The sequence below is a fragment of the Amia ocellicauda genome, chromosome 21, assembly GCF_036373705.1.
Source record: "Amia ocellicauda isolate fAmiCal2 chromosome 21, fAmiCal2.hap1, whole genome shotgun sequence".
Classification (NCBI taxonomy): Eukaryota; Metazoa; Chordata; class Actinopteri; order Amiiformes; family Amiidae; genus Amia; species Amia ocellicauda.
This window is the reverse complement of record NC_089870.1, coordinates 5,141,839-5,249,949: the sequence shown is the minus strand read 5'-3', so window position 1 is coordinate 5,249,949 and position 108,111 is coordinate 5,141,839. Positions and strand designations below refer to the sequence as shown.

The following is a 108,111-nucleotide window of genomic DNA, read 5'->3' as shown; positions in this document are numbered from 1 at the left end:
TGATCCCCTATCACTCAGCAAGATTTCTGGCTCCAAGGTGTCTTTTATACAGGTAACGAGCTGAGATTAGGAGCAGTCGCTTAAAGGGAGTGCTCCTAATCTCAGTTTATTACCTGTATAAAAGACACCTGTCCACAGAAGCAATCAATCAATCAGATTCCAAACTCTCCACCATGGCCAAGACCAAAGAGCTGTCCAAGGATGTCAGGGACAAGATTGTAGACCTACACAAGGCTGGAATGGGCTACAAGACCATCGCCAAGCAGCTTGGTGAGAAGGTGACAACAGTTTGTGTGATTATTCGCAAATGGAAGAAACACAAAATAATTGTCAGTCTCCCTCGGTCTGGGGCACCATGCAAGATCTCACCTCGTAGAGTTTCAGTGATCATGAGAACGGTGAGGAATCAGCCCAGAACTACACGGGAGGATCTTGTTAATGATCTCAAGGCAGCTGGGACCATAGTCACCAAGAAAACAATTGGTAACACACTACGCCGTGAAGGACTTAAATCCTGCAGCACCCGCAAGGTCCCCCTGCTCAAGAAAGCACATGTACAGGCCTGTCTGAAGTTTGCCAACATCTGAAAGATTCAGAGGAGAACTGGGTAAAAGTGTTGTGGTCAGATGAGACCAAAATCGAGCTCTTTGGCATCAACTCAACTTGCTGTGTTTGGAGGAGGAGGAATGACCCCAAGAACACCATCCCCACCGTCAAACATGGAGGTGGAAACATTATGCTTTGGGGGTGTTTTTCTGCTAAGGGGACAGGACAACTGCACCGCATCAAAGGGACGATGGATGGGGCCATGTACCGTCAAATCTTGGGTGAGAACCTCCTTCCCTCAGCCAGGGCATTGAAAATGGGTCGTGGATGGGTATTCCAGCATGACAATGACCCAAAACACACAGCCAAGGCAACAAAGGAGTGGCTCAAGAAGCAGCACATTAAGGTCCTGGAGTGGCCTAGCCAGTCTCCAGACCTTAATCCCATAGAAAATCTGTGGAGGGAGCTGAAGGTTCGAGTTGCCAAATGTCAGCCTCGAAACCTTAATGACTTGGAGAGGATCTGCAAAGAGGAGTGGGACAAAATCTCTCCTGAGATGTGTGCAAACCTGGTGGCCAACTACAAGAAATGTCTGACCTCTGTGATTGCCAACAAGGGTTTTGCCACCAAGTACTAAGTCGAAGGGGTCAAATACTTATTTCCCTCATTAACATGCAAATCAATTTATAACTTTTTAGAAATGCGTTTTTCTGGATTTTTTTGTTGTTATTCTGTCTGTTAAAATACACCTACCATTAAAATTATAGACTGATCATTTCTTTGTCAGTGGGCAAATGTACAAAATCAGCAGGGGATCAAATACTTTTTTTCCCTCACTGTAGGAGTGTGCCAACACCTTCTCAAATATCTCTAGCGAAGCCCTTCAATACCTGATGCCTGCAAGCTCGTGCACCACTTAAAGTGTTATAATTTGCTTTCATTTCAGGTATTAAAATAACACAAAGGCTATCCGGCTCACCTAGATTAGGAAGTAATTGAAGTAAGCTTTAAGTAAATATCTTCCATTTAAGGATTCTTTGTGAAAACACCAGTATTAGATGGTGAGTTAATTAGCTTAATTAGCCTATTCACTACATCAGTCATGATTCCTGAGTCTAAAGACATTTAGTTTTTCCTCTGTCAAATATAGACTACACTACTGGAGTTTAACCCATTAAGGTAAACTCCCTTCCAAAGAAACTCCAGATTTGAATGCTTGGTGGCCAACCTTCTACACTGTTTTTATTTATGTTTTTAATGATTAACTGTTTTGGGAAAAGCCTGTTTTATGAGATATAACTATACAAGTAACATGGAAACAGGATTAAACTGGTATTTGACTAAATGGGACCCTGTTCCTCAAGGAACCATTAATTGAAATAAGTGTTTGGATGAAATTTAAAGTCAACAGATACAGCAGAGACCAAACCTCAGTCCTGATTGATAACTAGAACATGTGCCTCTGAACCAAGTGCATTAATTTAAATATTAATTTAAAGTGATTTAAATTGTAGGTAGGTGAGAATTTGCTTTTAATTAAATAGGACAAATTAATACAACGGTCTCCATGCAGTTTGAGCATATATATATTTACATAAATAAAAAAAAATGTCCGCCATTTACGGTTAGTTAAAATACTGAAAAATATTGCAGATCTACAGATTGAAATTTTGGTATCCATATTCAAACCTTTGTCCTCCAATATACTTTTTTTTTTAAAAGCCCAGGGGTGATTTCTGCTTAATGGATCCGTGAAGCAGACAGCTGGGCAAAGGTTTTAAAGTATAGTGAAGATGTCCTTTTCTTCTGGGATTTCCTTGTCACAAAACATTTAACCACAATCATCAAGCATCAAATCTCATTATAGCATCGTGAAAGAGCTTTTTAAGTCATTAAAGTTGCATGGGTGCCGAAGAAGGCGATTTTTGAAGAACCATCAATCTACTGTCAATCTATATGCAAAATTCACTGCTGTAGAATCCTACTTTTACTCAGCTGCTTGTTTTGTTGTTGTTTCCTCTTCTGTGGAGTTAAGGGTAATGATAGTTCATCCAATTAGGTTTATTGATCATTTTATTGATTATTTTTGTGGCTAGAAATAAGCAAACACATTCAGCTTGTAACACCAAATCTGAAGAATGGGCACAAGCGTCAGAGCAATGATTCTGCTTCTGGTGAGGCGTATATTTGGATATCATTAGCTTCAATTACTCTGAAAATGATCATGCCCTCATTCAAAATGAGCACTCAAAAAACTTTTGCTGTCTGCTTTTTGGGGTTTTGATGCCCAAGGTGTGCACAAAACGTCCAAAATGTAGGTCAAAACTTAGAATATTACTTATTAGGCTACCTATAGGCTCAGCATAGATATGGTCTCTATGTCTTTTAAGTGAGACCATGTATAAATGTGATTAAAAGTTTATCTGAAAAGGAAATAAGCAATATGTATTTATCTTTGATTGTTGGGATACATTTCGCAGGTCCTATTTTGAGAGAATTAGTTTATGAGAGATGTAGGGCTTCATTCGCAAGGATATCTTGGGAAGTATCAGGTAATGTGACCTCAGGGAATAGTAACAGTAAATGATGGTTTCATTAGACGCGTTGCTCTTCCAAAGAGTACCGTCCGGATGGAGCTTGTGGGAGTAACTTAAGACACTGAAGGCCAGAGTCCATGAGCAAGCTAAGCAAAGCCAAACCAACAAAAGTAATCAATCAGGTTTATTGAGTTTAACCTAAACTTGTATTGTGTTTTTCTAATTTGCATCAGAAGGGTTTTCTGCAAATTAGTGTTCATATTTGGGGAAAACAGATTTGCTGTGCTGATGGTGGAGAAGCAGCATGCATGAGGGATTCAAGGCTTTCTGCGAAATTCAGGCTTATGGATATGGGCAGTCTTCTAATTTCGCTCTAAGTTGGGCTCCAATGGGGAAGACCAATGTGTGGTCTGATTCCTAAATTATTGTGTTTTGGATTTTGTTCTGGAGTGACGTGGTCTTTTAATCCAGGCTCTTACAGCAGCCAACTGTGTAAGAAGCTTAATGACAACATATACAGTTAGATCCATAAATTTGGGCAGTGACACAATTGTCATCATTTTGGCTGTGTACGCCACCACAATGGATTTGAAAGGAAACAATGAAGATGGGCTTTAAGTGTAGACTTTCATCTTTAATTTGAGGATAGTTACATCCACATTGGGTGAACGGTGTAGGAATTACACACATTTTTATATGTGTTCCCCCCAATTTTAGGTATTGTGAGTTTCACAATCCTTTGCAGTCAATGACTGCCTGAAGTCTGGAACCCATAGACATCACCAGATGCTGGGTTTCTTCCCTGGTGATGCTCTGCCAGGCCTGTACTGCAGCTGTCTTTAGTTCCTGCTTGTTCTTGAGGCGTTTTGCCTTCAGTTTTGCCTTGTTTCCTTTCAAATCCATTGTGGTGGCGTACAGAGACAAAATTATGACAATTGTATCACTGTCCAAATATGTATGGACCTAACTGTATACTCTGTGAATTGTGCATCTCCCCCCCCCCCATGTCAGGTGATGCAGCTTAATTAACAAAGTATAACAAAGGGAGAAAATCTGCCAATTCAGGATTTGGGGAAACAAATTTGCTATGCTGCTGATGGAGTGATGCAATTCATGCCTATTGATACCATTTCTGCCTTACTGAAATTGAACTGGTATGATTGACGTGTCTAATCTAAATCAAACAATGTTGTGAGTTGTGTGGCCAATACTTGTGAACCTACAATGTTTGAGGTTCAAGATTGAAGTCAATATAATGGTGACAGTTTAGATGCTTTGAAACCCCTTCAAATAAGTCACTGGCCAACCTGGGAGAGAGGAACGCTCCACTCTGCGTTCAGTTTTTTTTTTCCTTTTTCAGAACATGGCCTTGCTGGTGTGAGGTTTGATTCTCATCCATGTACTTAAGTTATGCTGTGGTTTCTGCAAGATTGTCTTGGAGACCTCGAGATGCACTATATGAATGTACGCACTATTTCTGGCCTACTTTTATCCATCGAACTCAAGAACTCGGCTGCAGGAAACAAATGCTATTTTTTATTTTTTATTATCCTCAGATGATTGCACCCTGAGATTAGATGATAAATCTAGTTAATGAAGCTAAGCAGAATGCATTTGCAAATGCCATAAAGGGCCAATACTTTATAGGCACATTTTTCAAATTACTCGGACTACAAACATATGGCAGTGTTTAATTGTAATTAACCAGACTGAGTGTCCTTTATTTTCCAGTAGATCGTTGTATTGACTATTAACCCCCACAACTCTGCAGGTAATAGGATGAGGGACACATTTGTTTACTTATTTTTCTTATTTTGTTAAAATTGAGATAATTTCCTTCACCCAATATATATATATATATATATATATATAATATATATTTTTTTTATATATGTATTTTTTTTCTTCTAGTAAGATTGTGTTACTAATTTATTGGAGTTTTTTTAACATGCAACTGCAGCTGTAGATCATGTGAATGCATATGATATGATATACTTACATTTGATAGCTTTTGATAAGGTTCCACACCAAAGACTGATCCTCAAATTGGAAGCTGTAGGCATTCAGGGTAATGTAAGTAGATGGATTATTAACTGGTTGATGTATAGGAAACAGAGGGTGTCGATTAGAGGAGTTGCTCTGAACCTGAACCTTTTCACCCTGGAACAGAGGAGACTACGTGGGGACTTGATCCAAGTCTTCAAAATAATGAAAGGCATCGACCACATCAAACCAGAGGAGCTTTTCCAGATCAGCAGGGACACACGCACCCGGGGACACAAATGGAAATTGGGCTTCAAGGCATTCAAAATGGAAAACAGGAGAGACTTCTTCACACAGAGAGGCATCACAATCTGGAACAAACTCCCCAGCAATGTGGTTGAAGCTGAAAATTGGGAACATTTAAAGTCAGACTGGATAGGATCCTTGGATCACTCAATTATTAATGGACACCAAACGAGCATGATGGGTCGAATGGCCTCCTCTCGTTTGTAAATGTTCTTATGTTCTTTTGCTAATTCCAAAGTCCACATTACATATATTAGAATCTAGGTGTCTGTTGCTCACTTCTCTAATGGTTTAGTTTGGATTCTTCTGGAAGAGCAGTGAAACCCATTATCTGTAATATCTGTAAGGGCTAGTTGTTTATACAGCATTCACTTTTGGCCTGTAAGGGCTGAATTTGACAGCTGTGACTACATGTCTTTTGTTTTGATTTGGTTTGGTGTTTTCTTCAATTTTGAGGGCATTAACATTAAATTAGATGACACCCCAAAAAGAGTCTGTGTGAGAGGTTCTTATTGACATGTAATAGATGTACACTCACCTAAAGGATTATTAGGAACACCATACTAATACTGTGTTTGACCCCCTTTCGCCTTCAGAACTGCCTTAATTCTACGTGGCATTGATTCAACAAGGTGCTGAAAGCATTCTTTAGAAATGTTGGCCCATATTGATAGGATAGCATCTTGCAGTTGATGGAGATTTGTGGGATGCACATCCAGGGCACGAAGCTCCCGTTCCACCACATCCCAAAGATGCTCTATTGGGTTGAGATCTGGTGAATGTGGGGGCCAGTTTAGTACAGTGAACTCATTGTCATGTTCAAGATACCAATTTGAAATGATTCGACCTTTGTGACATGGTGCATTATCCTGCTGGAAGTAGCCATCAGAGGATGGGTACATGGTGGTCATAAAGGGATGGACATGGTCAGAAACAATGCTCAGGTAGGCCGTGGCATTTAAACGATGCCCAATTGGCACTAAGGGGCCTAAAGTGTGCCAAGAAAACATCCCCCACACCATTACACCACCACCACCAGCCTGCACAGTGGTAACAAGGCATGATGGATCCATGTTCTCATTCTGTTTACGCCAAATTCTGACTCTACCATCTGAATGTCTCAACAGAAATCGAGACTCATCAGACCAGGCAACATTTTTCCAGTCTTCAACTGTCCAATTTTGGTGAGCTTGTGCAAATTGTAGCCTCTTTTTCCTATTTGTAGTGGAGATGAGTGGTACCCGGTGGGGTCTTCTGCTGTTGTAGCCCATCCGCCTCAAGGTTGTACGTGTTGTGGCTTCACAAATGCTTTGCTGCATACCTCGGTTGTAACGAGTGGTTATTTCAGTTAAAGTTGCTCTTCTATCAGCTTGAATCAGTCGGCCCATTCTCCTCTGACCTCTAGCATCAACAAGGCATTTTCGCCCACAGGACTGCCACATACTGGATGTTTTTCCCTTTTCACACCATTCTTTGTAAACCCTAGAAATGGTTGTGCGTGAAAATCCCAGTAACTGAGCAGATTGTGAAATACTCAGACCGGCCCGTCTGGCACCAACAACCATGCCACGCTCAAAATTGCTTAAATCACCTTTCTTTCCCATTCAGACATTCAGTTTGGAGTTCAGGAGATTGTCTTGACCAGGACCACACCCCTAAATGCATTGAAGCAACTGCCATGTGATTGGTTGGTTAGATAATTGCATTAATGAGAAATTGAACAGGTGTTCCTAATAATCCTTTAGGTGAGTGTATATGTGTACAGTTTCTTCCTATATAAATTGCTATAAAATTGCAATACCTTTTTTATGTTCTCTATAGAAGATTGTGTTCAGTCTTTCTTTTTGTCCGAGTCACAGTGCTTATAGCCTACCTTCAAATGTGATGCAGGCCCCATCGCTATTTTCCCACTATAATGCATTTGAACCGCATTGAGTCTGCCAGTTTGCTTTGTTTGAAATGGTCCAGTTCCTTTATGTTTTTTACTGGCATCTATTTTAAACTTTTCTTTTGGAAATGCATGCTTGTTAGTGGTGTCATTTATGTGGAAACGAAAAAAGTGGCGCTTCGCAATTCTGGGGGAATTGGCATGTTAACCTGAGCTATTGTCTGATGTGACCTTTTGTTGCAGAGGGAACAGTTATCTGGTAAGTTGGAAGCTACAAAATAACTTCATGTTTTGGGACTTATATATATATAAATGTATGTGATAGATCTATAGATACAGACGATAAATCATTCAAATATTTTGTGCACTGCAGAGAATAACCTTTTTCGTGCCTATGTGTATAATTTTTCCAGACCTCACATTTATTTTGAATACATGAACAACATTTGTAAACCAACCTTTTGGCTTTTGAGTTTTTCCACTTAAGAAGCCTTATCTTTGCTGACACCAGTAAAATAAAGAAATAAACCACATACCACATAAATAATAAACACAATGATACAAAACAATGACTTTAAATGCTAAATTGTGGTTTTATTTAGAGAATTCTAGAGAAACAAAAAACAATTTTAAACTAGGCTGATAATGAATAATGGAGCAATCTATCTTAAAAACATTTCTAAAGGGTCTAAAATGAACATTCAAACTTAGTACAAGACCACAAATGAAAAGTGCCCAGTTGTTCCCCTGATAGGCAATGTTGAGGTGCTGGTTACACTGCTGTGACCAATTCCAGCATGCCACAAACTGAGATTTAAAAGCCAATGTGATGATTCAGCTATACCACATTAAAAAATGTATTTGTCATCGACATTCTATACAAACTATTCTCGGTTGGCTATCTTTTGAATTATTTATATACAAAAGTGATTATACTGACTGAATATTATTGGACTCCCTGTACATAAAAAGAAATTGCAGTATTATTAAAATACTAGTGTTTTACCCCTTCTCCTAAGAATGTAGATCTTTGTTAAATCGTAAAGAAATGAAATACTGAACCACATTAAATAGAACTCCAAACAAAACATTATCTTATAATCTGGTTATAATGTGTGTCATTATATAGCTGTTTTGGGAGTGAGAGAGATTTTCAAAATTTTTTTATGGAGCCCGTTTATTGGCCTGCTTTAATTGAAAACAATGAAATGCAGAAAAGAAAAGCTGCAAATTAAAATCAAGGAATACAAGACCTGCTGCAATTAACTTCCAAGGGAGGGAGATAATGGCTTTCTGTAATATCGTTTTCTGAAATTAGTGGGCATTTATTAATCTTGAATATGCATACTGTGGGGCATGCAAGTAAAATGAAAGAGACCAAATATAACCATAGATTCAAATTTTTGACTCTTCGGGTAATGACTCTTTGTAATGAGTGTTTTTTTGTTTTAGTTTTTTCCTCTTAAGTACATTGAATTCTTTAAACTTAAATCCAAATATTTGGAATGCAGATAAACAGGTTTATGGTTTATATCAAATGAACGTAACTTTAACAGCTGAACCTGGGATAGGAGAAAAACTGAAACATATACAATGAAGATGAGAGTGCTTGCAACAAATTCAAACCATATATGAAGGGTGGCAAGAAGGAAGCCATAACTCAAAATCTGTGACCTCAAGGCCCGCATGGATTATGCACCTGAGTGATCCTGCAAAATGATAATCCCAAATTGGACATTTTTGCTCTAAATGCCAAGCATTATGTTTGGCACAGACCCAACACAGCACATCTCCCAGTCAATACCATCCCTACAAGCCTGGTGGGGGCAGTATCATGATATGGGGACACTTCTCCCCAGCAGGGACTGGAAAGCTTGTTAGGATTGAAGGAAAAATTGATAGAGCAAAGTATAGGCAAATACTAGAGGAAATCCTGTTTCAGTTTCCTAAACTAAAACGGGGGCAAAACATCTGCAGGACAATGATCCAAAGCTATAATGGAGTGGCTGAAGAATATGAAAGGGAAGTGAGTGGCCCTGACTTGAATCCTATGGATGATCTGTGAAAAGACTTGAAAACTGCTGTCCATAAGCGATCTAAGCAACCTGAGAGAACTTGAGCACATCTGCCATGAAGTATGGGCAACAATTGCACCAAGACGGTGTGCAAGTTTGTAGAGACTTACCCAGAAAGACTTGCAGCTGTAATTGCTGCCAAAGGTGCCTCCACCAAATATCGAATGAATCAGTCAATCTCAATTTGTTTTTTCTCTTTAGATCTTGCAGACATTGATTGTAACTTATCTTACCCTTAGAATTCTTTAGTTTGAGCATTCAAGTTTTGAAAATGATATTTGCAAGGATTGGACGGACAGCTGTACCATACACTCACAACTCTCTGTGTAAAGAATCCTCTTCAGTTTTTAGTCCTAAATCATCCTCGCTGTATTTCACAATTTGCAAAGTCTTCTCAATTTACGTTCTTGACAAATTCTATTGTCAATATGTAATGTTTAAATCATATATCAGATCAGATATCAATACATAAACAAATTGTGGTTTTAGGCTGCCTTAATCAAAGGTAAAAAATCACCAAGGGGAACATTTGTCTTTTTAGCCTTTACATTTTTATCCCACTGTGACAATTCCCCAGACTTTACATCCCACTGTTAGCAGAGAAATATCTTGGTTAATTGGGCTGTAAAAAAATAACCTGTTTGAGTGCAAATGAGCAGCATCTCAGTAGGTGTTATATCACATCTGACATCTCCATAAATTCATCGAACCCACACAGAAACACAGCCTGGGAGACCCAGTACTGCCCACCAACTTTAACTCCAGAGCTAATTTTCTGAACATTGTATAGATTTTCTTTGCAGCCAACAGGGGAAGCAATCTGAGAAAGTGCGAATATAATGTGTTCAATATCTGCCAGATGGTATTAAATGGTGCATATTTCTCAGATGTACATCCCCTGTTGACCACACTCAAGAGCCAAGATTTACAAGCTTTAAAGAACATAATCTGGGGAAATGTCAGCCTGCTCAATGCTGCAGACACAGAAAAAGTAGATTAAAATATATGCTATCATCATGCAGGTCGTTTCTTTTCACCCTTCTGTGGCTTTATAGTGAATGACATCTTCCTCCACTTGCAGTGTCACTCTTCAGGTCTCTATGGAAACTAGTGATACCTCCCTTCTGCACTGTTGGATGACGAGCACAACAGGCAGGATATAAGAGTGAGCAACGTGGGAGCGGACAGACTTTGACTGGTACCCTGCTGAACACAGGCAGTGCTGGGAAAAGAGAGCGCGCAAGTAACTTCTTACAGGTGGGGGACTACTGGATGGTGAGTGCAGCAATTGTGCTTTTCTTCATGTGTCTTCCTTTTCATGTGTTTGTCTGGTGGCATACATGTATATGAATATGTATTTGTAAAAAAAAAAAAAAGTTGTATATACAAAGTGAATAATTGAAAGAAACCAAGAGACGCAAGTTATTCTAAAAAAAAAAAAAAAAAAAAAAAAAAAAAAAAAAAAAGTATTTTAATGTATTCCGCACTTATTTCATTAAGTTATATTTAGGAACATGCAGGGCAGCTCAGGTCTGCCAGCTGCCTCTCCCAGACAGAAAAACTAACGTGAAGGGAGTAAAAGAAGATAGACAGAAGTTGTCATCAGAGGCTGTTGTTTTTCGACTAGAAAAAGAAGGGCATTGGATAACTTTTATCAGTGTTGGAGCCTTTTCATTAAACGACTGGAAAGAACTTGGTTTGCATCTTTGACAGGTAGCCTTTCTTTAGTACATTCAGCAATTAGAGGGAGCTAGTTTGCATATATATTTCTTATAATCGGTAGGCTGTTGTTTGTGTTTTTACAAGTCGAAAATGAACCTTGACAACCTGTGCAAACAGTCGAAAAAGGGAACATCTAAAGAATAGCAGGCGAATTGAGCCTGTGCTCTCAACTTAAGTATGAATACAAATCTGTATCTTTTTCTCAGAAGTGTTCAAATGCAATTAATTGATGGAGCACATGTCACATATTAGGATACAATTAATGTGCATTCATATTCTTGCCAGGAACGTTTAATTGAATAGAATGTCGCTTATATTCGAATTAGAACCGATGATGCATACGTATAAAACACCACCCCATATAAATACATAATATAAAAAAAGAAAAATAACACGTAATGGTGCAAAACAATATGAGAGATACATTAAGCTAATTTCAAGTGCTAACTTTAGCATTTGAAAAATAATTATTGTCTAATGCACTACAACCAAAATCTGCTGAAGCATGCAATAAACGTATTGAAATCGGTCTGGGTGTAATAATAACTATAAAACCAATGGATGGAAATTTAAACCTATTAAATATTCACAGCTAGCTACTAACGTGTCGATCACGTCAACAACAACTTGTGTGCATAATGTAATGCTCTCACTGAATTAGTCATTTGTTCAAAATGGCAATTGGGAACTGATGATCTGACGACGATACTAATAATCAATAACACCGACTTCTGTGAGATATACTCTGTGCACAATGATGAGATTAGGAAAGGATTTCAGTGTCCATTGCAGCTTTCCAACACAACAGATGGGATTGTTTATCATCAGAGACAGACAGAGGCTTCCAAGTTCACCACAGATGCGTATTTTAATTATAGACAACCGGCCTGGAAGTTTGTAATTTTATATCAAGTAGTGTTATGTGATATGATTGCCTAATCTGTAGTGCATACCTATGCATTTAGATCATTTAAGACAAATGCACATGTAAATTGTTATGTGCTGGATAAGAATGGACCATCTCCAATACATACAATAGGGAACTTTTGTTAAAGGAGAAACAATGGTCTTATTATAGGTATGCAGATAAACAAACCGTTTGTGTGGCAGAGTACATCCAAAGTATCTGTACATAGGTTGAATTTATTAGCATAAATAATGTATTTATTTTATGCTTTCAATTCGACTTTTAAAGACTGACTATTACGTTTTTATGCTCTATCTGTTAAATCCACATCCCTGGGTAAGGGCGTTTGCTAATATATAAATAATAATAATCAGAATAATGCAAATAAATAAATAAATGTATTAAGTTACTATATTTTCATGAAGCCATTTGCCAGAACCAAAACATCATCTTGAGAATTAATTTTGGCCGGACTGAACTGGCTTGATTTGAGTTGGAAAGCTCATGCATTCAATCATGGGGCGAATTGTATTGTGGAAGCTAATTGTGCATCTGCATGCTGTCTTTCTGATAAGCAAGATAAACCAGTCGCAGAGCATGAAATAAAATGAATTTCTCAACGGGAGCTTTGCTAAACAGTTCCCTAATGACACTGTTGGCTTCTTCTGTCCCTCCTTCTATTAATGCATTAATTTCTATTTCCTTGTCATACATGCTCATTTATTTTCAAATTAATTATTTAAGCCTTTACACTCAGAGACATTTTCACAGTTTTTTTACTTATAACCTTGGCATTATAAGGAATACAGGTATGTGTGACCTATCAAATGAAAGCAGACAAACTCTAGAATCATTTTCTGCATAGGATGTTTTTTGTTGTTATAACTGGAATATTTCTCTTTATTTTCAGCTGTTGGATGAAAACTGAACCCACTTGCATATGCTGAACAAAAAGCATTGTTTGAAAGAAGAGCTTTTTTTTTTTAAGCTGAGAAAGGCTTTGACAAATTAAACCCTCTCCAAGGATGTCTGCCCAAGAGACCGCTGTTGTGGCCCAACCTGCAGGACAGGGCCATGGAACGGTGGGTCTCAAGCGAAAATTGACCGGTCCACCCAGGCTGCTTCTAGGCAAGGCCAAGTCCAAGAGCCACGATGAAAACCGGGCTGAAGCTCGAGCAAAGAGACTGAAAGGAATTAGGGAGAGCAATGGGAACCAGACAAGCCTTGAAAACCACCATGCTGTAAAAGCAATGGATGATACAATTCGAGAAGAAGGGTGTGTTGAGGTCTTGTTGGAGGACTCTGAGCTCCAGAAACCCTCGGTTAGCGTGGCTGAAGGGCAGAAAACCACCGTAGAAGATGAGGAGGATACTGCGGAGAGCTTGTGTAACTCCAAAGAAAGTGGTGGCCAAGGAGAAGAACACTTGGAAGCCAAGCATAAAAATAAAAGGAAGCCCATGAAGAGGGGGTGGAAGCAATCTTTCACACCTTCTCTACTCTGCTTCAGGAAAAGGAGGAATAAATTGGACAAAATGTCAGCTGTGGTGGGTAAACAAATGACTGATGTTACCTTTAGTAATGCAGAGACCAGAGACTCCGCCGATTCTAGTATCAAGGCAGCTCTTGGAGACCTTATGAAATCGCGAAAACAACCCAACGCTGAATCTTCCAATCATGTGGGTGACCCAGGAGAAAAGTCAAAAGGCAAGTTCCATGTTGGAATGTGGTCTTCCTTCAAGAAGCTCGTGGCCCAGGCCAACGAGTCTCCGATGTCAAAAGAAGGGGGTCAGGATCAAGGACCACGCTGTGTGCCTGCAGAGATACCTTCTGCCAAAGTGTCTTTCAGAAAAAAAGTTGAGTCCTTCTTTAGGCATCGGACCAAGAAGTCTTCTGCCTCTTTCCACGAAGATCTCCGCACCACACAGGAATCTGGAGAGGAGGTAAAAATGGTACTGTCAAACCGAAAAGCAGAGGTTGATAGAATTGTTATCCAGAGAGATAGCTGTTCAGATGGTATTGTAGATGAGACTGCATCCCCTTCCGAGATCCTCACAGTAAATGTGGATGTGAGTGTAGCGAAGATGAGAGAGAACGAAGATGGTCAGACTGACGCAAGCAACACATTGGCACATATATCTGGTGAGAATCACCAGCCTCTGGAATGCCAAAAGGCAGACGACAAACCTTCGCATGATTGTGTAATGGAGGGGTTGGAGAGACTGGGAAAAAATGTGACGTGTCGTTCAGAAAACCACGGCAATCCCAATGTGGCAGATGACACTACAGCTTCACACCCAGCGCTGACTCAAGCGGCACCATGTGTTTTAGCAGCTGATTCACCTAGCAGTGATTGTGTTGATGCTAATTATAGTCCCCTGCTTGGAGTAGGTGCTTACGAGAGCCAAAGCCCTTCCTACAGTGAGAGAGCTGGGATGTTAGAAGATGCTATGGTAAATGAAAAGAAAGGGAAGGACAAAATCCTTCACGTTGGGGAAAATGGCCCCGATAGCCTGTCCCAAAATAGCAATGGTTCCATGAGCGACCTGAGATCACAGTGCAGCGAGTTCTTGTTGTTGCACACCGCTAACTCTGTTGTTCAGACAGCCATGCAGGCAGCCATGAATCAATTTACAGAGGAGCTTAAAGACGGGTCTGTGAGCTCCGAAAATGAGGCCCTGTAGCACTGAGATGGCAGTTAACCCCTTGATAATGGAGAGTGATGGGCTTTCTGCCATTTAAACATATTTAGAGACACTTCTGTACCATTGTATCCAACAGAGGAATTTGGCACATCAGAGTCCATGTGACAAGTTCCTTTCCACCTGCTTTGCTGCGTTGCTCACATCTGTACAAACAATTAGAAGAAGATATTGTGCAGAAAGGGGGGAAAGCAGTTATTTCATCCTTTTTCTTGTACATGTTTTTAAAGTCAGAAAGGGTGAAAGAAAAATTAATAACCCAAATCATGATGGATACCATTCCACACCATCCATTTTGTAGCGTTCACAGGGTCAGAGACCTCATTTTAGCACGGTGGCTCCCAGACTAGATAGACATTATTGCTCTGTATTGCTGTACTTCTTTTTTTTTTTTTTTTTTTGTCGACAGCTGATACATCCTTTAATGCTTTTTCATCCTGCCAGGATTTAAGTTCGGGGCCTCTGAAACATTTTGAGCAGTGGACAGATATTGCGAAACATCATGAAAGTCTTCAAGCTGTCTAGTATTTTAACTTTTTCCTCTTTCTTTGTTTCTGTTACAAGGACTGTCTCTGAAGAGCCTTTTCCAGAAATAGGGGGACATGCATCTCAGTGGAGGGAAATCATAATTGCTTCTAGGCAACCGAAAAGTAAAGGATGTAAACAGCCGTGACGATTCCATTTATATATTTTTTTATATTATTTGATTTAAGGCTAATATTTGCAGGTATATTACCAGTATTAATGGTCACATTCTCTATGTTCAAACCTATTTCACAGACCTCTTTTCATATCCACTAAACAAAAGTTAAAATTGGATTTACAACCTGCAACTTAGATTTTGCAATACATACATTCATACACAGCATTATGGGAGCTTTAATGTTGTTTATTTGAATGTGTGTATTAGGGCTGGGAATCGATTAAAAAAAATTACTTATTAATCGCACAATTTGCTGTGATTAATTGCAATTAATCACATTTTTTCCCCAAGCTTGTAATCATCAATATTTAAAAGTAGAATCACCTAATTAAATTAATCAACACAAAGGAAGTCTATTTTAAATAATCTAGTGAACTGTAAACAGACTCTCCTCAGAACTACAGAGTAGTCATTCCCATCAAATATATTGAATGCAGCAACATTATAAACAAAGTGTTTAAGTGCAAGTTGAATATTAAAACCATCAAGGTTATCAAAAAGACTGGATTAGCTTAGAATGTAAGCCAATAGGCCAAAATAAATACTTTCTTTATATGTACCAACAATACAGTGAGGGGAAAAAAGTATTTGATCCCCTGCTGATTTTGTACGTTTGCCCACTGACAAAGAAATGATCAGTCTATAATTTTTATGGTAGGTGTATTTTAACAGTGAGAGACAGAATAACAACAAAAAAAATCCAGAAAAACGCATTTCAAAAAAGTTATACATTGATTTGCATGTTAATGAGGGAAATAAGTATTTGATCCCCTATCAATCAGCAAGATTTCTGGCTCCCAGGTGTCTTTTATACAGGTAACGAGCTGAGATTAGGAGCACTCTCTTAAAGGGAGTGCTCCTAATCTCAGCTCGTTACCTGTATATAAGACACCTGTCCACAGAAGCAATCAATCAATCAGATTCCAAACTCTCCACCATGGCCAAGACCAAAGAGCTGTCCAAGGATGTCAGGGACAAGATTGTAGACCTACACAAGGCTGGAATGGGCTACAAGACCATCGCCAAGCAGCTTGGTGAGAAGGTGACAAGACATGCAAGATCTCACCTCGTAGAGTTTCAATGATCATGAGAACGGTGAGGAATCAGCCCAGAACTACATGGGAGGATCTTGTTAATGATCTCAAAGCAGCTGGTACCATAGTCACCAAGAATACAATTGGTAACACACTACGCCGTGAAAGACTGAAATCCTGCAGCGCCCGCAAGGTCCCCCTGCTCAAGAAAGCACATGTACAGGCCCGTCTGAAGTTTGCCAATGAACATCTGAATGATTCAGAGGAGAACTGGGTGAAAGTGTTGTGGTCAGATGAGACCAAAATCGAGCTCTTTGGCATCAACTCAACTCGCCGTATTTGGAGGAGGAGGAATGACCCCAAGAACACCATCCCCACCGTCAAACATGGAGGTGGAAACATTATGCTTTGGGGGTGTTTTTCTGCTAAGGGGACAGGACAACTGCACTGCATGACAATGACCCAAAACACACAGCCAAGGCAACAAAGGAGTGGCTTAAGAAGAAACACATTAAGGTCCTGGAGTGGCCTAGCCAGTCTCCAGACCTTAATCCCATAGAAAATCTGTGGAGGGAGCTGAAGGTTCGAGTTGCCAAACGTCGGCCTTGAAACCTTAATGACTTGGAGAGGATCTGCAAAGAGCAGTGGGACAAAATCCCTCCTGAGATGTGTGCAAACCTGGTGGCCAACTACAAGAAACGTCTGACCTCTGTGATTGCCAACAAGGATTTGCCACCAAGTACTAAGTCGAAGGGGTCAAATACTTATTTCCCTCATTAACATGCAATTTATAACTTTTTTGAAATGCGTTTTTCTGGATTTTTTTGTTGTTATTCTGTCTCTCACTGTTAAAATACACCTACCATTACAATTATAGACTGATCATTTCTTTGTCAGTGGGCAAACGTACAAAATCAGCAGGGGATCAAATATGTTTTTCCCTCACTGTATCAAACACAACAAAATGTTAAAGTGCCAGTTGAATTTCAAAAAGGTACATAAGTCTTTGCAATATGAATAACAAAAGGAGAATGTTGATTTTTTTTTTATTTTTCACCCCAAGATTTTGTCTACTCTTTTACATTATGCGTAAAGAGCATTAAGAGACAGACCAGTTAGTTTACATTATAAGGGGATAAAGCAGCTCTCTTTTTCTGGACATTGTGTCATTAAAGTAATTAAAACAGAGGCAAAAAAAGTGCTGTGTCAATTGCGTTATTTTTTCTTAATGCGTTAAACATTTCAAATTAATTGCAAAGATTAACGTGTTAATTCCTCCACCCCTAGTGTATATTCATACTTGGAAATTAGCTTTTGAATATATTTGATTAGATCCCCCACAAAGTAGCATATGTGTAAATATGTGAAAGTTCTTATAGGACAGTAATTTGGAATATAATTCTAGTGGAAGTGCTGTGTGAATGAGAACATTTTATTTATTTGGGACAAATCTGGTTCCCACATTGCTGTAGTCTATTTGTAAACTATTTCTCCAAACGTTTGAGTCTGTTACAAATATTTATGTAACCCATGTCCATTTTTAAATGTGTGGTACAATGTTTGTATTTACTTCCATCACTGTACCATAGCTTTTTAGAATTGGATGACTTCCTATGTCTTCCTATGTTATAGGTTTTTTTAAAATATACTAGAAATTGTATCTTTCTCCATTTCTGAAAAGTAGAGCTGTTTAGACCTGAAGCTGTGAAATAATATTCTTACTTTTACCAGAGAAGGAATGTACTTTGTCTTTAAATGTATTGTTTGTTGACAGTATTGAGAGTACACTCCTTGGACTACAAGAATTTGGAATTACAAATCCTCTATGGTGCCCTAAGGTTGAGTTTGTGCTTGAAAGAATGGTGTTAAGTAATTGTCTTTTTGCAATGGAGAAGATAATGTTTCTGTATGTACTTTCATGGTTTACAGAACACTGACTTTGAAAAATGAGATTTCAGATGTTTCCACCCTCACAGTGGTCTGAGTTGGGGCCACTTCCACACAGGATGAAATTATTAAAGAGAAATCCTTTTCCTTCTTTTCTTAAATTTTAAATAATAATAATAATAATAATAATAATAATACAATATAATTAATGTATTTCCAATATGCTGCTGTTTGCTGTGTGAGGGTTTTATATTCAGCTATGTGGGTCACTTGGCTAATTCATGTTTATGTGATTTATTTGATGAAATAAACATCATATGCTCTCATTATTTCATGAAAACCAGCCACTTTTTATACCAAACCTCTGAAAATAGGTTATTAAAAACAATTTAACAATTTAAACCTATTTATACCTCATTATAACAAAAATAGAGAATGTGTAAACAATTCAACATGAATTTGTGTATTCCTTATTGCAGCACAGAAATACTGGATCCTAAAACTGATGCTCTACTTTTGAAAATTATAAAGTCAAAATTAGAGCTTATAGCCGATAACACAAACACCAGAAGTGAATGGGGGTAATGAGGTAAAACTGCTATTATATAACAGCACATATCATCTAATGTTGTGTTTGTCAGTATTTAGAAATTAGGATGTTCCCATTTACAATTGTGCTTCATCACTTGACAGCATTTTCTTCAGTATGCTGCTCCGCCTTGGTAGATCGTTCAAAAGTGAAGAACTAACCTCTTCAGTGAATGTGGTTTGCAAGAGGACAGACTGTTTTGTCCACTTTCATAAGGAATTGAGAGTTGGAGAAATCCTCAGTGTTGGCTTCCATCTGCTCCTCTTCAGTGTGGACAGTTGTTTAAGGCCCCACTGTGACTTGTGGCATTGGATGGACTTGGCAGGCAGCTGTGAATGTCCCTTGTTGGCTCCTTGCTGGTGAAATATTTGGATTCCTGTAGGGTGGCATCCCTCATCAGATTCAGAAGGGGAAGCAGTTTATGGTCAAATCTCAATACTGTAACAGTTTGTTTCTGTGCTCTTGTAGTGGCAGCGTATTTTCGGGCGAATTGAGGCCTGGACCTCAAGCGTGTGAAATGGGGAAGGGCCTTCAGGTTTGAAATCAATAGCCTATCCTCACCTCCTTCGTACTGAACAGATGAGGAAACATTACGGTCTGATTCTGGTGCTGACGAATCTGCAAACGGAGCATAGAACACGAAACTAAAGTATGAAGCAGTATGAAGCAGGTTTTGAACATTATTTTCACCTATGAAAAGTGTACTGTTTTTAGTTTTTTTTTGTTAAATAGGGTAAATACCTAAAGTATGAAATCGATAATTAATCATGCAAGTCTAAAACAGATAAACTATTTATTTATAAATGTACTGTTATCAAGCATTAGGCAACTTTACTTCTCATCAACAAAACAGCTATTCACAGTAATATCACTCATATTTCAAGGTGGTTTACCCTGCTTAATAAATACGGTCACAAAAACTTAAATTACACGGCCCCAAAAACACTCAAACTCTGCTTAATTTTGTCTGTACTGAATATTTATAAAGGAATACTTGCGTTAATACTTTTTTCTCCTCCATACATGCCCGATTCATGGATGATTTGTATTTACAAAATGTTAGTCATCCAAAGTTTTTCAGTATTAATTCACCCACCTCTGTATTTATTTGCATTTCTACAGGTTGATTATTCCCCCACAGTGACCACATGCATCTATTTTAGTAAACACTACAGCTTGCAAATGACTATTGTTTCTATAGTAACCGAGTTTGTGGACTTTCAGTTGGTCCGAAATATTTGCAACTTGCAAAACCATTTATTTGTCTTTTTAAGATAATTGTTATACTGATTTTTTCAACAATATGTGTCATTGTAATAGAAGTAGGGCCAGGTGCAGAGCATTATTATTTTTCCACTAACAAGGTGATCCATGAACATTGTTGTCGTCTTAGCATTCATTAATCCTAAACACATAATCTACAAATCTATCAAACAAAACGGCAGGATTCATTCTAAAATTACAATACATCATAGCTACTTATACAATGAAATATGATACACAAAAAAATAGTGGGGTTATAATATGTGTTATACATTTAAGGGTCAGCTAGAAGCACAATACAATATAAGAGATGATAAATCGTCAACATACTATTATTTTATACAAACACAAAACAGGTAATTTCATGTAGCCATCTTGATTTGAAGGCAGCTATTTCTTGGTCCTAAAATCCCCTCTAGTGGCAAGACATTGTTACTGCCTAAAATGCACACATTCATGCAGTTTCCTTCTGTTCAGAAAACGTGTTTGTGTTTTTGGTCAGAAAAGATAATGTTTGTATTTTTTTTTGTAGTCTTGCCAAAACAAGCAACACCAAACTACTCGGACAACTACTAGACAATCACAATTTTAAGGCATTGGTAATGAGAAGACAAAAAACAATGCAAACACAGTCACAGGGACCATGCTACATTATTCTTGGTAGTAGTGTTACTATTATATTATTAGTTGTCTAACACTTTCATCTGAGGCAACAGACTTTAGCATCTTCTGGCCATTTGTACTGTGCAATAAACACACATCCCAGACACAGAAGTTCTGCAAAAAGCATGTTTATTTACAAAACCCTGTCCCCCCTCCAGAACAAGAATACACACCCACTGTTAAAAAAAAACAACTATATATACAAAAAAATACAAGTGTCAAATGCAAAAGTTTTCCACCAAAGTCACTGTAAAAATCCAGTTTGCATTGTAAAAAGAGTGCAGCAGTTCCTGTGGAAAAATCGAACGTCTACGCAGACATGGACACCTCAAATACACCAATGTTCACACTCACAACAACACCAGCCATCACTGAAGAAGAAAAGATTGTCCCTAAACGTGTCTCTAGTAATGTGACTTCCTTCAGGTTTAATCTTATGCAATGCAAGCTGGACACGCATACATTTTCAGTTGAAGATTACACTTTTTTATCCTTTCCTACACCATGGAGTTAGTATTTCAATGTCCATTGCTGCATATAGTAGTCTGCTGGGGTACTCCGCAAAAAGCTGGTATGTTTATCAAATACTTCCTTGTTGTCTTCTTATGTTGATATTAACATGCACTTGGTAGAAAGTTACCACCCACTTTAAGAATGAAACTCTAAGATCAGATGGACCAGTAAAATCACCATGCATGCACTTTTAGTATGATTGAGCCTGCAACTTTAAAAGCCCTCTTTTCAAAGATGTATGTCAGTCACCAATTGGTGTGTTCAAGCAAAACTCTTGCAACATTAGTCGCCAAAAAATAGTTTTTATATAATGGATAGTCTACTTTTGTTTTTTGGCTCTGACTTTCTGACGACCACGGAAATGAGTGTGGCAACACCTGCATCTGCCTGTGAATGCTTGAGATAGCTGTTGAGGTTTTTGCGACACACACAAAGACGCAGAAACGCACAGGCAGTCATGAGAAACTAGAGCAATGTCAATATATTTATAGCGGAGGTGCTCTGGAAGATGTATACATGTACCAGAAAACAAAGTAGATACAGTAACAGACTAGCTATGATCAAATAAGGGCTAAAGCATACACAAAAAGTAGATTTTCATGAATTGCAAAGTACAGCAGCAATAAATTAAGGTTTAAAGAGACTCCAGAAGCAATCTAAACAACATTAACTGGGAAGTGCCCATCTATTGGACCTTAGTGGAAAACATTTTTAGTTTTTTATCAGTAAATCAGACATCTCAGTATCATAACATATACTATATGTACTCATACATTAATTTATGGGGGGGTTAAGATTCTTTCTTTTAAGACTGGAAGATTAATTAAAAGCAGGTCCCTTTTCAAATTGAAAATTACTGGCCTTTGGTTGAATTGTTAGGGTACAGACAAATATAAGAGCATGTTTGCATAAGGTCTTCAGCAGCCCACATTTTTAAGACACTCCTCAGGCTAGGAAAATCAATGTATTTAAAGATCATTTTGATGTGCTTTGCTACTGACGCATCTCTGTCATGATTTGTTCACCTTTACAATACAATACCTCAAGCAACAGGCCAATAAGTGTCACCTTAGTACTGATGAAACTCTCAGATTAGTAAACCTATTATAATGTGAACTTATAAACTACACAACAAAACGAAACAGACTTTTAGACGGCCCTGCTTCCCCTGGCATCACTTTAACCAAATGTTGTTGTTTTTTTATCCAATCACAGGACACAATGGATATGAAGTGAACGTGTCAATTCTAAACCCACATCACTTTGTTCCGTCACACTTTGCATGTAATGACAATGAGTGGGCCACTGCATGCCTGCGAAGCTTTAATATGACACTAACAACATACACTTGAACTTTACAGTCACTGATGTAGACTCCCCCCCTCACTTTTTGACCAACACAAGCCTTTTCCACAGTTTATTTGCTTCGGTGTTCTTAAGCACTGTAATATCTCGCCAATGTGAATATGTAACTATGACAACATGCAAACTCAATTTGCCATTTTGCATATACGTGCACGCTTTTATTTGTTAGCTGTCATATTTGGCCAAGGGTATCGTTATTCATTGAGAACAGACATATCTTCGGAGATTGGAAGGGATTATTATACAGTGAGGGAAAAAAGTATTTGATCCCCTGCTGATTTTGTACATTTGCCCACTGACAAACAAATGATCAGTCTATAATTTTAATGGTAGGTGCATTTTAACAGTGAGAGACAGAATAACAACAACAAAATCCAGAAAAATGCATTTCATAAAAGTTATAAATTGATTTGCATGTTAATGAGGGAAATAAGTATTTGATCCCCTATCAATCAGCAAGATTTCTGGCTCCCAGGTGTCTTTTATACAGGTAACGAGCTGAGATTAGGAGCACTCTCTTAAAGGGAGTGCTCCTAATCTCAGCTCATTACCTGTATAAAAGACGCCTGTCCACAGAAGCAATCAATCAATCAGATTCCAAACTCTCCACCATGGCCAAGACCAAAGAGCTGTCCAAGGATGTCAGGGACAGGATTGTAGACCTACACAAGGCTGGAATGGGCTACAAGACCATCGCCAAGCAGCTTGGTGAGAAGGTGACAACAGCTGGTGCGATTATTCGCAAATGGAAGAAACACAAAATAACTGACAGTCTCCCTCGGTCTGGGGCTCCATGCAAGATCTCACCTTGTGGAGTTTCAATGATCATGAGAACGGTGAGGAATCAGCCCAGAACTACACGGGAGGATCTTGTTAATGATCTCAAGGCAGCTGGGACCATAGTCACCAAGAAAACAAATTGGTAACACACTACGCCGTGAAGGACTGAAATCCTGCAGCGCCCGCAAGGTCCCCCTGCTCAAGAAAGCACATGTACAGCCCCATCTGAAGTTTGCCAATGAACATCTGAATGATGGGTAAAAGTGTTGTGGTCAGATGAGACCAAAATCGAGCTCTTTGGCATCAACTCAACTCGCCGTGTTTGGAGGAGGAGGAATGACCCCAAGAACACCATCCCCACCGTCAAACATGCAGGTGGAAACATTATGCTTTGGGGGTGTTTTCTGCTAAGGGGACAGGACAACTGCACCGCATCAAAGGGACGATGGACGGGGCCATGTACCGTCAAATCTTGGGTGAGAACCTCCTTCCCTCAGCCAGGGCATTGAAAATGGGTCGTGGATGGGTATTCCAGCATGACAATGACCCAAAACACACAGCCAAGGCAACAAAGGAGTGGCTCAAGAAGAAGCACATTAAGGTCCTGGAGTGGCCTAGCCTGTCTCCAGACCTTAATCCCATAGAAAATCTGTGGAGGGAGCTGAAGATTCGAGTTGCCAAACGTTGGCCTCGAATCCTTAATGACTTGGAGAGGATCTGCAAAGAGGAGGGGGACAAAATCCCTCCTGAGATGTGTGCAAACCTGGTGGCCAACTACAAGAAACGTCTGACCTCTGTGATTGCCAACAAGGGTTTTGCCACCAAGTACTAAGTCGAAGGGGTCAAATACTTATTTCCCTCATTAACATGCAAATCAAGTTATAACTTTTTTGAAATGTGTTTTTCTGGATTTTTTTGTTGTTATTCTGTCTCTCACTGTTAAAATACACCTACCATTAAAATTATAGACTGATCATTTCTTTGTCAGTGGGCAAACGTCCAAAATCAGCAGGGGATCAAATACTTTTTTTCCTCACTGTAAATGTGCTACTTGAATGTATTATTTTTATTTGTTTCACTAATAAAAATATGTGAAGAGCATAACATAGTAAATATAGTTTACTCCTCAGATTGTGTTTATTAAGCCTATATCTCAGGGGGGGACAAGTGTTTTTTCTTAATATGGGGTGATTGTCCCATCATACACCCTAGTAATGACCCTACTCAGGGGCTAAAACATACAAAACAATGTAAAGAATCTCTCCAAACTAACTTGTGTTGGTTGGGCAAAACCTATTAAATAAAATGCATGTGACAACACTGAATAGTTGAAGACAGTACTGATATATTACATACTGGAGCTTAGTTGCGCTACTCATTTCACTCTCTTACATCGCCTTGTTCACACCTATGAACCAACATTGACAGTTGTAATTGTTTTGATCTTAACGAAGAATGAATAAAGAAAGATGACACAAGTTCCATTACACCAGTACTTTACCATTTAGTAGTCTCTATTGGTAACAAAAGCAGATTCACAGATACTGAAACCAAAGATACAGCATCAATAATAGCAGTCAGACAGCCAATTGGGCTTAATTAGTGTCACATGACAGGAAGCAAAAGTTACAAGAAATGGAAGAGAAGGTAAGTAAAAAAGGGAATGTCAGAAGTAGGTTAATAAGCAGGGCTTTGTCTAAAAAGATCCCAGGAATGTTTTTTTGTGTTAATAATAATAATTATTCTACAACAACAGTATCAATGCTTTCTTGAGAAATCTCAGAGTCTAAGGAATAACAAGAACTGACATTGTCTTGAGAGTCCCTAGCAGATTCTTCGACCGAGTACTCAGCCTGACTTTCGCAGTAGTGCTGGGATGCCTGGATCAACTGACTACAGAATCGGTTGTACCGGTGATAGCGGGAGTGTTTACCTGTGTGGGTGTACATGTGTTCCTGCAATTGGCTCTTCTGCGCAAATCTGAGGCTGCAGATCGCACAGGCAATCTTGCGCTTCCGGGAGTATGGACTGGTGCTTTTCAGTTCTGCCGCCAGCTCTTCAGAGGACAATGTCAATGACTGATTTTGCTGCAGGGTGTCCTCTATGCTGCCCGCTTCCGGCTGCTCCTGCGACTGGGGGCTTTTCCGCACCAGGAAGCTCTGCAAGGGGCGCTCCCCCAGCCCCTCAAAGTCCCCCGTGATCTTCTGCACTTCCCCCAGGTTGTTGTTCTCCAGGATGGCAGCTGGCACCCCAAAAGGCAGAGAGCTGGTCGCATGGGTGAAGAGGTGCTCTCTCAGACTCCGGCGCGAGCTGCAGCGTTCCCCACAGTAGTGGCAATACAGGAACTTGGGGCTCTCTTTGAAGAGGCTAGGGCTTTGGCTTTCTTGGTTTGTTGGGGAGCTGGTCTGAGGTTCAGTGGACACCTCAGACTCCACCTTTTCCTGTTTTATTGTCACCGAGATGTTGGGAGCCTCGCGTTCCTCTCTGGAAGCTACAGGGGAAGGCCCATGAAGTCTTGAAAGCGGCCTCTCGGAAGAGGTTCCCTCCAGTCCCACCGCAAGAGAGAGCTGGATCTGAGAATGGTCAGCCTGAGCCCCGGACCTTTCATCTTCCAAACCCAGGGAGTGGCTCTCTTTCGGGGCCACGTTTTCCTTGGCAGCCATCTGCGACGATATCTGGATCCCGTACAGGTTCGAAATTTTGATGGAATCAATAGTGGACTCCTGACGGTCTTCCCCTGCGTTTCGGTATAGCTGATACGCATGAAGGAATTTAATCCCTTCCTGCAATCGACCCTGGTCAACTTGCTGCTTGGGGCCCATTCCGGTGTACATGATGTGGAGCAAATAACTGAATACGTCAGGCTGTATATCAGTGGGTTGTATTTTAATGCACTCACTGTTGGGAGAAGAAGAGAAGGAAAGCAGTGATAGATAGATTGAATCGTTTACAAATAAAATTAGGCCGAGACAAACAGCTGTGGAAAATGTGACTTTTCAAACCTTTAACATGTAAACCACAACCCCTACGAAAGATGTGCCATTTTCAATTTTGTATTTGCTTTTTTTTTTGTATTATAATGATGCATGTATGATTTTACTTATAATGTTTGATTAGATTACATGTATGATTTACTTACTTATAATGATACATTATTTTATTTTACTTTCACGATGGGTTGAATGGCCTCCTCTCCTTTGTAAACTTTTTCTTAAACCACTAGGTACAAATTGTAAAGTTACAGTGCATTATCCTTACGCTTACTATTTAACAAAAAATATATTATGTATATAATCTAAAATACAATGAATCAATGTAAGAAATCATTAAAGCAATACTGTTTCTCCAAAAGTAACAAATTCAAATATGAATCTGACTTGTGAATATGGGTTTCAATGATATTCAGCTCATCAACTTTTGTGACAAAATGTGGTGGATATTGTCCTATTTAGGACTGAATTATGTCAATATTTTTCACTTTATTAACACAATTTTCTGTTGTCCCAATACTTATGATATAGTGGATATTCCATTTACTTTTCAGCACTCAGGGAGTTCTTACCTTGACTGGTGAATGAAGATCATTTTAAAGTAGTTGGAGAAAGCAGCCAAAACGGCGCGGTGAGCCTTGAAATAGACATTGCCGATGGCTACAGTGCAGTCGCACAGGAAGCCAAACTCCCGCTGGATGTTCAGTTGCTGTAAGAGGAACAGACTGTGGCTGGACACATCCATGATGCCACAGTGACCTGCCATAGACAAAGGCCATTATAGAGACAGGTCTGCATTTCCATTGTATCTTTTGATTTGTGTGTGTGTTCCAAGTTGAATTACACAACACTTGCTGGCCAGATGTATGTAGAAGGACATTCACCATATTGGTTGACTGCCTACAGTGCAGGCTGGAACAATACATAACCAAATTCAAGCTGTTGATGGTACTCAAATTGTGGTTTGACTTGCACCTGATTTTTCAGAAGCCCTGCTGTTAAACTAAACTGAAATGTACTCAATGTCATGTACAATGTCAAGAATACTTGTTGGGACTGTGAATGAATACTATTCAGAATAAATGATTCCTTTGCAAAGCTCAGTCAATAATAAAGTGGGGTTTAGTCTTACTTTCTATATGAATCTTTGTATAAACTGTATAACTCCATTGGAATGTTCTACCTTCACCAGAGAACAATACATACTCCTTGAAGTGAAAACATTACCAGTGTTAGTCTTCAGGCATTGTGAATGTTATATGCCTTTTTAATGTCCTTATTAAATATAATATTCACAAATTACTATAGCAGTCATCTACTCCTCATTTCCCATTCAGAACACTTCCACATGCCCATTTTCTCTGGCTTAGGTACATTGGTTTAAAGTTTATACATATTGCAGAGATCAAAACAATTGAAACATTGTGCCAAAACCAGAGAACTGAGAATAGCAACATTGTTAATGCAGCATTGTATCCACCTCACCGTGCTGTACTATTTTGTTCTATGTGTCTGAGTTCATACCACTGATCCAACATAATATTTTTCTTATTATAATGATTTTATCTTTGAAGACTAAAGTAATCATCGTTAATTACTCATATGGTCGTTGAGGACGAGGCACTTAACCGATGCTTTGACTGATAACACTAAAACACTAATTGATGTATACAGACAAATGCACATAATCAATTCATAAACTTATCTTTTGCTGCATATAAAAAATCGCCTACAGATGCATCAGAGAATAATCTTTTACTAATGTGCAATACATATGATTCCCCATTGACTTCTCCTGTGTCAGCGTCAATTGTGCACATACAACCTATCTCCCCCTTCTGAAAACGTTTTATCAAAGAGTCCCCGATGCAATGCAACTAGCCTAACTAATTTGAAGACAGCACATCCATGTTTGCACGGCTGCATTCAGTCATTGCCCGTGCTGAAACGAGACCCTGCTGCGAAAACGTGCCATGCAATACGAGCCCGGGTGCATGCATTTCCCTGTTGCATGCATGTGCAAAACAACGATTAAGGTTGTAAAAGGCGAAAACTCTTTCTTACCACCTATACGCTAAAGATTGATTTAGATTTCGTATGTGTTGCTGCAGGGAAGTTCTCGCGCAGTCTCGCGTTGCTTTCGATGCGACCGAGAGCTCGGCTTGCCCCTGTCACATGACTCTGTACTGTACATGTCCACAGCGCACTGTACGGTTGGGATTGTAACCGAGCACATGTATGTTTTATATGGATCCCCAAAGCCAGCTGCTTGAGTTACGCAACATCTCCGTTGCACTAGGACCTCCACGCAACCCTCCCCCAGAGTCCCCTAAAAGTTGCATTTTTAACTTGAGAAAAAGAGAATACAGTTCAGCAAATCGCCTGCGTTGCTATTATTGCCGTGCGGGCGGTGACACGCAAAATCGCAATCCCCTCCAATAAATATGCGCCGTGACGTCAGCACATCTGCCTTGCTCATTGACGCGCCATTGACAGATGTTTTCAGGTAAAGGCTCGGCAGTGCGGCTGGTATGTGGCATTTGAAACGTGTTTCCCAGTCTCTCTTTTCCTTGGAGTTGGACTTCCAAACGTATAAACCATCTGATCTGCGTAACCCCCAATTCGATTAAAACGTGTGTGAACTGGCGCTTAAAATAACATTCATATAAATATATATTTTAAAACGCCATTTCTATTAATTTAGATGACTCGCCTTTTGTGGCTTTCAATTCACTTTAGCCAATAAGGGAAATAAATGGTCCCATGATTGGGGGCAGAAGAGGGTGCCACATCTGTTTCCAGTGTATATTGTGTGCTTCATAACCTGATGAAACTGTTAGAAAAGCCCAGCCCTGGTCTGCATGCGTGCGTGCGTACGTGTGCGCACTTCTGGAGCATCTGCTGGCCGCGCACAGTCCTAGCGGTCACCGGCGGCTGCACTGGGGGAGGATTTGCGTGAGCAGGGGAGGATTTGCGTGAGCGGGGCTGGATCTGTGTCAGGCAGCCTCAGTGCGGTGATGCTGCCGAGAGCGGCTGTGCGGAAGTCCTTTCATCCGCGCTGCTGCTGCAGGAGGGGCTCGCCTCTCTGCGATTATTCTCGCCACAACTTTATACTGGGATCCGGCACGAAAAGCACCACCCTCGGGCCACACAGCCTCCGCAGCGGGAGTCGGCGATCCTTTATCACCCGCGTCCTTTGTCGTTGGTGAGTATTAGCCCCGGTGTTGTCAGATTTTCAAGGATGATTATTCCGGTTTTTCTCTCTCTCTCTCTCATAGCGTGAATGTGGGAAGTAGCGCGGGGGTGGCAGTGCGTGAGACTTGAGGCACTCAGCCTTGCCCTGTCCTCCTCCCCGTCCGCCCGCCTGGCGTCTGCAGTTTCCCGACTTCCTACCGATCAAGAGAGCGGAGAGACGAGGGGGATTTTCACCGAAACGAAAAGCGATCTATATATTATTCCGCTGCACACTTTTAATGACTTTTCGTGCGGTATGATTGACAGCCGCAATGCCCGCATGATTCCATCTTAACGAAACCGGCCAATGAGAGCGGGCGTGGGCGGGACGACGAGCCCCCTCTTTTAAACTGTCAGTGCCGAGGGCTGAGCAGGGCTGCTGAAAGTTATGAAAGATTTGGTTTTGTTGCTGCTGCTGCTGTTGTTGTTGGTGAACATCCTACACTGATATGATCCCATCGGAAATATACCACCTATATTGTAGCAACGGCAGTAGTTTTGGAAAGTGCATGCAATGAAAATGTAGGACTATTATTAGCCTCCTGCAATGGGCAATGCCCTTGCATGCACAAAAACGGGATGCACCGTTTTAAGGAAGCAACAAGAAAAAAAAGAAGAAAGAAAACAGCCCTACTGTCGCGTTTGCAACAATTTGGCTTAGTTTAAATAATAATCAAATGAATATATTAAAAACTGCAACGGTAAAAGTGCAGGAAGCAGTGTTGCCTAACTGTTGTGGCTACAGGCTTGGACTTAGCAACTGCACAGAGGGTCATATCCCAAAATAGTCAGTATTGACATTTACATCTATATTTTGGATGGCAGTGGAGTGAAGTTGAGCGTCTGATCGGTGCGTTATCAACGGCAGTGTATATTTAGACGGTTCAATCTCCCGCAAGGTTGTTCTATTATGCACTACTATGACTTAACAAATTGTCCATTGCAGATTTGACACAGCAAATGCGCAATGGATTGCTGCTGCATTCACACATACTTTGTAATTAATTTTACACTGATCAGTGTTTTCCATAGGCCAAATAGTACGAGAAAATATAAATTATAGAATTCTATCAAGAATTCCCCTTTGTGGGATTGGATATTTAATCTTCAGATACATTTTCAACAGTTTCCTTAGTTGATTTATTCTAGTGTAGGCTATATCAATAACTTTCAGAAACATCTTATTTTCTACTGTACTCTGTTCATTGACTACCATCTGAGTAAATATATTCCACAAATAGTGATTATCATGCTAAAATTCTGAACACGTAGACTAATTAAAAAAAAAAATTTAATTGTAATTATTATGCATTTTTACACCTTTCTGTTGGCCACATCAGCTGTTTTTATTGGGGCCCTCTGTGTTTGTCATCCTTCATGCAGGATGAATTGGTACTATGGTCAAATTCATTTACTGTCACCTTTTCTAAGTGGAATCAAACATTTTGGATTTATGAGAAATTGACAGTGTTGAACACCCCAGTGGAGTCTGTCATGGTGGAACAACAATAAAATCCCAGCTGTCACTCCACAAGTACGTTTTCCAGGCCTTTGTCAGCTACGGTCAGGCCTTGCCAGCAGTGCAAATGATCCAATTATTTTGTTATGGGGTCCCTGTCAAATGACTGGTCAGTTTGATTAATCCTAATTAATTTAATGGATTCCATTTTCAAAGCACCTTTAAAAATAATTGGAAAATATTTCCACAGTGTAGGTGTCATACTTTGTCACACATACATGACAATCTTATGATATCACATGTATAGGTCCTTTTTAATTCTATATCTTTGTGTGTGTGTGTGTGTGTGTGTTGGAGGGGTAATTTCCAGTTACTACAGTTTTTTCTGCAGTAAATGTAAGTTTTCTCATGCTCCAAGCTCCAAGTGTTAGAGGGTAACGCCCGAGAGAGGCAGTCAGCAAAGCAGAAGAAAAACTGCAGTTTTTTGTAAGAATATTCAGAATTACAATATTGTACTGCAGAGTCATGTAGAGCCGTACAGTGATTCAGTGGTGATCTGCTACCTGTGTTTTGGAATACCTGTGTGCAAGCATGCAGTGATCGCATTGATTAGATCTTGCATTTCACTTTACAGCGTAAAATTTAAATGTTGATGTGTGCTCTGTTAAGTGCTCGGCAAGTGATCGCTTTAGTTCAGCGATCGAATATGCAGTCCTCATTTTTGGATTCGTCTAGCCTACCATTCAAATTATTAAATTGGAAAAAATGATAACTAGCGACAAAAAAAGCAGAACTGTATGTGTGCTTGTCAGAGTTATTAAGTTTGGTAAATCATTTTCTCCCTCTGTTTTTCTGTCTCTCTCTCTCTCTCTCTCTTTCTCTCTCTCTCAACTCTCTTAGGAAAACGAAAGGATACAAAACACTACGCAATGCCCAAGCCTAGCCACAGTGAGCATGTCCTTCAGCAGCTGAATAACCAGAGAGAATGGGGATTTCTTTGTGACTGCTGCATCGCCATTGGAGACATCTACTTTCGGGCTCACAAAGCAGTGCTGGCTGCCTGTAGCTCATATTTCAGAATGATGTTTATCAAAGACCAGCAGGTTATGGCCCGCCTGAACCTCAGCAATATGCAAATCAGTGCAGAGTGCTTTGATCTCATCCTGCAGCTGATGTACCTTGGGAGGATTGTCGTGGGCCCGTATGAGTTTGATGAACTCAAAGCCGCCATGATTTATCTGCAGATGTATTATATCCCTGAATCTTTAGAGGACCTTAAGGATATCAGGAGCACAACTCTTACTCCGTCGTCTTCCTCTTCTTCGTCGTCCACGTCATCGTCATCCTCTTCTTCTTCTTCAACTTTGCCCCCCATAAAAAGTAAAATGATGTTTGGTGTTCGCATGTATGAACAGCAGAGACACAGCCATGCAGAAGGTGAGAGGTTGCAGCCGGCCACCAGCTCAACCTCCACGATGCAGAGCAACGCAAGCGCCGGCAGCCGACCAGCCGACGACATGGCGGTGAATCACGTGCTTCCTGTGGTGGATCTGGTGTCGGATCAGCCGTGCGATTTGCGCAAGAAGCCCTCCGGGAGAAGTTCTTCGGTCAAGGAGCGGCCTCGTTTTGGAAGAACATACACCTGTGATGACTGCGGCTTCGTCTTCAGCTGCGAGAAACTGCTGATCGAACACATCCTGACGTGCACCAACAGGAAGGCTTTCCAGACCCCAAAGATAAACGCGGGAGCTGACAACGACGGCAGCAAGACGGAAAGCTCAGCCTCTGAGGCTTCGGAAGACCAGAGCGATGTGTGCAAAATGGATTGCGACTGGGCCGACCCGAAATCGGACGGCGAAGCCTCCAAGGAAACTGTGATCAAATCTGTCCGGGCCGGAGTGGAGAGTAAATCCAAGTCCTCTAGGAACACCATCATCATTAAAATTGAGCCTGACGAAATCTCTCCGCTGGGGATGGATGGAATTAAAGTGGTACAAGTGGGAGAGCACAGCGTAGATCGCGCACTGACAGCTGGTTATGAGGCCGCGATGAAAGGACCGAATATTTATGACAAAGATGAGGATGCAGGCATTTCGGTCTTGGAAGATAGCAATAGCCCGTTCGAGGGCCATATGCCAAGCAGAGAAGACAAGGGCACGTTAACCAAGGTGAGCAAGATAAAAGATGAAGGACAAGGCACAGTGTATTTGCCATGTGAACTTTGTGGAATTCTGCTCACAGAGGAAGATCAGTCTTCCCATTACATCTCCAGTCACATGGGGCACATCTGCGCTTGCGGGAAGTGCGGCCAGATTCTCATCAAAGGGAGGCAGTTGCAAGAACACGCCGAGCGGTGCGGTGAAACCCAGGATGCGGAAACCGATTCGATTGGGGAGGACTCCCTCGGTGGGGACAAGCCGGGCCTGGACGATAGCCTGTTAGAGAGCGAAATGGGTTGCGAAGGAGACCTGGCCGCATCCTACCAGGTGTACAAAGATGCTTGCTTCGCCTTCCGGTGTCCGCACTGCGGCCTGCATTTCGACAACGAGAAACTGGTTGTGGAGCACATGATCAAGTGCCCGGAGCAGGAGCTGTTCAGGTCCGCCCTGCTCGAGGACGGCGAGCGGGACCACCGCCGGAAACACTTCTGCAGCATCTGCGGGAAGGGCTTCTTCCAGCGCTGCCACCTCCGCGAACACTACACTGTGCACACCAAGGAGAAGCAGTTCACCTGCCAGACGTGCGGGAAGCAGTTCCTCCGCGAGCGCCAACTCCGGCTGCACAATGACATGCACAAGGGCATGGCGCGCTACATCTGTCCCGTGTGCGACCAGGGCACCTTCCTGAAGCATGACCACGTGCGCCACATGATCTCCCACCTGTCTGCGGGGGAGACCATATGCCAAGTGTGCTTCCAGATATTCCCAGACAACGAGCAGCTCGAGCAACACATGGACGTGCACTTGTACATCTGTGGCGTGTGCGGGGAGAAGTTCCGCTTGAGGAAGGACATGAGGAGTCACTATAACTCCAAACACACCAAAAAATTGTGAGGGGGAAGGACTTGTGTGTTATCTAAGCCATAAATGTGAAGAAAAAGAAATCACCCGGGGTGGAGTGCGCCAGGCAGGCATAACTAGGTGTACAAACTCCCAAGATGCAATGGCCACTCATTCTATGTGGCGTGTTTACGCCTCATTTAGGTTGTAAAGGGGTCATAACATTACACCTGTTCAGGGTAGGCTCAAGTCTCATGGAAACATGCAAATAACATAATGAACGGGTAGACAGAGGTAGAGAGTTCTTTTTCTACACTTCTAAACGCATCATTTAGATTAGCTATAGCCAAACATGTGGAATAGTACAGTGGAATAGGGATGTGCCAGGACTGCTGCCCCAGCTTCCCAGTCTTTCTCTGATCTGACACATTTCAGTTAAAGCTTAAACATTTAAATCACACTGTTAGGTTTTGCAGTGTGCTTAGTCTTAGTGCTGAGTGAGGAAAAAAAGCTCATGATCTGCCATTTATATTTTGTTCTTGAGATCTCAAATGTAACCAAATACACAAAGCCTCCTCCATATGCATAGTTTCAGGCGGGGATGGGGGCGGGACTTGTCTGCCCTTCAATCATAAGCTCCCCATTTTCTAAAAGACGCAATTCACGAGGTGTACGGGTGAAATCGTCCCACATACTTTTTGACATACCCTCCTTCCCTGACCCCCCCATCTCAAAAACTCGGCAATAAATGTCCCTCTCCCCGCTTCTGAAAGGAAATTTATGCCACTGCCATTCTCAATTAAGGGATAAGCACTAATTACATTAAAACTCAGCTCTCTCTTGTTACCATTAGTAGTTACAATAATCCGTTGGGAGTAGAACGTTTTAAGTGAAATGAGAGGAGTATGAGATGGCAATAATTTGCAGGGAAAAGGCCATTCCTTCTGAGTAAGAACCAAAATGTATGATTTAGGCCTAAACCACTGTTCAGTATTGATTACCAAGACAGAAGCTCTTTCCTCATAGAATATGGGATGATCTCCAATAGGCTGTATGAGACAATCTGTGTTGCCTCATCGGCTGGATTATTTACACTCATGGGGTATTTACATTCATGGATGTGCTCACTACATTTGTACATTTATCATGTGGTGACATTTTTGCCAACAGAAAACAGATGCGAAAATGGGAATTTCCAGATAAGAGAGAATTTCCTGACTCGCTTGGCTCTGCCTTGGTCATAACACAGGTTTTTGTATTCCAGATAGGATTTTGCTGCCTACACTATACTCCTTATGTTGAGCTTACGTTGGTAAGTAGCTACAATGGCGTAAGCAGTTGTGCTGGTGTAATTTATGCCTGTTTGATGCACTCCATCCCCACGAGCACCAAATAACCTATAGTATGTGCTTCTCAATGTTATGCAAAATTCATTTTTTTTATGTTTCTTTGTTTTTTGTATGGTTGTATTATATAACATCCACCTAAGGGGGTTAGTGACGGGAGATTTCAGCATAGTATTAAAGTGTCATTTTTAAACTTTATAAATACGTTTTCAATCTTTAAGTGTGTTACACGTACAGATGCTGTATACAAACGTTTGGCTTTCTCACTGTTAAAGGGCTTGTATGTACCATTATATACGAAGCAGACCTTACCCTACATGCTGTTGCCATTTTTAACTAGGTTTGCATTTTTTCTTGTTTGTGAGACGCTTGCCTTTCTGCCCAACTGTCCTATTTAATTTTGTCATCTTTCATTCTAATGACACAAAAAGATTGATTGTGTACTAGGTCTACTTCCTCCATTTTAATTGTACTTTTTCGCAGGTGTGTGAATAGATAAGGCAATCACCAAAAACTTGCCATATCCCTGTACTTTTACTCACATAGGAATATATGCGAAATTAAACTGTTACGAAAAAGCAAGGAGTTGCTACCTTTTTTAAACCCCTTTCCATTCAGACGCAGTCAGAATTTGCATATATCTGAGGTACTGATCTATGTCAATATTAGGAGACCTATATATGAGTTTTCATGAGATCTTTATGCACAGGATGTTCTCCATGAAATGCTATCACAGGTGGCATTGTCAGGAACAATAGGCTTGATGAATAATATGATCTTACATTTGACAAAAGTGTTGATCTTTGAGAAAAGTGGGACCCAGGGATTTGTGGCATGGCAAATGGGTAAAGTTGTTTTGCTTTGTGTATGTAGTTGAAGCTAAGCTGGTAAGTCTTTCTGGGGTTCTGGGACGGTGATTAGAATGTAATCAAAACACATAGGTGAATGATGAGGCTGAGGAATGATGGGTAATTTTTCCTGAACTTCTTTTGGTTTTTAGTTTACATGTAAGTTTAAGGGGTTCTAGAACACCCTGCGATGCTGATTATAATACAGTCTTAACATTGTTGTCCACTGTACTGTATGCAGGCACAAAACACCAAAAGTAAGATGTAATTATTTTTTAAGGCAGGTTCTTGAGTCACTGTGGAAATTCTGTCGGATTTCCAGTCTGAACTCCGTTCCCGATTTGATTTGATGACCCAGGGTATATGAATTAAAATACAATGGTTATTATTTTGTATGGGGTAGGTTGGGAATGCATACAGCTTCGTGGACAGCAGTTGTGATTCATGTATTTGTTGTCGTAGCCACAGACTGTTCAGTAACAAAATAAATTTAATCTCTTCTGCATAAACCTGTTTCTGGCAGCGAAGTGTAAGGGGTCATAACTCATACCTTTTATTCAGTTTTCAACTCTTCACTCAGCATTATGATCATTGTTCAAGTACTGATATACTCAATTCCCTGAATATGAATAGTCATGATTTAACACTTTCACTAAGTATTAATATTGTACACTGGGCTGGTTTATGTAAAGTCACTTGAAAATGTCACCTATTGAACAATTATCAGATCATTTTACTAACAATATTATTATCATTGTTTTTAAATTGAAGGTTTTACATCAAATTCCAAAAATAAGAACAATGAAAGGAAACCTAATTGATCTGAACACAGGTTTTATTTTTATTATTATTATTATTATTATTATTATTATTATTATTATTATTATTATTATTATTTTTATTATTATTTTTATTATTATTATTATTTTGTATTAACCGTTTCAAAGGGTATCTTCAGTAAAGGAAATTATAAGGAAAAGATGGTGCTACAGACATTTTAGATTTTTTGTGTTTTCACATTAGACATTAGTCCCAGTAGGTCTGTCATGCATAAACTGTGTTGCTACAATAATAAACTGCCATTTAATTAACTTCAGTCTATGTGTGTATATATATATATATATATATATACACACACACACATAGACTGAAGTGCAGCTATCAAAGTTGAAAGAAAGACACTACAGAAATAGATCGGTTATCTAAATTCCAGATATAGAATGGCCAGGTGTATATAATCCTGTATTACTTTTTTTGTTTTCATTAAATAATATTATATATGGAAAAAGTATATTGCCTTCACATAAATCATCTCAATGTTCTGTCTGATAAAGCTTTTACCTTTACTTCTGTTTTTTAAAGAAGGTTATACATGTTTTCAGGTTTATTTTTTTTCATTTCACAGGCTGCATTTTGGTGGAAAGTCCTTCAAGAAAGTGAACATCATTAAAAGCTGTAATTAACCACAATGATGTCAAAGACCTGTGCTTGTAGTGTCCTGAAAACTAGTTAAATGAATCCCTGACCATCAGATAGGCAGCCATTCATAAAAGGATGTTCTTTTCTGTTCAGTAAACAATACTTGAGATTAAAATGTTTCTAGCTTATGTATCTTTTGCATTTGTAAAATGTTCTGAAATTTCATGCACAATTTGAGTTCCTATGGTTCGTGCTACACTCAGAAAAACAGAATCCTTGTTCATTAAACTTTCATGTACCAGGACAAAGAGAGATGTTAAACATGCGTGATTCAAATTGCTTCCTTAAAGTGCTAACCTGATTTATATGACTCTTTACAGTTTTATAGCAGCCTCTGTAATGAAACTTGGGCATGGATTAAATCAAAAGTTTGACCCATGTGCCTTCCTGAAATTACAGACCTATTACTTGATTGCAGCTCTTTGTTTTCTACAGTGTAACCTACCGAATGGAAAGCTTCCATCTAGAACTGGGTGTATAATTTAATGGGGATGCATTTTTTTTTTGCAGCTTTTATTTTATTTTGTATTAAAACCAGAATAAAGTATATATGTAACATTTCAGAACATATCAATATATTTACAGGGTCCAATTTTGGACAATTTAACATATTGCAAAGATTCAGATTGGATTCTGACAGATGAAATATACATTTTCCAGTCATGTTATCTTTTGCCGACTTGATAACTGATGAAAGTTATTGTTTAGAAACTCGCAGCGCAAGACACATTTTGTGATTTTTATTCCGAAACGGGGAAAAACATAGCTTGGTGATAAAGGTTCAGTGAATGCAGTCTATACTTTGTTTTATGTATTATAAGCAAAATCAAACATGATTTAATTTATAATTTTGGAATAGAAATCCCCTTGTAAATGTTTGTCAAGCTCCTGAGAGACATCAGGACTCCCAGTGCTATATTTTAGAACCAAATGCTCTGATTGTTTTAATGTATCAGCAGTAGGGGGCAATATTTCAATACGTAAGTTTTTTGTTTAGTTTTTTTGTTATAAGATTGCATACTCTACAGAGCTAGCACTCACTATGAGATATTCTGATGGTTGATGATGTTTTTGTGCACTTGCAAGGTTGAGCAGTGTATCTTGTGTTTGAACTTGTTGGATTGAATTTTATATATAAATGATAATAAATGTTTTAGTTTAAAAATAAAATGTCTGTTTCAATGAGTCTGTTTAGAATGAGTATATGTAGAAAGTTTCCAGCTCGAAGACACTATTGATGTTTGAAACAAATGTATTGCTCATGGTTTTTCAAATTTCAAACATTTTCACAGAAGAGAGTTTGCTATTTGTGCTATATTTTGATATTCCTTTGTGTATATTAGTTGATAGACTTTGACAATTACAGTGTTTTGTTGGAGACATTAACAGGTAAAAACAATATTTTGAATGCATCACTCCAGGTAATTCATTTAACAGGTGACCTGGTAAATCTGTAAGCATTTGTGTTCTCTACAAAGAAGCTGAGTTTAAAGTCAACTCACGTTTCTGTAGCCTATTATACTGTATGTTATTATACTATGTTTGTAATTTACACTCATTTAAGTGAACACTATATATTGATCCCTTAATTAAATTAATAATTTCATGAAACAGTAAATTTGATCAACTTTATCTTATGTGCAGACTTAAACAATAAAATGCAGGTTTTATAGTGACATTTTAAACTGTAACTGTAATGGGAAGTAGTTCCAGCAGGTGGCAGATGTGTATATTCTATGTTCTGCCTGACTAACCCATCTCTTTAATTATTTAGATACATTTGCATTATTTAGATTTTGTTATATGTTTACTTTAAAGCACATCTTATGCATTTTCAAATTGTAATTAAAACCTTTTTAGAAAACTACCCTTGTGAACTAGAAAACTACAACCTTATTTAAGTATACATAATATATTGTTTTTTAAACCAAGAAGCAATGTTGATTAAGACACAATCTGTAAAATGCAGCTGCTCTTAAACATATTTATTTATTTATTTTGTCACACAGTAAAATTCACTAATTGTTCCTGTGTGATTGCTGGATTTGAACTGTTCTTGTCCTTTTCCACTGCATGTTGTTTCATCCATTACAAGTTTGTTTTATGTCCTTCAAGAAGTGCATAATGGGTTTGAACTCGAATGACTCCCGTTGAACACATTTCAAAATATATATGTTATTTCAGAGTGGAATCATTTCTGATCTATTGACTCATTAGAGTGGACACCTCAATTGAATTTAACCTTTGCTCATTTTTTTGAACCACGGTTGTTTATCAAGACAATAATGATGTGTGTTATTTTTATTTTCTGTAAATCCCTCATTAAGACTGAGGGAGACTCAATGAATTTCCAGGAAGTGGCAGTCAAAAGTTTACATGTGACCCTTTTCGCCTCAGCTCAGCAGTATTATTTTTGCTCTGAAAAGATGGAGTGGACAGTTTTTACTGAACTATTTCCCAACAGCAACCGACACAAGGAGAACATTGACCTTTTATTATTATCATTATAAGTAAAACATTGTACCACTTTTTACAAACTTTTGACAGTAATATTTGCACATCTTCCAGCTGAATATATAGCTACAAAGCCCACGTTGGGAGGTGATGAAGTGGTTTCACATCTGGGTCATGTGTCAGTGGCCACCACCTTGGCCACCACCTTGGCCTCCCTTTTTAGCGCAATCCCCTCCTTTTCCTCCAGGTTTTCCACATCCGTGATCTCCATGACCTCCGTGTTCTCCGTGACCATGACCGTGACCATGACCGTGACCATGCTCTCCTTTTCCTTTGCCCTTTAAATCAACATTATGAATTGTATAAATACCTTTGATCACCTTACTTACTCTTCCTTACTACCTGAATGACTCTGAAACCTTTTCAGAGCGATGGCTACCTTTTGCGGCTGTGTTATTTTAGAACCAGCAGAAAGTATAGTCAATAAAGAAACTCAAAATAGATGCATGTTTTAAAAAAGTAAGATTTGCTACTCTAATGTGGCTTTGTGTATATTTTGGCAGGTCATTATGCTGCCACTTGTTTTGCAAGATCCTCTTATGTTGTTTCTGCTTCATTTGCTGTACACTGGGTTAGTCTCACTTACATATTCACTTCACAGGTTGAGACAACTATTCAATAATCAGCTTTGTGACATTTACTTGCACAATTCCCTATATAATAATCCAAGTGAACATGTGATAAATACTTCAAATGAATGCATTATATGAAAGTAGCTGAATACACATTTAGAAAATACATTTTACTTGTTTACGTACACTGTGGTTTTATCCTGATTTGTTCTGATTTGTATGTCCCAAGAACAGCGTCTGCAGTTTTGCCTCTGAAGAGCCCAGCTTAACTCTGAAAGACTTCATTGGAGAAATCAATGTTCTCCAGATCCCTATGGACTGACTGTTTTAAGCCCCCTAATAAACCTGCCAGACAGTTTGCACATGGGAAAAGGCAAGCGAGGGCATGTGGCTGGTAATTATCTCTAGAATTAAAACATAGTGGAATAGGCTTTAATGTTGGTTTTAAGCATATTTGAACTGTACACCACATTTAGATGCTGGTGATTTAGCCATGATTTCTCTTACCTTTCCTTTACAATCTCCACCAGCCTGCGAGAGAAAATGAATAAGATTCAGTTAAAACCAGAAATCAGTAGACTCTTTCTGGGATAAGACAAGCAATATGCAAATAAGTGTACAAGAGCACAGTTCAAACACTAAACAACCTTGACAAAAAGGTGCATTTTATATTGCTTGCATTTTTCTTGGGCTTGTTTTGTATCTGCCATTTGCATGGGCATTAAAAAACAAACACAGAAACTGAACTTAAATGATCTAAGCCATGTGAAATCTCACCTGATGGGCTGCATCGCCTGTCGGAGGAATCTGTTGCCAAAGCAAAGGGCCACAGTTTATTTCAAATGTCACATTCTTCTTTTTCTGCTTCATCTTAATAATAATGCTTTAAAACTTTCCCATGCACACCATGGAGACCAGTCTTTTAACACAGGTGTAAAACGATTGAAAGTGACAGGTCTTCACAATTGAAAAGATATTAATGAAAGCCTATTTACAACATGCAATAATATATTGTAATATTCATAGTTTCTTCTGGGAAGGGAAGTATTCCTTGCATAGTGTCCATTGCATCCTGAATGCATTTATCTATGGTGACTTCATTTATTTTCTATCATGTTAAAATTGTTATTATTATTGGGGCTTGTGGGTGAGGGTAGGTTGTAGAAAAAGGAATAAATCGTCTTACCGTTGGCTTGTCTGTCAGAAGAAAAAGAATTGCAAAAAATGTGGTTACAACTTTGATCCTAATAACAATATATTCAAGAAATTACAACAAATAAGATGAATGTAATCAAATAAATATTGTGACCTTTTTAAAAAAGATGTTTGATGCCAATGGCGTGTGCAAACATTAGGGTTACAACATTAAAACCAGTTGTTTTTACAAAATATGTGTTTCAAAGGACTATTAACTGCAAATATCTAGTGCATATTAACGCAATACAAATTGTTAGCACTTATCAATGCAATAGTAGCCTTGCAAAGTAAAAGCAGAAGATAGTTATTTATGTATCATAAAAGATTTGTAGCAATAAAAAGAAGGGACGGATGGTCTCCCGTCATTTGTTTTATGTTTCTATAACTCATTTATCTGTTGCTGTCATAAACTCTTATTTATGGCATCGTCTATGTGCTTGTCTGACGGCACTGTTTTCACCCACCTGCACTCATTCTGAGCTCTCTTCGATAGGTTCTGATAGAAAATTCAAACTGCACAAGAAAGGAGGGAAAGGAAGGTTATGCAGTTATCGTTATTATTATTTGACTGACTTGTAATAGCTATACCATTGTTTACTACAGTGCAGTACATATTGCATGTATATATTATGGTTTACACTCTTCCGTATGACACAGATCATCAGGAACAGTAATGCATTAAAAGTTATGCGTTTGAACGTTGCTCCTGCATAGGTATATGCAAAACAAATCCAGCTGAAGTAAACATTATTGTATTTGGGAAAACCTAGTATCTGTGGTATCTGTAAAAAATGTGCTCAACCAAAAGTTATTCAACTATCCAACTAAACGGATGACTTTGTGACATTCAAACTCTTTTAGTTCTCAAAGTTCAATTATACAATTTTGAAAACGTTTGCTCATCACTTTTTCTGATCTTCACATTCAGAAAAATGAGTGGATGAACTGTTAAACCCTTGAAGTGTGCAAATAACCTTCAATGGAGCTTCATAAAAATGCAATCTAGAAGACTATACATTTAAGATAGAGACATAAAAACAAAACATCGTATGCTGTAAGGTAAGTTGTAGAATAAATGGAAAAATTTTAATTCAATGTCAAAATTTAAATAAAATTTAAAATATATAAGAGCTTTCAGCTTCCAATTAAGATTGTAAAACAATGCAGTGGATGAAACGTTACTTGATTAACAGTATGTCTTACCTTGTGCTGAAGCTAGATAGGTTTAAATTCAAATCAGGTTTCCATACCGTATTTATAGAGCCTTGTGGAATTTGAAAAACCTCACCTTGTTCAAAAAAGGGCAGGGAAGGTAGAAGGCATTTTAGACTACGTGGATAGTAGGTGTGGTAGATAACAAGGCAGGAAGGACATAGAAAAAAAAAAAAAACATCCAGACCTAATTCAAACAAAAACACTGCTCTCTCTCTACGTTTACAGTTTACACTTTATAACTGCAAACTGTAAATAATTTGGAGATTATATAGGGGCAGCTCTATTTTCCTGCAATGCATCCAAACCAGTAAACAAGGACTATTGACTGTGCACTCTGTTATGCATTGCAGTTATTTTAATCTGAAACTTCAATGAAGCAAGATAGAACTGATTTTTTCCTTTTCTTTCTTTCTTTCTTTCTTTGCATGTAGAACAAAGTGTGTAGCATGCTTGTCACTCTAGTTCAGACACTCCAGGTATTCCTGAAATAATGCTGTTTCTCATATGCAGTACTCAGTTTTATGCTATTATTCATTCATATTGTTCTTATTATAGTTTGAAAATGTAGCTTTAACCATTTGCAAATTGCAGAATTTACTTTTTTTAATTGTACAAACTAACTCTATTATCTACGGACACTGTAAAACATTTCCCAACTCTCTCCCCACCACACCCTTTCACCGATATCATTTCATAGCCTTATATGTTAGATTGCATTAGAACAATATCAAATTGGAAAACAGCACCCGGATTCTCCATGCAATGAATGGAGGTGTATATATTTACAGTTGATAATTACAGCTTGTAACATTCCAGTGTTGTAGAATGGGTTGGGCTGAAAGTCTACATAGTCAAAACCTGCAAAAATAAGTACATAGTATGTCCAGATATGTAAAGTCAACTTTGAAAAGATTCTGACTTCATCCATTGCATATTCAGTCTGACAACAATGGAAATGAGATAGACTGCTTGTGTTTGGTTGAGGTATTAGTTATAGTGTGGTGCTAGTCTAATGTGTATCAACAATAGTGGTCTCCTCCATAGGTCTCCCTCACTCCTCCTTTTCCCTCCCCAGTTTTCACCATGCCATTGACACCCACATATAAGTGGAGAAGATGCAGGCGGCTGTCAGAATGAATTTAGTCAGTTCCTCATTCCTCCTTTAATCTTAATGAGTGTGGTTCCTAAAATTACGGTATTAATGTGTCTCTATGAGTTGCAATTAGTGTAAGATGTATGGCAAATTCAATTCTATCATATAAGCAACATGTAACACTCAAATTTAAAAATCACCAAGTCATGGCAGTTTAAAGCTTGCATGTGCTATTTTGGGGTTTCAGGCACTGATCTATCTATCTTTCTATACCTACAGTGAGGGAAAAAAGTATTTGATCCCCTGCTGATTTTGTATGTTTGCCCACTGACAAAGAAATGATCAGTCTATAATTTTAATGGTAGGTGTATTTTAACAGTGAGAGACAGAATAACAACAAAAAAATCCAGAAAAACGCATTTCAAAAAAGTTATACATTGATTTGCATGTTAATGAGGGAAATAAGTATTTGATCCCCTATCAATCAGCAAGATTTCTGGCTCCCAGGTGTCTTTTATACAGGTAACGAGCTGAGATTAGGAGCACTCTCTTAAAGGGAGTGCTCCTAATCTTAGCTCGTTACCTGTATAAAAGACACCTGTCCACAGAAGCAATCAATCAATCAGATTCCAAACTCTCCACCATGGCCAAGACCAAAGAGCTGTCCAAGGATGTCAGGGACAAGATTGTAGACCTACACAAGGCTGGAATGGGCTACAAGACCATCACCAAGCAGCTTGGTGAGAAGGTGACAACAGTTGGTGCGATTATTCGCAAATGGAAGAAACACAAAATAACTGTCAGTTCTGCAAGATCTCACCTCGTGGAGTTTCAATGAAGAGACCAAAATCGAGCTCTTTGGCATCAACTCAACTCGCCGTGTTTGGAGGAGGAGGAATGACTCCAAGAACACCATCCCCACCGTCAAACATGGAGGTGGAAACATTATGCTTTGGGGGTGTTTTTCTGCTAAGGGGACAGGACCACTGCACCACATCAAAGGGACGATGGACGGGGCCATGTACCGTCAAATCTTGGGTGAGAACCTCCTTCCCTCAGCCAGGGCATTGAAAATGGGTCATGGATGGGTATTCCAGCATGACAATGACCCAAAACACACAGCCAAGGCAACAAAGGAGTGGCTCAAGAAGAAGCACATTAAGGTCCTGGAGTGGCCTAGCCAGTCTCCAGACCTTAATCCCATAGAAAATCTGTGGAGGGAGCTGAAGGTTCGAGTTGCCAAACGTCGGCCTTGAAACCTTAATGACTTGGAGAGGATCTGCAAAGAGGAGTGGGACAAAATCCCTCCTGAGATGTGTGCAAACCTGGTGGCCAACTACAAGAAACGGCTGACCTCTGTGATTGCCAACAAGGGTTTTGCCATCAAGTACTAAGTCGAAGGGGTCAAATACTTATTTCCCTCATTAACATGCAAATCAATTTTTAACTTTTTTGAAATGTGTTTTTCTGGATTTTTGTGTTGTTATTCTGTCTCTCACTGTTAAAATACACCTACCATTAAAATTATAGACTGATCATTTCTTTGTCAGTGGGCAAACGTCCAAAATCAGCAGGGGATCAAATACTTTTTTCCCTCACTGTATATCTACAAAACTACAAAAGCACCACATCTGTCTTCCACACAGCAACTCGAGTCATTATTGCTACAAGTCAACCAAGTGTCAGCGTTTCATGGTCTTACTCCTTGATGGTTATTATATTATAGTTTCAGAAGTCAACATGAAGTGTTTCTGTGTCCACTGCTGCTGGATAAACAGTTAAGACAGTTATTATTTTCTCCTGACCAATAACAGAGCAGATCAATGCACAGTGGAGATTGTTTGTGCAAGTAAACGATCCCACATTGATAGAGAGGAAAAATTCAGCAATCTGCTTGAATCATTTTGATCGCAGTACATCCTAAGAATTGCATCACTTGATCAACACAACTTGCATGCTCTCTGTGTATGGATAGGCTAATCTAATGCTTGGCAATGTATGTGAAGTGTGTGATTTTCTGAATTGAATGTGTTCTCAGCAGTACAATCTACACAAAGTAATCTGTTTTGTCTTTTGTATAACTGGGCTCATGTACAAATAAATGCCACCCCAATACTCCTGAGGTGACCTTCAAAAAAAGCATGTATTTAACAATGCTAACACATTACATATACTCCCTTTTGGATCTGTATGTGACTTCTGGGGGGGACAGAGAGTCCTATCTTTCTCCCTCACCAGCACACCTTTCCTCCACTTTTGATCAATAAAAGAGGAGACATGAAGAAAAGAAAGAAAAATCTATGTAAAATGGTCAGAGAAATGACAATCTGATTCCTATGATGTTTTGGGGAAATTGTATGAATAAAAATAAAGCCATAATTTAGAGGTCAGTTGTGGATTATGCAAAATTATAACTATACAATAAATCATTTTAAAGCTACATTGCTACTTGACGTTGCTAAAAACCTGTGAAGCATGGGCTAAATAAATACTTTTTATTTCTTGGAGCTGTAGTAAGTGTGCGGGTATTTCTTTCTTTTTATTCTATATGATCTTTTTCGATACCCAGCACCTTCTAAGATATTTAGATGTGCGTGTGATTAATCTTTTTTCTAATATTATTATTCATTCAAATGATTATTATATAGTTTGAGGGGATGTGAATGCATGCATCTTTTGCTTAAAATTTTGCTTTAACCATTTGCAAATTGCAGTATTTACTTTAATTTAATTGTATTGTTTGCCAGAAAACAACCTTACAGACTAGCTCCATTAGCTAACATTACTGTTCAACACAAGATGCACATAAAGTCCTGAACTTTACATATTGTGTGACTGATGGTGGTTTCATAATGATCTATTTTTATTTTGTTGGTGTTGAACTGTAATACCTTGCTTGCAGAATGTTAAAAAAAACCTTGACTGCAATTAGTCCTGTGCCACAGCCCTCTCTTAAAAAACGACATCAGACCGAGGTAAATCTGTGAAAAGGTCTGGTTGCAAAACTAGACCAGCAAAAGTTTCATGAGTTCAGTATTAAATCTATTGAAATTGTTTGACAAGCACAGACACGAGGGAGAGGAGAAATATTTCACAGTCTTTTGTTAATATCATGTATGCATGTAAAAGCAATACCTTCACATTGCATTGCATTTTTATATATATAATTGCATGATTGCAAGATACGGGTACAGCTTCGTAATTTGAGATTTGTTGGTTGGTCCAAATTTGGATTTAGTGCCGGATTAAATCAAAACTTTGACCCACCGGCTAATAGCAAACTAGCAACCTGTACATCATAGTACATTACAATTATGATTAGAAGACAGAAGCTTCTAAAATAGTTTTGTACATTTTTGTAGTTTTCTATTAGTGGGTGTGTAAATGTTTTGATTTATTTAATCCCAGCCTTGGTCTAGCCCCTAGTCTTTTACAAATATTGAGATTTTCCGTCAAGCAGCAGTATCTTCATTATGCACTCTGAGCGCTTGCTCTGTTGTTCCTGGAGTGAAGAGGTCAGGTGACTGGAGATATAGCTGCACATCACAGAAAGTAATAACAGTAATTATGCTGTCTGTCAGGAATGACACTCCTCTGCCAGGGCGAGATGGCTTCGTCTGGTTTTGTCAGGGATTCATTTTCATTTCAAAACAAGGCAGACACGCAAAGACATACTAAGAAGGTGCTTAGGTACACTTGATCTTATTGGGTTGACTCCCTCTACCCTGTGAATTCAGTTATCTTAATATAGTTTTGTTTCTTCAATTGTATGAACTTTCTCATCTATTGTAGAGTGGCAGGAAAATGACTAAGCATAATGTGTAGCCCAGCCTACTTTATTACATAGTACCTTAATAGTCAAATACTTTTTGTTGAGGATTAAATCAAATTTAAGCAGTTACCAAAATACTAATAATAATCAAACATATTTCCAACAAATATTAACAGCAATTTTATGCTTTTGTAATAGACTTCTTTATAACATGCCTTTTCATTTAATTGTCTAAACAACTTGGGTTAATGAAATGCATGTCGAATAATACGGCAGTTCATTCCTTATGTTCCTACCTTGTGCTTTGGTGACCCCACCTTGTTCAATCTTGTCCATTCCTGTATAAACCTTAATCTGATGATATTGCCAGTTAAGACACAACAGTAATGTCACAATAGGTCTACCTTCTGCCAAATGGGATGGACAATGAATCAAGGAGAAGTAAATATAATTACTATAGTTATATAGTTATAGTTATTAACGTGGTAGAATGGGGGAATTCAATCCCCCTTTTCCAAATATGACAATATACACCGATCAGCTATAACATTATGACCACCTGCCTAATATTGTGTAGGTCCCCTTTTTGTCGCCTAAACAGCCCTGACCCGTCGAGGCATGGACTCCACTAGACCTCTGAATGTGTGCTGTGGTATCTGGCACCAAGACGTTAGCAGCAGATCCTTTAAGTCCTGTAAGTTGCGAGTTGGGGCCTCCATGGATCGGACTTGTTTGTCCAGCACATCCCACAGATGCTCGATTGGATTGAGATCTGGGGAATTTGGAGGCCAAGTCTTGAACTCATGATTCATCAGACCAGGCCACCTTCCTCCATTGCTCCGTGGTCCAGTTCTGATGCTCACGTGCCCATTGCAGGTACTTTCGGCAGTGGACAGGGGTCAGCATGGGCACCCTGATTGGTCTGCGTCTACACGGCCCCATGAGCAAACAACTGCGATGCACTGTGTGTTCTGACACCTTTCTATCAGAACCAGCATTAACTTTTTCAGCAATTTGAGCTACAGTAGCTCGTCTGTTGGATCGGACCACACGGGCCAGCCTTCGCTCCCCACGTGCATCAATGAGCCTTGTCCTCCCATGACCCTGTCGCCGGTTCACCGCTTTTCCTTCCTTGGACCACTTTTGATAGGTACTGACCACTGCAGACCGGGAACACCCCACAAGAGCTGCAGTTTTAGAGATGCTCTGATCCAGTCGTCTAGCCATCACAATTTGGCCCTTGTCAAAGTTGCTCAGATCCTTACGCTTGCCGATTTTTCTTTGCTCCTAACACATCAACTTTGAGGACGAACTGTTCACTTGCTGCCTAAAATATCCCACCCACTGACGGGTGCCATGATAACGAGATTATCAGTGTTATTCACTTCACCTGTCAGTGGTCATAATGTTATGGTTGATCGGTGTATATTTTGACAGAAGTGTTGACCTAGATTGAGTTACCTTGCCCTGTAAGAACATAACCTAAGGCTACTGACACCAAAGCTATTGTTGGCCACATTGAGATGTTATATAAAGAAAGTCCAGTATGAAAACTCCTTTAGACTCTCCTGCTAAGTTAAGAAAATCAAATGTTACACTCTACAGTAATATGCATAGTCTATTCAGTCTGGTGGACTAATCATTCAACCCTTGATACTTCACTTGTGAGGAAATAAATATGTTAGCTTGATGTGGCTCGTTTTTATATATTTTTATATATTTTTTATATATATATACTGTATATATTTGTATTTGAATGAGAAAGAGAGAGAGAACCAAACTAACATGTTATCTTAATGCCTAGCACAAATACCACCATTTCAGGAAGCTTGTGAGTTATTTATGTAGACTGGCTAATACAAATGTCAGTGAAATATCCTGAGGGGCTTGAGAAGGTAACTACAGCTGAGTGAGATTGTTAGCTGTGGGGTGTTATAGTGCAATGAGGTACTCATATGTGTGATACATTGCAGGGGTATTATGTTCAATACCAGCATTCACACATTTAAATAAGGTTTAGGTGGACTCAAGACTGAAGCTAGAAGGTACTTCACACAAAGTCATATAGTCATGGGTTCCTTGATGGAATGTCTGGACAGAAGTTTGGGCTCGATGGGTCACACAAATAAGGTGGTTCAAATGTACTCCTCTCATTTGTAACCTTCTTTACTTCTGGGATCTGACAGATAAACAAATCCTATTGCATTCAGGGCCATGTGATTTGTCATAGCTGGTTTGTTAACTTGCACACCCTGAGGTGCGCTGATGACTGTGGTTCAAATTTGTAACAACTTGGGAAATTTGTGTGTGGAATAAAGTGATGCTTGAGGATACATCTTCTGAAGGTTATAAGAAAAATGTGGTTAGCATGCTCTGTACTAGGCGTGGGCAACCTTGACACATCCATTCCATTTCACTCTTTGTCTTTGATCCACCCAGTTTGTACTTTTTGCACAATTAATTAAATAATTTATGTTGATACTCAAGGTCACTCATATGAATATATTTTAGCTGGGGTAAATGTTTTGCAGTGGAAATTAAAACAAGTGGTCAGGTTGCTTACTAATGTTTAATCCAAATAGTCACTGGGCAGGGCCATGTGTGTCTTTGGCTCAGCCTAGCAAATCCTTTTGTCTACACTGTACAATCTCTAACCTGGACAATTATATTGGACAAGTTCTTAATGCAGCTGAAAAAGATTACATTGAATTGAACTGATATTGTTACTCCATTGCTGCAAGTCTTTTGAGAAAGTAAAACTGAACTGCCGTTCTTTGTACTTGGTACCTGACCAAGTGAATTTCTGATGAATATTTACCATTTATTTAGCAGTGTTATTAATATGAATTTACAAAAAGAATATGTATGTGTGTCACATTGTGATATATATATATAGCGACACAAATATATTATATATATATATATATATATATATATATATATATATATATATATATATATATATATATATATATATATATATATATATATATGGGGAGGAGATGGTGGTCCAAGAGTGGTTGGAGCTGGAGATGGAGATGCCACTCCTTTCATCCACCCTGCAGTGGGAATTGGAGCTGCTGAGCCCAGAGATTTGCACAGAGGAGGGGGAAGTACAGCTGTGGCCAGAGCCCCCAGAGTCAGAGAAGGTAAGGTTTTCTTTCCAGTTTTGCACTGTGGCAACCCCCCACGCTGTCACTATATATATATCTATAGGTCCACACATATTTGGACAGGGACACAATTGTCATCATTTTGGCTCTGTACACAATGGATTTTATAGGAAACAATCAAGATGTGCTTTAAGTGTAGATTTACGTCTTTAATTTGAGGGTAATTACATCCAAATTGGGTGAACAGTGTAGGAATTACACCCATTTTTATATGTGATCCCCCCAAATTTAGGGGCTCAAAAGTATTTGGACAATCTATGTTTTGCTGAAGGCAAAACGCCCCAAGAACAAGCAGGATCTAAAGACAGCTGCAGTACAGGCCTGGCAGAGCATCACCAGGGAAGAAACCCACCATCTGGTGATGTCTATGTGTTCCAGACTTCAGGCAGTCATTGACTGCGAAGGATTTGCAACCAAGTATTGAAACTCACAATTTAATTCATGATTATGTTAGTTTGTCCAATTACTTTGGAGTAATTTATATATATATATACACTCACCTAAAGGATTATTAGGAACACCTGTTCAATTTGTCATTAATGCAATTATCTAACCAACCAATCACATGGCAGTTGCTTCAATGCATTTAGGGGTGTGGTCCTGGTCAAGACAATCTCCTGAACTCCAAACTGAATGTCTGAATGGGAAAGAAAGGTGATTTAAGCAATTTTGAGCGTGGCATGGTTGTTGGTGCCAGACGGGCCGGTCTGAGTATTTCACAATCTGCTCAGTTACTGGGATTTTCACGCACAACCATTTCTAGGGTTTACAAAGAATGGTGTGAAAAGGGAAAAACATCCAGTATGCGGAAGTCCTGTGGGCGAAAATGCCTTGTTGATGCTAGAGGTCAGAGGAGAATTGTCCGACTGATTCAAGCTGATAGAAGAGCAACTTTGACTGAAATAACCACTCGTTACAACCGAGGTATGCAGCAAAGCATTTGTGAAGCCACAACACGTACAACCTTGGGGCGGAAGGTCTACAACAGCAGAAGACCCCACCGGGTACCACTCATCTCCACTACAAATAGGAAAAAGAGGCTACAATTTGCAGACTGGAAAAATGTTGCCTGGTCTGATGAGTCTCGATTTCTGTTGAGACATTCAGATGGTAGAGTCAGAATTTGGCGTAAACAGAATGAGAACATGGATCCATCATGCCTTGTTACCACTGTGCAGGCTGGTGGTGGTGGTGTAATGGTGTGGGGGATGTTTTCTTGGCACACTTTAGGCCCCTTAGTGCCAATTGGGCATCGTTTAAATGCCACGGCCTACCTAAGCATTGTTTCTGACCATGTCCATCCCTTTATGACCCTTTATGACTTTATGACCCAGCATCCTCTGATGGCTACTTCCAGCAGGATAATGCACCATGTCACAAAGGTCAAATCATTTCAAATTGGTTTCTTGAACATGACAATGAGTTCACTGTACTAAACTGGCCCCCACAGTCACCAGATCTCAACCCAATAGAGCATCTTTGGGATGTGGTGGAACGGGAGCTTCGTGCCCTGGATGTGCATCCCACAAATCTCCATCAACTGCAAGATGCTATCGTATCAATATGGGCCAACATTTCTAAAGAATGCTTTCAGCACCTTGTTGAATCAATGCCACGTAGAATTAAGGCAGTTCTGAAGGCGAAAGGGGGTCAAACACAGTATTAGTATGGTGTTCCTAATAATCCTTTAGGTGAGTGTATATATATATATATATATATATATATATATATATATATATATATATATATATATATATATATATATATATATATATATACACACATGTTTATATATTGTGACACACTGCGGGGGCATAGTCAGGGACAGCTGTATATGAGGCAGTACGTTGCCTCCCCCCTCCCCAACTACCTACCTGAAATGATGACCACAGGCAAAATGTACACCTGGAACTCATGTACCACAGAGTTCTATATGAAGAACAAGCATTCACCGTCTCACGATACCTGGAGTGCACGATACCTGGAGGGAGGTGCAGGAAGGCATGTGGCATGGTTCACTGTACACTGTACTGTAAGAAAATGTACTGCTCTTAACTAATGAGCATCAGTAATGACATTCGCACAGTGGCTTTCACACTTTGTTGTGAGAGTTACACCCAATATTTGTAAGTGTTGTTGCTGCTCAAGCTGCTGCTTTGCCTTAGTCTTCTTTCAGAATGTATTTCAAACCGCACAGTGGATACAGGTGAAGTGCAGACATGATAAAGTGTGCGGAAGAGACATGGAGTGGAAGGTGGGGTGATAAACACTACAAATAGGATGCAGTTGTGAGGCTCCGATACTAACACACACACAACACCAAGGACAGGGCTTTGTTTGTCAAAATGCACTCATAATAATCCTGCCAACAATCACACCCTTTGCTTTTATCCGATTTAGCTGTGTTTTCTTGTAGAGAAACTAGTATAACTTGAAATTGGATTTTGTTTATAGAGAGTTTATGTTTGACTGGTTTAAAACTAAACCGAGAAAGAGCCCTCAGGTCAGGGAGTTACCTGGCACTGTTGGCAAGAGGAAGGCTTTCTTGTCAGTTACACTTTATTTTTGGTGTTGAATTCCAGCGAAAGCTACACACACCCTTTACCTCAACTGCCCCATGGAAAACTCCTTCAAATCATTGCTACTTAACTTTAAAAATTGTAATGGCCCACCAACCCCTCTTGCCCCCCCACCTGCACACTCTTACCTTTCATAAACTTGAAAAGAAAACATAACTGACAGGGGGAGTCCTCCGCTTGTCTTGATACTCGGACTCATTTGATTCTGGTAGAAACATATTTATGCTTGATAAATGATAAATGTTTTTGCCAGTATTATTTTACATCCTGATGTGTGACTTTTTCTCATGTGTCCAAAACTTCCATGGCACACTGGCTAAAAAATAATGCCATATAGTATTATTAAGTGAAGTCAAATGCCAATGTTGACGTACAGTAGGAGCACCTTCATGGCTTCTGCAGTCTACGTCTTCAATGACCAGACCTGTGTAGAAAGCACACTGGAGAAAGAGTTGACGTGTTGAGCTGTTTCCATAGTGTGACTGCTATTGGGGTGAATAACCTATGTGCATATCCCACTGAGACAAATATAGCACTGACTGCAGACTCTTTTCCGTGAAAGACTCCAACTATCGGGGAACATTTTAATTAGTCTTGTCAGCACAACCCGAGCGTGGCAGTGGAAAAGCATCATGCAAATGCACAATAATCATTCACTTATTTTAGTTTTCGCCAGCAGCCGACATATCTGCTTTCATAGCCTTCTGGGAACCAGTTTACGCTGCTTTTTTGATGTGTCTCCACCTACTGCATTTTTCCTCACTTCTGTCATAAACAACCCGGAGCCATAAACAAGAAATATGGGCCTGCTTGTCGACAGAGAGTCCCGTACTCATTCACCCTGATCTGTTGCGCTACGAAGCCAGGCAGGAATGGGCAGAAGTGGTGCACAGACTCCTGCCTACAATGCCTATCACCATGGTCACTACAATTATTTACCCACAACAACTGAATCTCCTCAATGGCAGGATAGCCTTCCGCTTAAAATGCCTGTACAAATAATAGTCACACTTATAGCGAGTTCACAATCCTTCAAGAGCATCTACTTTTCACATGTCCTGTTCATGCACGTTTGAGCATACTGAGAATAAATGGCCAATTAAAAGTAGTATTTGTGTGGTGATGCATCATTTAAGCACCCTTAACAGTTGATGTAATCTGTGCTTTCCTATTTTTCTGCTCTTCTTCTTATGGTATATGTTTTTTTTCCAATTTTTGAATGTCACTTTCCGCCTAATTGTGCCTGCAAAAAATATTTTCTTCCTTTAAGAAAGTACCACAATTTATTAACTGCGCTTTTGTAATTCTTAAATTGCATTTGTTTTAAAGCTTAATTTGATATTTTATTTATTGAATTGTGTTAATGCACTTTTGTAATGCTTGAGTAACTCTGGATAAGGGCATCTGCCCAGAAATGAATGCTATTAATAATAATTTCCTTCTGAACCTGAACTGAGCCAGAAAACTCCACCGTCTGATTTGATCCTCTTTATGTCAATAAGTAATTTATCTTCCTGGGCTCGTTTGAGAGATTACTCAGCTAAATATATCGGCCCCAGGAGTTTCTCACTTTCACTGCGCAGATTCCTTTATAACTGCTGAGCATATTAAACTAATGTCTTGAGGTTAGGTGTCTTCCGGTAGACTTAGTTCTGTCAGTTTACATTATACTGTATCAGCATGTGTACCCAGGGGTTAAATTGGAATTTGGAAGGTGAGGGAACTCTTCACCTAAAATGGGGGCGGAGGTGCAGCAGCTTACCTCAAAACAGCTCCCATTGTGGCGCATAGGAAGAGCTTTGGACAGAGTAACTCTTTTCTCTAAATGCCAAATAATCAGCAGACCGTCTGTTCAGAAGCCATTTTCTTACATACTTGGATCCCATACATCAAGTGGTGGCCCAACCAAAGAAATAAACATTAGGGCAGACACATTCTCAGTTTTTAGCTGTGTGTGTAAAGGTGTAATGAGATTGTTCATTTCAGAAAAACCCCTTTCACAATCGGCACTACTGACTGAAGTGTTTTAACTGTTTGTTGCAGTTTTAGTAGGCCACTCTTAACAAGGGCGTCTGGGAGCTCTTTGAAATCTCTGTAGCCTTGTTTGACTGAGGAAAAGCTTAAACCAAAAAGATTGCAAAGCTCCCTGGTTTCCTCTCCTCCATAAAACTCAGGTAAGGAAGCTGGCCATGAACTTGGCTGACGGACATTTATCATGTAAAAAAGTGCTACTTCCTCATTGGTCACCATTCCTGCACCCATACTGCTGGCCAGGGCTTCATAGAATTTAGTGGGTTTAATTTCTCTCTGTTTGGAGTCATTTTGCACTATGACTCCTTTGAGCAATCCACTTGAAACTGCTTCAGTTACCTGTGTGTAATATGGTCCAGCTTGATCTTTCCTTGACAAAAACACATATATTTGCCTCCTTATTAGATGTACAGCATAAGAAAATGTCCCATCCCTTAACTGTAAACTCTCAGACAAATCTTTCAGTTCCTCCAGGGCATCTAGCATAATGCCCATATTTTTATAAAGTCTCCATAGGACAGCTTTGCTGCAAGTCCCTCAAGCATGCATCTCTCATTTGCATTGTGTGCTGTATTTTTGCTTGCATTAGAGAATTGACTGTATAAGGCACCATGCATTGTCCATACAGCTGTTCTATATGATGATGCCACCCATCTAACACCAAGGACTCATCCAATCTTTTTCAACTGAATGCCTAATTGTGAGGCTGCTGAATCCAGTTATCTTTGATTTTTGGGGGACTGGTGATAAAGGGAATATAATTTATCAGTTAAACTAGTGAAATTATGAATTTCAGAGCAAACCTTTACAGCATCCCCAACAGACAGCTCAAGCCTATGACTGAAATAATGCCATCCAATGAGACGAGGGTACATCCTTTTCAATTTTGTGAAAACTCCAGCCTTCCTCCCCAACATTACTGAAACTACATCTATGCACAACCCAACCAAACATTCCTTCAAGAAAGCATCATCAAAGCCATGTCTGAGTAAACATGCTTCAGTGATCCCTTCAGCTTTGGTGGAAAACAGTTCTAATAGGTCTAGAAAGAAAGTAGTTGGTTCAGAATTGTTAACTGCACATCTCAGATAAACAATTAAATATTATGTCTTGCTCAGAGATGTACTCTCATCGCTGAGAATGGTAATCTTAGGCCTAGTAGATTTAATGCTAGCAGTCAAACATATTGAGCATTTCTCCTTTGAGATAAAGTTGATTATTTCCTCATAAGAAACATAGAATGTAGTCCTCGTCCCATTGGTGCACCATTTGACTTATGCAAATCTACAAGATCTGGGTGGTCAGTATAAGGCCTATTGTTTTTGGCGATGTAATAAGCTGTTCTAAAGGCACTTTTAGTTGAAGCAATGGCTTCCTCTTGTGCCTTAAGGAAGCCTGCATCCAACACTTTTGCAGCATTTCGACTGCCAAAGTATGGCTTTGTGAAAGGTTGTGTTCATGTAACATTTTTCTTAATGATTTGAGTTGTTTCTGCTTTGAGTTTCCATATGGACAAACTCTGCAGTTTTGCCTTTCACTTGAGAAAGTGTACCTTGGTGATTTTGTTCTATGAGCACCAAGACATATTGCATCTTTGAAAAAACAGAGCAACCGAGCTTCTGGTTTGCTCTATACATAAATGGATAGGTTTTCTTAAAGTAATCATATTGAGAAATGCTCCAACAACTGGGCAAATCATTCACTGTGGATTTGAAGCTTTGCCTACTGTTCTGGGCTATGGCGCTGTTGCTGTTCTGGGCTGTGATAATGCTGCTCTGATCTGTGGCATTGTTGCTGTTCTGGGATGAAGAACTACTGCTGCTGCTGCTCTGACCTGTGTCACTGCCCTGACCCTTGCTTATCTTTGATTTTGTGCAGCTGTTCATTCTAAAAGCAAATACAAAGTTTATATTAGATATTAAACAGAACTACAGTTAGTAAAAAAAATGCAGTACAGGCCTATACTGTATATTTGCTATATCTCTTAAACATATTTTTACATTCTTGGTTTTTATACATTTATTTAATTGGTGTACACTGTTATTGTATAGTAATAATACAAAATCACGATAAAATACCCTTGAAAATAATCAGTCAGCAAATTCCACTTTGCTTCTCTTCTGTCCATCTCTGTAAGCAGACGCGCAGTTTGTGAACAGGCAAGGCAGGCAACTGGTTATTTATAACATACCCTAATGGTGATGAACGCTGGTTGGAGGGGCCACCTGTGAATTTTTACCTAGGTCCCCAACAGACACTCGAATCGCCACTGTCTGAAAGATACAGTAAGTTGGAATGACCAATTAGTTGGTCTGAATTAGCTTTTGTGGTATTTCACTGTTTGCAAGTTAAAGATAGGATTATCATATTTATTATTAAAATGTTCTGTTCAACTGTCTGAATTAAATTCACTAGCTTAGGTAGGCTACAGCAATGGACTTAATCACCAAGACACAAGCTAATGTTACGCCATGCAAACCAACTAGCTAGCTAGCCCCATTTGAACATAATTTGATAAACAAACTTGTAAATCCTACATAAGATTATCGCATTTATTATGAAAAGTTTGGTTAGGTGGACAGTAAACTTAACTCACAAGCGCAGTTAAAATTAATTGAATAGATATTAAATGTGTGAGTTCATGCATGCATGCTCTGCCTCTCGCATTCATTGATGCTGGCGTTTCACACTGAGCTTTCTCCACTGCTACCGGCGGGCAATGACTGGGACACCCTCTAACAAAGCTGAAACATGATTGTCTCTTAAATTGACAGCAACAGCAGATATGGTTCAGGCTGCAAGTAAAACAAAGCAAAAGATGGGCAGTCAAATCACATTCTAATTATTACTTTATGGTTTGTTTTTTCTCTCCTCCGACCTAGAGAGTGCCGGAACACCGTTCCAGTCCCTTCTGCCTCAATTTAACCCCTGTGTGTACCATGGAAACTTGTCTTCTTGAGTTATTGACATGGGGCACCTGGAAGGACACACAGCTCTAAGAATATCCCAGTTCAAAATAGGCTTCTATAAAAGCTTTTCAAGGGTAATGCTAAGATGTCTAGGTGACGAATATAAGTACCTAGATAACAGATGAAAAAAGACCCTTAATGAATATGAGAGGATTCATCCATTTGGCAAAAGATGTCTGTCAAAGAGAAAAAATATGCTTAGAGTGACCCCTACTGGGCTCACATTCAGAGAGACAGAGATAATCTGGCTGTCCATTGAGCCCAGATTCAAAACCCAGTGCTTTAAACATGTTAAGGTTCCTCGTACAACACCCTAAAACACAAGGAACACTCTAGAGGGAAACTAAGGGTAACTTAAGGTGTTTTAATATGCTCGAGAAGTTCTACTGTGTTTTATACTAATGTATGCAATACTACAGTGATTCCCAAACCTTGTGCTGGAGGACCCCCCACCCTGCTGTTTTTTGTCCCAACCGTGCTCAATTAATTAATTGAACCCTTTATTACACTAATAATTTCTAATAACTAATACAGTCAGAACCAGAGATGATTTTAAACAGTAGGGGTTTTAGGTTCGGTATAGCATTGTAAAAATAACTTATTAAAGAATCAACTTTTTATTACACAATTTAATGAGTGAAATCTAAGATGATTATTACTTAAATTATGGTTCAATTATGCAATGGAGAGCTCGGTTGGAATACAACCCAGGAGGGTAGGGTACCACTGCAATACTAAATACATCTGCTAACCGGACATGAACTGGAAAAGAACTGCAGTTGTAGTGTGTAGGGGTCACTATCGGATGTTCTAGCTTTCATTGGTTTATAATATTGTTAATCTTGGATTTCTGACGGAGCAAAACTTTCCTTGATGCTTGATAAATTAGTAACTGCGGTAGTCTATCTAATATTACGGTTGCGTTCTTGTAGCGCAGAACTGCAGAATTCCAGCGATCTAATTGGCGGAGCCGCGCAGACCCGCGCAGACCTGCGGACCTCATGCGGAATGTTCTGCGCGGGCCTTTTTAAATCTACGGTTGAAAAAAAAACCAAAAACGCGAGCGGCAGGACGGGGTCACGACCCGCACCGGGGCAACAGCATGGCGGACCTGCGGGGAGGTACAGCATGTAGTCAGTTAATATAGTCCTAGGCATTTTAAAATGGGGTGCATATAATAATTACGACGTTGCTTAAATCCGTGCTTGTATTATTTACATTCCCACAGCAAATAAAACGCTGCAAACGTAGTTTCGTGTGTCGGGTGGTAACGTGTTCGAGTTGGCAAGTGAAACATGCAACGAAACAATACATTAGTTAATGTTGTAGAAATATTTCACAGTACGTTTTGGACTGATGTGAAAATACGATGTATAAATAATAATAATTAAAAAAGCTTTTGCATTGCGGTGGAAATGTTCATTGGCCAAGATGCGGCAGCGCTACAATTATCCACACAGATACAATCATATATATATATATATATATATATATATATATATAAAGCAATTACATTTTAAAACTAAACAACATATAATAAATAATGTTATTATACTTATAGACAATTTACATGTATGTGTTTTAAGAAGAGTCAGATATTGCAACACGTTGTATTCAGCCGGGGCCTAAAGTTGACCTTGGATACGCACGTTATGTGAATTTATTATGCGTATTTAATGTTGGCTGAATAGTTCAAATCTTAATTTAATTTAATTTAAGTTGCACTTTATGGTGATGACGTTATGTTTGCACAGTGTTTTTTACAAAAGATGCAACTCTCTCCCTGCAGAGCCGAGGGCCACAATGAAGCAATGGCTCAGGTGTGGCAGATCTGGATGTGTTTTACAGGTACAGTTTGATCACTTAACTATAACAAATATTTCACCTTTTGCTAATTACCATGTTGTTATAATTCAATTTTAACTAATATCCACAAACCAAAATTTGCCCGGAACCAGTGCAAAACAAGTAGCCTATGCATGCATGCATGTATTTATTTATGTCTGAATGTATCAGAAAATGTGAATGCCTTTCTCAAGTGTTTATATGTGTTTTCAAGGTTTCTGTTGAATAACTTATTAACAGGGATTCTGAATAGACTCTAAAATGAAAAATGCTGCTGTAGCATTTCAGATTTCAGCAGCTTTGATGTGAATAAACTTCTTGCCATGAACAAGGCATTCAGTATAAATTGCACTTGATGGATGACTGACAATGTTTACAAGCCATGCATTGCAAGCATTGACAGTAACCTTGCAGATATGATGTAGGTAGGTCTGCACTTTTAAAGGTTTAAGATCCACAGCATTTTCTTCTGTTCAGATAGGTCAATTGTAGTGTTAAAGCATTACATTGTGAAATTGTTTTAATTTGAGGGAAAAAATGCTATGTACAGTGGAGGCTGAACGCAGCGAGCAGAATTAATCTGAGTACCATCAAAGGCCTGCCTGTTTTTCCCTGAAGTACTCTGGGAAGTTTCCCAAGTATGCAAGTCATACTCTTTTTTTAAGTTTGCTTCATTCCTTTCACGGCAGCCTGTGCTGTTTGTCTCTTGCTCAATTAGCATGCACGGCAACCAGAAAATGCTCTGGCCTGCATGTGCAATTATGGGAAATCCTGCAGGATGCTGTTCACCCTTATTCTTTATTCTCTCGGGAGGCATGCCGGAGCCTCCTGCTCTGTCACTGCACATGTCATACATCAGATGCAAGGGGGACACCGGGGGAAACAAAACCACAGAGCGGCTCGTTTATGGTGGAGCACTTCACATTTTGAGGATTGGGGAATTAAAGGCAAACAAGTAGACAAATAAAAAGCACGGCACTGCAATTTCTGAAGGGCAAAGGCATGCTTTATTTATTTGGGGCATCTAATTTGAAAAAGTAGTGATTTCAAATCTGAAAAGCCAGGATTGTTGCGTGTTTTAAAACAAGGATATGCACTGTTTGCTGAAATTGATGTTTCGGTTGAAGGTAGCATTTGGTATTATTTGATGTTTCCTGAGGATTGAACCTGTGTTTTTTAAAACTCTTGCGTCGGCTGGCTTGAAGTTACAGCTTTCGGATGTTTGGTTTGGGTGTTTGAAATGCTATCCATGCAGTAACAATTACATCTTGGCCAGCTTTAGTGCTGACTCTTTTTAGTTTCCACAGCTAGGCTAGAAAAACATGCATGCACATTTAATATCAGAGAACATAATTTATAAAAAGAGATACAAATTACAATACTGGTACTTAGAAAAACAGGAATGTTTTTATATGTTTGGAAACACGAACCATAATCATTTTAAGTACTGCCACAGTTTTCTTTACCTCTGCCCTTTTATAGCTAAAGGTTTTGAAGAAGAAGAAGAAGAAATGAGGCTCCTTGTAGACTGCAATCTTGCTTTACATAACAGTAAACTTTTTTATTTTTCTGAGGGTTTCGGGTATTCATTGTCCCTTTAAATTGCAGGGGGGGTGTAATGGGGAAAGGAGGGGGGCTGGTTGCAGTAGAAGGGGGTGTGAAGGGTAATTTTAACTGAGAGCAAGTGTTTGTAGGAGCGGCAGGCAGAGTGAAATACGTTCACAGGGCTCTCTGTACATTTGTCAAAGCCAGCTTGGGCTTTTGGCTGGCAGCCCATACTTGGCATTTTGTAATCAAAGCATGATCACGGACTCCATGCAGCTCGCTGTACGAAAGCCTGCCTGATGCCTCTCCCGGCTAGCTCTCGGTTGGAAGGAGCCCAGTTTTCGGCGCTGACATCCAAAATGCACAGACCTGTGAGTGCTCTCTCTGTCTCTCTCTTTTTAAAGATCATACATGTGTGTCTGTTTAGAGCTTCTCTGAGGCGCAGGCTGCAATTCCCTCATTTAATTTCTCAGATGCTTCTTTTTTTTTGTATTATTATTATTCTTTTATTTCCCCCAGCGTGGATGTGTGGTGTCAGATAGCTCCATGGGAAAAAAAGGAAAAAAAAAAAAAAAAAGTGGCAGTGCCAGCCATTTCTAGAACAGCCTTTTATTTTTGAGACAGGGGGCTGCTTCGCCACAGCTGTTCTGTGAACGTTGCGAATGTGGGGACGAGAAGCATGTGTGTTTGTTTTTTAGCCGGTCGATGTTAGTTCAAGACCTGCCTCCCTATTGAGGCTTCACTTTTAGGAACAGCTGACAGTGAAAGTATGCAGGGCTGTAGGGAGGGATGCCGTTCCCTGGGAAAAGCGTCCCCCGTCCCTTTCAGTGCTCATGTACCGTCTTGCTCTAATCCTGCGCAAGAGGATGCGGCCACCTTGGTTTCTCAGTGTTGTCTTTTTTTCCTCTTTTTTGATTTGCTGCATGTGCCTTTAAACATAGTTCGCCATGGCCTTGTTGTTGGAACCATAACGTGCTGGAAATGCTAAAGTAGTTTTTAATTAACTGCAGTACAGCTCAAACTTTTTTTTCCCCTTTTTTTCTTCACTCTTTTATTTAGTCATTTTTTTTCTGCTGATACTTCTGAGGATGAAGGTTAGAAAAGACAGAAAGAAAACGCAGTCTTGCCATTCTACTTTATTGTGATTTCTTTTTTTCTTTGTGGTTCTTTAGGCCTTTTTTGGGGCTAAATAGGGTGGTATGATTTTTTTAAGAAAATAAAAACTAATAATTTTCTAACAGCAAACCTTAGGTTATGTGGAAAGCTACTGTTAGAAATCAATTTTTAGTGTTTTCTTTCTTGTTTTGTTATATTCAGCGCTTGTGACTGCAGTTTAAAAAGACAAAGTATAATGGTTCAACTTTTAATATTGTTATTCCTTAAGTACTAAAAAAACGAACAAAAAGAAAAGCATAGGCTCATAATTCTTAATATAAGATCGCAAAAGTGTCAGAGAAGAAAGCCAGGCTCTGTCGGCTAACTGTCGGTGTGCGCTGATCGTTAGTTTCATGTCTAAACTGAATGGTAAGATGTTCTTCCATTTAGTGGAGTCCTTTGTTGTGATACCTGCAGCTGTGGCGAAGTGGTTTTTCTTACTGTAGAACAGGGGTTTTCAAACTGGTCCTGGAGTACCCCCTGCCCTGCTGGTTTTTGTTCCAACCTAAGTCTTAATTACTTAATTGAATGGTATATTGCTTTGTTAGGTCAATTAAGGATTCAATTAAGCAATTAAGACCTTGGTTGGAACAAAAACCATCAGGGCAGGGGGTACTCCAGGACCGGTTTGAAAACCCCTGCTGTAGAAGAACCCAGTGCCACACAATGCATTCTTCACCTGCAAAGCTCTCTCCATCCACAGCGCTTGGGTATCCAGACACATGCCCGGATCGAAGCTGCTTTTGTTGGCTACAGTTTATCCGCAGTGATTTCCTTCACCTTCGTTGATGCTGGGGTCTTGGTTAGCCCCTGACTGTGCTGAATGATGGCTTCCATTTGACTTTACCTTACATTTAGGTATTTGTTTATTATGTTTTTTAATATATATATTCTTATTCATTGTATTCTCACATGGACCATAGCTTTTAAAAAATCCTTTCATAATTTTGGCCTCTGATGCCATTCTCCAAGTTAAATAGTTGCCCCTTGTCAAAATAAATTCCCACTTTGCAGTTCTTAAGAGCTGCCTGTGGCGAGGAGAGCTGACGCTATGTACCGAAGTCCCACAGATCTCCAGATACATGACATCTGGGGGCAATAGCACATTTGCGCTTGATTAACAACTGACCTGCCTTTCACAGAACCACATGTGGTACCTGTACTTATACACCGATCAGCCATAACATTATGACCACTGACAGGTGAAGTGAATAACACTAATAATCTTGTTATCATGGCACCTGTCAGTGGGTGGGATATATTAGGCAGCAAGTGAACATTTTGTCCTCAAAGTTGACGTGTTAGAAGCCGGAAAAATGGGCAAGCGTAAGGATCTGAGCGACTTTGACACGGGCCAAATTGTGATGACTAGACGACTGGGTCAGAGCATCTCCAAAACTGCAGCTCTTGTGGGGTGTTCCCGGTCATCAGTGGTCAGTACCTATCAAAAGTGGTCCAAGGAAGGAAAAGCGGTGAACCGGTGACAGGGTCATGGGCGGCCAAGGCTCATTGATGCACGTGGGGAGCGAAGGCTGACCCGTGTGGTCCGATCCAACAGACGAGCTACTGTAGCTCAGAATGCTGAAAAAGTTAATGCTGGTTCTGATAGAAAGGTGTAAGAACACACTGTGCATCGCAGTTTGTTGCGTATGGGGCTGCATAGTCGCAGACCAGTCAGGGTGCCCATGCTGACCCCTGTCCACTGCCGAAAGCACCTACAATGGCCACGTGAGCATCAGAACTGGACCACGGAGCAATGGAAGAAGGTGGTCTGATGAATCACGAGTTCAAGGTGTTGACTTGGCCTCCAAATTCCCCAGATCTCAATCCAATCGAGCATCTGTGGTATGTGCTGGCCGAACAAGTCCGATCCATGCAGGCCCCACCTCGCAACTTACAGGATTTAAAGGATCTGCTGCTAACGTCTTGGTGCCGAGATACCACAGCACACCTTCAGCAGTCTAGTGGAGTCCCTGCCTCGACGGGTCAGGGCTGTTTTGGCGGCAAAAGGGGGACCTACACAATATTAGGCAGGTGGTCATAATGTTATGGCTGATCGGTGTATTTATATAACTTATATAGTGCAACTTGATCGTTTATCCACGTGAATTAACAGGCATGCTTAAATGGCAATAAAGCTTGCCATCGATTTTAAATATGCCCTGGTTGTCTGCTCCAGAAAGTACAATCCTCTTCCCAGTAGACGAGCCACAAAAGAAAGTACTGTACAAAATGTTCATTAGGAAGAAGTGTGTCAGAGAGGCAAAACCCAGTGTGGATGTTCAAGCTGATGTATTTAATGAAGAGAAGAACGTGGGAAAGAAATAGGAAACAAATGGTATGATTTTCAGTTCCATAAACTGTCCTAAGCCTTCATTCCTTAATTTTGTTAATTATTACTTAATTGAAAAGCATAAACTGCAGTTTCTTTACATTTCTGTAAAGATTTAAAAATCCTATGGTATTGATTCCACGCCGCTCTTGTTTTGCATTATTTGGTGACTGGGACTCTTACCATGCTCGTTGAATTCTGAATTTGTTACTGTAAAAATGTCTGCATAGCCTAGCATACCTCCCCAGAGAGCAACTCTCTCTCACTCTTCTTCGCTATACCAGGTATACCAAGTGTTTTCTTTTTGGATAATTTTTAGACTAGGGGGGCTGTCCCAGTCCCTATAAAGCCCACTTCACTCACTAGACTAATAATATGATTAATTTGGAAAGCTTACAGATAACACTGATGTATTTTTTTGCCGGTTTTAGTTATCTTATTTTGTTATAATTTTATCTTGCTCATCCTTCACATACATCTTTTGGTGATTTGAATAGTATTGTTTATATCATTATGAATTGATAATGAGACATTTTGTGTGTGAATGGCACTGCATTATATCAAATACGATAATGGTGTGTATAAGCAACAAGTGATATTTCACAGCCTTTTGTTAGGGAGTTTACTTGAAAAGGCATTTGGTATAAACAAGTGAAGTGGGGAAGGTAATTTTATAGTAGTGGCTGAATTAATTAATTCTAGTTTCATATTACTACATAGGTTCACGAGGAGTTCCTAAATTAGGTTTGGGAAGGTTTTTAAGACGAAGAATTTAATATAAACAAATTGAAATTTCAGAACACACATTGTTCGTATCCATAACAAAAAAAATAAATGAGCTGTTCAAATGACAGATTTCTGAAAATATTTAAACTCAATTAATATGAATGGAAATGTGTGTTTGAATTACATTATGATCTGCTTACTGCTTAGAACAATTTCAAAATGTAAATATTATTCAAAAGTTAATCCCTGTTGGTGTCCTTATTCCATTCTGAGATCATTTTGAATTTAAAATAAACTATTCAAGACCTAATATATATATTTCTTAAATAATGGACTGTAATCGTACAGAAGGTTTAAATCATGTGTTTTGTTAGTACAGATAAGTCTTAGTAAAAGTAAACTAGCATTTCAATTTGGCGTTTTCAATTACATTTTTTATTTGTATTTTAATCTATATTTTGTATTCTTTAAACAAACTGGAAGACATTAGGTTTTCTGCTCTAGTTCATATTCTTTTCACTTTCACTTGAGCAGAATTACATATTTTGTAAAATTGATTATTTATTGTGTTAGTTCACCTTAATTGTGTGGGAGTGGGTCAAATTGGACTTATCCAATACAGCCACAGCTGCAGTATATATAACACACACAACCAGGTTTTTATATATATATATATATATATATATATATATATATATATATATATATAGATAGATATAGATATATAGGTGTGTATATATATAGATATATATATATATATATTAGATGTATTTAAATGGCACTATGCAGGTCTGTTTCCTTGTTAAAATGCAGAATCCCCACATTTTTCAAATTTGTCCTGCCCTTCAATAATGTAGAGAGGGCTGCACTGAAGAAACTGCCCTCCATTACAGTCGCTTGCTGTCAGATTTCCGTGCAAGGATTCCTTGTTTTGGCAGTCGTATAGCCGTCTGTATTAATTCCCAAAGCATGGCAGGCATGTGGCCTTTAATCCAAGCTGTGGCAGTTTAAAGTTACTGAGATTTAAAGCATCTGAATGTACTTTTAAATTGATAGATTGGATCATTTGGTTGCCGTTGCGTGGTAGTGAATTGGAAAACAACATTTATAGAGAATTTTAGTGTCGGTCCTTAAAGTTTTAAGACATTGTTGAGGCTACTAGTTGGACATTGGTACCAAAATAAAACTATTGAGCTTGGTACAGTGAAATTGCTGGGTAGATTTTCTTTTTTTTTCTCAGTCTATAGGGTATATTAAACTGTTTTATAATGCAATTGTTGATCGTCTATATTGATATTTTATTTATTGAATCTTTGAATCACACCTCCACCACCTTGGAGGGGGGGAAGTTTTTTTCGTAAAAAGCATGCAGAGCAGTGACATTTGTACCATACGTTCTCCAGACCTCCTGCAGGCCAAGATAGAAGGAAAACAAAAGTTCTGCCTTTTGCTGCTAACCTCAATCATTATTTAATGTTGTTATACAAAACCCTTTACCCATCCTAATCCAATGGTATGAGGCAATGTTGCATGTTGTGGCTATACGTTTGTGAAATACAGGGTTCATTGATATTTTGTTCAAATGCTTAAGCTGATGTGTAGAGCCACATTTCTTCAGCAATGTAGCACCTTTAGTATTGCAGGGAGAATTTTATTTCCAGGGAATATGAACAGCACGCCTATTGTCAGGTGGTACTGAGATACAGACATGGTTGCAGACTCCTCTCTTCCTCTAGGTCAGGGAACATGTTTTCTTACCACCCCCTGTCATGGAGGCCTGTTTGAAAACCAGCATCCCAGCCAGGGGAGAACCCCCGAGAGAATAATTTACAACTTCTATGGCACATCTTTAAATAGGCCAGGTTACTGTATGAACAGACTATGACTGCATGGCTTATGGTAGCTAGGGCTCAGACTATAAATAGTAACAAAAAAGGGTCATTTTTACAAGAATGCGGTTGAGACTGTTTTCTGTTTTGTGAATTGTGTTTGGCTGTTTGTGTTTATCACTCAAAAGTGCTGTTCAGTCCCAGGAGGATTTGCCTGTGTTGGTGATCAGGCCTGAAGATTAAGTTTCCTGTCTTTGGAGGAATCTTATTATACAGTATAATATATCATAGCCAAACTGATTGAGATGACTTCATTCTACCTCTAATGACATAAAGACGTGCAAATGGCTTTCCGTGCAGTTTTCCTGCTGTTTGGCTGTGTGAGAATATAATATAATATTCTTTCACTGTGGGTGACTGACATACATGTGTTTATGGTTTTAAATTGATTGATTTGAAAAGGAGCACAAGAAATGAAAGTACAGGTCTGGGAATTGCAAGTTGAAGGCTTTTTCTCAGGTTTCCTAATAGTAGTCCATTACTGTACCTTTAACAAAAAATAAAAATATAAAAAAATAATTTATTTATTTTAGTGCTGTTCACAGTGAGGTGTCTCAAAAGTGATTTACATGTTAAAAACAAAAACTAAAATGTAAAACACCCAATAAAGTACATAATTGTAGAAAACAATAACATGCATTACAGAGAGTCAAATACAGTAGAGAATAAAAATGTTTTCAGTGCAATTTTAAAGTGAGCAGTTGTATGAAATAAAATAAATGTAATAGGAATAATTTAAGTTGGTCTGTGTTCTGTTCAACTACTGTTTGTTTGTTTGTGTTAAACTAGAGGATAAGCACGAAATCCACCTGTTATAATAGTAATTTATTTATTTTCTTATTGTTAAACACTAGAGGTGGTGTCACTGTACTTCTATGGCCATGTTTCACCATTATATGAGGCCTGTTGGGATGGGTCTAAATAAGTCTGATACTTTTGCTGTTGTTTTTAATGCTAAAACTCCCACAGACATACTTGTTGGCAACATATGTTTTTTCAGTTGGTTGACTGACTTCCTAACCTGAACCATAAGCACAGTAGGATGTTCTGTGCAGTCCTTATTTTACTCTTGTCAGTTGCATAGGGATTCATATGTGTTTTGAGTAACCAGGGCATGAAATACAGCTGCAGGCTTTGGTACATATAGTAACACATATGTATTACTGAAGCAGCTTGGTATTTTATTGCTTTAATTTGAACATTATCCCTTTCCTCTGCAGACGAACCCAACAGATGCTATGTTCAGGAAGAAGGAACAGAAGGATGCCGAGCTGGATAAAAAGATTGAAGCTTTAAGGAAAAAGAACGAGGCTCTGATGAAAAGATACAAGGTGTGTCTTCGAAACCTTGTTTTGTCTCCACACTTCAGACTATGTACATGAAATGTAAAGGAAAGGGGGAATATAGTTGCACTTGGATGGTTATATATCATTCAGATGTAATATTAATTATTGTGCTGAATTAGGAAGTATTTTTTTATTGTTTTTGTGAGATTTCAGTTTTAATTTTGTAGTTATTTGTGTGTGTGTTTAATATTGCTTTACATCTTATTTTAACAGTGTAAAAAACTAATTTCTACAGTCAGATAAAGTGAGGTCCTGAAATTATGCTTCCGATGAAAACGCAATCTGCTGTGAGTGAGCAACAACAACACGGGAGCTGTTTGTCATTCCTGAGTGTGAATTCTGTGTTTGTGCTCTTTTGAGTCTAAACTCTAGACTGTCACCTCTTCGCAGGAAGTGGAAGAGGACAAGAAGAGAGCAGAAGAAGAGGGAATGACCTTCCTCGGCCGGAAGGCAAAGGCAGAAGACCTGACAATCACCATCAAGACTTCTCCTAGTGTGAGTGGCTACATTTTCTTTTCTTGTGTTCCTTAAAAGCACAGCCTAGGTTAGGTTATTTTTTCAGCTGTGCACTTGAAGCTGTGAAAACGTGTTGGCTGCATGCATTATTCTGCAGATATTTACTCTTTTTGGTGGGGTTTCTGTCTACCTCAGGGGTTAGTCTACTGTCCGGTTCTAAATGAGATCACAGGTAGAGCGGTTAATGTCGATGGCATGATACCACTCTAATTTTGGTGCGTGTCTCCACAATCACAAAATGCTCGGTTATGTTTGACACATAGGCACTGCAAATACTGTACAACAGGGTAGCTGCTTTCTTGTGGTTTTGAAGACAAAATACATGAGAATCATCAGGTCTGCACCCATAGACTCCCTCATTTCCTGATTGTAAACACGTGTGTGATGGGATACTGTACCATGTAGCATTGTGCTGTTAGGAACTGTAACTGAACTACATGTGGATGCAGTGATCCCGACTCTTCTGTGTGGCTGCCTTGCGCTGGATTAATTTGGGCAGTCTTTTGGGTACTGTAACAGAAATCTGAATTTGATCGATTTGAAAGATAAATGATAAATTATCTCTTATGTGTTTGAACAGGAGTCCCGGGTTGTCATGAAAAAGACAGGGTCTGTGGGTCATTCCTTTCTGGAGCTGGGGCAGGGGGAGTCTGGTGAGCCGTTCTGTTTGGGCCGGGGGAAAAGGAGGCAGCTGATGGTGACTATGGCCAACAAAACCAAGGTAAGCCAACACTTCCTAAACAACAAAACGCAAATTCCATTCCTACAACGAGACTTGTTGGCGGAGAAAAACAAGCAAAACAAATACGCTAACATTCTTTAAAATGTTATGATTAAAGAATAGTGTTGCAAAATGATTTAATGCGCTCATCCAATTAAAATGTTCTCTTGACAGCAAAAGACCAAAACGCGGTTGATTTAGATAATGGCAATTTGCTCTCAGTATGTTGTTTGCTTCAATGCAGGGCAAGAGGATTGTGAGCGAGAAGACAGCCCAGAACTGTCCAGCCAGCCCAAGCATCTTACAAGACTATATTGAGGAAATGGAGAACAGAGAGGCTGCTGGGAGAGGGAAGCAGCTGCACTTCACCAAGGTAATGAACAGCAGGCCAAGAGCAGAGCTGTGAAAATGTATGTTTTAGAACGTCTGACAGGACATGGGCTTGCATCTCCACATCAAAGCCCACAAACCTGCTAGTCACTTACCCTGTTTACTGTTGTCTCAGTTTTATTTATTCAGTTTTCTTTTTGCGCCACTGTCTGCAACGTGTCTGTCTCTCCTCTCCCAAACAGTGCAATCTTTTTAGACGAATGGTGGTCTTCTAGGAGTGCTCCACCCCTTTCTGTAGCTACACAAAAGCTTCTTGACAGGAGGAGCAGATGATTAAACAAGGGCCTGAATCCAGACCTTTAGCTCAGTTTAGGAGAGAGCTAGCTATTCTCGTTGGGAACACGTATTCAAGTATTCATCAGCCATAAATATGTCTCATTAGTGCCTTTTGTTCAGAAGTAAATATACTGCTTGTAATGTATAATCGGACTGTAGGGAAAAGCATACGATCTGCTCTCTTCTGGCTTCTATTACTAGGATACATTTTAGGCTGTTGTCATTTCTTTCAATTCATTTTATAAACACAAACGTTTTATGACTCTGATGTCTCTCCAATCTGAAATTAACGTTCTCCTTTTGTATTGTATGCTGTTAGTTCCTTAGTAAATCTTATTCTAAAATAGTTCTGCTTAACTGATAAGAAACTGATAAGTAGTACCTAGGTCCTTCAACTATAATTTCCTGCTCATAAACCATCAACCATTGTTGCACATAACATTAAGTTAAAAATAACTCCTTTAAATACTTTTTCAATGGTTATTGTTGGGAGGTGCACAGGAGGGCCATTTAGTGATTTTCAGCCCCTTAGTAAAGTGCTGTGGATGTGGAGGTATAACAGAATCTCAGCCTCATTACCTAGCAATCAGATTTTAGCAGTCTTTACAGCAGCTATTGTTACTGGAATACTTTCAGGGAATTTCGAATACAATTTAAAAACAGGAGTCTCACAAGATAGGTTAGATGCGCAGTAATGTGAAATCTGGGACAATATAAATCCGCCCCTTTTACGTTTTGAAGAGGCAAATTGCTAACACATTTCTAGCACCTTGCACTTAGCAGGTGAAATTTGATGCAAACAATGTGTTGGACAGGAAGCATGTCAATAACAGCCCATTTGGTGCCCATCACTAGGAACCCGAACTTCCTGTCTGTGTGCCTGTGACGGGCTGTGCGTGTGGGCATGGAAGCGGTGCCGTTTCAGCAGCCTGTGTTAACCGAGAACAAAGCCAGTGCCATTTTGCGTGTGTGTAGTTGTAGCACGGCCTACCTCTGGATCACTTCTTCTCCAATGCATTGTTCTGTGCTGTAATGAAAAGAATAATTTCACGTAATTAACATTTTGCGTCATGCTTCCTGAATTGCTTCATTATGCCAGGGATGAACCCAGACTGGCAGCGTGCCAGGGCTCACACAGCATGGCTTTGTATGCTGCAGAACAAAGACTGGGGCTTGGCGACAAAGGAGTATCACACTAAATCATTCCCAGGGACAGCAATTCGCTTTGGCAGGCTCAATTGTACACTGTTACTGGGGAGGTTGAAAATCAGTCTGTTAATCTCACATGTTGTTTGTTGATATGTTTTCGGTGCTGTTCTGTAACAGAAAAGACATGGCAGGAAATTCACACAGTCCGACACAACATGCATTGTCTTAATCATTGGAAGGAAATCGGGGGCCTTATGTTTAATTTTTTTGTATTGCCCTTTTTTATACTTACAGTAAAATGCAAAAATGAGTATGTTTATATAAGTCTTCAGCACCTTTGTAACCTTATTCTATACAATACTAGAGTATTTTGCACATAAAGACACATGAGTATGTAATTTCAATCTACTGACTAAATTGCAGATTGATCATTAAAATATGAAATTACCATGAGAAACTAGCTTTCCTTTAGGAAAGGTCCTTACAAAGGGATGCTTCCATTTTCTTCCTTGCCTACCAACACATGTTCGATTGATGCTGCTGTGTGAATTGTGAAGGGTAAATTGAGAATTAACTGTCAGTATTATGATCTTGATTTATTGTGAGTGGATTTAATTCAGTGTCAATAAGGCTGTAGGGATGGAGGTTCATCACAAGAGGGAGCACTTTAGCTCTAAATAAGTTCTCCACAGTGGCATTCAATCAAACTTGCTATAGCTCTCTCTTGCAGTGTTTAGAGAACCATGTATGGGTGAAAAGGGAGGCATTATGAAAAAAGGCTGTTAAAATGTGCGACTGTCACTTAATGCCAGTCCAATGTTTACACAACTTGTCTTAGTTGAATCAGATGGTTTATTTAATTTAATATTATACAATATTCAGAGTGTATCACTGTTCACTCCAAAATACATGTAATAAGTAGCATTTAATGAATGATCTGTATTTTAAAAAACTGTGTTTGAAATGAAAGGTGTGAATACTTTTGACTCCAGTTGTGTAATGTCTGAAAGTGTGTGAATGTGGTCAAATTGATCTGGGCATTGTTTAATTTATTGCATTAGCTCTAATCACCTTCCACAGAGAGAATTGTTTTCTGCCCCATCTATTTATGTAGCAATACATTTTCATTTTCTAGAGCTTTTCGGACTTGAGTTATTGAATCATTCAGTCAATTACTGCTTGTTATGCATATATAGCTGATAAAGAGATCTTGTTAATTGTTTCTGACATTTGCTTAGTAATAGGCTTGCTTGTTTACATGATTCCCCTGGCTAACTGGGCTATTTATTTATACATTTTTATTTGTATGTGTTGAAGGTGGAAGAAGGAAGACAAGACTTTGAAAATTTGATTGATGCGTCTGAGTGGCTCTTTGAGTGTGATCCTTTTTATAAGGTAAGAACCTGTCTGCAGCCCACCACTACCACCAAGTCTGGTGAATCTAGATTTTGTTCAGATGCACAATTTGTTATTATGAAATATGCAATTTGCTGTAGAATAATATATAGTGATCTCTGTAAGTTTGTATTTCATTTTGCAATGCCTGAATCTTCCACATACGAAAATGCAAACTTGGAATAGATTATATTATCCCTCACTGACTGATTGAAATATGAAGAATTCTGTGACTTTTATCTTCTACTTATCCAATTTTATTCAGGAATAGTTTAAAAATTAAAATGTAATTTCATCAATGGATTGTGGGAGAGAAACTGATCACAGCAGTTTTTTTTGTTGGGAAGAAATGACAGTGTATTATTATATACATTCAAATATCTTTTGTACATATTTGCCTGCATCACTTTTAATCCACAAATGGAAATATGCAAGATTGTTTACTCTTGAATAGCAATGCTTATCTCTGTTTTGCATCCTGGTAAATATGAAAGGTTGCAGCAGACGGATTTGCTGGGGAATTTGCACAGGATATTGACCCAAGATCGTCCGAGATAGAAAATTCAAGAACCAGACCACATATAAACTGATGATAATCGTCAAAAATGAATTCAAGCTACTTGATTAATTTGATCATCCTTTACAAAGAGTAAATAACAGTCTTAGCAGAGAGAGCACCCAGCTATTAATGAAGTCGCTAACCTGTTATTTAATGTTCATTCTGGTTCACATGCACAATTATCCTCAGAGGGGTGTGATGGTGTTGGAGGTAGTGTAAAACAAAACAACGGAGTCTCATTATAAGATAATAAAAGACAGTCATTATTCATTTTAGTTTAAGTATGTGATGAAAGACAAGTTTGTGTGTTCGTAAGGCTCGGGGTTAAAGGCCAGACCTAGGAGTTAATAATAATAATAATAAAAAAAATGATGATGAAATTGGAAAATTCCAATTTTTTTTTTAAGCTTTTCATAATGTTCGGTTTATTACTGTGGTGTTCGTTATTTGTATATACAGTACTGTGCAAAAGTTTTAGGCAGCTGTGAAAAAATGCTGTAAAGTAAGAATGCTTTCAAAAATAGGCATGTTAATAGAATATATTTATCAATGAACTAAATGCAAAGTGAGTGAACAGAAGAAAACTCACCATCAAATCCATATTTGGTGTGACCACCCTTTGCATTCAAAACAGCATCATTTCTTCTAGGTACACTTGCACAAAGTCAGGGATTTTGTAGGCATATAGTCAGGTGTCTGATTAAACAAGTATACCAAACAGGTGCTAATGATCATCAATTCAATATGTAGGTTGAAACACAATCATTAACTGAAACAGAAACAGCTGTGTAGAAGGAATAAAACTGGGTGAGGAACAGCCAAACTCCGCTAACAAGATGAGGCTGCTGAAGACAGTTTACTGTCAAAAGTCATACACCATGGCAAGACTGAACACAGCAACAAGACACAAGGTAGTTCTACTGCATCAGCAAGGTCTCTCCCAGGCAGAAATTTCAAGGCAGACAGGGGTTTCCAGATGTGCTGTCCAAGCTCTTTTGGAGAAGCTCAAAGAAAGGGGCAACATTGAGGACCGTAGACGCAGTGATCGGCCAAGGAAACTTACTGCAGCAGATGAGACACATCATGCTTACTTCCCTTCACAATCAGAAGATGTCCAGCAGGGCCATCCGCTCAGAATTGGCAGAAAACAGTGGGACCCTGGTACATCTATCTACTGTCTGGAGAAGTCTGGTCAGAAGTGGCCTTCATGGTAGACTTGCAGCCAAAAAACCATACCACCGACGTGGCAACAAGGTCAAGGGACTCAACTATGCAGGAAAACACAGGAACTGGGGTGCAGAAAACTGGCAGCAGGTGCTCTGGACTGATGAGTCAAAATTGAAATATTTGGCTGTAGCAGAAGGCAGGTTGTTCACCGAAGGGCTGGAGAGCGGTACACGAATGAGTGTCTGCAGGCAACAGTGAAGCGTGATGGAGGTTCCTTGCAAGTTTGGGACTGCATGTCTGCAAATGGAATTGGGGATTTGGTCAGAATTAATGGTCTCGTCAATGCTGAGAAGTACAGGCAGATACTTACCCATCATGCAATACCATCAGGGAGGCATCTGATTGGCCACAAAATTATTCTGCAGCATGACAACGACCCCAAACATAAAGTCATTAAGAACTATCTTCAACGTAAAGAAGAACAAGGAGTCCTGGAAGAGATGGTATGGCCCCCACAGAGCCCTGATCTCAACATCATCGAGTCTGTCTGGGATTACATGAAGAGAGAGAAGCAACTGAGGCTGCCTAAATCCACAGAAGGACTGTGGTTAGTTCTCCAAGATGTTTGGGCCAACCCTCCTGCCAAGTTCCTTCAAAAACTGTGTGCAAGTATACCTAGAAGAATTGATGCTGTTTTGAAGACAAAGGGTGGTCACACCAAATATGGATTTGATGTAGATTTTTGCATTTAGTTAATTGATAAATATAAACTATTAACATGTCTATTTTTGAAAGCATTCTTACTTTACAGAATTTTTTCACACCTGCCTAAAACTTTTGCACAGTACTGTATATTTGTAACAAAAATGTCAATAGCTTCTTGAAACAATACTTAATCACACACACTACATAGATTTTTGTGTGTCCACCCCCCCACCCCCCCAGATAAGTATTTAATTATGCCCGCGTTACAAGTGGTTGGTTATGTAGCTTCCCCAGCTGTATTGTAACCTTCATGTCTTCCAATGTGTTCTCCAGATGTAGCTTTATTCCCACCAGAGAAATTTGAAATTTGTTAATTGATCAGGGATTTTGCTTAATCCTTTTGAGAGTTACTTGAATAACAAGTAATCCCGCACTGATGGCGTCCCTTAGCACTATTGGAAAAAAAATGAAAAGGCAAAGAGGGAAGGAACAAAAAACAGTGTTGCAAACTGATGCGGTTCTCTCCTGGCTTCTCTGTTAATGACATTTCATCCCACCGGAAGAAAACAACATCCCACTTTTGCTGGCGTGTGCTAATTAGCAGCTTCTTACTGATTCACCTGAGCTCGCATATGGTGAGGGTAATAATACTAATTAGAAAAGAAAAGAATATGGCACAGGTGTAGCTAGCAGCAAGAAATACCGCCTCATTACCCCAACACTTTAATGAAACTCGGGAGGATGCTTGCTTGAGAAACCGTATTGAGTTTGTTCGACCTTCCCGCTTTCCAAAAGCTCCACTCGCAAATAGACATTGCCCTGAAATGCCATCATGGGCAGCTGTGTCAGCGCTGCTTCACTGTAATTTGTTTTTTGTTTGTACACTTAAAAGGCATGGCAGCTGACCTTTTTATTAATGTTTAATTGTGTGCGTTCTCTGGCTGAAGTAAACAGCCTTAAATAACACAGTTTTACATTTTCAGTACTGTTGACCTTACTAACAGAAAAATTGAGATATAAATGTTATTGATTTGGGTGTGTTTAACATTTTAGCTGTGTTAAACATGCTGTAAAACCGAGGGATTGAAAAAAAAAGATTAGACTTCAGTACCGTACTTATATAAACCGTCTTTGTCATTTAACACATCATTTATTGTGTCACACACATTTTTATGTTTTTGTATATACAATGTGTTGTAGTAAGATTGTACAGCAAATTAAATCCCACTGAAGTTTTGTGGGTTTTTTGTCTTTGCGCAATCGTTTTACAACACACAAAATGGGTGCTGATGCTGTCATACATCAGTGAAGTGTCGTCAGCCTTCCTTGTTTTCTTTTACGGTTCTTTACACACTTATCCTGTGCTGTCCTCACTGCTGCTTTATTGTGACTGTACCTGAAGTGTGCCAGGTCTAAACCAATGAGGTATTAGTAACTAAGCAACGGAAGGGCCTGGCTCTTAACTGTGGGCTGAAGAAGTGTTAGTTGCTAATTAAGTGAGGTATTATTTCTCTAAAAGTCAATTGCTATCATTTTGTGGAGGCATAGGAAATACATTAGGGGAATTCCTGAAAAAAGTGAATAGCTTAGAACAGGGGTTTTCAGACTCCAGTCCTGGTGGACCGCAGTTTCTGCTAGGTTTCATTCCAGCCATCTCTTGGCTCCTTAATTGGTATAATTAAACAATTAACTGAAATAATTTAACCCTTCTCTCCAGACTGTGAAATGTTCTGTGGGTTCAGTGTCTTGAATAATCACACAAATTGTGAAGAATCATCTATACAAATAAAATACGAAAGTTTTAGATAAGCCCACCTGAGTAAATAATGACAATAAATAAAAGGGGGCTTAGAAAGTTCAAACTGAACATCTGAAGAGGTATTTTGATAATTAAAATTTCAGGACTTCAAGGTCACCAACACCAACATTTGTTTTCCCTTTTTGAGGATAGGTTGTCACTTACTGTTAGTATTTTGGCCTAATATATGTGGAATAACTGTGCACTAGTTTCATATGGTGACTGCTTCCCAGCATGCCTGTGCACCCTCAGCTGACTTTAATTATGTTATTATGAGGATGCTGGTGGCTCTGTGGGAAGAACTCTCACCTTCAGAGCAAGAGATCACAGGTCCTACTGCTGTTAAATAAATTACTTCTTCCAATAACTGATAGGACACTTGACAGAGCTGATACAGTACTCCATATGCTGATAAAAGTAATGTGAATCAAGCCATTTATAAATCCGTTACTGAGTCATCTAAACTCAAAGAACATTGAGGTAAATATGCACTTAATGTTGGAACAAGTTTTCATCCGCTGCTGTAAACACACATCCCAGTTCTCTCTTGAAGTCAGAAATTAGAGTTGTTCGCATGCTCAGGGCTTTTGTTTTATTCGGGACTCTGTGGACAAGTGAAGCGTACAGCTTGGATAACGTGGCAGCGGGCCCGTGTTTTGAGCCTCTCAGGAGACAGTCTGACGGCACACATGGGCATCCATCCTAATTGATGTCTAGCCCAGCATAAGAGAGGCCATTATGGGCACAGACAAATCAGCTACTTTGAATGTGGTAATGGATGCTAAAATGAGGCAGGCAGACAATCCTGAGTTGTTGGTTGAGGGGGATGGTACAGCTTTTTGTTTTGATAATACTGCCAATTACATATAACCCAACTGCTCATATGGACTCGTATTGTCGGTGTTCTACTTTCACATACTGGGTGTAATTTTCTAGCATAATCTACTTACTGGCAATAGTTTCCCTCTATGGTCTGACTTCTCTTCAAGGCACACCACAGTCTCTGACCTGCTGAGTGAGCTCACTGTAGCTGTGTTGCGGCAGTTACTTGTGCCTTATCTGGAGGCTATCCAGAACCTTGCATATTGGAAAGCTTTCAAATGGATGACTTGCCTGTGAGTGTTGATTAATGGTATTAAAAACCAACTTGGAACAGAAGGCACATACAAAGAGTAAAGTAGTTTAAAGAAGGTTTGCTTTCATTTGTATAGGGAATCTGAGGGAATTATAGTATAAAAACTTGTTCTTCATCGTCATTATTATAATTATTTAAAATAAACATATTGGCCATCTGTATACATCTCTGAGAAAGTTGACTCAAATATGAATTGAAAGAAAATGGGATACGTTCGAAATCTAGGAGTGATCTTTGACTCCAATTTAAACTTTGAAAATCATATAATAAAACTGGTTGTCATGTCTGTACCAACTTAGAAACATTGCTAAAGTTAGATTGGTTTTATCTTTTGACGATAGAGAAAACGATGCATGCTTTTATTTCTTCATGTCTTGACTACTGTAATGCATTATTTTCAGGCCTAAATCATCATACATTGGCCTGGCTCCAGATTGTTCAAAATTCTGCTACTAGATTACTGACTAGGACCAAAACCTCCACACACATTACCCCAGTACTAGCCTCTCTACACTGGTTGCTGGTACATGCATTTAGAATTGATGTCCAAAATGTACTAAACACTTACAAAGCATTGCATTGTCTGGCGCCTTCCTACTTTGCGGAGATGCTAAGTCCCTATAAGATTACAAGACCACTCGCATCCTCAGATCAGGGATTTTTAGCCATTCCAAAGTCTAGGTTGAAGTCTAAGGGAGATTGTGCTTTTACTGTAAAGACTCCTAGACTTTGGAACAGCGTAACTTTTAATGTTAAATCCTTGATCCACGTTTTTAAATCGCATCATTTTTATACACTTACATTTCCAAATGTATGTAAAAGTCATAACAATTCATGATAAAAAAGATAGTTTAATTGGAATTTTTATTTAGGATATCTGCTGCATTTGTTCTCCTTCACTATTTCCATTAGCTTTATTGTTTAAAATTGTATATGTACTTGTTTTTATTGATTGTGCAGCACTTTGTGCTTTGTTCTTGATAAGTGCTATATAAATAAAGTTATTGTAATTATTATCCACTGATTTCTAAATTATTATCATAAATTATTCTAGAGCAGTGGTTTTCAAAGTGTGGTCCCCTGAGGTCCACGCTGGTCCTCCAGGGGGTCCACAGGCTGATGTAGGTTGACCCAGAAATAATGACGATGTTTAAACCTTTTGTTTTGGACATTAATTGATATTTAATTTTAAAACAAAGTTATTAAGTTAAGTGATTAAACAAAAGCACAATTTTCTGTTAAATGATTTTCATTAACTATTTAATTTCTTATTGCCTGGAATAAACCATTCCCACTTCGCTGCTGCACTCTGTTAGACACACAGCCTATATCCCATTCATCCCATTAGGAGAGCAAATGGGATAGGATGATTTAAATGCAGTGGTGGATTTAGTGTTATATGTAATGGTGGAATAAGATCTAAAAGCCCCCCCATAAAAACAAGAACAATTTGACTTGAGTAAACATCAATGGTAAGATCTTGTCCTTCTTATCCGTTTAGGACATTGATGGGCATGGAGCAAAGAGCCAAATAGACCTCAATGTCCCCACATCTAAGGAGGAGCAGTTGGAATACATTCGCTGGAAGAAGGAACGAGAGCAGATAGACCGGGAACGGGTGGCGCGCCATAAGAATGCCAAGGGGCAGTGGAGGCGGGCGTGGGACATGGATAAAACTGAGAACATGTAAGTGGTGTCAGAAATCTGTACTTGTGAATGATTTTTAAACTGCTCAGCTTGTCTGTTTTCATGACCACCCCAAAATGGGTTAGAGACCAGCTGATCTGTGTAGTATGGGGGTTTTCAATCCGGTCCTGGAGTACCCCCTGCCCTGCTGGTTTTTGTTCCAACCTAGGTCTTAATTACTTAATTGAAAGGTATATTGCGTTGTCAGGTCAATTAAGGATTCAATTAAGCAATTAAGACCTTGGTTGGAACACAAACCAGCAGAGCAGGGGGTACTCCAGGACCGGATTGAAAACCCCTGGTCTAGACTAATGTTATTAAACCAAAACCTAAAAAGCCAGTTAAAAAAGCAAAGAAAATGGGCTTTCTGTAAAACTTATCTTATCTGAAAAACTGTTTATTATATCAATATATGTTCAGTCATGTAAAGCTTCAAATATGTTTTGTTTCCTCTCCTTTTAGCACACGCTTGCTCCAATATTGACCTCTTTTGACTTCAGCACTCTCAAAGGATAAATTTCCATAAAGCATATATTTTGACTGTTAATGCACTGTACACATTTAAATAAATATTTATATTTCCTAATAAAATAATAAATAACTTCTTGTTTTGGCCATGTCAATTTTTCTTCTTCCAGTTATTGTTATTCCCTTCTTTAACTCTTACATCTACTTACTAGACAACATACCCCCCCGTGATGACCTGGACCAAACTTGGGTTATCTCCAAGAGACCATTTACAATCCTACAAGAGTAGGGTGTAAAAACCATGTGGCATACAACCCCGTCGTTTTTATAAATATAATCAACTACATGAAAAGTTGAGTCAGGTTTAAAATATATTAAAATATATTTGAAGCACTGTTTCTAACTGCTTCTCTGTTGCACCCCTCCTAATGTAATAAGGGTCTTTTCTGCACCAACACCAGTTTATCTTGAGTGGTTTAATACCTTGAGATAGCTTTTTGACGTGTGTTCCGCATGTAAATAGTTTTTAATAGTTTGCCCCTTATTTCTTTAAATTTTTTCTAATATTGACATCTACAGGTCTTGAAACATTTAATTCAGATGGTTTTTAGAGTTTTGCTGTAAGATCTGTCAACTTCTCTGTGCAATCCGTGAATTTATTTCATTTTTATAACTTACTGTAAATTTAATCAGAACAGTTCAAATGTCTGGTATGCTTCCCCAGATTAAACCTGCAGTTTGTGCTACTGGCTGCAGCTGTTTTAAAAATCTAGCTTGAGAGAGTGTTTGTTTTTTCTTGCCATGTGACTCTTAATGTGCATTTCCTGGATGGATAGCATTTAACTTAACTAAGAGAGCTTAAAATAGCAAATAATCAAAATGGACTCAGTGGGGAATGTGCGCGTACCTTAGAACAGAATGAGCCGTGAGGGATGAGGGAAACGGGTACTGTTCAGAAGCGGAGAGCGAGTGAGCTAATCTCCTCTCTGTAATGAAGCGTATGTGCGCGTACATCTGAAATCACATATTTTAATGGGAGGAAATTGGTCATGGGTCAGATTAGTGTTTTGATTATGTAACAGACTGGGATGCAACAATGTAGGCAGAGAAATGTGATTGGTTCCTGCCCTGCTTTTTTTCTTCATGGAGTCTGTTTCAGAGTTAGGGGGTTACAATAAAAGCTGTAAACATTAAAGATGTTGAAGACCTTGTGCTCTCAGTTGCTCTGGCAATGAAGGACTTGATTTGTATAAAGTGGTATTTAAGAATAGCGTGCATCAGTTTAACTGCTAAATGATCTGGGTGTGTTTTGTTGGGTGCCTAATTACAGAACATAAATTAAACAATTTGTATTAATTATATAATCATAATATCCCTTTGGAGGTGCTAAGTGTCTGAGTCTTTCTTCTTCTTTTCTAGCTACTTCCCCTTTAAACTCCAAACAATTTCATGCCTGTTTTAGATTTTACACTGCTTGTTTTAAATGATGGAATAACAAGAAAATGGACCAAAATTAATGTATTCTGCATACTTCCAAATTTAGAGACATTTCCTTTTTAATTGTTCTGGGGGTATCTTGGCTCAGCTACTGAAGGTAGCAATCAACAATAAATTACTTATGCAGCAGTTTCTACAGTATCTCTCAGATCTGCAAAGCAACCCAGAATGACGGATACTGAACGCTCTGTTTAGACTCTGGAACGGTTGACAGCTGATTCATGTTTTCCTGGCTGTGGGCCTGAATTAGCTGCAGATGAATTGATTCTGCGTCTGTGTTTTCTAGCAAAAAGGTTTGAGAAGACATCTCGGGTGTCTTACGCAGGGCCTGCTAATTAGATTTGTTTTATTATTTGTTATTGTATTATTGACATTGTGCAGTGAATGTTTGTAGAAGAAAACAAGCAGTTACACCTGTGCATACTGTGAAACCAACTGCATTACCAGTCATCAGTCATGATAATTAGATGGACAAGGTGAAAATTATTTTACATTCATACAATTGAAGTGCTTTGATCTCACTTAATAGTTAATGGTTTCTTAATTGGATTTGGTATGAACAAATCCATTGAAGTGCTTCAAGTCTTCTGTGTGTTTAAGTTTCTCCAGAGGGCTTTTTGTTTTCTTGCACTTCATTTCCAAGAACTGTTGGTTTAGAATAAGTAGTAGAACCACAGTTTATGAAAGAAATCCAAGTGGCCTTTTTTTTTTTTTAAGCATGTGGATTAGTATTTAAATTTTTGTAAGAATTTGGATGCCCTGTTTTGCCCGTTTCCATTGCGATTGTGTTTATTTTATTTAGTTTTACTTGGCAGGCGCTGTAATCCCCAAAACATGTCCTTAGGTAACGTCAGCCAGAACGCTGAAGAGAGTGTTTCAGACCTGGATTTGTAAACTGTGTTGACCTCAGAATGGAGCTGTACCAAGACAAACAGCTTTGTAGTAATCATGTGCTATTAAATAGAAATGAAGGAAAGGACTAGAGGTTATTTTTAGCTTGCTCGGTTTGAATGCTTTTCCTTTTTTGGGAATGTTCAATAATGCACAGCAGACAAAATAGGGAAATGATTCAGTGATTCCAAGAGCAAAACAGAGGAGTGATATTAAACTGATACACCCCTATTCCTCATTTGGTTATCTTAAAAACCATACAAACATTGCATTTATTTCAACATCTTATACACATTTAATTTATTTAGTTAAGGGAGCTTTTCTTAAGTGTCTCAGTATTAATTTTCAAACTGCCCTGATGCTGGGCTCTTGATTTACTGTAGGGTAATTATTTTTATTTCCATAGGTTTCGTGAAAGCTTTCATAGTGACGGTGATTGTGGAAATGTACAGAGAGGTGAGTTATTTATCATCCTCCAGAAAAAAAAGTGATCTTTCAGCTACTTTTCTCTTAGTTCTCCAAGTTCTCCAGTTTAGAGATGTCTACGATTTATGAGAAAAGCAAAGTATGACTTAGCAGAATGTGTATTTATTGAAAACAAAACAACAAAGCAAAATAAAAAATAGAACAATTATGATTGATTGCTGTTAAAAACAAAAACCTATGAACTTGTGCCAGTAATTTTGTGATCCACTTTGGAACTTTGGAGTGTCACTTACATTTAATTTTCAAAGAATTACGCAATGCTAAATCTATATTAATGCAGTACCAAAATATTTAAAATTGACCAAAGAGATTGTATAATTTCCCTAATCATTCTGATGTAATGAACCCTCAGATTACTCTGTGGGTCGGGACACTTGTTCAAATAAAAAACAATAACCCTTAATCGGAAATTTGCAATAAATTCTCTGATTATTAAATGAGGCAGATTAAAATAACAACCTGGTAAAATCTCATAGGAGCCACAACAATCAAATAAAATTACATTTAATTAGTATTGAATATGGATTTTCTGAAAATGCTTGACACTGAAAATCTAGTAGCATGACAAATGAACCGTAAAATGTGTGGAATTTTTTTTTTTCTTTCATTGTCAGACTGCAGTGTGGTAGTCCATAACAATCAGACAGCTGGAATTAAGATTCAAACTGTATTGGCACCAGTATTTTCATCCATGCCTTCTGTGATTTATTTATTTATTTGACCACACATTGACTGTGCTTAATTGTTTAGAATAACTTCACAGGACTGCAGCTTACACATCTGATTGCATGTACAGTGAGGGGAAAAAAGTATTTGATCCCCTGCTGATTTTGTACATTTGCCCACTGACAAAGAAATGATCAGTCTATAATTTTAATGGTAGGTGTTAGTTTAACAGTGAGAGACAGAATAACAACAAAAAAATCCAGAAAAACGCATTTCAAAAAAGTTATACATTGATTTGCATGTTAATGAGGGAAATAAGTATTTGACCCCTTCGACTTAGTACTTGGTGGCAAAACCCTTGTTGGCAATCACAGAGGTCAGACGTTTCTTGTAGTTGGCCACCAGGTTTGCACACATCTCAGGAGGGATTTTGTCCCACTCCTCTTTGCAGATCCTCTCCAAGTCATTAAGGTTTCGAGGCTGACGTTTGGCAACTCGAACCTTCAGCTCCCTCCACAGATTTTCTATGGGATTAAGGTCTGGAGACTGGCTAGGCCACTCCAGGACCTTAATGTGTTTCTTCTTGAGCCACTCCTTTGTTGCCTTGGCTGTGTGTTTTGGGTCATTGTCATGCTGGACTACCCATCCACGACCCATTTTCAATGCCCTGGCTAAGGGAAGGAAGTTCTCACCCAAGATTTGACGGTACATGGCCCCGTCCATCGTCCCTTTGATGCGGTGCAGTTGTCCTGTCCCCTTAGCAGAAAAACACCCCCAAAACATAATGTTTCCACCTGCATGTTTGACGGTGGGGATGGTGTTCTTGGGGTCATTCCTCCTCCTCCAAACACGGCGAGTTGAGTTGATGCCAAAGAGCTCGATTTTGGTCTCATCTGACCACAACACTTTCACCCAGTTCTCCTCTGAATCATTCAGATGTTCATTGGCAAACTTCAGACGGGCCTGTACATGTGCTTTCTTGAGCAGGGGGACCTTGCGGGCACTGCAGGATTTCAGTCCTTCACGGCGTAGTGTGTTACCAATTGTTTTCTTGGTGACTATAGTCCCAGCTGCCTTGAGATTATTATCAAGATCCTCCCGTGTAGTTCTGGGCTGATTCCTCACCGTTCTCATGATCATTGAAACTCCACGAGGCGAGATCTTGCATGGAGCCCCAGACCAAGGGAGACTGACAGTTATTTTGTGTTTCTTTCATTTGCGAATAATCGCACCAACTGTTGTCACCTTCTCACCAAGCTGCTTGGTGATGGTCTTGTAGCCCATTCCAGCCTTGTGTAGGTCTACAATCTTGTCCCTGACATCCTTGGACAGCTCTTTGGTCTTGGCCATGGTGGAGAGTTTGGAATCTGATTGATTGCTTCTGTGGACAGGTGTCTTTTATACAGGTAACGAGCTGAGATTAGGAGCACTCCCTTTAAGAGAGTGCTCCTAATCTCAGCTCGTTACCTGTATAAAAGACACCTGGGAGCCAGAAATCTTGCTGATTTGATAGGGGATCAAATACTTATTTCCCTCATTAACATGCAAATCAATTTATAACTTTTTTTGAAATGCGTTTTTCTGGATTTTGTTGTTGTTGTTCTGTCTCTCACTGTTAAAATACACCTACCATTAAAATTATAGACTGATAATTTCTTTGTCAGTGGGCAAACGTACAAAATCAGCAGGGGATCAAATACTTTTTTCCCTCACTGTATCTACAAATTAATTTCATGAATTATCTTGTCGTTCAGTGGGGAAAAATACAAGGAAATTTAATCTGAGACCATCAAACCCTGAATCTAGGGGTAAGTATGAAACCTTTATTGAAATTTGTTTCTAAATTTCTAATTGGGATACAAAGGGGGTGTAAATGTATGGTGATATACTCTTCCTTTTGTAATGGAGGCATTCATTTTGTCATTGTATTTGTATATGTTGGAAATTAAATTTATATTTTATTTATGCCCCTGTCACTTTAATTCATACTCTTAAAATATTATTTATAATAATAATAATAATAATAATATTGTTTGTTTCTTAGCAGGCTCCCTTATCCAGGATACAATTTAAAGCATTACAAAAGTGCAGTAGTACAATCAATACAAAATACAATAAGCATACATCCTAATACAGTGAGATAACAAGTGCAGGAGGAAGGGGAGTGGAGAAAAGGGATATATGTGCATGTATATATTTATTTGTCTATCTGCATAGATAGATGTAGATCTTTGTTTTGCCATCAGCTATATTCATTGCAGTTCTTTAAGCTCAAGTGCTTTGACTGCTTCTATAGTTCTCAACATAAGATCAATGAAACACATTCTGCAGTGTAATTTACACCTGTTATAAGCAGGAATGTGATATTAGCCTTGATTCAGATTGAACTACAGTACACGATGTTTCTGGTGTTTGTGGCAGGCACCAATCACCGCAGCAGAGACAAGACTGGCAACAATGTGCCAGCAGTAAGCAGCAAGGCAAAGGGCAAGGATCGCCTGACTGGGAGAGCAAGAAGGTATGCTGCTATGGTTTGCTTTGGGCTGCTGGAACCAATATCAAAAGTGTCTTCAGGGTTTTTACTGGTCTTGTTTGCTTACCGTTTACTTAAACTTTTTATTTTCTCTGACTTGTATGAAGACTGAAATCTGAAAGCTCCTAACCCTAGATGCGTGTTCTGTGTGAGTGCATACAAAGCATGGAGGCCCCTACTGATTTACCTCAAATGCATGTTTATGATTTAAGGCTTTTTCTAGGTCTCTGAAAACTGAATTCTGACGCTTTCATTGTCAGGGTTTCGTTTGGTGCTGGGCCACTTTTTTTTTTTTTTTTTTTTTAACTAGTGTTGGTGCTTCTGGAAGGTGCAATGGGGGGCATTGTAGTGACTCAGAGCTGGCTCCCTGGAAGAGGCCTAATTATAAAACACTAACCACATGAGGGCCATCCACCCTGGAAAACACTTCCAAGTGCTGATCCAGGGGCAGGCCTGCTGTGTGTAGTGCGTGCACTGCGGTTGAGAAGGAGAGTAAGAGAGAGAGCAGTTATCCAGAATTGACGCCAGAAAAGCCAGTCCAGTTCTCTCCTCTTTAGGAGATGCGTCTGTAACGTGGGATTGCAGATGTTCAGGCCGCAGTCCAAGCACCACTTTAAAGAACAGTAAGAGTTCTAGAACTATGGACATGCAAAGCAGATATCACTTTCAGATTGTTATTGTTAAACTCAGGAAATGAAAAGGAAAATAATATTCAGATATAATTATCAGGAAGTAAATTTATGTTTGTCTGAAACTAACTAGCCAATAGCTGTTTAAGTTAGGCCAGATGTCTGCATTTAATGGAGTTTAACTGAGGTTAGGGAGGAGGACAACCCCAACCCCAAGCCTGACTTCTGCCTTCCCAAGCATAATTGTCTGGCAACACATGCACTTTCCCAGCATTCATCACTTTGCACCCCCCTCCACTGTATGGAATGGGGAATGTTAGCAACAGCCTAGTATTAGCTTGATTTACTTTTATTCCCTCATTAAATAATTGTTCAGACTGCTTGTCCATAATGTATGTGGCCTAAAGACAGAAAATGACAAACTATTTATAGTTTGTGAGTCACTGGCCCCTTGTCAGTGATGTAAGAATTCAGTCTCCATGTATCCTTGGAGACAGTTCGTTACCAACACAGCGATTTATGACAGCTTGCAGAGGCTTGTTGGGTACCAGCGGGAACCATTGGGTGTGGCCTTTTTGTACCGTTTCTGTCTTGGCTAATTAAGAGAAGAATCAATATCTGATTGATTGTGTGCTCTGCAAATACTGAGCAGACTAAATGAGGTCAAGTCAGGTTTAATCTGACATATCCGTTTGCTGAATTACCAAATTGGCAAAAGCCTGTGGAGAAGTAAAATGAAATACTAATATAAACCACTGTATGACCTCATAGTATAATCATTTTAGGAATCAGGCAATGATTGAAGAGTCTAAAATCATCCAGAGAGAGAGACACAATGATCCGCCTACATTTAAAAATATGTATACCTGAAAAACAAAGCACAGGTAAAGACATAAGTGGTCTTAGTCACAGATTGGCAAAGTACGTGTTACCTACCAAGTAAAGTCCCACCCTGGATATTAAACAACTAACAGGTTGCACATATGCTACTTTGGCATAATACAAGCACAGGCAATCAAGTTTCAAAACTAACAAATTGTACATTGTTTATAAATTCATATCACAGAAGAGAATTGGAAAATAAACAATACAGTTTAATTAGAACTTATACTTTGGTTTTGTATAGGCTGAATACACCATGTTTTTATATTTTAGAATTAAGTAGTCAATCCAGTCTATTACTTCACAAAGATTAATTAATGCAAACAGAAAACCAGGTAAACATGTGTAAAATATATATTGTGGCACGGTCTGGGGTGTGGGTCATGCGATCTTCGGCTCATGGATTTGGGTTGTAGTGGTGCATAAGAGTTTTCGTGGGTTATTTGGGGTTGTAGTCGTAGTGTTTGGTCCATGGTCATTTCCAAAGGTATCTCATCTGTCAAAAAGTACATCTTATTCCAGGTAGTCAGTCCTCTTCTTTTTCTTTTTCGTCTCATTCACGGTTCAACTCTACTGTGCACCCTTCTCGTGTTTCCCCTTCGCAATCAGTGTTTGGTGGCGAGTCTTTTTATTGTTAGTTGGTATGTGAGACTTCAATTTTAATGTTATTTGTGGTCTCATTTGTGAAGACAGGCACATTCTGGATTAATGTCCCAGAGTACTGCATTTGTGGCCACTAATGGAAAAAGTGAATCTGCTTGTAGATTCAGAAAAGTCATACTTTCCAGGCCAGAGCAGTGTTGTTTTTTGCAGAGAGCTGGGAGCTATCAGTAATTCCTGAGGGATCCAGGGCATATTGAGTTGTAAATTATAAATGTGATACAAGGAAACCTATCACATACTGTACATACCTAATAAAGTACTCAGATTATCAATGTATTTAACATCTGTGTGATTGATGCATTTGAATATTACAGCACATCTACTGTGGACTTCTTTATCTTACTGTGGATTTCTGTGACAAATGGGATCTGGAATAAGGCCTTTTTTTCTTTGACATTTCAAACCCTCCTTCTCGCTGACTGATTATTCTTTTCTTTAAGTCCTTTCTTTTAAATAAAATTTAAAGGCAGAATTTTTTAAAAAGAGGTCCCAAGGTATAACACTCAAAAAGCACAAATGTTGTATATGGGAATTTCAGCACCTGGGTCATGCATGCAGTATTATTAACAACTGCACTGTATATTGTTTCTGCAGATGGGACTGCACAGAGGAAGAAGATTATCTACAGGTCAGTTTATAAAGTCAGAGAATTCATTAAATACTTTTAATTTTTTCTTTTTTTTCCAGTCAGCATAGGAATTAAATATTACCACTTTACAAAATGACTACTGTACTGGTTTCAAGTTTTTTTTTGTATTTTGGTTAGTTTGCCATTTGTTTAATTATATATGAAGTAAATTTAGGATTGGAAACAATATATATGTCTGTTTGCATCCAATAACATTTCTCATCACACATCACTCTATTCTACCTTTTATTTGCTTTTCAGAGAATGCAAAAGGACTCTGAAGACCTCTCTGACAGTCTGGAGGCTTTGGGTGGTCCTGAGGTCGATGAGCCCACAGTGAGCAAACATAGGAAAGACTGGCACATTAAAGGTGATGCAGACACTGCCAACTCTACAGAGTCTGTTGATAGTGAAGGTAAAGAAGGAGTGAAGGAATCTGAGTTAGTGACGTCTGATTCCTGTGATGGTCAACTGGAGATTGCAGTTGGGATAGATGGGGAAACACAAGGTGGCAAAGTTGTAGACAATGAATTGAGAGTTAACAGACTGGTGGATTCTGGAGCGTTACCTCAGAGAACAAGGAAAACCGAGGGTCATCTGTCAGCCCAAAAAACACCCGTCTCTCTTCCTTCTGGTGTTCATGCTGCAAAGACACTTCGAGAGGATTCAGAAAACCTCAAAGCCCAGTCAGAGGCACCTGGAGAGCAACAGACTTCGGGGATCTGCGGTCAAATCTCCAAGGTTACACACAGCCCCCTACAGAAGGTTGTGTCTGAAGTCCACCAGGACAGATTGTTGATGGAAGAAGGCCCTGTCCTTTCTAACATTGCATCAGCTGTGACAGTTATTTGTGATGCTGAAATAGAAAGTCTTAGTTCTGGTCCAGGGCAGGATCACAGTAATATGGATCTAAATCCTAGTTTGCTTACAGAAGAGAAAACTGATGAACTTCCAGAAAATTCTAAGAGCAATAAGACCAGAAGCCCAGGTATTGATGATTTATGATTAAGTAACTTGAATGAGCAGGTATGCCTAAAAATAAAGACTGCTGCAAAAGTAATGTAGGAAAATGTAAATTTAATGCTGAAACACACACACACGTTTTTCTTAAAAGGATACTTCGGTATTTTGGATGCATGGATACCTTTTTAATTCTGTGTGTCCAGTTTGAAGGAATTTGAATTTAGCATTTCATTAGCGCAGCATAATTGCTGGAAGCTTTTACACATTTCTGTATCAGATCTCTATTCCACAGCACTTTTTCTCACTCACTCACTCTGCCATTTCACTGTGTCAGCAAGTGAGCTGTTGAGAGATGGTTCATATTTGACAGGTAGACAGATTCATATTTATATCGAAGAAGATAGATTTTATTACTATATCAGTCTGGCAAAGAAGAGACAGAGAATAGACTAAATGTGTAGTTTTTCTCAAAGCATAAACTCATAAAATGTAAGTGCTTCTAACAATACAGCAATACTATTTAATCATCCCCTGGTTGTCGAAACCAAATTATCAGCTTAGTCAACTAGTGTTTGCTGTTATCAGTGTAACCTCTGTCCTCTGTTTTGTTTGCTGGTTTAAAGTGAGGAATTTTGAAAATGCAGTCTGTGACGGTCGTCTGGGTTGTTGTTTTGTTTGTGCTGTATGTAAGCCGACACACAGACTTCAACTATTCTAGAACAACAAGCTCCCTGATGAATCCTTAGTCACTTTGTTTCTCCATGTCCTAGAGGAGATTATTGATTCCAGTCTCTCTGTGATGAGTCGGGTCTCTGGGGCTTCTCTTCCAGACTACAAGACCAGCACTGTCAAGGTAGGACCCAAAATAGATATTTTCAAAAAATAATAGTACTATTCTGTAAGAGAGTAATATGGCACATTCCTTTTGGTGAACAAGCATTATATTTAGATGGATTTTATTATAGAGGTTTTGGAAGTGAACAGAAGTACTGACAAAAATCCTAGAGCCATCTCTCTATTTATCACCTCTGAAATCAGTTTGTCTGCATTGTAAGTAGTTAAATGTTAGGTAAAAATTAATGAAATAATAATGAGTTTTAATTTTGAGGAACCCATACTATGAGCAAACTCTAACTGGTTAGAAGGTGCCCCTACAAGTTGATCCCTTGATTGCTGACTCCCCTGACTGTAGTGCCATTAGTTCCTCAATCCATCACTGTTTGCTATGCAGAGCACAAGAGCACATGTGGGGGGGGGGGTTCCAATTTTGTTCAGGCCAAGAACCAGCTCCCCCTGTATCAGAATGGTGCACGATTGCTTTACTCTCTTTTAACCATTTCTCTCTTGTTTTGCTTTTCAGGCTAAAGAAAATGGGAAAGTTGTTTAAAAAGAAACAGTTGGAAGTTTCTGATAGATAAATATGTGTGTGAAGGAAGAAATGTACACGGAGCACAGACTGAAACAATAACACCTTTTTTTTTTCTACAGGATCGATTTAGATTTAGAGGTTTTGTGAGGGTTTGGTTTGTTGAATTGGCTGAAAACACTTGGGTTGCAAGCACTTTATTTTATACATTTTAGAATTGTTTTGAAAAAGGCATTGTGTTAAAGTCATTGTTTTAGGCATACAGGAAGCTTGTTTTGCTTAAAAGCTTACATATGTACCGGTGTCTGCGTTTATGTATGTGTATAAATATGGATGTGTATGTATATACACACATACGTATATAGGTATGAATGTATGGGCGGCAAGGTGGTGCAGTGGTTGGAGCTTTTTTCTTGGTGCCCTGGATTCCTCCCACATCCCAAAGACATGCTGCTTAGGTTGATTGGCTACTCTAAATTGCCCAGTAGTTGTGTTATGGCTAACGATCTCCTGTGAGGAGGCCTTATCCTACACTGGATTGATGAAGGCGGATGAATAGATGTATATTGTTTATGAATCCAATTAAGTCTTTGAACATATTGATGCAACCAATATAGCTAAGAGATATTTCACATTTGGAAGTGAGTAAAAATACATGGATTATTATTAAATACCTTAATAGATGAGATACTAGCACCAAGTCTTTCAGATGTACTGTTGTGAATGCAATACCCCTTATTAGTAATACTTTGAATACAGAAGGGATCAGTTAATGTCTGTGCACACCAGATATGTGGTCAAATCTGTTATTTATGTTTTTCACAATTTATTTAACCAGATTGTGTGCCATTTTGAAAAATAAACATGATGTGTTAGATCATGTAAGACAAAAAATAAAACTGAAAGACCTCTGATGAAGCTGAAATGGTGACATAAGAGGATTGAATGTATTTTTTCCCTGTATTATACCACTGCATAAGGTGGATGTTGAAAGTCCTTCCCTGTGGAGGCAGATTTAGAAATCGTGGTATATACTAAGGGAAAAAAAATAAAAATAAAATTTAAAATAAGACATTTTTTTCAGCTTGCATTTAATTGAAATACAACAAACATGTTAAACATGTAATTTAATCAAAATACATTTTTGTTTTGTTTAATTTATAGTGAGAAAATACCAAATCAGTTTGCTTTTAAAGAAAAGTTCAGGACAGATGGAGGTATAAATCACTTATTAGAATAGTTCTGACACCGTAAGAGGCTCTGAGTTATTAGTAAGGAATATGATTGAAAATACATTAAATTAAAATGTAAGGTCTTTATTTACAGTACTTGTAGCACAAGAATATTCAAGTCAAGTCAAGTCAATACTTGAATTTGGAGTTTATTTAGCTAATGTAAACATTTAGTATCATTACTTGACCAGAACATAAACTCTAAAATATTTGATTTAACAATGAGTGCATAAGTGAGACTCCTACCATTCTTGCTAGAAATATTATTTAAATATTCTACAAATGGTTTCTTTTGAACTTGTTACAACACATCATTTTTATTTTTTATTGCACTAAAGTTTTGTTTTTGTGTGTTGGTTGTTTTTGTTTGATTTCGATAAAATAACTGCCTGAAGCAGAGTTAACCAATCTCAGAACTGTATTGTAAGATTATTACTTGCTGACAAAATGAATGCAGTGGCTGTTTAAAGGAAGGTTTTTGGACATAACATATTTATATATTTATTTCATGTTCCCCTTATATCTTGTTTAAAGATTGTGCTTTATTGTCTAGAGATAACCCAGGAGGGAGATACTTGTGTCAAGCACTTTTTTTTTTTTTTGTTAAATTTTGTAATGTGCAATTTAATGAATTTACACTTCCCACACCGACATTATAAATGTGGTTTTGTGTATTACAAATTCCTGTTAACTGTAATGGCCTTGAAGCTTGTTTGTAACTGTAACAGAACTTGAACATCCTTGGTTGTGGTAGGGTTTTGTTTCAGTGGATGTTTATAGTGGCTGTCAATTAGTGCAGCACCTGGTTTACAACGTTGTGCTTACGAAACATTTTATTCAGCGTGCCTGTAAGTCCTCATTGTAAGATTGCTAAAATATAATAATTATACAAATATTTTTTTAAAGCATTTTGGAGATACCGATCTTTTTTGTCAGGGGGCAAACATTGTACATAGTCAGCCTGGTGCAAACCATTCTCCAGTCATATTTGTGTGATAGCATTCGAGTAATGGTGTGGCATTTTCAAACTAACTGAATTCCAGTCTGACATGCATTGCCTCCTGAGTAACAAGACGTACCTGCTGCCTTGGCTTTAGATTCAAGCAGAATAACTGATTGAAACTAAAGGGATTGAAAATGATGTGCCTGACTAAATTTATTTACAGGAAAAGACAAAAAGACATTCAAAGGGATTCCCCCTGACTGAAAAATAATGTGTGTGTGTGTGTGTGTTTATATATACAAACACACACAGTCACACACAACCTTCATTAAATCCCTTGTTATTCAGTAGTTTATAATAGTAATATTGTTCATTTAACTTTACTTAGCGAATTATATATTTTTCTAATGTATTGAATACTCATTCATTCCTGAGTATACTAGGAAATATTCCAGTTCAATATATTGAGTTAAGACATTTCTCTGCCACTCCATATATATGCCTTACCGAACATTAGTAATAGTCTTCACGCAGATCTCATAACCTTATAATTATTTACCACCCACCATATTAAATGTTTTAAATGTAGTATTCAGAAGTTGCTTTGACAAAAGAATTTGCACTTCCAAAGTCTACTTGAAATTATTATTCAAAATTAATGTAAAATTTTGCTATTGTTTTAGTTAAGGGGATCTGTTGTTTCTTTGATAAAATAGGGCCTGACAGTAAACCTGAATACATATTTTTAGTGTTTTATTTTTATGTGGAATTTGGCTGCAGAGTTTTTACATGTTTGTTTACATTACAGTCATACATGATGCAGACATGAACTCATGAGACTCATGAAGTTGTGAGTACAAAGAACAGTATTTATGTAAAAGATAAATAAAAATCAATTGTTCTGTGATGTTTAATGTAATGTGTTGTTCTGGGGTCTCAGAATAGGAGTTATGTTCCAGCAGTTTTATAATTGACAAGAATGGCCTCGTATCTGGAGTTTTTGATTTTTGGAGCAATTGTGTTTGTTTCTTGTGTCACAATAACATTATTTATTATTGGTTCAGCATTAAATTAAACCACCTATAGGATCTTCTGAGTAAATAGGAATGCTGTACTCTCTGGTGTTACATTTTCAGTTGGAAGGGAAAAATGGAAATGGAAAAATAATGCTACAAAACAGGAGTGGATAAAGTGAAAACACTCTGAGATATAAAAAGACACCTGGGCTGGCCAGGGATGAGCCAATATCTCTTACAAAAAAGTACAGTCAAGTACAATATGAGAATACTTTAAATGTAAATGTATCCTGAACTAGCAGTAGTATACTATATATACTCTGATTTACTGACTTGGTACAATTTACATATACTGAAACTATTTAAAAGAGGTTACTTTATATGCTTAAAGGACATAAGTATACTTCTAATGTACTTTATTTTTTGTAAGGGAAAACATAGTCCCAGTGAAAGGGAATATCTCCAATGGCAGGCATGAGATCTGACGCACTTTGGCACCTGAGGTTTGACTTTTCCATCGACTGAAGAAAACGCCTGCTTTTGAAGGATATCGGAGGACCTTGCCTTGGTCATCTGGGAATCTGGTCATCTCCAGCTGCCTCTTTTCCTCAGTTCCCTTGATCTTTGATAATCACCTGCCACCCTCGTTCTATCGGCTCGCCACATTTTGAAAACAGGCAGTTTGTTCTGGCAAGGCTGACTGATGATCTCCAGATGTCTTCGTGTCATCTCAGTCATACCCTCGTGGACCCTGTGCTTTGTGGCAGTAGGTACTGTTAAGCAAATGAAGAGCATATCATCCTGGTGTTCCTGACATAATCAAATCCACTCAGCTCCTTCACAGTGTTCATAGGGATTTTTCCCTTTCACCATTGAACTGCAACCTGGAGAGCCATTGGTGACACTTTCTCTTCAATACAGCGGAGGTCTGAATGACTTAATGGATCAATTATTTCATTAGTTACCCACACGACCTTAATCAAAACCCACGTTTTTACTGGGACTATAGAATAGGCACATTATACGTGATGTTAATACTATCAGTCCCACTCATGTGTGTTCAAATCTGAATGTTTAAATGGACATTCGATTGTATATTCATGTTTCCAAATCAGACTATATATTTCCCAGCAATCCATACCTCAAACCCTGCCATCTCATGTTCATACTAATGTAGCTTCTGTGTCGTCCGTAGTCAACCCGACGAATCCACACAAGGCTCACATCATGTAGAAGTTTGGCATTTTTCAAATATGTATTCTTATTGTACATTGAGCATTTTTTATTAAAGATTTTTTTTTTCCTAAGTGTTTTCTTTCTTCTTTTACATGTAAGATGGAAGCTGTCTGAGTTCATATTTGTCATTTCTGTTGTTTGCTATTAAAACCTTCACATAAATGCGTCCTGTAATCCAGACATCAAATACTGAATGCGGCAACAACTATCAAGAAATAATCTGACAATTATGAATTCCTTTTGTATTTGTCAGATGAATAGGTATTTTCTATCCCTGGATGCCAAAATCATTACTGTTTTCTAATATATATTTTAAAATATTATTAGTAAAAGATTTAAAGTTTTGCCTTTCAAATATATATATATGCTTATATTCTAAAACATCCTTTTGCAGGTGTCATTTAAGTGCTGTTTCTTTTAAAGATGCAGTTAATCTGTGAAGGTTTCAGGAGTGCTGTATCTGTCTCAAAGCAAAACCAAGAAGTTTAGCTTTTTAGTGAACTTGCAATTATATTGAGCTTGGTGGAGACAATCGTTTTAAGCAATTCTATAGTATCCACTTTTTAAATGGTTGAAGTTAATGGTGAATGATGTCTTGCAAGTGTATCTTAAGTAAAAGTAACTTCCACGTTTTGCTTGGCTTGTTTGTTTTGTTTACAGTTTGTGGAAGATTCTTGAAGAAAATTAGTTTTGGTGCAACCAAACGACCTGGATCTCCAGGTCCTACAGCAAGGTGAGTTGACCTCCTTTTCATTGTTTTTTTTTTTCTCCCCCACAAACAAATATTTATATTTCTTATGATCTACAATGAAACCATTGATTGAGTGTTCTTGAGAAAACCCTCCACTCTGCAGGTTCTTTCTATGACTGAAAGGGGTAAATTGCCTTTTCATCTGGTTTTAATGTTTGCTATTGAAGTTAAACCCAAGTAAAATTTGAAATAATCGAATATTGGGTTCCTCCTGGTAAGAAGTCGGTAAAACAGTGATTTTAGGAATCAGAGCAATTGCGCTTTAAGAGAGAGATGCACTTATGTTACATCTATTAGCCTGCTAGGATATATCTACTTTGCTTTCACGTCTTTAAAATGGATGGGGTCATTAGAAATGTTAGGCAGAAAGATCCATTCACCTACAGAATGCAAACTAAATCATTACAAATGTATTTGAATTTCATTGATTCAATAAAACTGTTATGTTATCTTTTTAATGATTCTATTTCATTGCAATGTGTGCTCTGTTGCAGGATCTGTTATCTGAAATGGCAGATTGGATTATAACTATAGCCTGGAGATCAAATTAAATTTTATCATACATTTTTATCATAGCCTTATGTTATTTATTTAGGAAAGCTTAAAACATGAACAGCAAAATTATGTATCTTATGGTCTTTGAAGGAATGCCCTCTTTTTAGATAATGCGATATTGCAGAAATGTTCTTAGTTTCTCCACAGCCTACCAATACAGTCGTATCCTGGGTTACATAGTATGTGTAACACCTTTGGTTCAATGTACATAGTCTCTTTTCCAGGTCATGCCAGCAAAGCGTCTTATTTAATCTACCCATATTTTATGTGGTCGTCTTTTAGGTATTTTTTCACAGCTTCTTTTGTCCATTTTTAGTCTCACTCAAGTTCATTTTGAGTCAAGTGTTCTAACTAGCATCTGAGAATTCTTCAGTTTGAGGATGCAGGTCTTCACATGTTTTTGCAAAGACAGCAATTTCATCAGCAATGATAAGTTGCTTAAGTGAGCTCTGTTTAGCTTGATTACTTTTTCTTCCCAGTCCAAAATTTTCATTTCTTCAAGTGTTGCTATGAAGAGTTTTGGAGAGACGTACTTCTTAGCAGATCTTGATCATGTCAGTGTCAGGTGGAGTTGGACTGTTCATGTGGCATTGTTGTAGACATATTTTGAAGAGTTTATAAATATATAACTATTGTTTATTACTTACTATGTGTGTTAATTTCTGTGTAGGTGCAAAAGCACACTATCCTTTTGTTCCATTCGTTGCAACCATCTGTAATTGCCAAATTTAACAAAAGTCCTCCCAATATGGGAGGAACACGAAATTGAAAACAGATTCTGAGCAGTATCTGTAGTTAACAAGTCGAGTAAAGTAAGTGGTGCAATTTTCCCAGACTGACATTCCATATAAGACTGTTTAACTTTATATTTTATTTAGCATCCATTTCCCAGCTAACGCACAACGTTGCCACAATGTTGAATTACGTTGCTACAACGTTGTGGCAACATTGTGTTAGCTGGTTATGTGTAGTGTTGCAGATTAAAAACAAACTGACTATCATTGGAAGAAACTAGCAACTAAAAACAAGCCGCAACTGTTCATTGGAAATCAGCTGTTTCCGCCGCTTTGTTGGAGTTTCTATGTGAATGCAAGTCTCCTGTTGTGACACCCGAATTCATCAATAACATCAGCAGACATCAGTGTGAGGTCCTTATGTACAGGTGCACTGCCCATAAAGACTTTCTTCTGTCATAGTGGAGCGCAAACATGTTTTATGTAGTTTTAGCTCACTGAACATAACACATGACATAACCTTCCGAATTAATAAGTACAGTGTTAAGCCGCCCACTTCAACATATCTGTCTGATTGGTCTAGCGGGTGTCACAGTATCGGAGCTCTGAGTGCCTGAGCTGAGGGTCCGAGTCCCGAGCGGGGAGCCATGGCACCGTGCTCCCTAAACACGCCACTGCTGGACATGGTGTTAACGCCTATTACAATTTTATTTATCATCACTTCAAAATGAACAGTGATGTGTACATCAGTACAAAGTACATCATTTTCATATCACTCAATGCCATCTACTGTAAAAAGCAATAAGTACAAACTTCACGCTCGGTGTCTCAAGATACAGTACTGATAGTAGACCCTGCGGTGCAGCGCCGCTGCGCACTCCAAAGAATGTGTGCACTTTGGCCACACTGACAAATATGACAATATGTAATAAAGAAACCAGTGTTCGAGGTTTACACATACATGTTAAATATATGATCATGTTGTACAGATATAGTTACACGTACCATTGTCTAAATTGCATTTCCATACATAAATACTCTTTACATTACACCTTTGTAGTATGTCCGTCTGTGTGTGTGTGTGCGATCTGACCGCACCGAGCCTGCTTCGTGTACTGTGTGCGTAAGTGTCAATGTAACGTATAGTCATCACTTGCACTTCGTATAATGTGCCTGTGATGAAGGCAAAACGTTGACCTCCCCCTAGAAGATTATCTGTTCATATTATTTTTCTAAGATTATATTTGTTTCCAATCCTAAATGTATCCACTACATTGTGCAAGTTTGCCTTTAACTGATTATTTATTTATGCATTTATTTATTTAATCCACCCAATGTGCAGTGCACAAACTTCATACACTGGATGTACTGGCTTGCAAGTTACGCAACCATACACCGATCAGCCATAACATTATGACCACTGACAGGTGAAGTGAATAACACTGATAATCTCATTATCATGCCAGTGTCAGTGGGTGGGATATATTAAGCAGCAAGTGAACATTTTGTTCTCATAGTTGATGTGTTAGAAGCAGGTAAAATGGGCAAGCGTGAGGATCTGAGTGACTTTGACAAGGCCAAATTGTGATGGCTAGACTGGGTCAGAGCATCTCCAAAACTGCAGCTCTTGTGGGGTGTTCCCGGTCTGCAGTGGTCAGTACCTATCAAAAATGGTCCAAGGAAGGAAAAGTGGTGAACCGGCGACAGGGTCATGGGCGGCCAAGGCTCATTGATGCACGTGGGGTGCAAAGGCTGGCCCGTGCGGTCCGATCCAACAGACGAGCTACTGTAGCTCAAATTGCTGAAAATGTTAATACTGGTTCTGATAGAAAGGTGTCAGAACACACAGTGCATCGCAGTTTGTTGCGTATGGGGCTGCGTAGCCGCAGACCAGTCAGGGTGCCCATGCTGACTCCTGTCCACTGCCGAAAGCATCTACAATGGGCATGTGAGCATCAGAACTGGACCACGGAGCAATGGAAGAAGGTGGCCTGGTCTGATGAATCACGAGTTCAAGGTGTTGACTTGGCCTCCAAATTCCCCAGATCTCAATCCTATCGAGCATCTGTGGGATGTTCTGGCCAAACAAGTCCGATCCATGGAGGCCCTTACAGTAACTATACAGTACAGTAACTCACAACTTACAGGACTTAAAGGATCTGCTGCTAACGTCTTGGTGCCAGATACCACAGCACACCTTCAGAGGCCTAGTGGAGTCCATGCCTCGACGGATCAGGGCTGTTTTGGTGGCAAAAGGGGGACCTACACAATATTAGGCAGGTGGTCATAATGTTATGGCTGATTGGTGTATATGCATGTACATATTCCATAAATATCATCCAGACGTCTCCATGCTTTACCTATTCGTCTAAATATTAATAATTGCAATTATACTGTACAGCCGCTTTGATAGCAGTGTCACTTGGTGCAGTGTCCGTCTCTTAAAAGTTGCGTTCAGTCCATATAGAGAGAGATGCATGAATTATTGAAAACCTGATATATCTGAACTTCGGTAACAAAATGCACACGTTAGATACACATTAGATATACACATTACTACCCATGGGTCTAGGGTACAGATACACTATAAGAAAGGATACTTACACAGGTTTGTATCTGGATGTGAGTGACAGTAAATGCTCAACTCATGAACTGCTGAATTGCTGACATATTTGAACAACAATATGTATGCTAACCTAATATAAAGGCATTACTTTTGGCCTTCTCTAGGATATACCCGTCTGGAATAAGCTGTTTCTCACTGGTGAGTGCATTTTCTCATTTTAAAATTGAATGTAACACAGCCTACCTTTCTGTCTCGTGTAAAACTTTAAACTTATGCCAAATGTATCATGCATGGAAACACCCCCCTTATATAAGTCATGAAAAAATACCTAAAAACCATAATCGAAACACTTACACATTGCTGAACAAAATATAAAATGACATTCAATAACAACATATTTTCTCTCTGTGAACAATAGGCAACATAAGAAAGTTTACAAACGAGAGGAGGCCATTCGACCCATCGTGCTCGTTTGGTGTCCATTAATAACTGAGTGATCCAAGGATCCTATGCAGTCTATTTTAAATGTTCCCACACATTTCGTTTGTGTGGATGTTGGGCGTTACATATAATTTGTTTCCACACACTGTACACCTATATTGTACTTAACTGTAGCAACCACTGTGCCTTAACCGCGAGAGGCTTTAGACAACTCCACAGTGTCTAAAACTAGATGAGCTGCGTGAGCATTGTCAGGGGGTTTTCTCCAGATATTTTCTTGATTTAATACAACGAAAATGGGACCACTCCCACTGTATTGTTGGGCGGGATTAACTACAACTTTAACCAGTTGCTAATAGCAAACTACACAACTGTACATCATGGGATTTACTTAAAAAATTAGAAGAGAGTGGCATCTAACTAAACATGAAAGTGCGACTGACTACAGTGGTGTAGTTTTGTAGTAGCAGCTGTGTGAAAGCTGTGTTTTATTCTCTCGCGTTGTGCAAGAAAGGAGCTGTGAGAAGGTCGTTTTGCGGGAGTATCTCCGGGTCTGCAGCAATACATACTTGGTTTTGCAGCGCAAATCGGGTCAGATTTAATACCGCGATAGTTTAGCAGTGCGATTTCCATTTACAGACATGCCACTAATGCTTCAGCCAGCGACTCGCAGCGCGAACATTTTCGATTTAGGGCCGGATTAAATCAAAACTTTGACCCACCCTCTAATAGCAAACTACAAAACTGTACATCATAGGGGTTACATTTCTGATTTGAAGAAAGTGGCATCTTAAGCAAAATGATGCCGCAACTGAGTACAGTTTCCAATGTTACTTTCAGAGTATGCATGTTCCAAGAAGCTCCAATTTCCTAATGAGTAATCATATTAAAAAGTGTAGTATATTCTTCAGTTCCATTATGGGAACGAGTGTGAACATGAAGCACCAACCATTCCCACAGTTAAAAACATAAGTATGTGAATGAGCAGCACAAATAACCTGAAATGATCTAAAGAACTGCAGAAAGCTCTGTTTGGGGTTACATTAGGACTTCAACAATGTGTATAACGACAGATTAAAATATTTCCAGATCATTTTGAAAAGTATTTATATTAAAATTTTAGCACAGCTTTCCAATTAGTTTTCATTGAAGTGCTTCCTCACATATTATGAATAGTTCATCTTGTAAATAATTTGCCTTCACTTTGATATTGCTTGATATTTCCTGTAACATCTGTATCCATAGCAATGGCTAATTAAAACCATCTCTTACAAGTTAAAAGATAGGTTTATCCTGAAGCTACTATCATCATTGCATTAGACAAAGGTTATTTGGGAGTTGGTGATGGTATTTTGGATGTGTTAACAGCTGTATTTATATAACATATCCCATGGATTCGATTAGCTGCTCCCTGAGGATCACAAATATGCTCAGATTATCTGTGGGAAACCATTCTTTAAAAACTAGACTTGTAGTATAACCTAACCGGTGAACTAGTCTTTGCCTTCCTATGTGTGTTTGAGAGCTATTGTCTTTTTTTACTGACATCCACAAATGCCAATATTTTATGGAAATACAGATTTTACGGATTTTTGGTAACATCTATATTTGTCATAAATATCACAGACCTCCATGGACTTGTAATAAATTTGACCTTGAGGTTCGAAAAGATTTTGAGGTCTGTGCGTACTTGTCTAAAACAGTTTTTTGGCAGTGAATAACGGGAAGACACCAACCATTCCTCTGTGGGGCGTATGTTAAACAACAAAGAACCTGTACCTATTCTGTTACTTTCACTGATATAATATCAATATTCTAGTCTTCAGATAAATCATTGAAACCCCTCTTCATGTATTTTACAACCACCTGTTGTATTGCAAACTGCCAAGCAAATGTAAAAGGTGTTTTCTAGGTTGCTGGATGTTTCTCTGAGATCAAAGTCTGAATCAGATCAAAGCCTGTGCGATAAAAGCTGGAAGATGAATGTGCTTTATATACTAGCTCTTTATCAAAGTGAAGCAGGTCTATGGTGTGGATGGAGCACAAATGTAGTACACCACAATGCTGAGCCCTTTAGATAAGCTAGGCAGTCCCAATAGGGCATTCATATATGACTCTGCTTTCTTCAAATGGCCCCCTCCTCTTGAACAAGAATGCCATGCATACCAGGGCCTGCTGTAAACTCAACAACTGAGGTAATACAATGTGAGCTTTCTGAACAAGTGTATTTTAATTCACATTTCACTGTGAAACACAAGTTGGAAAGAGATCCAAAGCGATCGTTTCCTATTGCTCAAGTTCCCAATGTGGTAATCTCTGAGCCTTCATTTGAAAATCACTAGAAATAAAGACTGGAGTGTCGTTGGAAGTTATTCCCCTGTAAAATGAAATGGAGAATACTCATCTAAAAATGAAGTCTGCATCACTGACTTTCTGTTAATCTAGTGAAAGAGAAAAATGGTTTTGTCTCATATGGGAGTTGAAACGATTCCTTTGGAGTAAAATGAAATCTCTCAGTGGGTTCACTGTACTTGAAATTACCTTCTGCTTTCCTCATATGATTTCCCTTGCATTTCATTCAATCTGTTAGATTTTTAATTACGGTTTCTGGGGCCTCTTTGAGACATTTTTTTCTTAGTTAATGCTTTCTTACATTCTGTCCATGCTCATGATGCATTCATGTAACATCAGTAAGAACTGTAACAAAAAACGAACAAATAAGTGGAGGTTCATCTTGATCATGTGATTCCATTGGGTAACTTAAATCTCTCAAAGTTCAAAAGTAAAAAGCAGTTATTTAGTCAGTGATTTGTAATTTGTTGGTCACCAAGGTGACAGGTGACTAGCATACTAATTTAAAGGACCCATACCCCAGATTCCGGGCATAACAGTCAATGATGGTTTAAACATTGAAAACAACATGGAATTTTACATAACATTCTTCCATTCATATTTTTTTTTTTTTGCTATGTTGACCTATTTAAATATTCAAGAGTTATAATAAGCAATAACTCAACTGTAAATATCCTGAAGGATGTAATTCCGTCAATAATTAAGAGCATAGGCATGCTGGAATAAAAAAAAAAAAGTATTTGTGTTAAACTGAAGTGCGGGCAGATTAGCTTCTGGGTATTTGTTCTCGCCTAACATTCTCCTCTCTGTTGCCTGCTATGGAAATGAATGGGCACACATCCAGGTTTATGACACAGGGAAAGCAATGAGAAATGGAAAGAAGGTAAAGTTCTTGTCTTTAGTTTGGCTACAATGATTGATGTGAGGTGTAAGCTTGGTTCCACAGAAGGACAAGCAGAAATATATAATTAGGATTGTATTGCAGCCCAGGCTATAGGTGGTTTCAATTTTTTGTACTGACCCACAGTTACTCACTTTTTTAGTACAAGGACCAAGAAGCAATTTGTGCAAAACAAATCTCTGAACATCATCCTGTAAATGTGTTGGAGGTTGTGTAAAAAGGTGTACAACACACATATTACATTACAGCCAGTTAAGTGTGAACCTATAATTCTATTTATCCTCTGTAGTTGGCAGTCGCAATCTGTAGAGGTAACAAGTTATTTTCTGCTGCTATGAAATGTGTATTATGTGGTAACACTCAAGTGTTGTATTCCCATTGTTTGGATAATGTGGCTGCAGTCATAATGATCTTGGCCACAAAAGCAACACGAAAAATATAAATCTCATTCATATATTGCCAAATTCTATATGTGGTTCTTGAAGAAACAGGTTTTCTTTCCAGTTCCAAGCAGGACTTTTTTAATTTGCTACTATGAAAGGCATTTTATTCTAGTTTTTTGTATGTGTTTTCAATATATAGCTTGCTCAAATTTATAGTCTGTATTTCATAATTCCATTATTTACTCTAAAAATATAACTGAAATCAAATGAAATGCCATTTTGTCTTTTTTTTTTTTAATTGGGATAATGACAGACATGCCTTAGGGATTTATGCTGGCTTTGATTTGTCAGTTGTAGTGTTGGGGACAGTAAACATATCTAGCAGCTTAAATCTTAAGGCAAAGTCTATTGTGGAGAGTGATGTGTTTAGTAACAATGATGTTAACATGTTCTTCTACTGGTCATAATGCTCAGCCATCGCAGCAAAATAAATCACTCTTCATAAACGCTACACTTAACTGACGGCTTATTGTTTATGCTCTAGTTAATTTTTGAAGCAGTTATTTGTGAAAGATCACTAGATGCTTGACTTGTGTGGTCTATGTGCCAAGGTTGATTGTCTGAGGAGAATATTCATGTGTTGATATTATGTTGATGCTCAATTTGATAAATGCAGGGGTTACTTGACACAAGGAAAGCTATAATACAGTTATCAGTATATATTAATTGGTTACCATTATTAATAGGGTAACAGTAAGTTAGGTGAACAAATAACATTATCTTGCAATGCTTTTTTCCCCTACCAATTGAAGTTTCTCATTGTTGAAATGTAAGGGTTAGAAATACATTACATGGATAACCCTGGGGACTCGAATATTGCAGTCAAAAAATACAATGGAAAAACATTTATGTAACGATTTTCAAGAGAATGACATGAGCACTAGTGTAGCATTAAAAGGCATCTTCATATTTTCTGCGCTAACTATACAAGTGTGCAAGGTGCTTTTCTTAACCTGCTTGATTTCGCTTTTTAATAATATCCCGACTTCTCTCTTGTGTGCTTAGAGATTCAACTGAATTACATACGGACAGGTTTCTGCTCCTGCTGTAGCAGCTGTCAAAATATTACCCTGTTCTGCCAGTTCTTCATCGCATCACCTGCACAAAGATTCAACCGTAGTCCATCTGACATCTACATGCCATATTCCACACAAAAAAATATAAATTTCTAGTCAATTATGATGTTTAATTCCACTAGGAAAACAGGCTAGAGGTAGCAAATGTACAGGTAAGCAAAATAATTTTACATTTTAACCTACAAATTAATATCTTTGTAGGCCATGGAATTAAATTGTATACTATAATTTCAGTTAACATTTTCCAACCGTAATTTATTTTGTATGTAGCATAGCTCTCAGATAAAAACAATCACACAAACCATTTACATCACTATCAGTCAAAGAAATCCAGGTAAAGTACCGCACCTGAACCGAGCACCCTGGACGTCCTGGTATTACCATGGCAACGTTTTTGCAGTGGCATTACTCAGGAGTTCGGAGACCTGCAGATCACTCCAACATTGAGTAATGAATTGTTCTCTCGGACTGTTTCTGGCTTTATTTCAGAAGCAGTGAAAAGCAGTTTGTCATCCTGGTCTTTCTCTGCTCCACCCCACTCACCCTCCCCTCCTTCGAACATCTGACAGAATTCAATAACTCCAGAGAGCCCATTCCAGGCTTCACGGAATTGTTTTAATTGAAAAGATAAATTACAAATACTAGACTGTAATGAAAACCAAAGTTTAAAAACATTGAGGCAGTGTCAGTGTACAGTATACTGTGATTACGGTCAGTAGGGAGCATTGTTGTGGATCACTAAAAATATAACGTGAGCAGCAGTCTTCAAATATTTTAGATACGGGGGTGAAGATTATGAACAGCTGTTATATACGGTTCACAAATAACAGTTATGGAACTGTATAGTGTTTACAGACACCTACCATCTCAAAGTGCTCAATCTTCACAAAGATGTGATACAACAATATACACAATCGTATGCCGTAAG

At 38.7% G+C, this 108,111-nt stretch overlaps 4 protein-coding genes across 6 annotated transcripts; 2 read left to right on the top strand and 2 right to left on the bottom strand.

Annotated features, from left to right (window-relative positions):
- Positions 1-24,430: 24,430 nt before the first annotated feature.
- zbtb25 (zinc finger and BTB domain containing 25) lies at positions 24,431-28,928 on the bottom strand. Its single transcript, XM_066694980.1, has 3 exons — positions 28,515-28,928; positions 27,023-27,209; positions 24,431-26,358 (listed from the first exon to the last, which is right to left on the bottom strand). Exons 2-3 carry the CDS (start codon positions 27,193-27,195, stop codon positions 25,200-25,202), a joined length of 1,332 nt encoding a protein of 443 aa, XP_066551077.1. The 5' UTR covers positions 27,196-27,209; positions 28,515-28,928; the 3' UTR covers positions 24,431-25,199.
- A 310-nt stretch (positions 28,929-29,238) lies between these two features.
- zbtb1 (zinc finger and BTB domain containing 1) lies at positions 29,239-38,985 on the top strand. The gene is made up of 2 exons (XM_066694979.1): positions 29,239-29,655; positions 32,044-38,985. The coding sequence occupies exon 2, from the start codon at positions 32,073-32,075 to the stop codon at positions 34,194-34,196; it is 2,124 nt and encodes a 707-aa protein (XP_066551076.1). The 5' UTR covers positions 29,239-29,655; positions 32,044-32,072; the 3' UTR covers positions 34,197-38,985.
- Positions 38,986-40,294: 1,309 nt separating this feature from the next.
- Positions 40,295-48,514, bottom strand: LOC136717362 (holotricin-3). Its single transcript, XM_066694981.1, has 6 exons — positions 48,475-48,514; positions 42,563-42,611; positions 42,088-42,098; positions 41,679-41,708; positions 41,409-41,432; positions 40,295-40,607 (listed from the first exon to the last, which is right to left on the bottom strand). Exons 2-6 carry the CDS (start codon positions 42,570-42,572, stop codon positions 40,449-40,451), a joined length of 234 nt encoding a protein of 77 aa, XP_066551078.1. The 5' UTR covers positions 42,573-42,611; positions 48,475-48,514; the 3' UTR covers positions 40,295-40,448.
- An 11,483-nt stretch (positions 48,515-59,997) lies between these two features.
- On the top strand, positions 59,998-97,435 carry ccdc9b (coiled-coil domain containing 9B). Of its 3 annotated transcripts, XM_066694432.1 has the most exons (15): positions 59,998-60,051; positions 60,720-60,778; positions 69,643-69,753; positions 70,159-70,263; positions 70,865-71,005; positions 71,250-71,378; positions 74,138-74,215; positions 81,081-81,265; positions 84,528-84,577; positions 87,028-87,081; positions 87,695-87,791; positions 90,575-90,608; positions 90,870-91,596; positions 92,342-92,424; positions 92,932-97,435. In XM_066694432.1, exons 1-15 carry the CDS (start codon positions 60,033-60,035, stop codon positions 92,956-92,958), a joined length of 1,899 nt encoding a protein of 632 aa, XP_066550529.1. In that variant the 5' UTR covers positions 59,998-60,032; the 3' UTR covers positions 92,959-97,435. The 3 variants fall into 3 exon arrangements, with proteins under 3 accessions (XP_066550529.1, XP_066550527.1, XP_066550528.1); XM_066694430.1 differs by having other exon boundaries at positions 92,342-97,435; XM_066694431.1 differs by lacking the exons at positions 59,998-60,051; positions 60,720-60,778 and adding an exon at positions 62,475-62,691 and having other exon boundaries at positions 92,342-97,435.
- Positions 97,436-108,111: the final 10,676 nt, after the last annotated feature.

Bases quoted from the DNA above. Each gene is read 5' to 3' on its own strand.
- zbtb25 (XM_066694980.1), bottom strand. From the start codon at position 27,195: ATGGATGTGTCCAGCCACAGTCTGTTCCTCTTACAGCAACTGAACATC. The intron at 26,359-27,022 runs GTAAGAACTCCC...TTCTCCCAACAG, and splicing joins ATCTTCATTCACCAGTCAAG to TGAGTGCATTAAAATACAAC.
- zbtb1 (XM_066694979.1), top strand. From the start codon at position 32,073: ATGCCCAAGCCTAGCCACAGTGAGCATGTCCTTCAGCAGCTGAATAAC.
- LOC136717362 (XM_066694981.1), bottom strand. The intron at 41,433-41,678 runs GTGAGATTTCAC...TTTCTCTCGCAG, and splicing joins CAGGCGATGCAGCCCATCAG to GCTGGTGGAGATTGTAAAGG. The intron at 40,608-41,408 runs GTAAGAGAAATC...GTTGATTTAAAG, and splicing joins GTGGAGATTGTAAAGGAAAG to GGCAAAGGAAAAGGAGAGCA.
- ccdc9b (XM_066694430.1), top strand. The intron at 60,779-69,642 runs GTACAGTTTGAT...TTTCCTCTGCAG, and splicing joins GATCTGGATGTGTTTTACAG to ACGAACCCAACAGATGCTAT. The intron at 81,266-84,527 runs GTAAGTGGTGTC...TTATTTCCATAG, and splicing joins ATGGATAAAACTGAGAACAT to GTTTCGTGAAAGCTTTCATA.